The 110,851-nt window shown below is 33.1% G+C and overlaps 10 protein-coding genes and 3 non-coding genes across 20 annotated transcripts; 7 read left to right on the plus strand and 6 right to left on the minus strand.

Moving 5' to 3' along the window:
* Nucleotides 1–3,396: 3,396 nt before the first annotated feature.
* On the plus strand, nucleotides 3,397–6,235 carry LOC100251343 (GDSL esterase/lipase At1g29670). Its single transcript, XM_002267289.4, has 5 exons — nucleotides 3,397–3,733; nucleotides 4,058–4,185; nucleotides 4,448–4,696; nucleotides 4,793–5,045; nucleotides 5,896–6,235. Exons 1-5 carry the CDS (start codon nucleotides 3,469–3,471, stop codon nucleotides 6,126–6,128), a joined length of 1,128 nt encoding a protein of 375 aa, XP_002267325.1. The 5' UTR covers nucleotides 3,397–3,468; the 3' UTR covers nucleotides 6,129–6,235.
* Nucleotides 6,236–7,545: 1,310 nt separating this feature from the next.
* LOC132254385 (U6atac minor spliceosomal RNA) lies at nucleotides 7,546–7,672 on the plus strand. Its single transcript, XR_009466665.1, has one exon. It is a non-coding gene; the product is annotated as a U6atac minor spliceosomal RNA (small nuclear RNA).
* Nucleotides 7,673–15,145: 7,473 nt separating this feature from the next.
* On the plus strand, nucleotides 15,146–24,555 carry LOC100261512 (V-type proton ATPase catalytic subunit A). The gene is made up of 20 exons (XM_002267243.5): nucleotides 15,146–15,459; nucleotides 16,660–16,786; nucleotides 17,006–17,061; nucleotides 17,145–17,201; nucleotides 17,367–17,478; nucleotides 17,591–17,628; nucleotides 17,796–17,897; nucleotides 18,609–18,665; nucleotides 18,776–18,847; nucleotides 18,940–19,041; nucleotides 19,155–19,217; nucleotides 19,303–19,435; nucleotides 20,562–20,668; nucleotides 22,077–22,271; nucleotides 22,569–22,655; nucleotides 22,771–22,875; nucleotides 23,347–23,444; nucleotides 23,587–23,665; nucleotides 23,963–24,051; nucleotides 24,148–24,555. The coding sequence occupies exons 1-20, from the start codon at nucleotides 15,382–15,384 to the stop codon at nucleotides 24,260–24,262; spliced, it is 1,872 nt and encodes a 623-aa protein (XP_002267279.1). The 5' UTR covers nucleotides 15,146–15,381; the 3' UTR covers nucleotides 24,263–24,555.
* LOC100246206 (AAA-ATPase At3g50940) lies at nucleotides 24,148–26,716 on the minus strand. Its single transcript, XM_002267332.4, has 2 exons — nucleotides 25,406–26,716; nucleotides 24,148–25,243 (listed from the first exon to the last, which is right to left on the minus strand). The coding sequence occupies exons 1-2, from the start codon at nucleotides 26,498–26,500 to the stop codon at nucleotides 24,836–24,838; spliced, it is 1,503 nt and encodes a 500-aa protein (XP_002267368.1). The 5' UTR covers nucleotides 26,501–26,716; the 3' UTR covers nucleotides 24,148–24,835.
* An 827-nt stretch (nucleotides 26,717–27,543) lies between these two features.
* Nucleotides 27,544–29,542, minus strand: LOC100241090 (AAA-ATPase At3g50940). Its single transcript, XM_019222019.2, has 2 exons — nucleotides 28,440–29,542; nucleotides 27,544–28,030 (listed from the first exon to the last, which is right to left on the minus strand). Exons 1-2 carry the CDS (start codon nucleotides 29,373–29,375, stop codon nucleotides 27,653–27,655), a joined length of 1,314 nt encoding a protein of 437 aa, XP_019077564.1. The 5' UTR covers nucleotides 29,376–29,542; the 3' UTR covers nucleotides 27,544–27,652.
* Nucleotides 29,543–30,655: 1,113 nt separating this feature from the next.
* Nucleotides 30,656–50,201, minus strand: LOC100256426 (7-dehydrocholesterol reductase). 2 transcript variants are annotated; one of them, XM_002268419.5, is made up of 15 exons: nucleotides 50,055–50,201; nucleotides 48,262–48,484; nucleotides 47,983–48,038; nucleotides 47,130–47,232; nucleotides 46,961–47,026; nucleotides 46,055–46,168; nucleotides 44,132–44,258; nucleotides 41,029–41,129; nucleotides 40,810–40,935; nucleotides 40,594–40,658; nucleotides 40,149–40,230; nucleotides 39,978–40,060; nucleotides 39,122–39,155; nucleotides 34,771–34,921; nucleotides 33,902–34,493 (listed from the first exon to the last, which is right to left on the minus strand). In XM_002268419.5, exons 1-15 carry the CDS (start codon nucleotides 50,144–50,146, stop codon nucleotides 34,231–34,233), a joined length of 1,686 nt encoding a protein of 561 aa, XP_002268455.2. In that variant the 5' UTR covers nucleotides 50,147–50,201; the 3' UTR covers nucleotides 33,902–34,230. The 2 variants fall into 2 exon arrangements, with proteins under 2 accessions (XP_010655266.2, XP_002268455.2); XM_010656964.3 differs by lacking the exons at nucleotides 39,122–39,155; nucleotides 39,978–40,060; nucleotides 40,149–40,230; ... (8 more) ...; nucleotides 48,262–48,484; nucleotides 50,055–50,201 and adding exons at nucleotides 30,656–31,286; nucleotides 37,266–37,464 and having other exon boundaries at nucleotides 31,378–34,493; nucleotides 34,771–34,926.
* A 4,624-nt stretch (nucleotides 50,202–54,825) lies between these two features.
* Nucleotides 54,826–63,566, plus strand: LOC100258221 (putative pentatricopeptide repeat-containing protein At1g16830). Of its 2 annotated transcripts, XR_009466627.1 has the most exons (5): nucleotides 54,829–55,317; nucleotides 56,927–57,002; nucleotides 57,600–57,696; nucleotides 57,823–57,910; nucleotides 63,147–63,566. XR_009466627.1 is itself a non-coding variant. In XM_002267450.4 (4 exons), exon 1 carries the CDS (start codon nucleotides 54,952–54,954, stop codon nucleotides 56,929–56,931), a length of 1,980 nt encoding a protein of 659 aa, XP_002267486.1. In that variant the 5' UTR covers nucleotides 54,826–54,951; the 3' UTR covers nucleotides 56,932–57,002; nucleotides 57,600–57,696; nucleotides 57,823–57,910; nucleotides 58,130–58,944. The 2 variants fall into 2 exon arrangements, 1 of the variants encoding a protein (XP_002267486.1); XM_002267450.4 differs by lacking the exon at nucleotides 63,147–63,566 and adding an exon at nucleotides 58,130–58,944 and having other exon boundaries at nucleotides 54,826–57,002.
* A 2,407-nt stretch (nucleotides 63,567–65,973) lies between these two features.
* LOC100253089 (vegetative cell wall protein gp1) lies at nucleotides 65,974–69,711 on the plus strand. The gene is made up of 2 exons (XM_002268594.4): nucleotides 65,974–66,347; nucleotides 69,386–69,711. Exons 1-2 carry the CDS (start codon nucleotides 66,052–66,054, stop codon nucleotides 69,459–69,461), a joined length of 372 nt encoding a protein of 123 aa, XP_002268630.1. The 5' UTR covers nucleotides 65,974–66,051; the 3' UTR covers nucleotides 69,462–69,711.
* On the plus strand, nucleotides 68,282–68,495 carry MIR3639 (microRNA MIR3639). The gene has a single exon (NR_127892.1). It is a non-coding gene; the product is annotated as a microRNA MIR3639 (primary transcript).
* Nucleotides 69,712–70,147: 436 nt separating the features above from the next.
* LOC100247963 (mediator of RNA polymerase II transcription subunit 8) lies at nucleotides 70,148–85,813 on the minus strand. 3 transcript variants are annotated; one of them, XM_010656962.3, is made up of 12 exons: nucleotides 85,521–85,813; nucleotides 84,143–84,267; nucleotides 83,428–83,552; nucleotides 83,165–83,345; nucleotides 82,396–82,503; nucleotides 82,246–82,307; nucleotides 80,696–80,992; nucleotides 74,289–74,345; nucleotides 72,983–73,174; nucleotides 70,951–71,004; nucleotides 70,741–70,789; nucleotides 70,148–70,559 (listed from the first exon to the last, which is right to left on the minus strand). In XM_010656962.3, exons 1-12 carry the CDS (start codon nucleotides 85,733–85,735, stop codon nucleotides 70,366–70,368), a joined length of 1,659 nt encoding a protein of 552 aa, XP_010655264.1. In that variant the 5' UTR covers nucleotides 85,736–85,813; the 3' UTR covers nucleotides 70,148–70,365. The 3 variants fall into 3 exon arrangements, with proteins under 3 accessions (XP_010655264.1, XP_010655262.1, XP_010655263.1); XM_010656960.3 differs by having other exon boundaries at nucleotides 72,983–73,192; XM_010656961.3 differs by having other exon boundaries at nucleotides 72,983–73,177; nucleotides 85,521–85,812.
* A 5,906-nt stretch (nucleotides 85,814–91,719) lies between these two features.
* On the plus strand, nucleotides 91,720–101,465 carry LOC100251272 (uncharacterized). 2 transcript variants are annotated; one of them, XM_010656959.3, is made up of 8 exons: nucleotides 91,720–92,053; nucleotides 94,229–94,551; nucleotides 94,755–94,840; nucleotides 95,079–95,225; nucleotides 97,616–97,718; nucleotides 99,473–99,585; nucleotides 99,936–100,062; nucleotides 101,081–101,465. In XM_010656959.3, exons 2-7 carry the CDS (start codon nucleotides 94,317–94,319, stop codon nucleotides 100,026–100,028), a joined length of 777 nt encoding a protein of 258 aa, XP_010655261.1. In that variant the 5' UTR covers nucleotides 91,720–92,053; nucleotides 94,229–94,316; the 3' UTR covers nucleotides 100,029–100,062; nucleotides 101,081–101,465. The 2 variants fall into 2 exon arrangements, with proteins under 2 accessions (XP_010655261.1, XP_002268835.1); XM_002268799.5 differs by having other exon boundaries at nucleotides 91,766–92,053; nucleotides 101,068–101,465.
* Nucleotides 101,466–101,885: 420 nt separating this feature from the next.
* Nucleotides 101,886–105,934, minus strand: LOC100246130 (uncharacterized). Of its 3 annotated transcripts, XM_002269004.5 has the most exons (3): nucleotides 105,199–105,928; nucleotides 103,208–103,300; nucleotides 101,886–102,148 (listed from the first exon to the last, which is right to left on the minus strand). In XM_002269004.5, exons 1-2 carry the CDS (start codon nucleotides 105,611–105,613, stop codon nucleotides 103,230–103,232), a joined length of 486 nt encoding a protein of 161 aa, XP_002269040.1. In that variant the 5' UTR covers nucleotides 105,614–105,928; the 3' UTR covers nucleotides 101,886–102,148; nucleotides 103,208–103,229. The 3 variants fall into 3 exon arrangements, 2 of the variants coding, with proteins under 2 accessions (XP_002269040.1, XP_059595759.1); XM_059739776.1 differs by having other exon boundaries at nucleotides 102,104–103,300; nucleotides 105,199–105,831; XR_786674.3 differs by lacking the exon at nucleotides 101,886–102,148 and having other exon boundaries at nucleotides 103,202–103,300; nucleotides 105,120–105,934.
* LOC132254387 (small nucleolar RNA snoR83) lies at nucleotides 102,504–102,628 on the minus strand. Its single transcript, XR_009466667.1, has one exon. It is a non-coding gene; the product is annotated as a small nucleolar RNA snoR83 (small nucleolar RNA).
* Nucleotides 105,935–110,851: the final 4,917 nt, after the last annotated feature.

Here is a 110,851-nt window from a genome sequence, read left to right on the forward strand (position 1 = left end):
TCCAAGTCATTTTCAAATAATCAATAAAAAATCAATTTTTCAAATAAAAATCGAGCTCGCTATCGAGTGGGAAACGCATGAGCCGAAATGCGGGGTCCACAACTAGCAATTAAGTACCCATAAATAATGCCCATTTATTTAATTTAAATTTTTTTGGTAGGTATTACTTAGGTATCTAAAAATTGAAATCTGACATGTCAACAAACAATGTATGAAAGAAATTATATAATAAGTTATAATAAGCTTGTTTGGTGAGAAAATAAATGTTAGTGGTCAACACATTTTTTTTTTCAACAAATACAAGTAATTAAATAGTGATCTTTCAATATATCATGTTCATTTCAAATTTCTACTCAACCAAGCAATTCAAATCACTCACTTATATGATTTGACAATGTTAGTTTTTTCTTCTGCTACATTCATAAATTTCTTCTTTTTGACTAACAGTTTGAAAAATTATACTGATAAACATCCTCTCTTATCCTGATAGAGACAGATAAAATTTGGATTCATATTCAACAAATAAATAGGAGAAATACAAATTATAAAGAAGAGAGTCAAATCCGAGACCTTTCATCAAACCAAGTTCTAATATTATATTGAAATACTAATTTTCTTACAAATTTAAGCTTATGGGATTTGAACTCAATATGCATATATATATATATATATATATATATATATATATATATATATATATATGTTATACTCTTAATACAAATTATGAGTATGGTTGAATGGTTTATTATAAAAGTCCTTTTAGATGATAATTTGTTTTCCAATGAAAATCAAAGGTTGTTATTCGTTCGAAGGGAAGTTATAGGTACGTTTAAAAAGGTTTAACTTGTAGTAAATTAGGTTATTTTAGGAGGTATAAAAAGAATCGATTTTGTTTTTTTTAACTTAAAATGCTTTAAATTATTGCTTTGAAAAAGGATAGGACCACTCAAGTTGTTTGAAGTGCTCCAAGCATTGAAGATTGCTCAAGCGCTCAAACATTGAAGACCGCTCTAGCGATCAAGTTGATTCTCCTAAATTTTTTCATGCAAATTTAATTTAGAATTGTTCTAAAACCAAAACTCTTCGAGTTGTTTGCCTATAAATACTTTATCATAACCCTTTGAGGGTAAGAAATTGGAGAGATTTCAAAACTTTAGAAAGGATTTTTTCGAAAAGAAAGTCTAACAAGTCACATCATTTACAATCTCTCATTCAAGAATTTAATATTTGAATCATAGGTTGAAGACCTTCATCTCTTCAGCAAAGCTGAAATGTATTTATTGAAGCAATATGAGGTTGTTGACATGGATCAATATGTAGGTATTGAAAAATAAGTTTTTAGGGTAAATTGTTGTGTTATCAATGTAGATGTTGGAAAATGAGTTTTTAGGGTAAAGTGATAAGGTAATTCCACTAACTTTATCTTGTATAGTGGATTTAGATTAGTAGTTTTAGACTTCATGATTTTTTATCTCTATTTTCACATAAAGCTTATATTTTTTATTATATTGTTTGTATTTTCTATCTTTAATGGGATTATCGAATAGAGTTGGTAACACATATAAATCTTTATTTAAATTTTTTTAAGTACATCCATTCACCCACTTGTTATCCTATTGGATTTCGGGGCTTTTTCAATGATACTTATGCAAATAAATAAAATAAAAAATTAGAACAATAAAAGAATAAAGATACCAAATAATAAGATAATCATACCAGCATTTTAAGTACTACAATCAATCCTTGAATTTTCAACCATCGTCTAAAATATAAGTAAACAAAAGAAAAATAAAAAAATAATAAAAAAAGATGATATCATCTTTTAGATCTAGACACATTTTATTTGACTAGTATGCATGGGAAATTTCATACTTGGATTTAGTTTTATTTGAAGAGATTTGGTTGAAAATTCTTTATTAGGATAAAAGGAATTTTTAAAACTTTGAAAGTAAAATTTTTTAATAAGAGTTTTTTCATTTTATATAGAACAAATTGTAATTTTAATTTAGAAATTAAATACTAGCAATTAAGTACTATTTAATATAAAAAATTTGGTAGGTATTAATTAGGTTTCTAAAAATTGAAATCTGACATGTCTACAATCAATGTAAGAAAATAAGTTATAATAAGCTTGTTAGGTGAGAAAATAAATGTGATTGGTCAACATATATTTTTTTTTCAATAAATACAAGTAATTAAATAGTGATCTTTCAAAATATTATATTCATTTCAAAATTTCTATTCAACCAACCAATTCAAATCACCCACTTATATGATTTGATAATATTCTTTTTTTTTTTTTTCTTCAACTCCATCGATAAGATCTCACTACCTCTCAACCCAAATGGAAAATAATATGGCACTGTGAGGGTCCCAAAGTCTCACCATTCATACTGATTGTTTGACCAAAAAAAGATCTCTACACGTTGAAACTGAAAGTAACAATTCCCCTGATTGCTTGGAAATATTCTAACATTTCCTTGACTCATTAAAAGGAAGCATCCAATCAAGCTATCCCTCAACTTGTCTACGATATGTGAAATTAAAGGGATCCACTACTAGAACTATCTAGCTTTCCTTGAGTTGTATCTTAAAAATGACTATAGAGTCTATTGTCTAAAAAATCATATTATGAAATAAAGAAAAATATATTTAACCCTAAAATGTTAAGCAATCTCTCTTACGCTGATAGAGACAGATAGAATTTAAATTTATATCTAATAAATAAATAAGAAAAATGCAAATTATGAAGAGAGAGTCAAATTCGAGACCTCTCCCAAATCAAGTTTTAATATCATGTTGAATTACTAATTTTTTTATAAGTTTAAACTTGAATGATTTGAACTTAATATGCATATATATCATACTTTTAATACAAATTACAAGTCTATTTGGTAGTGTGGTTTAAAAATAGTTTTTTTTACTATTGTTATCAAGAAACAATTTTAAAAAACAAAATGAAATAGAGAACAAGTAGAAGTTGTCTGCATTGGTTTTAAAAATAAAAGGAAAAAATGGGTTTATTTGATTATATTTTTTAAAACTTGTTTTTAAAAACTATTTTAAAATTAAAAAATAAAAAACATTTTAAAAAAATGCAATTTTCTTATATTTTGTTATTGATGAATGTCAAGAAAATGATACATATCTTTACAGGTTGGCATTTCCAAGTTACCCACATAACTAGAAATCAAAATTCTTGTAACTCATTAAAAAATTGTCACATGCCCCATGATTTTCCAAAGTACATAACAATAATGCAAGTCCATCCACCAAAAGCTCACCCTTTAACCTCCAAAGATGTCCTTTTCATCCAAAACCCGCCTTCCAATATGTAGAGGAACGGTCAAAAGATATGAAATGGGACATCCCACATTAACTCTCATCTCTTTTCATTTTCCTCCTATATATCCATACACTTCTCCCCTCCTGCTTTCCTCTCCATTTCCTTGTTTCTCTTCCTCCACAATGAAGGAGTCCTACTACTGCAACCCTGCAATACGTTGCTTCTTGTTCATATTGTTTTCGGTATCGGGTTCGGTTCATGGAAGGCATGATCACGGGCAGCTCATGGTGCCATGTTTCTTCATCTTCGGAGCTTCCTCGTTTGACAATGGCAATAACAATGCCCTCCCAACTTTGGCTAAAGCCAATTACCCGCCGTATGGGATCGACTTCCCTGCAGGGCCAACGGGGAGGTTTAGCAACGGGCGAAGCATTGTCGATATCATCTGTACTATTCACCATTCTCCCTACACATGCCTAAACTGATCATACTCTTATCCATATATATATATATATATTACAATTATTACTAGTATTTCTTCCTTGTAATTAAAAGGGTATACATATGCTGGAATAATATTGTAGGTTTAGGGTTGATTTCTGAAACTAATGAACATGGTCTGATACCTTCTTCATACCTTCAATGTATACTCAATCTTGTTTTTCATTTTTTTTTCCTGCCTTTGGTGCTGAATTTTTCATGAGAACTCATCTTGTCACGAAGGCCTATATGTATGTGTATGCGTGGTAACTGGGATCTTTTTTCTTGCAGCTGAATTTCTTGGGTTCGACGATTACATTCCATCGTTTGCAAGCACGGTAGGAGGCGAAAACATACTCAAAGGCGTGAATTATGCATCTGGGGGATCGGGGATTCGAGCTGAAACTGGACAGCATGCGGTAATGCATATATATGCCACTGCCATTGCTGCTTACTCACATAGAATTGTGTCCAAAACATGATATATATATATATATATATATATATTGGATTTGATGGATATCAATGCGATAAATTGATTGATTGATCGATCGATCTATCTATCGATCCATCGTAATGAAACTATTTGACTCGTTCTTCCATGGCCAAAAGCTTAAAGGGAAAAATAATTTTTGTTAACTTGTTGATCCCTCATCCCTAATTCATCCTTGGTGCTCGTAGGGAGCGCGGATTAGCATGGATGGGCAATTACGAAATCATCAAATCACGGTATTAAGCCTCATCAACAGATTGGGGCAAAATGAGTCTGCTGCTAAAGAGTATCTAAACAAGTGCATATATGCTGCTGGATTGGGGACTAACGACTATGTCTCAAACTATTTTCTCCCTTCACTTTATCCAACTAGTCGCATTTATACTCCCGAGCAGTATGCTCTAGTCCTAGCTCAACAATATTCACGACAATTAAAGGTATGGGCTAGTGCCTAGTTTTCTGTCTCTTAGCACCCCTAACATGGAGATCATATGAAGAAGTCACTTGGGTTTTCTTTTCTTTCTTGATGCTAGACTCTGTACACAAACTATGGAGCAAGGAAGGTAGCCCTATTTGGATTGGCGCAGCTAGGTTGCGCTCCTAGCGTAGTAGCTTCCAAAGGTGCCACAAATGGCTCTGCATGTGTGGATTACATCAATGACGCTGTTCAAATTTTCAACAATCGACTCAAAGAGCTGGTGGATGAGCTCAACCGTAACCTAACCGATGCCAAATTTATCTATGTGAATGTTTATGAGATAGCATCAGAGGCAACTTCATATCCTAGTAAGTAACAATACTCTGTTTTTTTTTTCTTACTTTATACTTATTTTTTATATGTTTAAGGCTTAGTTTTTAATCTTAGAAAATTTATTAAAAGGATAATTATACGTCCTTGTTTGTTTGCTAATTGTTTTTAAAAATAGTTTTGAAAAATAATTTTTGAAAGTTGTCCTTTAATCTTTTGTAAAATAATGTTTGTTTTGGAACTTAAAATGTTTTTAATATATTTTTATATTTTTAAATGTGTTTTAAAACTAAATTTTATATGTAGTGTTTTATTTTTAATCATTCTTCATATTTTTATAATTTTTTTTAAATAGTCTTGAAAAACAAGTGAAAATAATTAAAAATAATAAAAGGATGTTAATTGAAACATCTTAGGATCTATTTGATAACTGTTTTCGAAAAAAAATATGAAAAACCCTAAAAAATGTTTTTAACCTATTTTTAATATTTTAAATATGTTTTAAACACATCTTTTAATTATTTTACATGTTTATATAATTATTTAAAAAAAACCCTAAAAAGATAAGTGAAAATAAAAGAAAATAACTAAAAAATATTTTCTGAACACACTACATTTTTTATTCTCAAGAAAAGAAAACAAAAAAATAATTTTTAATTATTAAATATGTTTTCTGTATTTTTTGTTTTAGAGAACAAAAAACTGTTTTGAAAAACAATTTCCAAACATACTGTTATTTTTTGTTTTTATTTTTTATTTCTAAATATGTTTTCTTTTCTTTTTTTCTTTTTTTCCTAAAAAAAAAATAAAACTATTTTCGAAAACAATTATCAATCCCTTTTATCTTTTTCTTGAACTTTATTGGGGTTTTTTGTTTGTACATTTTAGGCTTCAGGGTCATCGATGCACCATGTTGTCCGGTGGCAAGCAATAATACTCTCATACTTTGTACTATTAACCAAACTCCATGTCCTAATCGAGATGAGTACTTCTACTGGGATGCCCTTCATCTTTCGGAGGCCACCAATATGTTCATTGCAAATAGGTCATATAATGCTCAATCTCCCACCGACACTTGTCCGATTGACATATCTGACCTCGCCAGGCTTTTGTTGTACTGAAGTTCCATAGTTTGTGTTTTATTTTCAAGTAATAAGGCTATTTACTACTACCTTCATTTCTTCTAACTACAAGAAAGATTATATGAAAATATTTTTGGTTAGAATGATACGAGTGTGCTTGGAAGTGATTTAAAAAAGCATTTTTAGTATTTTTAACACTTAAATGATAAAAAATTTCAATTATTAGAAATATTAAAAACACTTTTTAAAATCACTATCAAACGGGTTCTAAGAGTCTCTTTGGTAGTGTTTTTAAAAAATACTTCTACCTTAAAAAGTGTTTTTGAAGAAAAATGAGATGTTTGACAAAATTTAACAAATACTTTTAAAAAGTTAAAAAACCATTTATAGAACTTTTTAGATACACTTGATAGATGGTTCTTTCAAAAATACTACAATACTTTCAATACGAACACTTCAATGAAAAACATTATTAAACTGACTTAAAATCTTAGTCAAGACCACTAAAATATCCTTTTTAAATCAACATAAAATGTAAGGGCCTTCTTTATAACGATTTTTAAAAACAATTTTGAAAAATAGTTTTTAAAAATTGTTTTCTAATTTTTGTAGAACAAAAGTTTATTTGGAAACCTAAAATATTTTTAACCTATTTTTAATATGTTTTAAATTTTTTTTTATACCTAGTGTTTTACTTTTAATCATTCTACATGTATGTATAATTATTTTTTAAAATAGTCTTAAAAAAAGTAAAAATAATAAAAAAATAATTAAAAAATGTTTCCTAAAAACACCTTATTTTTTGTTCTTAAGAATAAAAAACAAAAAACAATTTTTTATTACTAATGTTTTTTCTATATTTTTTATTCCGGAGAACAAAAAATTGTTCTAAAAAATAATTCACAAACCGATTCTAAATATCATTATTTACCAAAATATATAAATAAATAACACTTTTTATCCCTATCTTTCATAACAACAATAACGTTTAGGACACATTCAAGAATTTCAATTCAAAAAATCATATGAAAAATTTATAAATCAAAACAAATTCTATATGAAAGATTTGTGTTTGTGTGATGTATCTTAATTTGGTTGGATTATATATTTTGGCACATGAATGCAAAATACTTATACTATAATTTTGCCTTTTTTTTAATTTTTTTTTTTTGAGGGTTTGAAAACTCTTTCAAACTACTAAAAAATATTTTTCTTGGAGGAAAACTCCAAAAGTTGAGAAGTCAATAAATGCTTTATAAAGCTACAATCATAGAAAGAGGCCTTCCCCAATGAAACTCCTTTCATCTCACGCTTGTCTTTTTGTACACCTCGATGGCTTTTCCACTCTCAAAGGGACCTCAGAAGACTAATTTATCAACACTGAGTGCAATCCCACATCGAGAAGATAGAAAAATTTATCACCCTTTTTAACACTTTTGCTGGACCGTGTAAGCTTGTGTTCGTAGAAAGGAGAGACGGTTGGCATCTCCCCTGACAGGGACGGGAACAGCCTTCGGGCTTACCTGTTACCACACATCCGGTTAAGGCTTTCCACTTCGGTGGATCTCTAACCCAATTTTTTGCCTAATTATTATTATTATTTACGCTCGATATAGCAATTAAATTTTACTTATTTTATTATTTTTTAAAATTAAAAAAACATTAAACTTAAAAATATAAAAATAAAATATTAACTTTAGTTAATTAAAACACTTGGTAGAAAATATAAATATTGAGAAAGAGGTGTAAATATAATGGGAGTAAATATTTTATTTTTTAATTGTATTTAATTTTTATGTTTTTTTCGTTTTAATTGTATTTTTAATTTTTAAAATTTCTTATTTAATTATTGATGTCAATTAATAAAATTTTTATTCAATTTTATTAAATAAAATGATAAGATGAGGGGATCTACATAATACACAATATAAAATCATAATTAATTAGGAGATTAAAAATATTTTATTTATAATCTTGGAAAAAAATTTCATAATAATTTGTATCTCATATTATAAAATAAAAAATTTATAATATATTTATTTGTAAAACACTTTTATCAAATTAAAATAATAAATTAATTTTGAATAATTTTATTTAATATTATCAAGTAAAAGGTATTTCAGGAAATAATTATTTGAATTATGATAATATATATATATATATATATATATATATATATATATATATATATATATATATATATATATATATATATATATATATTTAAAATTATTTTTAAATGGATGAGATAAAACTAATTTACAAAAGTTATGATTCTTTTTTTATATATATATTTTTTTGAATTAACGAATCAAAACTCACTTTTCCCTTAAATCTATTTATCGTCATATGTTAAGAATATTTGTAAAATTAATTATTATTATTATAATAAAAAAATTATAATGATTAATTATGTAATTAATGTAAATTTGATCATTGGATAGTAATTAAAATTTATAATTATGATTTGATTGGTGGTTTTATTTTTTTATTTTTTATTGTCTCGAATATGAATTTACCTTAATTTACTTGAATTTAGGAGAAACAGAAACATTAACATCAAAATCCTCAAAATATTCAATTATCCACACCAATAGAAACAATGTTAAAAGAAATACAAATTAGATTGTACAAACTCGATATTAAGAATCAAATTCAAACTATGACACAAAAGTAAACTAGTGACTCAAATGTAACGTGATGAAAAAGAAAAGAAAGAAAGGAGACAAGAAGAATTTACCTTCTGCACAAACCTCATGCTTCATACACGTGGAAGAGGATTCAAAATTTTTCAAAACTGAAGACTCAAAAGTTCTCTTGAAGTCCGGAGCCTCGCCTATAAATAGAGCTTCAAATTTCTTCATCAGGTAGAGTTGGGAAGAGAGCTTCAAGAGTGGAAAAAAATTCAAAGAGTGCAAAAATTTGAGAGTTCAAAAATTTTCTCTTGTAATTTTCTTCTTTCAGTCTGTTGTATTCATAACCTGAGTCATCCTTCTGCTGTCAACCAGCCTGTAATCATCAACTTTCTGTAATCAAGGTATATTTTCAATAAACAAAATTTTCAGATTCAAATATTTGCGTTTTTATGTTTAAATTTCTACAATAAATTAGACAGAATTAGACAATTTGAATAGAAATTATCAAAGGCAGTATCTTTGACAAAAAAAAAAACAAAAAAAAGTGAATAAAATACTAATTATTTTAAAATAGTTGCTTAAAATTTATATTTTACAAAGTTGGGTTTTTGTGGACCCCGCACTTCAGCTCAATGCTTTTTCCACTCGATGACGAGCTCGATTTTTATTTTATTTAATGAAAATTTGATTTTTAGAAAAAAACTTGGAGTCGCCACTTATTTTAATTTTTTTAAAGGGAAAACAAAATAAGAAAGAAAAACCCTAAGTGTGACTCCTTATTTTGGAAAAGGCGGTCTGCGAAAAACCGGATCGGGTTCGGGGGTTAGGTTACTTATTGGGAAGGTACGGTAAGGACCGTAGCACCCTTCTAAGTCCCTAAAGTCGAGTCTCTACTAATAAAATGAAGCAATCATGACAATTGATGAGGGAATCAATGAATACTCAGAGTGATCATGCACATGTGAGAATCTAAACATGCATACAGAAAATGACCTGAGCGGATGTGGATGCATACCTGGGCAGTGATCCATAAAGCGCTATCAAGAAGTGAGGTTAGTGCATAATTAAGGAATAGTTTCGAGCATGTCATAGAGCAGAATAAAATCAATAATGGCAATTAAATCAAACAAACAATCAATTAATCATAAAGAAATCACATATGTTGGGCCCCCACCAAATCCCGATTTATATTGCATGAATTAATCCCATAAATTCCATTATTCGGAATTACGAAAAATTCATTCCTGCTTATTAAAGTCAAGAGGAATAGAAGATTGTTTGAAAGCCAGAGCGGAATTAAAACTATTCGGGAGAAAATTAGATTTTTGAAATTTAATTGAAAAATTAGAATCTTGAAGATCATTTGAAGGCGGACTTTTTAGAAATGAACAAATAAAATGGTAATAAAAATAATGATGATAACAAATGAGTAACTGGGTAAATACGGTAATCGGAATATTAGGAACTGAAAATTAAGTTCGAAGATAGGACACTTGGAATTTTAGATAGCTAAATTTAGAAATCGGAATTTTGAAGAATTAGACTTTAATGATTGAGATTTTAAAGAGAAATAAATAGGCAAATATGGAATAATGTTATTAATGAATCAAAATGATATTTGGACGGATGAATAGTGAGTAGTGGGGTTTGTAAGATTAAAAATTAAATTGGAAAATCGGATTTTGACGAAAGTGATATTTGAACGGATGAAAGTGAATAGTGGGATTTTGAAAATTAAGTTTGAAAGTCGGATCTTTGAATAATTGGATTCTAATTATTGGAATTTTTAGAAGAAAGAAATAAGTAAACGTGGAATTTATAACAATGATAACAAATATGATATTTGAATGAATAAAAGTGAATGGTGGAATTTTTGAGTCTCAAGGTTAAATTTGGAAATCCATTTTTAAAGAATTAAACTTTAATGATTGAAATAAATAAATAAATAAATATGGAATAATGATACTAATTAGCAAAAATAATTGTTTTAAGAAAAGTGATAAGTTAAACAATTCTAAGGTTATATTTAGTTTTCAAAATTTATTAAGGAAAAAAATACATAGGAAAATTATTATTTTTATATTTGGTTTCATTATAGAAAATATAAAAAAAAATAAAATATAATTAAAATTATATGTATTCTAAAATTATTTAATATTTAGATAAAAGAAAAAATAAATAAATAAATGAGTTTGAAGTAATAAAAAAAAAATTAATTGACATTTTTTCTTTTATTCTATTTTTCTTTTTTTTATACTCTTTCCCTTGTATTTTCCTTTAAATTTTTTAAGAATCAAACATAGCCTTAAATATGTCTTCTGTCCTAAGCAATTTATTTTTCTTATTTTTATGATTATAATAGGATGATAATAACAATCATCCTTCAAAATTTTCTTTTAAGAAAAACTAATCCTAGAACCTGTGTCCTTAACCCTAAATGTCATTTGAGTTAGCACTAATGGATTGAGTTATTTTAGCCCAAATCATATTGGTTTACGAGAAATCAAAAGTAAAACAAACTTTGTATTTGTTTTATTTTGTTAAATGAACTTATAACTTAAAAAACGACCTAATATGAAAATAAAAAAAACGGGACTTCTTCTAAATTAAAGTTTTATTTCAAAATATGTAAAAACTTATTTCATATTTAATGAAATTTTTATGATGCAAATAATATTTTTTTTAAATTATGAATTTACTTTAACTTCAGCTTCTAACTAATTTTTTTTTTTAAAAAAAATGAATACTAACAATCATGTGATATATCTGATAATAAAAAATTGAATACCAAGTTTTCTTCTCATAAAAGAAAAAAAGAGTCAAAAATTAAATAATAACCAAATCATAAACTCTCTAATCCTCCATCTTAAATTCTTCATGGACTTTGAACTATTTCTCTCTTTTGGACTTTGATCTATTTCTTCAAAGAGAGATAAAAAAAAAAAAAAAAAAAGGAAAAAAAAAACAAGAAAAAAAACAAAAGCAATTCAATTTTCTTATTTGAAATCCAAAGGCATATATGGATAAAAATGTTTAAATTAGTTTTTAGAATGAAAATATGAATAAAAAAAATTATTTTTATGGAAACCAAATCCCACTTTCATTAAGATTTTGATTCCTCTCTTTTGCATAAAATTATAATTTATTTTTATTCTTATTCTATTTTGATTCTTATTCTCACATACCAAACCCACCTTAAAGTTCTCTTGACATGATTCGATTTATGAATTAAATATTTCCTCAAAGAAATCAAGCACTAACAATTCGTTTTTATATTTTTAGATGACAAGATGATAATAATAATAAACACGTCTAAACTTTTCTTTTAACAATTCGTTGAAAAGCTTTTTTTTTTTTTTTTTTTTTAATATCATAAAATGACCTTTCCTTGAAGGGAAAAAAAAACCCCTAAATTCCCAAAACCCTAAACTTTAGAACCAACTAGGATTGGAGTCCATATGGGCCTCTTTTAAAAGACTTCACATGATTGGGCTTTTGGGTATGGTGCCTTTACCAAATGGTCCTCCCATGTGGGGACCCAAGCCTTTCCCTTTAGGGTTACAGTCTGCAACAATTGGGACCCTCTTCTCATCACTCCCTTTGTCCTTTTGTACACAATATCAAACCCCTAAAAGGACTTGACTTTGGCATTGGTCAGGACTCATGAAGAGAGAATAAAAAAGAAAATAATAATGAAGGTAAGGACAAATTGGATCACATGGGAAAGTCCCATGGAAATTGCCTTCATTGGCATTTAAGCATATGAGGTTGATAACCAACAAGATCACGTGATCCCACTCTTCATCCTTGTCAGTCATAATGGAACGAGTTTGATAGAAATATAAATGGATTTATAATAGATTTGAGAATTTTTTTTTTTAGTTTTTCTTTCTATTTTTAAATATATTTAAAATAAAAATATAAGTTTACTAGTTATAAAACTAAATATTGAATTTTTAAAAAATTAAGTAATATTTAAACTATCAATTATATATTTTAATATAATTAAATTTTAAAAAGTTAATAAATAAATATAAAAAAATTAAATGGAGTGGGCGACACGTGTGTATAAGAAATTCCTAATCGCAATCCGTCCCTTCTTAATATTAGCTTAAACTTGACATTTTCAAGCATCTTGAGCAAATGAATAAAAATAAAGTATGTGACCCACGAAACCATTTTGAATAATAATTTGAGAAAAGAGCCAAAACGTATCTTTTGAGGATTAATTTCATAAACATTTTCTAAGGTTTTTATTAAATATGTCTAACTTTCATTGGTTTGAAATTTTATTAAATACCTCAATTACCTTTCTCATTTATTATTTTCACCCTCCTCTCTTTTAGTTCAAAATAATGAATGTATTTAACGATATTTAATCAGACATATTTAATAAAAATCTTGAAATTAATGGTATTGTTGGTTTCTACCAAAAATTTGTGATAGATTACCTATGAGAAATTCAAAGTGGTCCTTCTTATCATTATGATATATAATGAAACACAATTGAAAATATTCTTACGTGATTAGGGATGAATTCAAGATGTGAGTCACTCGATTTAATGAATTCAACATTCAAATTTGAACATAAATTGCTCGTTAAATGAATTATACATGTTAGCATAATTACGACACAATTATGATTATAATCAATTCAAACTCCTTAATTCCATGTTTTTTTTAATTATGTGGGCAAATTTGGTTCATTTTGAATTTCTTATTGTAAATATTAGTTTTATAATCTTTATCATACAAATAATCCTAATTCTCTAAAAATTTTAATTCAATACATGATTCTAATTCCAAAAATAATTTTCTATTTAAAAATCTTATTTATTTTTTTCATGATTGGGAAAGTAATTTCCCACATGGGGCATGCTTCACAAAAAGCTAGTTTGAACCTTAGGATGCTCCTTTCCTCATATTCAATAAGACAAAACTACCCCTAATTATTAAAAAAAAATCAAAATGCCACAAATCCTAGTGATGTCTTTATATTTTTTTAATTATGATAATTTATGCGTTTCATAAATTTTCAAATAAAGTTTAACAATGAAGTTAATATAATGCAAAACAAATAACCTATTTTCAGAACAAATTTTGCAAAATTGTTTTATTATAAAAAAGTCTACTAAATGTGTTTTCATAGTCCGAAAAACAGTTTTCTATTTCTAAAAATGGAAAATAGGATTTGTTTGGGAATGTTTTAAAAAAGAATCATCAAAACATGGGTTTTAAAAACAATTTGTAATGTTTTCTATAATAAAAATCTATTTAAAAACTCAAAACATTGGTAGCCCATTTTCTATATTTTCAAATATTTCTTAAAAGTAATTTTGATTTATAATACATTATTTTTAATTATTCTTCAAAAAAGGGATTCTAAAAAAAATAGTTTTTAAAAATAATTTATAATATTTCTATAACAAAAATCTATTTAAAAACACGAAAAGTTGATAACCCATTTTTTATATTTTCAAATATTCTTAAAAAAACTTTGATCCATTATACAATATTTTTAATTATTTTTCATATTTAGATAATTATTTTTAAAACAACTCAAAATAAGTGAAAACATCCAAAATATGTTCTTTTGAAAATAATCAGTATTTTAGGAATAATTGATAACCAAATTTTTTTTTTCTTCATATTTTGTTGTTCTCAAAATATTTTGAAGATTTTTTTTTTCATACAAACCTTTAAATTATTATTTTTAATTTTTCTTAAAAATAAAAAATTAAATACAATAAAATTGTCTGAAAATATATACATTTTCCATAAAAAAAAAAACCTTTAAAAATATGTAAAATTTTATTAAATTTAAATATTTTTTAATTTTTTTAATTTTTTTCCTCATAAATTTAAATATTTTTTAATTTCTTTAATTTTTTTCCTCATACTTTCCAAAATTCAAACCTAAATATATAGAATTGTAATAATTATTTATTTAAAAATTTAATTCTCATTAATCCAATATTCTCATCAATTTAAATTTTATTTACTTATATTATTTTTTAAAAAAAATTATGAAATATTTGTGCCAAAAGGACAAAAAAATTCCGTATTTTAGAAAATGCCTCTATTTATTAAAAATTATAAATATAATCTCAATTTAATATTTTTTTTATCTCCATATATTTTTTTTTAATAAAAAAGTAATGGAACGTGAAGAATAAAATAAAACAATTATTAAAGGTCTCTTTGTCAAAAGAATTATATTTTATTTAATCCGATTAGAAATGATTTGGAACCAAAGAGACACGTTGCATAAATGGTATGATTTTAAAAATTATATCACCAAAATACTGGGCTCCACCTCAAAACTGAACAGCTCAGCATCGTCCAGCTCACCACACGCATCCTCCTGTAATCACACGGCTAGGAACTATCCAGATAATGTATACTACCATGAGGTGCGCCACGGTGTATTATTTCCACCTCAGTTCCACTACAAGATCCATGGACCCGCACCCATAATTCACGTTCCTCGACCCTCCTTCTTCATCGTCACAAAACACAGATACTCTTTCTCTCTCTAAACTTTCTCTCTCTACAACTCTGATTTCGAAACCCTAGGGTTTCATCGATCCCGATCGCTTGCCGCCGAGCTCTTCAACTATTCAAGACTTCAGATCTCTCTCCCTCCGCCAGAAAAAATGCCGTCGGTGTACGGAGCTCGAATGACCACGTTCGAGGACTCGGAGAAGGAAAGCGAGTACGGTTACGTTCGCAAGGTACTTTTCTCCGCATCCAATCTTCAATTCCGTCGGATTTTTGTAGGTTTTTCATTTGCTTACTCGCTGTAGTTCAGATTCGGATTGCTCCTATTTGTAACAGTGTGATCTGTTTCGTTCTCTGTTGATGTTGAATTGAGGCAATTGGATCGGTTTTTGTGTGTTTTCTGAGTGATTATATGCGTATTTTTGCTATAGTTGAGGTTGATGGATTGGTGTGGTGTTGTGAAATTCACACAGAAATGTCCTCAGAATTTGAATAACTAGAAAAATGTTCTCGCGATAAACTCGAAGTGCTGAAGAATTTAACAACTTGGTAAGGGAAGGGTGTCGCAACTGTATTTTGAACTGTCTTTTGTTGTTTGGCTAGTTGGAACAGAGGCTGCTGTTGCTTATAATGAATTTCGAGATCAAATTGATGTGGATTTTGGCTTTGATATCGATGTGTAGAAGTGATCAATCTGTGCCTTTTCATCATATTTCGATTATTTTATTAGATTTTCCTCTCCTTGTTATCTTTTCTGGTACTTATGCTGCAAAAAGGGGAAAAGAGGGAGAAAATTTCGGTTATGTTGATATTTTATACTTCATTTAGTCCAAATCATATATTCTCTTTCCCTTCTTTATAAATCATTGCATTTTAAACTTGTTAGCTTCTGGTTTTAGATTGAAAAACCTGTTAACTTTAAACAAATATTGGTTTGCTCAGTTCTACTAATGTTAGTATGATGCATCCATTTTCAATTACTTATGTGATTTTATATATTTTTTTATTTGATATCATTTGTTGGCTATTGGTAATCCCCACTCCCCTAAGCATAACTAGTTATAGTAAATTATCGACATGTTTTCAGAATATAACTATTTTCAGAGCTGTTTTAGTTACTTCCATAGCCATTTATTGTAGCTTATGAAAATTTTCACCTAGAGAACTGGCAGCAATGGAAGGGGTTTGCAAACATTTGCTTCTTATATTTTTGAGGAATACTGATGCAGATGGTCATTTGCTATTCTTATGCAGATCCAACCAATGAACTTGTTTGTCCCTTTATATTTTATTAATTATTTTTTCCACTTTTTACATCGGTGTGTGATGTAACGGTAATCCGACAATATATGGTTTCTTCTTTGATCTACCAACATGTTCAATTGCGATGAATGGGTTATTTTCTTGTGCACTTACCATATATCATTTGACAGGTGTCGGGACCAGTTGTCGTCGCAGATGGAATGGCAGGGGCTGCTATGTATGAACTGGTCCGTGTTGGACATGACAACCTTATTGGAGAAATTATTCGGTTAGAAGGAGATTCTGCCACAATCCAGGGTATTTGACTTTAAAACGTTTTCTTGTTACTGTTGTATTCTTCTTACTGTATTTACTTTAATTTTGGAAGGTCTTAATGTATGTCTTCTTGTTTTTTCTTTTATTGTATTCTCTCACAAAAGAACTTCTATACCAAGTTTCTACTAGTCATGATCTGGTTGATGGTGGTTCTGAAGGTTTTTTAAAATTGACAAGAACTCTTATCCATTTTTATCTCAGTTTATGAAGAAACAGCTGGGTTGACGGTGAATGACCCTGTTCTACGTACACACAAGGTAATTTTGTTATGCTGGTTTCAGTACTTTTATGGATTGAGCATTAAATATGGCATTTTATAACTTGCTTATTAAAATTACAGCCTCTATCGGTGGAGCTGGGTCCTGGAATTTTGGGAAATATATTTGATGGCATTCAGGTTCGTGTAAATTCTGATAGATAAAGGGTCTCTTAAGCTGTTTCATATTGTTCAACTTTGACTTTGTTTGAGCACTGATCAGCTGCTATTGAGTTTCTTTCATTTTCAACCGTTCTGCAGAGCACTAGTATATAACGATGTTCTTTTTGTTCTTATTTAATGCAGAGGCCTTTGAAGACCATTGCAAAAATATCTGGTGATGTCTACATTCCTCGTGGTGTATCTGTTCCTGCACTTGACAAAGATATACTCTGGGAATTCCAGCCTAAAAAATTAGGTAATCAAAGAAATGTATCATTATAGTCATTTGGAGGTGATTTGAAAAAACTATTATTTTGATTTGAGACTCTTCATACTCTGATTAAACCAGTTTCATCTCTTGGTGGTAGGTGAGGGTGATCTTCTAACAGGTGGAGACTTATATGCGGTAAGTTTGTTAGCATTGAACTTGGTTATTAAAAATTTGAAGGCCTGTCTATTCAAAAACAGAAAATTTAAAATAAATAAATCAAGAATATTGGTCTCAGTTGAATATGATGATTTTCTTGCATTTAGTTTCATCTAAGTCCTGATATGGAATTTTTTTCTATGCAGACTGTCTTTGAGAACAGTTTAATGCAGCACCATGTTGCCCTTCCTCCTGATGCTATGGGAAAGATCACGTATGTTGCACCAGCTGGTCAATACTCGTTGAAGGTTTGTTTGTCAAACTTTGTTGCCTTGCCTTTTTTTCTTAGGTTGGTTGGTGGGTTCAGTTTGGGAATTACCAGCCTTACCTATAGGTTACAGTTAACATATCTTGTTGCCGATGGACCCCCTCTCTATCTTATATCTTATAACATCAGTAGAAAAATTGGGTTAACTAAGTGATGGAATCTATTGCTATTCTTTTCAACACCTGAGATGGAATCCATTGTTGTTACGTGTCATTTAACTGTTGTTAGTCATTTCTTGTTTCACTTTTATAACAATATATTTTGGTAATACAATGAGTAGAGACGTTTGGTTGTTACTGTTGTAAAGGTTAGAAGTGCTTATATAGAATGAGACACACAAAGATTTTTACATTTCATTATTAAAGTTATTGTATTATTTTGTTATGCAATTTCCTCGTTCTCATTTAGAGTTGCAAATAATGATATTTACTTGCATATCAAGTCATTTTGTTGATGATTAGGTTCTCTTTCTTTTTTGTTTTTTCCCTTTTATGCTGTGAGTTATGGAAGGTTGCAGACAATTAACTCCTATTTTTCTGTCTTAGAAACAAGGGGCATTGGGGTAGGCTTTACCCTTTAATTTCTCATAAATTATGTAATATTTGTAAGATTAAGTTATGATATGATTAATTATAATTCCTGCATCAACCTTTATAAGAATTGTAGATTGACTTTTCTTATATACATGCAGGATACCGTCTTAGAGCTTGAGTTTCAAGGTGTGAAAAAGCAAATTACCATGCTTCAGGTTATTAGATTTTTTATTTCATGGATCTATTTTTGGAGCTTAACATTAACTAAATCCTTGTGTCCAAAAATGGCAATTCTTATTTTGGTTTGTGTTTCATCCATATATAGACTTGGCCTGTACGTACACCTAGGCCTGTTGCGTCAAAGCTGGCTGCTGATACCCCACTACTTACAGGACAGGTAATTAGCATACAAACTAAATGTATTATCAGTATTCTCATCTATGGCTGCTGTAAGCTTGAAGTGTGTTCCTGATTTTTGTTTCATCTCAGCGTGTTCTTGATGCCCTTTTCCCTTCTGTTCTCGGTGGAACTTGTGCCATACCTGGGGCATTTGGTTGTGGAAAAACAGTCATCAGTCAAGCTCTTTCTAAGGTGAGCTTGTCTTTTATTCACTTGGGACCAGACATCCTTTGACAATATTAGGTGCTACAAATTCTTTCCTTATTCATCTTGTACTTAAATGTTGTGTGTACATGTACATGCAGTACTCTAATTCAGACACTGTGGTTTATGTTGGTTGTGGAGAAAGAGGAAATGAAATGGCGGAGGTTTGTCCTTTTCTTCTCTTTTCAATGCTAATAACTAGGTTTTAACATCTTGGAGATTTTTAATCCAGGTTACTGAATTATTCAGGTTCTTATGGATTTTCCTCAATTGACGATGACACTGCCTGATGGCCGTGAAGAATCTGTCATGAAGCGAACTACACTTGTGGCCAACACTTCAAATATGCCTGTGGCTGCTCGTGAGGCTTCAATTTATACAGGTAAATATATTTACTTCTATTCATTACTAGCACATGAAATGGCTGGGTGAAAAAATTTTGAAGTCAATATTAGCTTCATCTTTTGCAATTCTTGTGTGTTGGTAATAATGATCATTTCCTGCCTGTAAAGACCATGCTAGTCATACTAGTATTGCAAAACATCCTAAATTATGTTTGCTTTAGCCCTTCGTTCTGACACTGAATGTGAGGGGTTATTTAGAGAAGGTTACGTTGGGATTTGTATGTTCCTAGTTTCAACACCCTATAGAGGGCAGTAATTTTACAGCAGAATTTAACTGAGAAAAATAATTTGAAAAGATTAAGCTTTTGAAGCTCTTGCAGGTGCTTGGTTCTAGGTGATTAAATCACTTCTCAAGAGTTAGCCAACCTTATACTGAGTCTCTCTTTTCCTCTCTTGCTTCTTTAGTTGGTTTATGATTTTGTTGTAGATCAAGGTTTTTGGATTGCAATAAAGATCACTCTCTCATTGTTGCTTGTTTTTTTTTTGCATTATTTGTGACCTAAAAACTCAAATGCAGAGCAGGCTGCTATGTCCCAGCTCATACTTTTAACTTTACCAAATAAAGGTCTTTCCACTATGCTACCCAATCCAGGGATTTTATGGTGTTTGGGTCCTGGAATCTTAAGACTACCCCTTGAAAACCTCTTGAAACTTCCTAGGTTGAAACTAGGACAGCTGTTAGAGAATATCTATTTAAGGAAGATTGCATAAACTATTTATTTTACTAGCACGTATGCATTTTACATATTCAATGAAGTGTCTCTGTCCTTTATATTTTGCAACTGGGTTTCTTATACTTGAGAGCCTAATTTATATCATTCTGGGTTTCTGTAAACATGATCCGGATCTCTCTGTCTTTACTGATCAAACTTCCTCAAGAATATGTTTTAATCCCCAGGGAAATGAAGGTGTTATTTCTGTGTCATACTTATGGTTGCATGAATGTGCTTGGATGCTGTTACTATTAATGGAAAATTGTTTGTATTAGTGATCATTTTCGTGTACCTGAAGCTTTTAGTGGTCTTGTCTATCACCTTTGTGTTACCTTGTTATGGAAGGTGCTGAGATGATGTTCTCCAACTAATATGATTGTGGGTTTTTCAGGTATCACTATAGCTGAATACTTCAGAGATATGGGCTACAATGTTAGTATGATGGCAGATTCAACATCTCGATGGGCAGAGGCATTGCGAGAAATATCAGGACGGCTGGTAAGTCCTTCTCAGTTTTAGCTTATGTGGAAGTTTCTGTTGATTTTAGAAATTACCTTTTAATGCTTCATATGTGATGGGGGAAAGCCTTTTAAAGTTTATTCAAGGAAGAAAGGGAAGACCTAAGTAAACTTTAAGTAGAATTAATATTAATTAGAAATTGAGTCATGATAAGTTAATAGAGTCCTAGTGGACTTTGGATATTATAATTAGAATTAGAATCATTATAGGTTATTAGAATCCTAGTAAACTTTGGATTTCTTAGAGAAGCTTATAAATAGGCTAATCAATGTAAATCAAATAGATGAATTGATATGAATAATATTATATTTTCTTTCATTGCAAGGTTGCAACCCTCAATGGTGAGACTCCATTGATTTTCTTCTAGGTGAGACTTCTAGAAGGCCTTAGTGAGACTCTAAGGTTTTCCATCTTTTCTTCATTGTTTCTTCTCTCTCTCTATTTCTTATATTATAATTTTCTCTACCATAAAATTTATTCCTTGTTCCTCTCCTTACACCCTAAAAATAAAACCCTAGTCCACTTACCCTTGAGTGTAGGCAACCATCCTAGGGTTGTCCTACATCAATATGTTAGGTCACTCATTCAGAATGCTAGTGCTTGTATTATCACTGCCAACTGCTGCTCCTTTGTCATGTAATGATAATTTCTTATATCAGTTTTCCTGACTCTCTGTGAGTTCTATTTAATTAGTTATGTTGTAATACTTTTGAGTGAAAATTTTGATGTTGCCGTAGTACTTGAATAGAAGTTATGATTGTTGGTAGGAGACTTTGTCATATAGCAAAGATGTCAGTTAGAAAAAAAGAGCTATACATTGCTGTACTTTTATTTTATTGGTAGCCTGCATTATAACATAATATTTATCAGAATAAAGTAAGTTGAGTGCATGGCTTTTAGATGCTGCTCATAGAGCTTTATATTGCATGGAAACACCAGCTGGTGATTTTGTTGTCTCTTTCTGCCTTTAACATCTTTTGCTTAATTATTTAGAAATGTGAGATTGAATGGGGAAAAAGGTTTTATTCAGTATCAATGGACTTATAGACAGTGGCTGAAAACACATTCAAATTGGGTAAACCTGTACTACATCAAATGCCTTCAGTTGGTGTATTTTTTTATACCTGTACTGCACTCATCCATACCTCTTGCCAAAAGAGTTGGAATTTCCAAAAATGATCATTTGTTTTATTTTTCTCTATTAAGAAAGAAGGGTACGAGTATTCTTTATTATGGCAAAAATTTAATTTGATATTTACTTGTCATATATTTACTGCATTAGAAGATTATTTATTTATTTATTTATTTGAATCATTATTATTTAGCAATTTAGGGTTATTATTCATCTCTGGCTTACTCCAATATTTTGTCTTAATTTCTCAAAAAGGCTGAGATGCCTGCGGATAGTGGCTATCCTGCTTATTTGGCAGCACGTTTAGCCTCTTTCTATGAGCGCGCTGGCAAAGTGAAATGTCTGGGTGGACCAGAACGTAACGGTAGTGTCACAATTGTTGGGGCTGTGTCTCCTCCTGGAGGAGATTTCTCTGATCCTGTGACATCTGCAACTCTCAGCATTGTCCAGGTAAAGATAAAATTCTGTATGCATCTTCTAATATTAAAATGTAGCTATTAATACGTATATTGGTGAAGGGTCAAATTTTTAATGTAGAAAATGATAGCATAATTTTTCCTTTTTCTTTGTTTTTTCCTCCTTATTTTTAAGGCTACCAATTTTGAGAGAGAATGTATGTGCATACCTGAGATGAGCAGCATTATTCCTCTTGTCTCACAAGGATGCATGAATGAATACACACGTTCTCATTTTGCAAACTATCTTTTTTGGCTTCACCTTATTCAATATTATGTATATTTTTTGCAGGTTTTCTGGGGTCTGGACAAGAAACTTGCTCAGAGGAAACATTTCCCATCTGTAAACTGGCTTATTTCATACTCAAAATATGCAACGGTGTGTTATTAAGATGTTATCCCTTCCATATATTAAAATTCCTGATTCTTTTTTCCCTCCATTTTGGCCTTTATTCAATACCACCGTATCATAAATTTTCTCTTGTGATTTCCAGGCATTGGAATCTTTTTATGAGCAATATGATCCAGATTTTATCAACATCAGGACAAAGGCTCGTGAGGTGCTGCAAAGAGAAGATGACCTAAATGAAATTGTGCAAGTATGTTTTCCTCCTTAGCTTTTATTTTTCTATTACACAGCTAGATGAGATAGAAATGAGCCATTTCCCATAGTGTTCCAAGACATGATACTTGGGAGGATTTTGTGATCCATAAGTTGATGGATGTGCAGTCCAAGAGAGTCCCTTAGATCTGAAACCCAAAATCATGAGACATACAGCTGGGCTCCTATCCTTATGTATCTCCTGTCTTGCTCATTTTGCTGGATTGGAAAATGGTTGTCTGCCATTAAATGGTTTGGTAGCGATGGTTGAAATTCATCTGGTCAAACTGATTTTTGCCTTTGGGGAATATCGTAAGTTTGGACTAATCTTTTCTAATGGACTGTTGCTCCTGTCTGAGTATTGTTTACTTCACTGGAAAACTATTAGGGAAAATTATTAGCTGCATGTCCATGATCCCTTTATTTTTCCTCTTTCACAAAAGGTCTATTTCTGATTTGATTACTGCAGCTTGTCGGAAAAGATGCTTTAGCTGAAACAGATAAAATTACTCTAGAGACTGCAAAGCTTTTGAGGGAAGACTATCTTGCACAAAATGCATTTACCCCGTAAGTCCCAGATTAAGTTTTTGATTCAAATTTTCGTCCTTTTTAATTTTTGTTTACTTACTATTTCCTTATGTTCCCCTTTTTATGCTGGTCTAGAAATTCTTTTTCCACTTAATATATGTATCTCATGTGGCTGTGACAGATATGATAAGTTCTGCCCCTTCTACAAGTCGGTTTGGATGATGCGCAATATTATCCATTTCTATAATTTGGCCAATCAGGTACGATGTTCCTCTCTCTCTCTTTCCACCCCCCCTCCCCCGTTTTCCTTTTTCTCTTTGACCTATTGTTGTCATGTTTGCCAAGATCATTGTGTCTGTAGATACTCACAATTCTGTAATTTTATCAAAATTAAGGAAAATATCAAGTCAATGTCTCAGATAAATTAAGTTTTGCAATGAAACTTAACTTACTGCAAAATTTGACCATAGGATCAAGTGCTGGATTTGGTATCTATAAAACTAATGAAAGAATGACATTGGATTTTCTTTTAACATGTGATGTGACTAAATATACAGGCAGTAGAGCGTGGAGCTGGTATGGATGGACAGAAGATAACTTACACCCTTATCAAGCATCGGTTGGGAGATCTGTTCTATCGTCTTGTGTAAGTGAAATTGCCATGTTAACAAAGACAAAAGATGAACTGCATGTGAGATTTTAAGGAAGCATGTCTTAATCAGCTCATATATCTACACTACAGGTCTCAGAAATTCGAGGACCCAGCAGAAGGAGAAGAAGTTCTTGTGGCTAAATTCAGCAAGCTACATGAGGATCTGACTGCTGGTTTCCGCAACCTTGACGATGAAACTCGATGATCGAATCACATGCTGGGTTTTCTTAGATCCTATTAGTGCAATTCTGATCCCTGGGGCTACATATCTCGGTTACGGTTGTTTCTCCGTGTGTGCAGAACCGAATGATACTTGGTTGATCCGTTTTATGCACTCTTTGCAGTGCCTTGTTCAAGCTTTGGTTTACTTGGTTTGTGTAGCTATAGTTTAATCTTGTATTCCTGTTCTTCCCTCAGGTTCAGAATCAGAGACTAGAAACAGGTTTTGATTCTTATTATATATATTTGCAATAAGATATGTATGCGTTCAGTCTCAAAGACTATCTGTTGTTCATTCAAAATGAGTTTCTGTCTGCTGTTTCAATTGCAGAACAACTTCAGGGAATGTATTGGATTTTATTTCATTTTATTTTATTTACATCGAAACACATTTCGATTCCAACCCATTTTATAAAATGATGGCTTTTGGTTCATACAAACATGTTTAAGATTCGGGCAATCTTAAAACTCCGAATCATGCTTTGAATTGAAAGCTGCTTTCAATTTCTTTGGAGGATAGTGCCTCCACATTGACCACTACTCACAATGGTATTAATGTTTATATATTTTCTAATCCTTTTGTGCTTCCATTATCTTTGGCTGCTTTTGCTTCATTTTGTTCAATCTTCTTGTGGAAGAACTCGATGACGCCTTGCAGGGAAACTCCAGCATCTTTGCTCTTCATCAACTCCCCTGCAACTTCTGCAGGTGTGACCTTCACCTCTCCCATTAGCCTTTCAATTTGTTCAAAGAGTGGATGATCATAAAGCCCTAGATAGTTCCAGGCGAGTTGCTTGAATGCAGACATGGTGCAGTATGACATGTGAATCTCCATATCTATGCACCCGGGCCTCAGCAAAGCAGGGTCAAGCTGTTCTCTGTGATTGGTAGTGAACACGAGGATTTGTTCTTCACTGCAGCATGACAGAAGGCCATTGATGAGGTTGAGAAAGCCGGAGAGTGTTACCTGTTAACATGGTAAGCTTGCATTTTAATATAGATCACATATAAATGCTTAGAGTTGTGCGTAGACTTGTATCATGTCGGCTAATCTAGGTACCGTATTTATCAATAGCTACCTTTCTGATCATTCCTAAAATGGAGTATATCATGACATGTTTTCACTGACCTGATTCTCGGCTTCAACTTCATCCTCTGTTACCCATCCATCTTCATCCCATGGGTTGTATGGTTCCCCTGTGGTTGCTTCCTCTCTATCTTCTCGGTCCTCTTCATTGTCTTCTTGGTTTTGTAGATTGACGACACAGTCAACATCCTCGATGACTAGAATTGCTTTACTGGGCATGGCTAGCAACAAAAGCCGGAGATCGTCGTTGGATCTTACACCAGTGAGATCCATGTCATAGATGTCGTAGTTCAGGTGATTAGCCATGGCTGCAATCAAGCTCGACTTTCCTGTCCCTGAAGGGCCATACAACAAGTACCCGCGTCTCCAAGTTTTCCCCATTCTTTTGTAGAATGCTTTCCCCTTCACAAAGTTGTCTAGGTCCTCCAGTAAAGCCATCTTAAGCTCAGAATCCATCGCAAGGGTCTGGAAAGTCATTGGGTGATCGAGAATGATCGCGTCTCGCCAACAACCATGGTGCGTATTCACAGCGTGGAGCTTCACCACCTTGCTTTCCTCTTTAATGGCCTTCGCTCGCTCTAAAATATACGGAAAGTATGAATTCAAGACCTTGTCTTTGTGCTTTTTGTTAAAACTTAGCTCATACGATCTCTCTTCGGACCATACAGTCTCGTCGGGGTCTTCTAACCAGAAAGTCCTACCTTCCCCTCCCATGTTCCCAAACCCTAACGACTCCACTTGTCTCGAAATCGACCTCCACGTCACTTTCACATCCTCAAAAACATCAACAATTTCTTCATCTCCATCAATGGTGACCGCCAATTTCTTCTCCTCCTCATCCTTTCCCACTCTCAGCTTTCGGACTGCTGGGCTCGTTTTGGTACCCAGGTACACTTCGGCAGCCTCAATCAGCTCATTCACGGTATGCCCTTGGTTACCTTTGAATTCTTCTATAATGATGGTGTGTTGGGAAGAGAGATAGCGGAAAATATTATGCAGGGTGGAGGAGAAGTAGCCGTAAACTTCACCAGGCACGAGATCACTGGCAATGGTTCGGAAAAGCATGGCCGAAGCTGCCAGGGAGGCAGCTGCTGACAAAACTGTCGCTGCTCTTTCCCCATTTGGGAGAGACGACATGTGTGGTAGGGTTCCGAAGGGAGGTAATGGTATGATTTGAGGAGAATGTGAGGTTTGTCCTAGCTTCGCCTATCAGCCTTTGTGTTTGATCTTATAGTAAGAAGTTTAGAAAATTTTCATGGACTATTCTAAAGAGCAGTGTTTTTTCATTGACCCCCGACCATTGTTTTAGAGCATTCGACGGCTCTTGGGTCTAGGAGAAACCGACACAATGACCAGTTCTTGTCAATAATATCGGTGTTCAAAATTAGTTTTCAATTACTTGAGGAGCAAGTTGCAAGGACCAATTTCTACCTTCGCGGAACGTTGTCCAGTCCAAGTGTAGAATCTTCCGTCACATTGTCTAGGGGTCTCACACGGATGCTTGAATCTTTCATATCTGCGACATTTGAAAATTGAGTTTGGTGGAAAAGTAAAAAATTCTTACTTCTAGGTTACTCCTTCAAATGTTTATCATTCTAATCATTCAATCACACTAAGGTGGTGTTTGTTTTTTTACTTAATTCTAAATAAAACATTAATACTTAATAGTGTTAAATATTATATTATTTGTTTTTGTAGTATTTTATTTCTATTAAGTATTAAAAAGTAAAAAAAAATCAATATGTTATATTTTTTATTTAAAAAAAATTACATATTTTGGTTTTTTCTATTTAGTAAAAAGTTTATGATAAATCATGAAAAAATAGAAAAACAAACCACCTAAATTCTGAAAACACATTACTTGCGGTAAAAAGTCAAAAAAACAACCAACACTTGACTTTCATTTTGTTATTTAAAAAAAAAAAGAAACAAACTATAGTTAATAACTATAAATGCTCAAATCCCTCTTATGTCTAGACTGAAACTATAAATGCTCTTACTGTCTTTCAAAATGATACACTTGGAACCTCGAAATGAAATTCAACACTGATTACCGAACGGAAGGAATATCGGCATAAAATCGACGAAATATCAACTAAAAACGGATCTTACCGGTGTTAACTACCCGCTAACTTTATAAGTTAATGAAAAGAAAAGAGCTACAAAGGAAACTATACATGGAATAAGGATGTAACACATATTTCTTCCATGAATTCTTGGTTCAATGAGATTGTATTTAGCATCTTCCTCTGTTGTCCTTAAATTCAATATTTTCAGCATTCTTTCCATTTACTCTGCAGCTTCTCCTCCATCTTCCTTGATTTTGTTGCAGAGGAAGTTGATCAGGCCTTGGAGGGAGGTACCGGGATCTTTGCTTTTCATCAGCTCGCCCGAGACTTCTGCCGGAGTCACCTCAACCTTACTGATCAGCCCTTCAATTTGTTGAAAGAGAGGATGGTGCCTAACCCCAAGGCAGTTGAAGGCAAGCTGCTTGAATGCGGAAACGGTGCAGTATGACATGTGGATATGCATATCCATACGGCCGGGCCTCAGCAGAGCCGGATCAAGCTTGTCTCTGTGATTCGTGGTGATGATGATGATCCGTCCCTGGTCGCCACAGAATGACCATACACCGTCTATGAAGTTCAGCAAACCCGAAAGCGTTACCTGCTTAATTAAATCGTATCAACATGTAAGTAAGCTATTGAATCATTCCTAACCAAAGAAAGAAAATTTTTTTTATGTATTTTGAAATTAATTAGAGCGTGTTTGATAATTGTTTTTAAAAATAATTTGTTCTTTAAACTATTTTTCAAATTTGAGAATATATTTTAATTGCTTTCAACCGTTTTTATTTTTTCTCTAAATATTATTTTAAAAATTAATTATGTTAATATAAAAAATGATTAAAAATAAAACATACCAAGAATAAGTGAAGTAAAATAAATTTTGAGTAACATAAAATACTAATCTATTAACATTAAATTAATTTTCAACTTTTCTATTTTCCTCGTATTTTCTTTCAAATTCCCGACAACCAAACATAGTCATAAAGTTGTTATTTTTCATCCCTAACCTGATTTTTCCGAGGCGCCCACGAGCAATCTTCTTCTTGGCTCTGCAGAATATTGAACATGCAGTCAACATGCTCCATGACAAGTATTGATCTACTGGACATGGCAAGCAGCAACAGCTTGAGATCTGAGTTGTTGTATATGGCTCTGAGGTCCAAGTCATAGATATCATACTTCAGGTGATTCGCCATGGCTGCAATCAAGCTTGATTTCCCCGTCCCTGGAGGCCCATACACCAGGTACCCTCTCTTCCAAGCTTTCCCAATTCTTCTGTAGTAGTCTTTCCCATTGATGAAGTTGTCCAGGTCATCCACCAGCGCCTTCTTCAGCTCTGAATCCATGGCCAGAGTCTGGAAGGTCATGGGGTGATCGATATTGATTGCATCCGCCTGCCAGCTTCTGCTCATCACTGTATGAAGCTTCAGTGCTTTGTTCCCTTCCTTGATAGCCTTTGATCTTTCTAGAATGTATGGCAGGTAGGAGTTCAGCACCAGGCCCTTGTGCTCCTTGCTGAAACTCAGCTCATATGATCTCTCTTCTGATTGTAAGTCAAGATTCCCATTAGGGTTTTTGGCCTCTTTACAGACCAATGTCCACTTCACTCGGATGTTCTCAAAAACATCAGTCATCTCCTCGTTCCTGTCCATGGTGACCTCCATCTTCTTCTCCTTCCTGTCCTTTAGTACCTTAACTTTTCGAACTGAACCAGCCATGTCTGCGCCCAAGTAGATATCAGCAGCTTCAAACAATTTATTTACAGCAACCCCAGCTTGGAATTCTTCTATGATGATGGTAAGTTGTGATGAGGAGAAGCATCCATGGACTTCACTGGGCATGAAGTTCTTGGTGATTTTTCGAATTAGAATAGCCACGGCAGCTAGAGAGGCAGCTGCAGATACAAGTTTTGCTGCTGTGTGCTTATTTTGGAGGGTTAACATCTTTGGTTATGGAGGTGTTTTGGGGTGATTGTGAGGTTTGTTCAAGTACTTTCCACCACCCTCTGCTTCTTCTTCTTCTGCATCATCTTGTCAATGGATACATTTTGATTTTAATGGTGGGAGTTTTTGAAGTTTTTCATGGACTATTCTAAAGGGGATTGTTCGTTTTCTTTGACTTCAAACCCTAAATTTCATTGAATTAATTAGGTTATGTTGGGCCCAAGAGAAACGTACTGGCAGACCAGTTTTGTCAACAATGGTGTGTTCCAAGGAAGTTCCTATTTTACCTAATGAGAAAGGCTTGGAGACAAGTCATCTCTCCTTTTCTAAAGGATATACACATTTCATAATCAAATCATATGGATGAATTAATTTAAGTTGAATGATCCCCTCATTCAATTCCATTACTGTCAACAATGACACTTTCAACAAGCATCGTCTTTATTAATGCTTTTAATGGTGCTTTCAAAACTGTCATCCTCAAATGATGTTAACAATGACACTTGTGGAAGCGTTATCTTCGAACAATTTTTACAAAATTAATAACAACGATATCATACTTTGAGCAATAAGTAGTGAATTTTACTTCAATTTAATATATTTTTGCTTTTAAATAATATATCACACTCAAAATAATGGAAAGAAAATAACTAAAAGATTATTAAAGAGGTCATGACTTTTTTATCTTCATTGTCAAATTGAAAACACGAACAAAACCTCCTAAAAGATTATAATACATTAATATCATATATACACCCCATCTTTTTCAAAATAAAGATGTCATTTTTATCTTATCATAAATCACGATTAGTTTCGATACGCTATATTTTTTTCAACCTTTAACATGTTTTACGCTTTGTCATTTTATATTCAAAATTTAATATTTTCTCTCAAATTTGTTAAAGAATAATATTTTGTTCATAATTACAAAACCTTCATAAAATTGTAAAAATGATTACTTTTTTTTCTACTCTGATTTAAACATTATTTCTAACTTAAGTAAAACCAACTTTAAATTGATAACTTTGAAGTGAAATTTCTCAAATATTTCCTAAATATGACAGACATCAATCTTGATTTTTATTTTAGAGAAACATCTTCATAATTCTTTGTGATTTTCGCATTCATCTACAAAGTGTGATAACTTTATATTTAGATTACAGGTGTGTTTTTTTACATTTTTGTTTTATTTTTTTTTATTTAATAAGCAATTCATTGATTCTTTTTTAGCAAATTTGGGATGAAGTATTGTCGACAAGTTTATAAATGAACAAGTTTATAAATGAAGTATTGAGTTTTGAAAAGGATAGAATGTAAAACACGATCAAAAGATGAAAGGGAATAAAGTATATTTAATCCTAGAAACAGCTCTTCTTTTGGGGCTAATGGAAGCATGAGTCTATGATTCAATCTTTTTGAATACTTTCTTCAATATTGCATTGTAGAATTTTCACCCACAAACCAATATCAAGTGATCATGCCTCTCTGTTCCTACAAACATATTTACATCAATCCTCAATCTGATCTGTCTTCTGCTTCCATTTCCTTCTGGGGTTTTGCTTCATTTTTGCTGTGAAGAAAGCCGAGGAGGCCCTGAAGGGAGACATCGGGATCTTTACTCTTTATCAGCTCACCGGCGACCTCTGCAGGAGTGACCTTCACCTCCCCCATCAGGCCCTCAACTTGGTCAAAGAGAGGATGCTGCCAGACCCCCAGGTAGTTCAAGGCAAGCTGCTTGAATGCAGAAATGGTGCAGTATGACATGTGAATATGCATGTCCATCCGGCCAGGCCTCAGCAGAGCTGGGTCAAGCTGGTCCCTGTGGTTCGTGCTGAAGACGATGATTCGTCCCTGATCGCCGCAGCATGACCAAATCCCATCGATGAAGTTGAGCAAACCCGAGAGGGTCACCTGTCAAAATACCAAGAAAGCATATAAGCCATAGAACTTCCTATAGTATCATACTATCAATCAATCATGTTATCATGAAATATGTTCTAACCTGATTTTTATGCGGCTGCCATCGTTCTTCAGAGTCTCGGTTTTGTAACTTGATCATACAGTCAATGTCCTCGATGACCAGTATCGATTTACTAGACATGGCAAGAAGGAGGGCCCTGAGATCGGAGTTGGAATTCACATTTGTGAGGTCCAAGTCGTAGATGTCGTAGTTGAGGTGATTCGCCATGGCTGCAATCAAGCTGGATTTTCCAGTCCCTGGAGGGCCATACAGCAAGTACCCTCGCTTCCAAGCTTTCCCAATTCTTCTGTAGTAGTCCTTTCCATTGACGAAGTTGTCCAGGTCCTCCACCAGTTCCTTCTTCAGCTCTGAATCCATGGCCAGAGTCTGGAAGGTCATGGGGTGATCCAGAAGAATCGAACCCAAATCCCAGTTGGAATAGTTCACTGTGTGGAGCTTCACCACCTTGTTTTCTTCTTTGATGGCCCTGGCTCTCTCCAAAATGTATGGCAGGTAAGAATCCAACACTATATCTCTATAGTTCTTGTTGAAACTCAGCTCATATGATCTAACCTCCAACCTCGGAGTCTCTCCCCTGTTTCGGCTGTTTCCACGGCCTAATGCCTGACCTTGTCTGCAAACCATCGTCCACTTCACTCTAACATTCTCAAAAACATCGACAATTTCTTCGTTCCTGTCCATGGTGACAGCCAGTTTCTTCTCCTCATCGCCCTTAACCACTCTAATTTTTCTGACTGAGGGGGTCATTCTGGTGCCAAGGTAGACATCAGCAGCCTCAAAGAGTTTATTCATAGAGAGGCCTTGGAATTCGTCGATGACGATGGTGAGTTGGGAGGAGAAGTAGCGGGAGAGGTTGTGGAGGGTGGAGGAGAAGTAGTCGTGGACTTCGTTGGGCAGGAGGTCGTTGGCGATGCTGCGAATGAGCATGGCTGAAGCAGCTAGAGAAGCAGCCGTAGACAGCACTGCTGCTGCGCTCTTCCGATTTTGGAATGCTAATGACAACATGTTGGGTATAGTTGTGATGTGGGAGATGGTGAATTATTGTTGAAGAGATTTTGAGGGTTGTCAGGACTCAGGAGTGAGTTGGTATGGAGGTGTTTTTGGGTGATGGTGAAGAAGAGAAGGAAGAGGATGTGAGGTTTGTTAAAGACTTCAACCTCTGTCCCTGTCCTGCTACATCCTCCCATGGTGGCTTGAGGTGGATTTGTAGTAAGTTTTGAGATTTTGGTGTGTTCCATTTCCAAAGTTTGAATATTCTTCGTATTCACCATTGACTCTGACGTTGAATTTTCAAAAAAGAAAAGAAAAGAAAACGAAGGAAGACACCAACACATTGACCAGTTCTTGTCATGAATGGTTGTGGTGGTGTTCAAGGAAGTTTCCATTTGTAACTTTCCTTGAAGAGCAAGGAGCTGAGCAGAGAGGGCTTAGTCTCAACCCTACCGACCTTTGAACATGCTTGGAGAGTTACCTACTATATGTATCGAATATTCTAGGAAATTCTTGAGAAAAATAAAAATAAAAATAAAAACTTATTTTTAAAACATGTTGATTTTTAGAACAAATTTGAGGTATTTCCAATTATTTTTTATAGGTGGTTCCAACAACTTCTTATAATATAAGGAATACTTTTATATTATAAATGAATATGGCAAGATGGGGAAGGCAACATCTAACATTTATTTTAAATGCGTTTTTAATAATGGGTTATTTGATTAAAAAGGTTAATGAAAATTAAAATTTTGAAATTTAACATTTTGTCCTTTTTTTATCTCATTTTGATAAAAATATTTTCATTATTTTCTTGTTAAACTTACATAAAAATACTTAAAATGGTAAAAAATATTTATATATATTAAAAAAAATGATTACTTTTCAAGTAAAAACTTGAAAATTGTTAAATTTACAATTTAAGGATTATTTTATCTCTTTTAACCAAATATTTCTTTAATAATTATGAAGTGCAAGACCTAGAATTATAATTGTACATCTCATAATTCACTTAATTGAAAAAATAGATAAGGTATTTTTCTTTTTTATTATTCCTTTAAAATTGTCTCTTTTGCTATTTACATTTTCAATATAAATGTATAACAATTAAAATTAAAACAATATTCCAAGCAAATTCCATCCAAACCCAATTTGAAGGTGACCATAAAAGAAGACCTCCTCTTCAGATTTAAGCCATATTTGATTCTTGAAAATTTTGAGGAAAATGGAAGAGATAGACAATAGAAAGAACTTATTTTAACTCTTTTGTCTAAAGATTGATTACCCATGAGTTTCTAACAAACTTTAATAATATTTAATTTTCTTGGAAAACCCAAATACAAGAAAATCATTTTTCTTATGAAGAATGAGGAAGGAAATAGAAGCCCTCTCAATTCCATTGGTTCTAATCCATCATTACCACAAACTAGCCATGCTCAGATTTTCTCTATACTAGATTGTTTTTTTCATCCACATCTATTTCTATAATATTATCCTCCTAAATCCTGAATAAAACACATCCCTCCATTCTATTTCCTCCAGTTCACATTCAATCTAAAGGCACAACAGCTGATTCACTTCAATTGATTGATCAATAAACAGAATCAGTACATCAAGATTAAAATGGTTAAAAGTTTTTGGCAGGAGGAAGTTATACTACAAGACAAATCCTCACAAAGATGCAGTAGTGTTAACTTAGTAGTTCCAAAGCAAAGCTATGATGGTGTTTTTGTTGATGAACAGAAAGAAGGCATAATTTGGAAAACAGCAAACACCAACCCTCCCAACAACAACATGGGCAATAACAGCACTAGGTACCTGCACCAAGGGAGAAAGCAGTCCTCCTCCTTTGGCCTTGGGACTCTGAAATTCTGTTTCAACTTGTTAGCCAGGTCCAACTTTAGGGATGTCGTAATGCTCGCTCATGTTTGCCAGGTACTGGTTAAAGTCCTGGATCCGATCCCTGTGTGATTTATTAGATATCCTGGCCAGCCTGTTCACATCCAGTTTCTCTCTCTGCTCTATGTATCGTCTCTCAGCTGGCGTGAGATGATCATCATATGGAGCAGCATTTTTTTCTCCACTCGATTTGTTGGCATCATTTGGATCTTCCTCGTTGGGATCAGTTGATAATCTTGTACTTCCATCTACACCAAATACAAAGTTTAGAGCTAAAGTTTGAAATAGTAATGTACTGAAACTATGATAGGATGAAGGAAAGCTTGATTGAACAGGATTTCCCAGGTTTAGGGGTGAACAGTTTTGAGAGAATTGCCTCACATAAGACCTCTTCCTTTTACTCTTACTATTTTCTATTACCCCTTTTTTTAGCTTGTATCAGAAAAAAATAGTAGGGATAAGTTTAATTAAGTTGAACAACTTAAGAAACCAATTCCATGCCTTGATTCAAGAAAACCAACAAACCTGCTGAAAGCTCATTTTCGGTGACTTCAGAATTTTGATCATACTGCTTCTTGTGTTTCTTCTTTTTCTTCACTCCACCAGCCTTCACATCCAGGGCTTTTCCCTTTAGCTTTAGCTTCCCTCCAATAACATTATCATATGAGGACATTTTCTTCCCTATTAAGGATTGAAAGAGAGAAAAGTTATATGGTACATGTGGAAATTCAAAAAGTACAGACTTGCATAAATATTGCCAAGCAACAAGAAAAGAAAGATAATAGCACCACCTATAAACTCTTTAGACAAGGAGAATCAATCACCATTAGCTAGACACTTCTCTATGGTCCAATACTCTATTTACAACAAAGGGTGAAGTACTAACTACTTACTAATATAAATATATGTTTACCAAATCACTTACAGCAAAAGCTAAGAATAAAATCATGATAAGATCCAACAAAATTCCAATAGAGAGGACCTTAGGGAATTTTGTTTTAATCAATTGACTGGCAACTGTACCCCTTCAAAAGTCCTCCTGTATTTTTCTTTCAGTAAGCATGAAACCAGGTAAGGAGGAACTATCCTCCAACTCTTCCTCCTGCTCCTTTCCACAAATTGACATGCCAACCCTTGAATAATTCTGCTACCCAAATTTTGAAGTACTCATGCAACACCAAAAATCACAAACATAAAAAAACACAAACACCGAGCCAGAGGAAGATTATGGCAAAGGTTTATTGGAAGCCCTTCTACCACAATTGAAGAATGGTGCTTAAAATAATTATCCACATGTTTATCTTGGCAATCATAATGACATGTGCATGACAATCCAACACCATAAGCATCAAAATATGGATGCTTGAGGTCAGAGACAGTATCATACAACTGTCAAAAACATGGGACAGAAACCAGCAATTTCTTCCATGGAGGACACCTATTAACTAGATTTTGTGCTCCATGACATTTTAGGGGGCAGAAAAGGTTTCTTGAAGCCCACCTGACTATTAATCAGGTCACCACCAATGATCCAAATGACTTACACCTGAGGCAAGGAGTTAAACAAATATTAATCAAAACTAAAACTTCTGTAGACTTGGAAGTTGGGGTAAATCAGTTTTCATGGGAAGATGAAACCAGTATATATGACTTCCTTGCTTGGGACCAACAAACCAAAGGAAAGCAAGGGCAGAGTACTGGACCCAAATTAAAAGGAACATCAACAGCTATGATGGTAAGAACTGAGGAAGAAAATAGACACAGTTAAAGTTACATGGGATAAGAAGAAGGAACCAACAGACTATCAGCAAAATAAAAAGCCTGTCAACGATAATGCCAAAAGGTTCTACAAAAAAATCCTTGAGAGCAGACAGATATAAGGCAGATAGTGCACTTTTCACAAAATAAAGAACCGGGTTACTGAAATCGATCCAAGACAACAAGGCAGGCTTCAAGCTGTGAACAATGGAGGAAGATGTGCCGTGGCATTACATGTCAAGCCTCAATTCACAATGCATAAACTGTACGGTAAACCTTCCAGTTTCACCACTAATCCAAATAAATACCTAAAGCCAACAAAATAATAACTAGTATTACAAACTACACAAACACTTTATCAGCAACTAAACAAACTTATTAATTTAAAACTAACCTCAATGCCTACAGCCTACATAATCCCAAGCAAATAAACTAACACAACTGCATTATGCCAATTACAATGACACAAATACTTTCTTAGAAACTTAACAATCATACCAATATTCACACTAACCTAATGTCTATCTATTTCCAAATAAATGATCACAAGTATACAGAACCTAAACCAATAGCATCCCACCAATTACATAAATGACTTTCTTGGAGACCAAACAGACCTACCAATTTTAACACTAATTCTAATACATACCTAAACCCATGAAATAATAACCAGTACATTGAAACTAAACAATTGCATAAGTAACTTTTTCAGGCTACCAGACCAAGTTTTAACACTATCACTAATACCTAGCTACATCCAACCAAACAACTAATATTATGAAAACTAACACATTACTGCATTATACTAACTACATAAATAACCTTCTCGGCCACCAAAGAAACCCTATTAATTTTAACGGAAACCCTAACGTCTACCTAATCCCAACCAAATAATGATTAGTATACAAAAACTAACACAATCGCAGTACACTAATCACATGAATAACTTTCTCAGCAACCAAACAGAACTATTTTTATCACTAACCCTAATAACAACCTAACCCAACCAAAAAATTGACTAACACAAGAATCTGCTTGACCCTAATTACAGAAATAACTTTCTTGGGGAGCAAACAGACCACAATTCAAAATACATTTAAAAAAAAAAAATGCATGACATCAAAATACAATCGAACGATTAAAAATAATTAAAAGGAAAAAAAAAAAAAAACACTTGAATGAAATTGAAATCAAGGGTTCTATACATAGAATCTAGGGCAAGTTATGGGTGGAATTCGAGAAGCTTCGAGAATCAAACGTACCTCTGAGCGAACCAAAGCCCTCTCTCCCTTTTTCTTTCGATCTCGGGAAGTCGAGAGTCCGGTATTTCCTAGAGGCTGAATGCAAAACGACGTCGTTGCACTAATCCCTTTTCATCAAAAGCTTGCGGCAATGAAAAGGATAAGGATAACGAGAAGTGGAAACAAATAAAAATTAGATTGAACTTTGGGGGAAAGTGGGATTTAATTCACTGATATGAAAATATATAAAGAAAAAAAAAGGTCAAATTTTTTAAATTAGTATTTTTTTTTATCCATTTAAAAGTAATTTGAAATACGTGCATTTTTAGTAAGTCATCCAATTATTTTCAAAAATACCTTTTTATTTTCATTCAAATTAATTAACAAGTAGATTTCTCCATATAGATGTTTCCTTCTTTTTAGATACTTCTAATTTTAGTTTCCTAAAATTTTAGAAAATATTATGTAAAAAAAATCATATTTAAATAGGATTAATATTTTTTTATTTCTTATAATTTTAAGAGAAAATATTTTCAAACAAATCCTATTTAATCATATTACAAATTCAAAAGTAATAAGATTGTTTTATTAAATAATAAATAATAAATTTAATAATATATAATTATTTTAATTATGATTAATTTATTTAATATAAAATAATTATTTATTTATTTATTTTTATACTATATATCATATAACAACCATATGTAAAACATTTTATATCTAAAAAACTCTTACAGTAAATTTTATTTTCTATTATATCAAACAATTATTAATATTATATAATAAATACAAATTTATTATCAAGAATATGAATTATTTTTAATATAAACTCTTTTTTTTTTATAATTTTTACTTATATTTTTGGAGGAAAAAAATTCTTAAATAATAAAATAATAAAATATCTAAAAGTAAGGGAAACGTCCACATAAGTAGTTTACTTGTCAATTGAATTGGATGACATGACAAGTAAACGAGCAATTTTGTGAATAATTGGATGACTCGTTAAAAAGTACTTGTAATTGAAATTATTTTTAAATAGATGAATTTTGAGATTCTTTTTTTATGTATATATTTCAATATTAATGAATCAAATACCACTTTTCCCTTGAACTTTGGTGATTTTTTTCTTTTTAATTATTTGGAGGTAGAATTTTTTTCTAAAATAAAAAAGAGTAAATATTTAAATATTTAATTATTATTATTATTATTATTACTTTATTAGTTTGATTTATATAGTATAAAAAAACCCACTGTGCTTTTTCACCATTAAAAAAGGTTTTTTTTTTTTTTTGTCAATTTTAATGTTTCGATTGAAACCAAGTTGAGTCAGTTTTAAGTGGTCACTTGTGCAATTTTTATGTGTTTGCAACAAAGACAAAATTACGTGGAACCAAGTTAAAATCATTGTTTGTATTCTCTTTCCATAACTCTTTATTATCTTCTTGCTATTGTTATTAATTATTACTTTATATTACTGCTTCAAAAAGGACCATCACCCCTCTTCTTTTTTATTTATTTACGAGTTCCTCACTTTTGCAGTCAGATTGCAGTATTGCAGGCTTGTTTCTCATCAAATAACAACAATGAAGCAACTCAGTTCATCTGAATTTGATTCCATTCACAGAAAAAGGCCACGTTCTGAAATAAATCCACCCCTCCCTGACTCCTGCAGAGGTGAAGACACAGATAATAATAAAACTAGAGAGAGTGGAGACATGAGCTTTAAACAACAAAATTCTCAAAGGACATAATACAACAAAGACAAGCTGCTACGACACTGGGAGGACCAAGGCAACCTGGGAAAACAGGATCCTATGTTGGGTCTCAATCCGTCATGGATCTCAGTAGATTCCAGGGATAATCCTGTATCGAACCTTTTCACAGTATTTTTTCCAGTATTTCCCGTACCTGCAAGCAGCTTCATGTCAAATTTTCATGCAGAGTTAAGAAATGAATTCGAAGATGAGTTCTCTTTTTTTTATAAGACAATCCAAGATTCTACATAAGCCATGTTTCTCATATGCGAAAACAATTAACTGCATTAAAGGTGGTGCATGCTTGTGTATTGCATACTAAGATTTTTACCCTATGCTCCATTTGTTCGAAAAATTGAGAAAATAAAAGGTGAAAAGAAAATAAAAATAGATTTAAAATAAATAATTATTTTTATATACATTAAGATTAAGGTTATGTTTGGTTCCGAAAAAATATTAAGGAAAGAAAAAAAAAATTATTGTTTATGTTAGCTTCATCATAGAAAATATGAAAGAATATCAAATATAATTAAAATTAGTTAAAAATTTATACATTTTAAAATTGTTTAATCCTTACATAAAAGAAGAAAAATAAGTTAAATGTGTTTGAAATAGCATATAAAAATAATTTATTGAATTTAAATCTATTTTTTATCTTCCTTCACTTTTTATTTTTTTTCCTTTTCATTTTCTTTCCCTTGCATTTTCCCCCAAATTTTCCAAGAACCAAACATAGCCTAAACTTATTTCACTTATTTCATATATTCTCTATAGAAATTAAATAATTTAAAAATATATAGGTTTCTAACTTATTTTAACTATATTTAAGTTTTCTTCTATACTTTTTACTTTTTATGGCAAACCAAAAATGAGAAAATAATTTCCTTTAATATTTTTTGGGAACCAAATATGGTGTGAATATAATGGTCGAAAGAAAAGACGGTTTAGGTAACTGATGGAGGCTGTGTTTGCTTACTTGGACCGACATCGATCATCATCCCTTTTGGCTCGGTCAAAAAGAAGGATAGTAAGGAACAGCACGTAGAAATAAGGCAGAAACTGTAGAAGAATAAACAAAAGAAAATATCATTCAACAATGGGTAGAAGTTCCAGATACCGCATGTATTTCAAAACTAGAAAGGCTTACATGGCCAAAAAGAGCAGGGACCGTCCAGAAAAATGCAGCCAAAATTTCAGGTACATAATGGAAGTGACGGGACAAACCCCACCTGCAACAAACAAGAAAAATGTCAGGCATAGCCAGACCTGGCATGCCTTTGGGGCAATCTAATGGTAGTTATCATGCACACACCAACATAATCTACATATGGAAGAAACAGTACAGACTTCCATCAAGTTTCTGAGAGGTGTCTCATGATTTTTAAGCTCATTGAACTGAATCAATTTCTAGTCTATGAGCACACCCAATGAGGATCCATGAAGGGTTGAACCGAACCCTTCTTGTGTGCAACACAAATTAAAGTGGTCCATAGGGAAGAAACGTATTGACGAAAGACAAGATCATACTTTGATACTATTAGTTCTAGTATTTTTTTATTTTTGTATTTCCAAGCTAAATACGGGGAGCTCACCAGCCCGAGGTCAAAAGAAGACTGGACTTTGTTTCTCCAGAAGTGGTGGTGTAGGAGGCCACAATCTGTACAACAATCGAAATTGAAATTAAGTAAATTCGAACACAGAGAATTGCAGAACAAGTACTTAACAATGTCAACCCCCCATGTAAGAAATGAGCTTCTAATAAATTTCAAAAGCTAAGTGTCACTGGAGTATGGAGTAAAATCAAAGACCTTTGATGGAGCTTTCCCCCAAACCAAGCACTTGCCATTTGTTCTACGGAATTCTTGCCTTTGCCTATCACAATCATAGTTTATATATATGCATGTGATTCCAGCTGCAAGAATATAAATCGCAAGCTGGAGCAATAGGAAGAGAATGTCAGAAACTGAATATAAATGATTCATAATTCATTAATTCCAAAATATCGACAAAGTATACAAAGACCATACCTGAGTTCCAAGGTTCACAGGATGGTTGACCAGGTACATTCCAGGAGAAGTGTAAATGGACGGAACCCATACCAAGCATCCCCAACAAATATAAAAGCCAGCTGCCAAAACCAAATGTAGAATGAGTCTTAATGAAATTATCAACAACACTAGATGCAAGGGAAAACAATAACAGAGAATGAGATATACACGTGAAAAAAGGCCACAACCAAAATACCGCAGCAAAAGATGCACTGAGCAATTGTTTGCACAGACATAAGAGAACATGTAACTCTACATTACAGTGTGACAAAAATATATCACGAACATGCAAGAAGCCAGCTTTCATGCAATCTAATATTTAGTTTATTTTAGTTTAAAGAAATAACGAAGTGTGAAGAACTAAAATTGAAGGAAAGTAATGAAAGTTTTAGGCTATGTCTGGTTCCCAAAAAATTTGATAGAAAATGTGTGAAAAAGAAAATAGAGAGGAAAAGTAAAAGAAAAGAAACAATAAAGGAAAATTAAAAATAGATTTATGATAGGTTTGGTTCTAAGAAAATACTAAGGAAAGGAAAAAAAGATGCTTTAAATCACACATTTCTCAAGGGTATCAAATTATAGGAAATATGTTTCTCTCAGGTTCCAAGACATTTCCCAAGAGTGTTTTAAATGTCTCCTATGAGTTCCCAAGAGTTCCTGGACATTTCCAATAATTTGACATATTAGACTAAAAAGGTTTCTGATCTAAAAACCATTTCTTGGAAACTATGATTGACAATATATAAATTCATAATCTATCTATATATAGAACAATGCAAAAATGTGTCATTCAATACAAAGAAGAAAAAGGATGTGATCCAAAATAATGAGGAAAAAGAATTAAGAACTTCTGTTCTTATTCCAAATTGTATTGCCATAGATCGGCAAACTACTTGGCATTAAAGGTGTGTAGATCATCATTTACCTGGAGTACCATTCTGGCAGTAAATAAAGAAATACGACACGAATTTTTTCAGTCTTGTGTCCGCGTTACAATTCAACCAAGCCATTTTCAACTTCAAGGAAATAGATCTTAATATTGCAGGTAGAACCTTTATATGTGTTCACAATTGTTAACACATCCCAAACCAGTCAGCCCAAACAGCAGAAAATACACACACAAATATGTCGTAGTGCCTGTGCCCATTGGTTACAAGGATACATCACACTGCAACCCATTTTTAATATCTCAGATGAATTACCCATATAGAGGGTGTGATTGAAGAAGTGTTTCATAAAATTAGCTAGGAGCTTGAAAACGACATTTTCTTTCCAGGATTTTATTAGGCAAGATCATTGCTTATAAGAAACAATGAATTATATTGTTAAAAAGAAAGTGTATATAGAAGGAAGAGGGGTCCTCCAAAGAAGATCCAATGTACATGAAGAACACTTGCATGATTCTGAAAAACATAAAACTGAAAACTAAATAGAAGCACAGGAGCCAAAATCAGAGATAATATATTCATTTCCTTCTCAGGTTTTATTTGCTATTCGTAAAAACATAAAGCCAAAATCAAGACAAGTGTGCTTCAACAAGTGGAGTATTCAGAAGCAAATCCAGCCTATCAAAGAAAAATATTTGGAAGTAAACCCAAATTTTCAACTGGGATCAGTTTTCTGAATGAATTTAGCCAGAAATGTGGAGGGACAAGCATTATAAAACCAAGTCTAGGTATGATTTCAAGACATTTGAGTGGAAAGACTAAGACTGATAAATTAGAAGCATTCAGCAAACTAAAAGTTGGCTCAATAAGTGGAAATCAATGTAGAACTAAATGGGGTAGTTAAATCATGTTCAAACAAAACACTGGCAGCTTCTATGAGGTTTTCCCTCTTTATTTCTGATTGCCACTTCGAAAGAGGCATGGGTGGATGAGGTTTGGTTTGCTTCTTCGGATGGGGATTGTTGGGCACCCCATTTTGCTAGCCGTCTCAATGATTGGGAAATGGATATAGCAGAGCGATTCCTCTTAAGGTTGCAACGGTGGAGGGTGAGTAGGGATGAGGAGGATAAGTTGGTGTGGTTAGGGGCGAAGAATGGAAAATTTTCTGTTAAAAGACTTGTAGAAAGAGTTGAGCTAGGAAGACAATTGGATTTCCCTTCAAACGTTATTTGGAACTCTTGGGTACCACCCAAGGTGGCTTCTTCGCTTGGGAGGCCACATGGAATAAAGTTTTAACTTTGGGCCACATCTAAAGCCAAGGGTGGGTTGTGGCAAATAGATGTTTCCTCTGTTGCAAAGAGGAGGAATCAGTTGATTACATTCTCCTCCATTGCGACAAGACAAGAGCTGTTTGGCACCTCTTTTTTCACTTTTTGACGTTTCTTGGGTCCTTCCCTCAGTGAGAGAGACACTTACAAGTTAGTATAGGTCTGTTGTGGATAAAAAAATAAAAATAAAAATAAAAAGGGGAAAAAGGTGTGGAGAGCTGCCCTCGTGTCTTTTTTGGACAACCTAAAAGGAAAGGAATAGTAGGGCATTTGAAAACATTGAGCATTCTGTTCATAGGATTAAATTGAATTTTTTGTGTAATCTTTGGGCATGGTCCAATTTGTTTATAGCTCTTGGCCCTTCTTCGATTGTAGATTTTGTGGATTGGATAGGGTCTTGTTGAGCCTTGAGGGGGTGCATTTTTTGGTGTTTTTCTTTGTTTTTTAGAGGTGCTTTTGGTGCCCATTGTATACTCCCTATATACATTGAAGTGCTTTTCTGGCGCTTTGATTTTTAATACACTTTATTTACTTATCAAAAAAAAAAAAAAAAGAGCGAGAAGAGTAACCAATGGCTTATATTAAGTAATAGTTTTCCAGCTTGTAGCAGGAAATCTTCTCCACAGTGGAGATTGGGAGTTCAACTCCCCAAGAAGGCACTAACCCGTTGATAGTTCAATGCATTAGCTAGGGTAAATTAAAACAAAATGGACATTCACAGAAAGCTCACAACAAGGAATGCACAGGATTATAATATTTCTAAATTTCACCTTCACCTACATGTATTTCTTTTCCTCTTATAAAAAAAATAGTAGTAGAAAAACCAAGCACATGAAATGAGAAAGAAAGGGAAGAAAATATATGAACCTCGATCATGTGCAATATCCATTGTGTTCCAGTATCCAGCTTCCCACCAAAAGAACTTTGTCACATATACCAGCATCAATATAGTATTTACAAGCATGGAATCTGCCACTTTCCCATTCTCTTCATACTGTCAAATGAAGTATATATGAAACACATCAAAATAACCCAAAAGAAATCACATTCTTAAACATTAAGTACAAGAATTACATGGTAACATATGATATCAATTGAGTGTACATGCATACACATATAGCAGCAATATATGTATCTACAAGCAAGGCATCATCAACTCACCCAAACTTCAAATACAAGAATCATATACCTAGTTTAATAAACATTGAGTTGGATGATAAAGAACTCAGCAAATAAAAGTGGGGTGATGGGTTGCTAGCATTCTGGTCTATCAAGAATAGCTAAAAAAATTAAAGCTGTATTGACCATGGAATTAAGTGTCATTTTAAGTAAAAATACCATTGTGTTTAAAATAGTAGAGTTTTCAAGTCTTGATATTATCATAAACTAATCCAAATAGGTGCTTTCATGACTATTTAAACAGTGTCAAATCTGACAGATATTTTTAAAATTTGTCAGGTCCATCTAACTGCATTGATTTTTCTCAATTTTCATCATTTTTATTTATTTTTATTTTTTAGCTTGTTAACTAGCATATCATATGCATCACATAATATTGATCCAAGATGTCAAGACAACCAATCCCCCCTAGGACCTCCAGAGTTAGCAATTAATACAACTTCAACCATGCAGATGACTGGGGACAATATTAATCGGGCAGGTAACATGCTTAATATGGTGAACCCATAGCTTTTCTTTACTAGATAGCATTTTTCTTTTTGGCCGTTACACAGAAATGAACCTTGAATCTTCCTCATCCCCACTTGAGCCAAATCACAAGAGCAATACTGTGGACCCACAGCTGCACTGAGCAAGAAATACTTGGCATGTGGCCATGTCATCGGGTTATGCTAGTTATATAACCTTAGTGGTACTTGGGAGGATATCGACAAAACTTGAACAGTAGCAACTAGGCCTCAGCTAGATGAAAATTGGGACATTGCACAGTGATTACTGCTACAGAAAAATGCCAGACTGAGAAGTTAGGCACTAAATTTAGAAGCAGGCCACCTAAGTTTAATGCAGGCACCAAGGCAATTAAGGACACCAAAAGATATCTCTTTCAAAAAAACCAGTGAATTCAATTTAATGCCTGCCTCAAAGTACTTAAATTCATGTATATCACAGGTACTAGTAGTTAATTATTTATTTTTAGCCTTTTAGCACCCTTGTATACACCATGTATGCTATTGTGCACCATAATTGATCTTTGCCTATTAGAAAAGAAAAAGGTTAACTATTTTTTTATTTCCTAATAGTTAAGATCTCTTTATTTCTATTGCTTAATCTGTGACTAACGGAAAGAAAAGGCCGAGCTATCATCAGATCAAGCATAAGTTTCAAGTGCAAAATTCTGATACATGCATCAATATACAAGTACACCTATACAAATTCAAAATTCAATTTCTGGAGGAACTATATGTACCAATAGATAGGTAGCTAGCAACTAGCTATTGGTTTGCTTGGTTTCCCACGCCAACCAGGAACACCCATGATCTTGGGTTTGCCAAGGCATCCTAATAACATGAGATTAGACCCATCAAATGATAGAGTTACACCAGGAAGTAAATCCCTGATTAGATTATATGACCCTAATAACATAATCTCACATTCCCAAATAATAAGAAATAGACAACTCAAAATAAAGAATGGTCAATATGATTTCTAGATGTGGAACCTACCACATGAGGGATCTTTACCCTTAAATTTGACATGCTTGAAAATTTTCTACATATCTTATGTGATAAGGAACTTTGAAATTCACATCCAGAAATCATCTAAAGCATTTACCTGCTTTATACAATAGGTCACAGCAAGAACTGCCCAAGACATCATCCCAAATCGGCAGTTTGTGAAAACCTTGATGTCAAAGTTCTTACCAATTCGGGGATACAGCTCCATACCCTGCAAGAATGAAAAACATGTGATAAGAAAGTAAGCCAAAAAAAGGCTCCCATAAGATAAAATAATTTTTTCACACTAGGAATTTTGTATATAAATAAATTTCATAATAACAATGAAATATGGGAAGGGTCTAAATTTGGAGATGAAAGGTATCCATGGCCCATCCCACAATCAACTAACACTTCAGTTCAATCCAATCAACTGGTCCAAAAATATACATGAATGAAATGAATCATGAGGAAATGCATATTCATTGGAAAAGTCTGATGTCATAAATCAGTGGCTTAGGCAAGAACTAGTCCCTATCTTCCCATAAATAGCAAATCTAGTTGTGGACCTTGAGTTATAAATCAGTGGCTCAGGCAAGAACTAGCCCTCATGTTCCCATATATTTATATTGCAGGACAGGGGAAAACCATGGATACACAATACTGCAACCGAAAAAAAAAAAAGAAAAAGGACATTAGAATCAAAGAACTATCTGTACGATCAAAGCCTACTAGATGCACTATATCTCCCAGCCTCAATAAGATGCTTGATAGTTCAAATTTATGGTAGATCTTAGCCAAAACTTATGCAGGACTTTCAATTTTGTATATATCAGTAATATGCTTGAAAACTTATGAGGTCCTCTTCCCAAATTTTCTTTCTATTTTCTTTTCATACCTCCACATATGTTGCAAACCATTGATGGAATTTTTATTTTTTTTTGATAGGCAAATTAGTCACAGTGGAAATTAAAAATACATAGATAAACAAAACATATGAAAATAGATGCTTGAAGACACTGACCCAATAGAAATCGATTATTATGTTGCCAGATGAACCAGAATCAGTCGAAGATGGTGCCACATGACCCTTTTAAAATTCAAGCATGACTGTCAGCAAAACAGGCAGGCATTGCATATATAGTAAAATGTTCTAATGTTCATAAATCACAAGTTCAACTGTAAGCCCTCACTTTTATGTATAAGAAAATACAAAAGATCAAACTTCCAAAAATAAGTGCTGAATATATTTCTCCCAGATGATCATAAACAATTGCAGGGTTGAATATGCCAAACCTGAAAAATAAACACAGCAAAATATGATTGCACTTGACAGTTGTGTGGTACTTCATCCATTAAAACCAGAATCCAAAGAAAATACATTGACTCTCAAAAAACTAGTAATAGTATTTTTAATAGCCTCACAGCCTAATGCAACCTCATATAAAATATTGGCTAAAGAGCAAGGCATATAAAATAGAATGAAGATAAACTGTTCCAAAATAACATTTATAACCACATTAGAGGTTTTAGATAAATATTCTAGACAGGATTAACAGTTAGAACATAAAGTTGACAATGAAGAAGCAAAGAGGTGAACGGAACTCATTGAGATATTGGGGCCTAATATGACATATTTCTCATATATCAACCAAGCAAAAACCATAGTGGAAGTATCAAGATCAACTTCATGAACTCCCAATGTTGAAACAACCATTCACCAGGTTTGCTTCTTTGAGACCAAGAGCCAATATCACCTCTTGTTCCAACTGGTATAATGAAGGATAAAACCTACGGTATTACTCCAAAAGGAAGTCTTCAAATCAAAGAAACATGGAAAGAAGGTTCTCAAAAAACTAAAGACAGAAAGTAACACAAGCCAAATTTAGTTGTGGTTCCCACATTGTCTCAAAAGAAGGTTACAAGCATGAAGCTTCTGAGAAATGTATTTCTTTCACAGCCATGGAAAATATTAATCAAAATTCATAAATATTCCATTTAAAGAAATAGCAGATCATGACAAAAGATATTTAAGGCAATACTTACCACCACAGACTCAGATAAGTAATCAATGTTACTGCATATGCTTGCATGCCATTTGCCTGCACAAGCATGAAAAGCAGCATAAATTTCTTTTCTTTCCTTTCCTTAGAATTAGAATACATCAAGGCTAATATGTACATATATGTACATACATAATCTATATATATATATATATATATATATATAAAGACATAAATGTGTGTGTGGACACAAACATTTACATACATGTATACAGTATCAGGAAGTGCTCTTTTACAGAAACAATAATGGAACATCCAATACCTTGTAAACAGGCCGATTCCCACAAGGAGATATCGGGCCCTCAACTGTTTTACCAGGTAGAAAAAGCTGAAGTGCAGCTTCAAATGCAGCATAACAAGCAATTAGTTTCCATGCAATCGCAGTTGGCCTTGGCCAGATGTCTATGAACCCTTGCACCCCATGCTGCTTTAGGTAGTCCCAAGTTTGCAATACAGACCCATCAGCATGAACCATTGTATACCATCTGTGTTGTGTATCAAATGGAAAATTTTAAAATGAAAAATTTTATTCTAATTTTCACTTAACAACAAACTGCAGTAAGTTTCACAGCTAAATAGTGTAGCTCAAAACAACAGGTGAATTTCCAATCCAAACTTTATCTTAGCACCCAACTAAAACATTAAGTTATAGGGTGTTTTGGCCGCATTTAACACAGCATTTTAAACAAGTTCATACTACTTCTGATACCCATATTAAAATAAAATCATATTTTAATTTCAGCAAGTGTCTTCTAGTTCATTTTGGTGAGCATAGTGATGCCTACATGTTAGACTATTAACTCTTATCGTGTCCACTGACATGTACAACACACAAGGATTCAAAATTTTCTTTTCAAAGGAAATGAATTATAAAGAGAAGAAGATAAACAATGAGAGATGCAATCATTGACGGATCAGATACAATTCTCCATCAAATTTCTAGTCTCAAATTTTCCACTCCAACTGCTCCAGTACCACTACATGACCCAGTCAATGAAAAAACTTAAAATAAAGGGATTCCAAAAAAATATAAAAAACAATGAAAAATGCAGTCAATAAAGGAAAAAAAAACTCTTCAGTCAAATCTCAAGTCTCTGAATTTCCATTCCAAGTGTTCCACTGCCACTACATGACTCAAAAAAAAACACAAAACACAAAGATTAAAAAATAAACGAGAAGTAAGGTAGTCATCAATGGATGCAAAAATTCTCCATCAAATGTCAAGTCTCAGATTTTTTAAAATCCAACTGATGTATCCTCTATCCAACACTCAATCAGGAACAAAGACATGAAACACAACGATTCAAAATTTCCGTTTCTCTGCAACCTAACAACAAAGGTAATCAAAGTTAGGACTTTGGGGAAACAAATCACTAATGGATCGAAAACAATTCTCCATCATCATATTATCCTCCACTCCAATTGTATCTAACACCACTACCTGATCCAAACAATCAAAAACCACAAAACATAGAGATTCGAACTTCAGCTTCCAGATACAATACAATGAAAAATGCAGTTATCAATGGATCGAAATCAATTCTCCGACAAATTTCGAGTCTCGGATTTTCCAGTTCAACGGCAACTAATACCAGCACTAGAAAAATCAGAAAATGCGGAGATTAAAAAATTTCTTTCTTTTTCTCGGGAACCAAACAGAGGAAGCAAGATCTGAGAAAGGAATGGGAGATTTGAGGACTAGGGGAAAACAAATCATTAAAGAATCCAAAAAAAAATTCTCCACTGCAACTGTATCTAACACCAATCATTGATCTAAACAATCAAAAAAACACAAAACATAGAGATTCAAACTTTTTTTTATCTTCTTCCAGATACAAAACAATGAGAAATGCAGTTTTCAGTGGATCGAAAACAAGCCTCCACCAAATTCCGAGGTTCGGATTTTCCACTTCAACAGTACTTAATACGACATCAACTGATCAACCAAAACAAACGTAAAACACGGAGATTCAAAATTTTCCTTCATTTTCTCGGGAACCAAACAGAGGAACCAAAATCTGAGAAAGAAAGAAGGAGAGAATATAGATGGCGTACAGTAGAATGACGAAGGGAGGGCAGAGAGTGAGAAGCGATATCATGGAAAAGTACGTCAACGCCGGTGAGTGCACCGTCTTCGCCTCCGCCATCTCTCCTCTCTCTGTAGTGCCTCTGTTACAGCTTGACTTGGAAGTGGAGACACAGAGCCACGACATACAGATATATATGGAAAGGTAATGGGTGATTTTAGGACCTTGACTTCAATTTAATTACGAAAATGCACCTCACTTGCCGTCCATGAGCCACGTGACATTACCATGGTAAAAAAAAAAATTATTTGATTAAAAGGCGTTAAAAACCTAATTTTGACAATCTTTAACCCTTTTATATTTTTTAAATCTTATTTTAATAAAAATATCCTCTTTTTTTTCTTGTAAAAATCACATTTGCTTTTAAAATATATATATATATATATATATAAATACTTAAAATAATTTAAAATATTTATGTAAAAAAAAATGAGTTACTTTTTAAAAAAAACATGAAAAGATTAATTTCATGAGAATTATTTCATTTCTTTTAACAAATTAGTTTTTAAAAAAAAATAAAAATACCTCAATGTGATCCGCTTTACTAGATAACAAAATGTTCTAAATTTTTTAAAAATATAAAAATATAATGAATTTTTTATTTGAAAATAAAAAATTAATTAATTAATTAATTAAAATTATCAATTTTGTGTTATTATAAATTTCCCACATAATCTATAGTAAAAATTATTTGATATAATATAATCTAACTCCAAAAAGGGTATTTGTTAGTATAATATATATTTTAGGTTTAAAACCGACCATATGTACCATATCATTTTTCGAAAGTTCTGATAAGCCAAAACCATTAATTCTTATACAAATTACTGAATTGAAATCTAGTTGATAAAAATAAACTAGACTTTTTATAGTATTTTTATATCACATTTCACAAATTTTAAATGCGTTTGGTACTGATTTTAGAAAGTATTGCTAACTTTTATAACACTTGAAAATTTTTATATTTCAAGTATTAGAAATACTAAAACACTTCCTAAAATTTTTGTGAAACGTATAGTTTTTCGAAAAGTCATTTGGTTTACTCATTCATGGGGTTTAAAAGTTGCATTATTTGTGAGAAATGAACTTTATTTAGGAGTACAATTTTTTTAAGTGAATTATTGTTGGAAAATACTAAAATATTGTTATTTTTGTTAAAAAATGTAAATTGTTTGACCATTAAGAAGATTGGAAAATTAAATATTTACCATTTTTATTTTTTTTAGAAAATAAAAACATTACTTGAAAATCATTTTCAATGTTAATTTTTGCACATTAAATGAAAAAAGGGAAATTAACCAAATTGGTAATTTATTCAAATTTTAATTTATTTGTTTAGTCACAATTTGGATTTTAAAAACTAATTAGGCAATGTAATTAATTTCATTTTCTGAAAATTTTTGTATTATTTTTATGATATATTTTATTTCTTATATGTGGATTTACCTTTTTGTAAAACTAATTTTTAATTATGATTGATTGATTAAAAGTGAAATTAAGGTAAAATATACAAATTAAATACATGGATTTTAAAATTAATTGAACATTTTATAACTTAAAATGAAAATAAAAAATTTGAAAGATGTCCTTATTTTCCAAAAGAAAGCATAAAATATGTAAATTACATCTCCTTTGGATTTTTTTTATTTATTTAATTGGAGGTAGAAGTTGAAGCCAACATATACAAATTTCAAAGGATAATATTTTTGTCTTTTTTTATAATTTATTATCAAAATGTTATTGAATGCCTTTGAGAAGTCTTATTAAGCAAACCTAAGTAATCCCTATGAAGGGGTGAATTAGATGATGGTTTTTTTTTTTCAAAACTTCTTATCAAATTTTAACACAATCAATATATGCATGCAAACACAAAAAAAAAAAAACAATGAAAATAAAGGAATAATAGAAAAGAGATTGAAAAAAAATGAAGCTGTTTTATCATGATTCGACAACCCATTTACGTCTGTCTTTTAGCTTCTCCACAAGTCTTATGGTATTCCATTATTCTACAAGACTCCACGAACACACTTCTTGTTCTTTTTTGCACTAGATTCCTTCGATTGTAATGGACATCAACAACTTTAAAGTGATATATACATACTTTCCTTATAACCTTATAATATCACGATTGAGATAATACAATGAACACGGTCACAAATTGTAGATGTGCAATTGTTATGCTCAAATATAAGTATTTTAAAAGAAGTTAGCAAATATAGATTGAAAGCACTCTTACAGATCTTGAGGATGACTCTTAATGAAATAGTAAAGTTCTACAATTGTTAGGTCTATGTTAATAGTGTCTTAAGGCATTATATTTATAATTTTTAGAATCAAATTTACCATTAGACATAAAGTCCTCCATAACTACACTTCCATGTGGTTATTTGCTTATGAGCATTAGGGCATTAAATGCATTGGATGGAATTGTTATAGGTTGAAAGACAATTATGGGACAACTACATAACCATTTGGACATTTGCTTGAGCATTTGCAAATGGACGTCCTCGTAGACAATTACGTGGGTTTGCTCTTGAAATTTAATGTCTCAATGACTTAATATAAGATCATAACCATCCTTCAATATCCTTTATGGATTTAGGCCCTTTTTCAAAGATTTTAACCGATGTTTAAAGTAATATTTCAAGTGTAAAAGTACATGAAGTCATTAAGATTTTTAACGAACTGTAAAGATTTTTGTGAAAACCTTATGGCTCAAGGTGGTCTCTTAAGTTATATAAAGTATTTTCATCATCATGTAGAGTTCAAGGTGGTCTCTTAAGTTATGTAAAGTATTTTTCATCATCATATAGAGTGCCCTCACTTAGCTTACATATAAAAAGGCTTACAAACACCCTAACTAAGATTTTCATCCCAATCTTCAAGTCTATTATCTATTTCTTGAATTGTACTTTGTTTTGCTTCTTGGACATGAACGAGGTAGTATAATTTTGTGACTTATATACTTAGACAATGAAATTATTAATGTCCTTAACCTTAGCTTTATTATTGTCAAAATCAGGATTATCCGATACCTTGGATTCATGATCTTTTTTTTTTTTATGATGACAAAGCTAAGGTTTCTAATTAATTCCCTCTTAATATATACTCCTTAGGTAGAGGGAAGTGGAAGTTGTGGGAAGTGTTGCCGAAGGTACTCCATCTCTCAATACTACCCAATCATGAAGGCACACATATCATCCATCTTGGAATTGATCTTTGCCTCCATAGCAGCTTGAGAATCTACTATCATGCCTAACATGGTCTCTTGACAATCAATAGACATACATGTTAGTTATCCATGGCGAAGGTGAGTGAGTCAATACTGTTGGAAAGTTAAAGGGAGAATATTACCTGCCAAGGATAAAAGATTCCTCTACAATAAAAACCAATACCTAACAATAATAACAACTGAACAAGAATGAACAATAATAATTTAAGAACATTCAACCAAAAAGGGACACCAAATATAACGTGGAAAAACCCTCTACATGAAGGTAAAAAGTCAGAGAAAATTTCTTTCACTTTAATAAAATGGGGATACAATAATTAAGTCTTCACAGTTTCTTCATCTTGAAAACTTATATAAATGTATATCAATACTTGAAGTGGGAATTCATCACTCCAAAAAACAATGAACAAATAAATAAATAAATAAATAAAGAAGAAATCATATCATAGAGACTTCTCCAAAAAGTTAATGAAAGAACCCATAACGAGCCCTAAAACAGTGCCCAAAAACCAACCCTAATTTCCTTTCCTTTTCTCAATCATCCCTTCTCCCATCATATCAAAGCCTTAATGCTATTTATATTTAGCCTCAGGGAATACCCAAATGTAAAATAGTATAATACATGCGCTCATGGGCTATACAAACTTAGCCCAACAAATACGAGTTAATATCTCTATCAACCACTCATCATAGTCCATCCATATGGCTTTGTCTATGGCTGAGAACCTACACCTCTTCATCCTTATCTTTTTCATCTTCTTATTCCCCTCCTTAAGTTTTTCCTTTTATTTTTATTGTTGGTTTTTTTTCCTTAGTAGGAAACCACTCTTTCTCATTATTTATAGAGTATTCCATTCTCTTGATGATAATAATGATATATAGATATCACCAATAAGAATTTTCTTGACTTCTTTTTGAATAATCATTGATCAAATTCAATATCTTCACCTTTCATATAATTGATAATATGAAATAAAATAGAGATTCTTAATTTATATCAACTTCCGGATCAAACTTCAAACCATCTTATTTGAAAATCAATCGGTATCTGATGAAAATAAACCAAATCTTTTATGACATTTGATATCATCCTCATTTTTAAATGACCTATCCTAAACTCGAGAGTGATTTTGTTGCACCCCCAACGACATTTCTTCTACATCTAAGCCCTAAGTACTTTAAAATAATTCAAATAAAAGTATTTTATAATATTGGATTATTTTAATCGGAATTATCCAAGAATGGAAAAATCGATAATATAATTTGAGGTTAGACTCATAATTTGAAAATTAAAATTTATTAAATAAAATTTTATGAAAATTCCAAACAGAAAATTATAGATATTGTATAAATGTGGTTTTAAAATAATAATAATAATAAAATATAAAATCAGGGTCATCAAACTTGCTTGGAAAAAAAAGGGAAAATTCTTTAAAAACCAGAATCATGATACACTATCCTTGTAGCCAAACAGCTCCTTAATTGCTTTACATCTCTCCGAGGAACGACGTCGTTTTAGAAAGCCTCTCTTCTTCTTCCCATTTGGAGCTCCTTCTTCCTTTTCCTAGGGTTTTTCATCTACATGTGCTGCTGTCATGTCTCAGACTGAAAAACGACGTCATTTTCTCACAACATGGTACGGAAATGGAGATTATTCCTCAAAACTCCGTTTCACTTCTTCAATCCAAAAACTCCCTCTTTAACTCCACTTTTCTCTCTATCCAATCACCCCCAGAACCCTAAATTTACTCGGGAAAATCATAATTTTCCGGAGAAAAAACCCGGACTGGTCCTGACAGACCAACTCCTGGAGTCCACACTCCTGAACTGCCCTTCTGATTTGATTGCTCTCAGCTTCTTCCTGTGGTGTGCCAAACAGCCCAATTTCTTCCACCATCGTCGAGCCTTTGATCATATGGTTGATGTAGTGGCTCGGCTCACTCAGAAGAGCGGAACTATAAGAGGGGTTATGGATGAATTGGGGAGTATTGGTTGTGTGGTAAAGGCTCAAACTTTTTTGCTTTTGTTGAGGATTTGTTGGCGTGGGAAATTGTATGGGTTGGTGTTTGATGTTTATGAGGAAATGATTGCATTTGGGTATGTTCCAAATGCGTTTGTTTGTAATGTGATCATTGATGTTTTGTTCAAGATTAAGCGAGGAGAAGTGGCCCTTAAGTTCTTGAAGGAGACCCGGGTTTCCAATTTTTTGACATTTAGTATTGCGTTGTGTAATTTATGCAGGTTGAATGATTTGGTTGGTGTCGGCGATGTTCTTAGAATGATGTTGAGGAAGGGGTATTGCCCCAGTGTTGAGATATTTTCAATGGTTTTGAATTGTTTTTGTAAAGTGGGTAGGTTTGCAGAGGCATTCCAAGTGTTGGGTTTGATGGCAACTTTGGGAATTCCGATTTCTGTGACTGTTTGGAGTATATTGATTGATGGGTATCGTAGAATTGGCAAGATTGGTAGGGCGGGTAATTTGTTGGAGAAGATGGTTGAGACTGGTTGTTCTCCTAATGTTGTAACTTATACAACTTTGATTAAGGGATTTATGGAATCAGGAATGGTTAGTCGCGCATTAGACGTGCTACGTATTATGGGAACTAAAGGGTGTGATTATGATTTGGTTCTTTATAATGTATTAATAGATTGTCTCTCCAAGGTTGGGAGATATGATGATGCACTTGGCATATTCTTCAGTTTGCCAAAACGAAAAATGGTGCCTGATTCTTATACTTTTAGTTCTATATTGTCTGCAATATGTTTATCCCAAAGGTTTTCACTTTTACCCAAGTTATTTAGCAGTGGACTAGAGGTACATACTGATCTAGTGGTATGTAACTCACTTCTAAGCTATTTTTGTAAGGCTGGGTTCCCATCCCTTGCTGTGGAGTTTTATAATGACATGTTAGATAGAGGTTTTATGATAGATCAGTATAGTTTCGTTGGATTATTGAGTGGGCTATGTGGCTCTGGAAGAGTAGATGAGGCTGTTAATGTGTACAGTGGGATTTTAGTAAACCATTCTGATCTTGATGCTCATATCCATACCGTAATTATAGGTGGTCTTATTAAAGCTGGCAAGTTTCATAGAGCTGTCAGATTGTTTAAGAAAGCCATGGTAGAGAGGTACACACTGGATGCTGTATCATACACAGTTGCCATTTACGGACTTCTCAAGGGTGGTAGAACTGGGGAAGCTTGTATCTTGTATAACCAAATGAAGGAGGCTGGTTTAGCTCCTAATGCACACACGTATAACATAATACTCTCATGTTTCTGTAAGGAAAGAGACATGAAAATGGTCAAACAGATGATACAAGAAATGATTGCTGCAGGTGTTGAACTTGAGTGTGATACGCTCATAAGGATAACCAATTTCTTGTTCAAATCGAAGTTTTCTCATTCAGTCTTTAACTTATTAATTGAGATGTGGGGTGCAGGATTGATGCCTAATAAGGCAATAGATGCACTATTGTTGAATGGACTTTCCTGTGGTGTAAAAATAAATGATATGAATCTCACACTGTTGAAAGCTAAGTTAGAGGATACTCTATTATTGGATACTTCTGGCTCAGATGACCTTTCTGATGCGGCTGCTTTAGCAGGTTGAGACATATTTTGTGGGGGAAATTGCTTGTTGGCTTATTTAAGATATTGACGCATCAAGCAGGCACACTGAAGGTACTAATGCTATCAGTAATATCTGCTTTACTTTTAAGAGTAAAAGAATTCGTATTTTGCTTGTCTTTTATTTTGTTGTTTATAAATCATGTACCAAATTCAACACCTGTTGTAGCTGCAAACAAATCCAATTCTGAATTTCACTGCTATTATCACAAACTGATCTACCTTTCGTAACATCTAAAGAAAATGCTCTACTAGCATATTGTGAAACTTAGAACTTAGGATCCTGACTTGGTCAAATATATTCTTTACTAGGTGTTTCATGCCAAGTACCTGTGATGAAATTGTAGTTATTGTTGTGTGCTATGCTTATGCTCTATACACGAATTTAATCATAATTTCAACATCAAAAGATGGAATCTCTACATCTTATACGTACTCTTTGAAAGGTCACTGGTTGTGCTTTTATGATACTAATCATGATAACTTAATATGCACATGGTTTTGTGCACGTATAAAATTTTAGTAATTAGAATGATACTCTCTACGGCATGTTGCTGAAGTTTATGTTGCAAGGCTGGCCATTAGACATATCACAGCCTGTTGATTATCATAGTTTCATTGACATACAAATTTTTGTGTTATTCTGTATAGATGCACACTGACAATTGTGGAACAAGCCAGCAAATATGGTTGAGTTGTTGTGTCATGTGTGAGGACATTTTCTCTTCACATTGGGTGAACTCATGTGGTAAGAAGTTTGGTAAAATTCCTGCAAATGCCTTTTTTAAGTAAAAACATAATAGTTATCTGAATTACTAAAATTTTGGGAACTGCATTTATGTATGATGCATTCATGCCTCTGATTGTGCATCAGGTGCTTCATTTGGGAGCTTTTGGCGATGATCCCTTTTGATGCTTTGGAGTCAGAGCCAGACTAAAGGTTGCTTCTTCTAATGAAGAAGGTGAGAATCTTTTATTCTTAATGGAATTCGTACGCTGCTTTTCCCCTTTCCTGATATGGGAGCTGAAGGTTGCATGCTTGTCATTCCGGCATTACTTGAATGCTTGAAGTGCTGATAGTTATTGTAGTCATCACTTGTTATTAACTTTATACTCCTGGCTCCTTTTCCTGTTATTTTTAATTGAGTGTTCATGAAGGGAAGCCTCTGTTTCATTCCTAGGCACCAGAGTCATGTTCAATAAAATGCAATACCAATATTCCATTACATCCATGGGACAAGACACATGAACTCAGGGATGACTGGAGTTTGACATCAAACCTAAACCAAACTAAGGGTCTACGGCATTGATTTCAGAAGCATTCCAACTTGAAAGACAATGCAATTCATTCAGCCTGGGGACCAAAACAGCTTGGGGCTCTGTAACTTCTGCTTGAGTTGGTTTTAGCTGGGTTGTGTTCAGAGTGTTGCAGTCTATCCCGGTTCTATTTAGGTGTATATTATCAACGGAGTTATTGATTCTAGAATTGGGTTAATTCACCTGACCTTAGGTTAATTCCCAATTTATCAGTCTGACAGAAGGTTGAGTTGGGTAGTGGTGTCTCATTCTTAATGTATTGAAGTTGCACCTGCAGGAGTAGCTACAAATGACAAGGTTGAAATTGGGCGACAGGAGATATTCCGGTTCATGATCAAACCTACACTTTCTTTTTAGAGTGCTGTCCTTCATCCTAGAGCTCAATTTTCTCATTCCTATAGTTTGGTTTGCTCACAAACTCATATCTGGAAGGTTATGAACAATATGATAGAGATGGGCAAACTCATGGTTTAATTTTGGGCAAAGGCGCAAGTGTGGTGGTGTAGAAAATATATTTATCATCAGTATATGCATGACAATGTTCATTAACAATGTGATTTTCTTTTTTCTTTTCTTTTTCTTTTATTTTTTCTTTTCTTTTTATTTTCATTTTTTCATCTTTTTATAGATTAAAGTTTATGGAAAAGTTGTAGTTATTGCTAAAGTTATCGGTGAGATATGGTATCTAGAGTAAACCTTTGCTCCTTGAGGAGAAATTCCTCTGAATCAAAGCCTAATTCAATAGTGCAAAGAAGACATGGGTCATTTGAAGTAGATTATGACAGGATTTTGGAGTCTAATAGGATTATGTTGAATTGGTTAAGATATGAAATTCAGAGTATTTGGAGCATTATATTGGTGATGGAGGAGCACGTTGTCACGACCCAAATTCCGGGCGACCCAAAATTTGGCCTGTGACCCCAAGTCAAAGGTTTGACTCTAAGGGTTCCTCCTATTCCATGCTGGCAGTCAACCAAAACACTCTAAATTTTTTTTTTTTTTTACACATACATCCCACTAGAATTCTCATAAACTACAATATCCCAAAACTACTCAAAACAACAAGGTTTAATAAATATTCATTATAGTCCAAAAATAAAAGTTCACAATTAAACAACTTAATCAAAATAAGACTTCATAACAAATCCATAAGTCATAATTACTAAAACAAATCCCAAAATCCAAAAACACAATAAAAGAAAATGCCACGCTCCACTAGGCCGCTCCAGGAGCATCCTGAAGTCCTCCCTGCCCCACCTGTGGATCCTCAAGAGTGATATCTGCATCTAAAAAGGTGTAAAAAGGAAGGGGTGAACATTTCCACATTGCTCAGTAGGATGCCTAACACCCAAGGGGTTAAGGGGATTACTAAGTTCCAAAGAATACGAAAAGAACACTTCAACACAACAGGAACAATTCAACAATATCAATCAAACCACATAGTTTAATATCTAATATTATACACAATTTCACAACATTCAACAATTAAATGAATGCACATGAACGTGTGACACACAGTCATACAATGCACTATTGTTCTCGGGCTTTCACCGAAGGATACGCGTCCGCACCCAAATACATTTCCCATTCGGAGTCTTCCCGGGGTAACTTTTGGGTCTTTCACCCTAGGAATCTCTCTCCTTTCTTAATTCGCCTCACACGGGCTTCACTTTTCATCACTATTTCATTTTTTTCCATTTCATACACTTTTCACAATTTTTTTCACATAACCAACCATGATGCAAATGAATGCCACAATTCCAAAGTTCCTCAATAATTTCAACAATCCCCAATAATCCAATAAAATAATTTTCCACATTAAAATTTCCAAAAATATCCCAAATAAATATTCAAAAATTTGCATATCAATAAACTTGAAATTATACCACACTTACATAAATTTTCAACCATTCTAATAATTTCTAATATTCGAAATTAACTAACTTTCCACCATAAAAATTCCGAAAATATTCTAACTAATGCCCAAAAATTCACAAATCACTATTTTTGAAATTAAACCCTAATTTCAGAATTTTTCAATCCTTCTAATAATTTTTAATATTCGAAATTAACTAACTTTCCACCATAAAAATTCCGAAAATATTCTAACCAATGCCCAAAAATTCACAAATCACTATATTTGAAATTAAACCCTAATTTCGGAATTTTTCAACCCTTCTAATAATTTTTAACAATTCAAAACAATTAATTATCAACTAAAAGCAATTTCCCGCAATTACAAAAATTCCAAATAATCCAGAAAAATTCATACAACACCCATATTTCCTACTTAACTCATAATGACAAGATTTACAATTTTTTTCAAAGGAAAAACACATTAAATTTAAGTTTTAGGGTTAGGTTCCCCTACCATAGATCTAAGAATTCAACCGTTAAAAACACAATTGGCCACCATAGGATTGTCCCTCTCGTCAAGTAGAGCACCCCTCAAAATTTGAGCCGAAATGGAGGTCGTTTGGCCACCCAAACGGCCGGTCAAAGTTCCGGCGAGATGAAATTTCCCACAGTGCCACCGCCTCCTTTTCTCACCCGTTCTGCTACTGTTTCCCTTTCTTTTTACAAAGCCCATTTCATTTCCTTGTTTTAATCTACTTACCACCAGTCCACTCAAGCCCAGCCCAAAGTTCAAAAACCCAATAACTAATTCCCATTTTTCTTTTAAAACCCCATTTCATCCAAGGAAATGAAATGGGCTTTGTAAAAAGAAAGGAAAACATGAGAATTAGTTATTGGGTTTTTGAACTTTGGGCTGGGCTTGAGTGGACTGGTGGTAAGTGGATTAAAACAAGGAAAAGAAATGGGTTTTGTAAAAAGAAAGGGAAACAGTAGCAGAACGGGTGAGAAAAGGAGGCGGCGGCACTGTGGGAAATTTCATCTCGTTGGAACTTTGACCGGCCGTTTGGGTGGCCAAACGACCTCCGTTTCGGCTCAGATTTTGAGGGGGTGCTCTACTCGACGAGAGGAACAATCCTACGGTGACCAATCGTGTTTTTAACGATTGAATTCTTAGATCTGTGGTAGGGGAACCTAACCCTAAAACTTAAATTTAATGTGTTTTTCCTTTGAAAAAAATTGTAAATCTTGTCATTATGAGTTAAGTAGGAAATATGGGTGTTGTATGAATTTTTCTGGATTATTTGGAATTTTTGTAATTGCGGGAAATTGTTTTTGGTTGATAATTAATTGTTTTGAATTGTTAAAAATTATTAGAAGGGTTGAAAAATTCCGAAATTAGGGTTTAATTTCAAATATAGTGATTTTTGGGCATTGGTTAGAATATTTTCGGAATTTTTATGGTGGAAAGTTAGTTAATTTCGAATATTAAAAATTATTAGAAGGGTTGAAAAATTCCGAAATTAGGGTTTAATTTCAAAAATAGTGATTTGTGAATTTTTGGGCATTAGTTAGAATATTTTCGGAATTTTTATGGTGGAAAGTTAGTTAATTTCGAATATTAGAAATTATTAGAATGGTTGAAAAATTCTGTAAGTGTGGTATAATTTCAAGTTTATTGATATGCAAATTTTTGAATATTTATTTGGGATATTTTTGGAAATTTTAATGTGGAAAATTATTTTATTGGATTATTGGGGATTGTTGAAATTATTGAGGAACTTTGGAATTGTGGCATTCATTTGCATCATGGTTGGTTATGTGAAAAGTGTATGAAATGGAAAAAAATGAAATAGTGATGAAAAGTGAAAGCCCGTGTGAGGCGAATTAAGAAGGGAGAGAGATCCCTAGGGTGAAAGACCCAAAAGTTACCCCGGGAAGACTCCGAATGGGAAGTGTATTTGGGTGCGGACGCGTATCCTTCGGTGAAAGCCCGAGAACAATAGTGCATTGTATGACTGTGTGTCACACGTTCATGTGCATTTATTTAATTGTTGAATGTTGTGAAATTGTGTATAATATTAGATATTAAACTATGTGGTTTGATTGATATTGTTGAATTGTTCCTGTTGTGTTGAAGTGTTCTTTTCGTATTCTTTGAAACTTAGTAATCCCCTTAACCCCTTGGGTGTTAGGCATCCTATTGAGCAATGTGGAAATGTTCACCCCTTCCTTTTTACACCTTTTTAGATGCAGATATCACTCTTGAGGATCCACAGGTGGGGCAGGGAGGACTTCAGGATGCTCCTGGAGCGGCCTAGTGGAGCGTGGCATTTTCTTTTATTGTGTTTTTGGATTTTGGGATTTGTTTTAGTAATTATGACTTATGGATTTGTTATGAAGCCTTATTTTGATTAAGTTGTTTAATTGTGAACTTTTATTTTTGGACTATAATGAATATTTATTAAACCTTGTTGTTTTGAGTAGTTTTGGGATATTGTAGTTTATGAGAATTCTAGTGGGATGTATGTGTAAAAAAAAATAAAAATTTAGAGTGTTTTGGTTGACTGCCAGCGTGGAATAGGAGGAACCCTTAGGGTCAAACCTTTGACCTTGGGTCAAAGTAAAATGAGCTTCACATTTAGTCGATCCACAAATAAGATTGGATCATCCTTTTGTAGTCCTATCATGACAACATTTTTGAATCATACTGTGTAGAAGAATGCTGATGGTTGATTACATTGCCCAAGGGAGTAGGCAGTTAACTGGAGTCCACCAATTAGAGCTAATTCTTGGAAAGATGAACATATAAATTAAACCAAAAACTAAAGTTGCCATTCTGAATTGCCCTCAGCTTTGTTTGGTGCCTTGTAAATATAGCTTTTTTTCACTATATATGTTGCTAGTTGTGGCTCCTATGTACTGTTTAAGTATTTGTTCTCTTTGTTTCCATCTTTCCCCTCTTGTCTTCTGAAGTAAAGCTGAGACTGGAGACATTTAATTAAGTACACCCTGGTTTTTGAACAGTTATACTGGTAATGACGGAATGTATGCTTCAGTAATACAATTCTGCTAAAGGCCTTGCATGGCAGAGGAAAGCTTCAAAAAGATGAAGATTATTATGAGTACTGTTATTGTTGTCAAAAGTGGAAATACATTGTACAAACAAGAATTTATGCTGGAACGATCGATGCATGATCAGGATGAAGAGTACCATGGTTTTTTATGGTGTCTATATGATAGAGGAGAAAGTTATTGTGTTTAACAGCTCGAGGCCTTGGAATATGCTAGGTACTCTCTCACACTCTTTAGATCTTGCTCCTGTATCAGGGATTTTATTTTATTTTATTTTTTAATTTATGGTTCTTTCCATGTGATTTTCCACCAAAAAAATTGACTACAACTAAATTTACATGGTTTTGAACTTTATTATATGATTCCATTGATTAAATAATTTCTAAATGCTTGTATGTTTGTTCAAGTTCGTCCTATGCTTTACTTGAGTTCCATCCTGTCATTATTTCTCATGAATCTTTGAAAAGACCCAAAAAAAAAAATGATCAATGGAGATAATAGTATATCAAACCTTTCAAACCGGACAAAAGTCCTAGAACAGGATCAAGCGAGAAAATTTCTGAGAAGGTAGTAACAAGGCTTTGGGTGTGGTTGATTGAAAACCCCTTCTTGTATATTATTTGGTGCATAACCCTTTATCCCTAAAAGGATACTAAACAAGGATGTGCATTCTTCCCTTGTGCTGTTGTACCGTCACCATCTTTAATTCATATAGTTAGTCACTCAAGGGATTCTTTTGGTAGATGAAGCCAAAACTCTTCATGTAGTCTGTGCTTCGATCTAGCCATATGCCCTTATGAGTTTTAGAGGGGGCATTGCTTGTTGTTGTTGTTATTATTTTTTCTGTGAAGTCTTAACAGACTAGGATGTTTTAGTACCAATATGTAATGAAAACCCCTTTTGTATATTACTTAGGGTACTAAGCCTTCATCCCTAAGGAGTAATAAGAAGACGATATGCATTATTCCCTTACCTTGTACCATCACATCTGTAATTCATATAGCCTCTGAAGTCGCACAAGGGATCTTGTGGTATGCCCATACTAATTTTATTGGTTTTTGAGAAACTGTCCAGGGCCCTTGTTTATTTCTTTGTGTGAAGTCTTAGTAGATTTTAGATGTTTTAGTACTAATATGTAATGAAAACCCCTTCTCTTATATTATTTAGGGTACAAGGCCTTTATTCCTTAGGGAGTACTAAGACGAGACGATCACCGTCTTTGGTTCATGTAGTCTCTCAAGTGACACAAGCAATTTGTATGGTAGATGAAACCAAAACTCTTCATCTACTCTGGCCTTTGGTTTGGCCATATTCCCCACCAGTTCCTTGCTTGCTGTAGCTAGATGGTTACGTCCATATCGGCTTTTTTCATTAGGGAATCTCGCTTTTTAGAATGTAGATTTGGATAAATCTCCCAGGCACAAAACCTACTCTTCCATTTTGGTCAGAGAGGCGATAAATAGTCGTTAGGGAGGCAAAATGGACCACCTTGCCCAGTCATTTCCTTTATCGGCTTTTAAGAAACTGTCTAGGGCACTATTTATTTGAAATTTGAAGTTTGAATTATACTCTCATATCGATTTCTATTCATGCTTTGAATAAATGTAAACCCATTCATACTTCAGATAAAAAAACAAATCTCACTTTGGTGTTGCATGGATTTTTTGTCTAAGCAAATACAGTCCTTTTAGACTATTACATTGATTGTTATTTTTTTCTCCAGGTTGGAGGAACCTGGAGGAGTGTGTCTTGGTGAAGGTCTTTGCAAGGTGTCGGTTTGGATTTGTATTATATAATTATTTATTAAATGAAATTCATTAAATGGTGAATTGTAAAATTAACGGCATTCTAGATATAGGAAATTATTTAATAATAGAAGTGAAGTGAGAATGTGTTTAAGATGTTTGAAGAATTGCATTTTTTATTTAATTAAATTTTGAAAAATGTTTATTTTTAAAAAAATTATAGAAGGTCAAAATTTTGTTATATTAATTTTTCTGAAGGTATGATTATTGTTTTGCTTTTTAATAAATGTATTTTAAAAAATGCAATTCCTATTTCAACAGACAGTCTCTCTGAGTCTCCTCTCTCACACTCTCTATTCCTACCAGTCCCATGGAAAGTCAATACTCAGCAGGGAAGTGAGAAACCTAATGTTTGGGTGGTTGGAAAGTGTGGCAAAAACTACCCACTTTCCATAGAAAACAATTTCTCAGGAAAAAAAAATACAAAAAAACAAAATGCCAGAAGGAAATTGACTTTTGTGAAGAAATCCAGATCTAATCTTCCACAAAATTTGAAAAAGATTATAAAATTAGAAGAAGAAAAAGGTAGAGTTATTCCCATTTCATTTATGGATTATTGATTCATGTAGAGCTTTTTTCTTAAATCCCAAAAAGTGGGGAAAAAAATTATTTAATATATAGTTAAAAATTTTAAATTCTTAAATAATTCTTGTTGTATGTGATTTTCCTTTGTTCTTTATAGAGTAAACCAAGTAAAAGAATTTTGATTTCCATCCAAACAGAACCTTAATATTTTATCAGTTTTATTTAAAATAATATTTGTTTAAACAAAAATTTGAACGTTACCTACAAAATTTTCATAAAAAAAAAAAAAAGTTGGGTTCGTGATAGTTAATAAGAAGACAGTGTTTGGTAGTCCCAATAAAAGCTTGAAAGATGGGCATGTGCACAACAGAGAACAGTTGAAGAGTTGGTTAGTGACCGTTAGGTGAAACCTAAAATTCAAAAAAAAAAAAACTCCTCCCGGGAAAGCACTTTTTCCCCAAAAGAGCTTTTCCAAAACAAAGGCAAGAGCTCAGAGAGAGAGAAAGAGAGATTTTGAGAGTAGAGAGATGACAATTTCATTAGAGGAGATGGTGAAAAATGGGTATGCTTCTCCTTCATCGTCTCCCCCCACACCTCCATCTCCTCTCCCCATTAGTGTAGGCCCTGGCCACCAAAAATACAGCTTCTCGGCATCACCGACACCATCGCCGCCCTTCTCACCACCGTCAAGCCACACATCAGCTGAGAACCTCCCCCTTATGCCGGTGAAGGCGTCGAGCCCACGTCCGGCACCATTGGCATTTTCATTGGACCGTCAAGACGCCGGCGATTCGGATTCTCCGAGCTCATGCCTAAAGGAATTGTAAGCTTTCTCTATCTTCTCCTCCTCTTATGGTTCATTGTCTATGGAGTTTTTCAATAGAAAATTGAATGATTTGATTGTGTATTGTCATCATGTTTGAAATGAGTCTATTGGCCTTTTTTTGTAAATGGGTCAATTTTTTTCATCTAGGATTTTACCATTCCAATCTTCCCTTTTTCTTAGGTTTTTAATTTTTATTTTCTCATTTGTTTTTTGGTGTTCAATTATGATATGATTCCATTTGATTTTCCATGAGATTTTATGTTATCCAAAATAGATCAATTTTCACTACTAGGATTTAATGATTCAATTCCTTTTGTCTTTTTGACTTTGAAAACAACAAGCCCTTTGCTCTCCCCCGGCCCATTTGACCGTTAGCTTTGTGGTCTTGACTGACGGTTAGAACTGTAGTTCCGACAGTTAGAAGTGTCAAAATATGACCATATATTGCAAAAATGATCTCAATGTTTTCAAAATAAGAAAAACAACCTCCTTTGAACAAAAGTACCATCCATCAAACCTTTTCATACGTACACGTGACGACGATGTCAAACTCATTTTTTGGCATCGGTAATTACTCTATAATGCAAATATTCAAACCTTGGTGTCGGGTTTTAGTACAAGACTTAGAGGGTGTTTGATAAAACTTAATATTTATTACTTTAAGTTGTCTTTAAATTAAATTATTTTTAAGTTATTAACTTAAAACTTATTACTTATTTTCTACTTTGAGTATTAAAATTGTGTCATAAATTTAACTTAAATTTGACTCTAAATCATTAAATTAACATATTTATCCTCGTTAATTTTAATCAATATTTATATTTATACTAGTCTTAAGTAATAAATTTATCTGTTAAACATTTATATTTGAAGTATTGTAGAAAAATCAGATAACTAATGTATAGTCATAATTGAAAAATATATTTTTATTGAACGTGGATAAATGAGATAAAAGAGTTTTGAAATTAAAAATAAGATAACTATTTAGACTTACTACTTTAAGTGATTTTTTACTTTTAAATTGTGATATTAAGTTATTTTATTAAGCATGTTTAATCTACTTAATGACTTAAATTAAATCATGTTACAATGCTATATTTGGCTTTATTTTTTAGCATTTGCATTAAAGTACAATTATCAATAAAAAAAAAAAAAGGAGTTTGAGAATTGCTTTTTGATGCAAATACTAAAATGATGACATTCGTACGTTAATATGAAACCCTAATTTTTTAAAGGGAAACTTATATAATCGAATTTATCATAATTCCAACATTACCCTCTAAGTTTAACTTTATTATTATTATTATTATGGTTGTTGTCATTAACCGATCTTATGAAATGATTTTTTTTTTTTTTAATTTTGATATGGCAAGTCAAGTATATTTGCATCAAATTTGTCATCATCATTTCATATCTAATGAGATTAAAATAAAAAGTTGACAAAGATGATGTGATTATACTTTACTTGTCATGTCAAAGTTAAAAAAATCATATCATATAAATTATAATTGATTGGTTGAGGCAACAATCATAAAAAAATATGGATTAAGACTTAAAAAAAGTAATGTTGAAATTACGATAAACTTACTTTTGAAGTGTTTTATTTTTTTTAACATTGCATAGTTTTCCCTTTTTTATGTCATTCAATAGACCGTCAAAATTATAATTTTTGAAAGATGGTATTAGTATTATAAAAAGTTTATTAAATATAAAATAATATTTTACATAAGTTAAAATATGGCTTCAAAGGTAAAGATGTATTCAAAATTATAATTTTTGAAAGGTAATATTATTGCTATAAAAATTTTATTTAACATAAAATAATTTTTTGCATAGGTCAAAATATATCTTCAATAGAAATAACATCTTTTTAATTTCCATATTAAGCTCTTTTAAAGCTACAAATTATTTTAACAAAATTAGCTAAAAAGGTTCAAAAGCTCTTGTTGAATAACAATGATACACGATGAAGCTTCGTTATAAAAAAACTTTTAAAACCTGTTTGGATTGACTTCTGAAAGGCTAAAAGCTCTTATTAAGCTTAAATAAGAGCTTTTGGCTTCTCAGAAGTCAATCCAAACAAGGTCTTAAAATTTTTTTATAATAAAGTTTGAAACGTTGTTATTATCATCAACGCTTTTGTACGAGGGCTTAAAAAGAAAACTATGTCATTCGACATTTGCCACATCATCACACCTTTCATTCATGGCAAAAATCCAAAGAAAAAAAAACCTATACCCATTAGTTATTTTTACTAGAAAAAGGAGAGCCATTTAAGGGCCTATTTGGAAACATTTTCAAAAACAACTCTTCAAAAACAAATTTAGAAAATAATTTTCAAAAAACAGTTTTCAAGAATTGTTCTTAAAAACAATTTCCATGCTTTCACGAACAAAAAATTCCATTTGCAAACTCCAATATAAAAAGAGGTTTTCTATACTCACATAGAATCAAGACACCATACATCAGTGTATGTAAAAATTTTCAAAAGTATTCTTCATATCTTCAATTATTAATCAAAACACTCAACACAAAACTAATGAAAACACCTAAAATTTGTTCTTTTTATTCTAAACAACGAACAATTTTTAAAAAAAAAATTGTTTTCTATTAAAATTATCAAACGGGTTTTTATTGAAAACTATTTTCAAAAACAGTTTCCAAACAAGGTAGTAATCCTCCTTTCCCTACATGTCTCCAACAAGGTAAATCAATCCAGACATATTTGGTTCAGTTAAAATTAGTTTATTGATATCATCTAACATAATTAAAGTGAACTTGTTATCAATAGGTTCAGTTCAGTTATGTTGGATGATGCCAACATGTTACTTTTAGCTAAATAGAAAAAGCCAAATATTTTGGTTTTTTCTATTCAGCCAAAAAACAAACACCACCAAAGTATTTTTATCCCATACTCTAATTCATGTACTTTACAGTTTTCAAACACTGAAACGGGTAAATGAAAAACCCATGAAATTTTCCTAGAAGGGGTGAGAAAAAAAAGTGACAACAATCTCCTCTTTTGTGAAATGCAGGTTAGAATGGTTGGTTCAGAGATGCTGCAGTTGCTGTTCTCAGCCTCTGTTTACCTCCTCCAAAGTTCATCCCTAAGATTTTTTTCCATACCGGTTTCTTCTAACAAGATTGCCCTGATGCTCTAACCCTAAGATTGCAGTAGTTTTTCAACACAGATTAATCCCTAAACTCATTCATGAAGCAAATGAAGCCAAAATTTTCAGTCTATAGTTCAGCACTTCCATGAATATTTCTCGGATTATCAGTAAAGCATTGTGATTATATTGTGTTTAACAGAATAATGATGTATTATTTTCCTAATATGCATGTTCTTTCTGCTCCTGAATTCATTATTCTAAATGTATAAGCATACAAGAATAAATTCACGAATCCTAACAACCTGGTTGAAAACTGTTTTTGAAACAGAAGACGGTTTTCTAACTTAAAAAACATGTTTACGAGTTTCAACAGGGAATAGGTTTTTGATGTTTTTGAGAAAAAACTTGAGGTGTTTACGTAGAGTGCTCTACGAAACAAGTGGGAATATGGAGAATGCTTCGAGAACTTTCACATTGTATACAAGCCTTTAGTACTTCATAAAGAATAGGCTGAGGAAACTGTTATTGATATTTGAATTCTCAAATAGGATTTTGTTCCGGAAATCAATTGAGAGATGTTTATAAGAACTGTTTTCAAAAACTTATGTTGCATTTGCTAAACATGCCCTAAATTGTTTGGATGCCAAGTGATTGACTGAGAAAAACATCAATGTAAACAATAGGTTTCATCCAAAAAAAACATGAAATAGAGCTCCATTTATCTACAGGTCCAAGCCAAAGTTTCAAGACAAAGATTTACAGCCCTATTTATCCAAGGATATACTGAAATCCAGAATTGGCAAACATTATTTACTTAAAAATGCAGACGACTAAAGCAAAATAACCGAGAAGTTATCGATCAACAACAGTAGTTTGAAATTAAAGTTCAGGGGTTTGTAGATTTACTGCTGATTTTGCTGTCTCTGTTGCTGGAAATTGGGATGATTCTGAGTCGCGTTCTGGAGGGCTACCATGCCAGGTTGTAGATTCTGAGCATTTGGTTGCATGTTACCGAATGCACCTTGTGAGCCATGCTGCTGCTGTTGCTGCTGCATGGGCATCATACCACCCGGATTTGCTGCCCCCATGTTGAACACTGCATGGGAAAGTAGTAGTTGCAGTTTAGCCTAAAGAGTGCACAGCTGTATATCTAGCTTTTGTTGGACAGATACAATGAGCACATTATGCATCAGATTGTGTCGTATATTATCCCTTTTCTCGAAAGTTTAGCACATCAAGTACCAAGAAAGAAAATGGCAAGTGAAGGGTGTTCATACTTTGATCACTCAGAAGATGACTGCGCTGGGGGTTGCCGGCTAATCCCAACTGATAAAAGTAAATTGAGCATGAGAGAATAAACAATGTAGTAATGACGGTACTATAATCCATGTCCTACTGCAACCTTATAAAGGAAAACACACACATACACACCCACACCCACATGCCGAAAGGGGAAGAAAAATGATAGGAAAGTATTGTAAGCTAACCTGCATCCTTGGCAGAAGCGATTGTGATGGCATTGTAGCTGACATGTTTGAAATCTGAAAATGGACAAAATATGTTTAAGTACCCAAAAACTGTTCCTTAATATGAAAAGAATACTGCCAGCAATAAAATCAACATAAAATTAGTTGCTACACCAACACAAAAAACAGGTAAAAATTTTCAACTGCGGTTGCTAAATTTGCTGATGATGAACTCGAGTAGTAACCTACTACACAGTGAAGTAAAGACAGATGCCCTCACAAACAAAAGAAACATAAGAAAATAGCAACCTATGTCGCATGGATTCAGGTGCCAGTGTCGGCTACAAGTATGTGTTTAGGTGTCTAATCCTTCACAGTACAAATTTTAGGATAAGAAGACTTGGCTACAAAGGATAAGAAGAAAAAAATACCAATTAGAAATTAATCAAAAGCAAAGATATCTTCAATAAGACTCCCCATCTTACTCTCTTTTTTCTAAGTAATTATCTGCTAAGGAAGATAAAAAAACAAAAACCAAAAAATCAATCAATGAAAATCAAATGGTCATATCTGAAGCAAAAAAATGAGTATCTGACAAGGACCCCACATCCACACCCATATCATATCATGTTGATATAAAGTACATTGGATGAAGTTGGAGAGTCCGGATAACCTAACTCATATTTTAAAGTTTTCAAACCGGCACAAAGTGGCAATGTAAAAATAAATGCAAATTATGAGAGGCCAGGGAGAAAAAATGCACATTGTCCATTGGACAGAATGGAGGACAAAATCATAAATACTCATTTAAACAGAGCAGAACATATTTGATAATCCATAGGCATGGCATGCTCCACCACCAAACTGAGAAAACTAGCTGCTCATGAATACAAAGAACAAGAGTTTTTTATGCAAGAACTCATCATAAATAACTAACCTTGAACAAAAGAATTGCAGGTCAAAATAACCTCACACAAAATAGTAAATACATGTTATGAACCAATGCAGGGAAAAACTAGGAGATTGTGGTATTCCAATTGTAAAGATAGAATACTGTGTTTCCAAGTCCTATTGTAGCTGTATGGAAACAATATATCAGCCCCAGTTTTTGTCATCTACAGGGCCATAAGTACCCTCTAAGACAACTATTTCTCGAGGAACAGCCTTTTCACAGAATAAGGCAAGGTGGAATGTAATGCTTCGGACAAAAACAACAGGTGGAGAAATGCTCAATCAAAATAAATTGGGAAAAACATGCCACAAGAGTACTTCACATTTCAAATATTTTGTGAGAACTAATAACCCTACAGATCTTAAATAGGCTTGAAATAGATTACAAGAGACCCTGCTTCAGCATGATAAAACAAGATATAGCCAAATCTACGTAAAATTCTGCTAATCCAACAAATGCATCTCCAGAAGTATCCTGCCAAGACCAAATAAGGAATGCTAACACAGTAATTCCAGAAAATGCCAAAAGGAAAAAAAATCTGATTAGCATGTAAAATTAAAAATTCTACACGGAGAATGAAGCCTCAAAAAGTTAAAAAATAAATAAATAAATCAACTAAAATGCCAACAAATCTTAAAAGGATAGGCAATCAAAATAAAATGATTATGCAATTCAAAGATGTGACTTAACTACAAAATTTGGATACGAAAATCAACTCAGAATTAACCAACTAAATAAAGCTTGAAATCTGCAAGACAAAGCTGAAGCAAAAATAACATATAGTTTGCAATAATGAGTAGACAGAGTCTTCCAGTTATGATGCAAGAAAAGTTTAGAGTAGTCTCTTCCCTAAAAAATATAAGGGCATGCACATGCATAGGCACACACATACACACATGAAAAACTATTTCCACCTCCATCATTTGCTCTTTACAGGTAGTAATAGTTATCCAACAACCCATCCTCTGATTTTATATGATAATATCTAACACTAAGATATTTGTTCATTGTAGAACTATAACTCACAAAAAGAATCACATTATAGAGAAAATAGATGAATACATGGAAAGGGAAACAAGAAAAGAAATATATATAACTGACCATCTGAGTACTTGGTGTACCCTGTGCTGCATTAAACAATGCATTATTTGCACCTCCAGAAAACTGGCTTAGATGACGATTCAACTGGTTTCCTTGGCTGAGTTGGCTTTGACCCATGCCATGCTGGACATGTCCAGAAGGCAGCTGCCGACTCTGAAATTGCTGGTGCCCCATTGTCTGAGAAAACTGCATCTGCTGTTGTCCAGGCAACTGATGAGATGGATAGTTTGAATTGTACAACCAATAGAGAAAAATTTAGATATAACAATAAGAGAACGGATGCTTCCATGTGTGCATAATAATTCAAGTGTGACTGTGTTCATGGATGGCATAAAATAGACGGAAGAGATTACAGAGATGGAACTATTGTGTACAGACTATATGGACATTAATGTCAACACTAACTGAACCCAACAGCATGTCCGCCTCCCTAAGATGATCTCTCTGGTTTAACTTAATCTAGCACAGGCCATCTTCAATGGATCAGCCCTTCCGATTATAACAAGAAGGCTTTTTTGGCAGCTCTGATTTCCCAACCAACTTTAAAACTTATCAATCATACATTCTTTGTGATTTTAAACAATTATAATGACTACAGTGTCTTAAATAGTGAAATCAGTGAAGATGACAAACATGTTTATAGTTATATTGATAGTTAAACTTTAAAAAAGTTAGAACATAATATAAGACATTTATTGAAAAATAATTATAACAAACAGGCTACCTATATTATTTAATGGGATATCATCCAAAAGTAATACATATGAAAGTACAAATTCCGCAACCTTTTCTGAACCATATTTGTTAATGGAAAAAAAATTAAATATCAACTTAATTCTTAAATGGCATTTAAAAAGCCTTGAATGTGCCCACAGCTATTCATTTTGCATACCAAACTTCTTTCATACTTTTCTTTATTTGTCAAAATGATTGACTGAAAAAAAAGTTCCCCCTTGCAAGCATGTCAATTCTAACATTTCTTGAAAAGAAATATTGAGTTCCTGCAATTGGACCTCTAAAACAAACTTTATTCAAAATGTGCCTTGAAAATACAAATTAGGACCTGGCTATGAAATGTAATTCTTGAATTCTATATGATATTACAAGGGTCAGATACAGCACCTTGACACCTTATAGAAAATAGTTACATGTGCATCTGTGACTCTATAGGTTTGTACAACGGAAAAATAGCTTCTTTTTTTTTTTTTAAACAGAAACAAAAGATGTATTAATTATGGATAAAAAGTACAAGGGAAAAATATCTTGACAGGATAATAAATGGGGGGAAAGGAGTTAAGGAAGTTACTGGCTGAAACTTCTGCTGTGCCTGGCCTTGCAAATCATGCAGCTGCGGCAGCTGGTTCTGCACAAAGAATACAACAGTTCATATCAACACAACCAAATTGCTAGAATGAAGAAATGAATCTAACAAAATTAAAATTAACTCCATCCACTGATCTAAAGAATTCAAGAAAGGGATACTTCAACAAACTCTTTGAAGTTTCAAAAATGAAACTGCAGGTTTATAGAAAGATAAGCAGGTGTGATGATACTGGTAAGTGGGAGAGCATGATACACATATATATATATATATATATATATATCATTTTTAACAGTCCCTTCGGTCAATTAGAGGATGCAATTACTTCAAAATTGCCTTTAATACATCATGCGTTGTCAACTTATAAATCTTATTGTGTATTAGTTCCCTATTTTTCTGTATCATCAAAGCACATATCATACCTTATTGTGTATTAAGAATTTCTTTACATGAAAAAAATGTATACATTCAGAAACACACATGCATTGCAAGAATGAATTATCAGGCAATCTATAACAACCCTCCCTTACGCGTTAACTTGTAAATCTTATTGTGTATTAGTTCCCTATTTTTCTGTGTCATCAAATCACATATCATACCTTATTGTGTATTATGGGTTTCTTTATAAAAAAAAATGTATATATTTAAAGACACGTGTGCATTGCAAGGATGAATTATAAGGCAATATATAACAACCCTCCTGCCATAAGCTTAACTGGCAGGCAAGACCTCTCATGAAAAGGATGTTCCAAGTTTTGAATCACATGACTTAACCAAATACTAGACCCTTGGTTGAAGGCTCTATTGAACTATCAATTTTCTTAAAAGCTTAAGCTTGCAGGATTTGGATTCAATATGCATATCATACTCCTTAACACCTCCCTCACATAAAGACAAACAAAATTTGGATTTACATCCAATGAAACAAATAGACAGATTCAAAATTTGAATCTCCCTTATGTGATGATACTGGATTCATAACAAATGGGGGAAATACAAATTACGGAGAGATGGCTTGAACATGAGACCTCCTGCCAACCAAGCTCTGATACCATGAAGCTGGGCAGGAAACAAAAAAGATGGAAAAAAACACTGCAGAAAAAATGTTAAATGGTGACTGCTTAAGTTAAGTTTTATTTCTTCAATACAAGCAAATTTTATAGGCTAGTCCTGTTCCCACAACCCTTTATTTTAGGAGATTCAAAACCAGCTGTAATGTTACAGCTAGCAATTAGAAATACAATCAGGTAACAAATTCTCCCATATTTAGAATTAAACCAAATTTTGGATCTTATCTTTATTCAGAGAATATATAGGATCAAGTATTTGTTCTCTTTCCTTAACAGGTTTCCACATCATATATACATATCACAGACACACCACTCAAGTGGTAACAGGTTGGGGTAAGGATATGGGAGGTTTTAAGCTCGTGTCCCAACAGGACAAAACACACACACACATTTGAGGCCTAGCTCAAATTGTAATGGGTTGGGGTAGAGATCTAAGAGGTTCTAGGTTCAAGTCCTAGTAGAGACCAAAACACATGCACACACACGTACACTTGAGGCCTAGCTCAAGCGGTAACAGGTTGGGGTAAAGATATGAGGGGGAGAGAGAGGTAACTTTAGACAGTCCTTAGTATCTTACAAATATAAACATTATCAAACTCTAGTGCTTAGCTTTATATTAGTATGATAATGAGGAATGCCTAAATTTACCTTTTTTAACACATGCATACACATGTATATATATGATTAACCAAGTGGTACATTTGTAGTCCACAATCTCAAACAAATATAAACACTAAGCACCAGAGTTTTGATGAAATCAACTTAACAAAATATGATACTTTAATTCATAGATTCATCATAAAATCCACAAGACAAACCTTTAGCCACGACTTTTAGTTCCAAACTCTGACTAGCCTATTAGCCTACTAAGTAGGTTGTCTTCCTTACCACATATATAAACCTATTAGATAGTGACCCAACGACATCTATCAAGCTTCTTTGGGCCTTAACCCTAGCAGCTCACCTTACAGGTAACCTTCTTTTTAAGCTTTGTGTGTAAACTCAATAAATTAGGGAAATAAAGATCTGTGAGTTTTGAATTCATGGCCTTCCTTAAAACTTGGCTCTAATACCATGTTAAACTACCAACTGACCTCAAAGTTAAGCTATTAGGTAATACAACAATGCATATCAAGCTTATTTGTGCTTTGGCCCTAACATAAACGTTGAACAAGTGAACAAGTGAGTTTTAATGAAACAAATTCAACAAAATATGAAATTTTCATACTAGATACATTATAAAATCCATGTAAATAGTCTTCCAACATCACTTTTTAGTTCCAAGTTTCAATTGGTCCATCAATAAATATTATTATGCCAAAGGTTCCAAATTTTACATCTCCAACCAATAGACCAAAATAGGCACTAATATGATATGGAATTGTGACTATATACTTTTATTGGCTATTAACAAGCATTTTTTGATAGTCAAGCAAGCAAATATAATAAAATGCCTACCAAAAAGGGCAGACCTTAGTACAAAAGGACAAATACAAGGGCACCAAAAGGCAAAGAACAAGAAGAAAGAAACAAAAACCTTACTTGTAGCCTAACCAATCAACAATGTCTACAATAGACGTAAACACCTTATCTAACCCACTCCAAAAAATTACACATAAATGAGGTTTAAAGCTTTTTGATTTGAGCATTCCACATAGTCAAACAAATTTCTTTCTTATAGGTGGTCAACTGACCTTTGATTTCTCTCTTTCCAAATAATCAAAAACAAACATAAAGAAGCAAGTTCCCATGTTTTCTTTTGCTTCTTCCCTATGAAGGAACTGTGCCAACTTAAAATGATTGTTCTTATTGAAGAATACAACACCCATACTACTCCAAACAAGGAGAAGACAAATAGGATTCTTGCTTTGGCACAATGAAAAAGAATAGACTTGACATAGTCCTCCTCACCAATACATATAAAACATTTATCAATCAATCCATTCTCTGCTTTTTAACTGATCTATATAGTGAAAATTCTTTTTCAACTTACTTTCTAGGCAAAAAAATTCCACTTCCATCAGAACCATGGATTCTAAATAACATCTATAGTTAAGGCATTGATCTCCCTTGCACCATCTAAGAGTAATAGGATTAAATTGAGAAGTTTCAAAACCATCCATACCACCCATCCTCTTCACCCTTGTTCACTAACTGATCTTGCAATCTCAATAGGCATGCTTTAACACCATCTAGCTCCCAGTCATGAGTTGTCCTGAGAAACATGGAGTCCAATGCCCCCCTTACTAGCATGCTCCCAACATCTACAACCCTAGCATACTTTGAAGTAGCTATAACATACAATGAAGGGAAAGAAACAGTCAAAGATGACCACCACACCATATATCCTTCCAAAATTTTACTCTCCTTTCATTACCCATACTAAATCACATTTTACTTCTGAAAACTCCTCACCATCTTATAATCGCCTTCCAACCCTACCCCAAACCCCTTCCTCACCTACAAAGAGCAACCCCCAACCCATCCCCCCTTTTTCTTCCCCAAGTTTCCTATTAATAACCTACTTCTATTAAAGCTCCTTTTTTGACACAAACATCAAATTCCACTGGCCAAGAAGAGCCTTATTGAGAACAGTTAGATCACAAATACCCTTCTCTTTTTTTCTAGACAAACGGTTAATCGTTTCACCATGTAAGGTTTTTTCTTAAGCACTCCATCTCCCCATCTAAAATCCCTTTAAATTTTTTTTCTAATTCTTGGGATAACAAATAAGAACAAGAAATGAATTAGGAGGTTAAATAGGGTACTTTTGATCGAAGTAAGTCTCCCCCCTTCCCAAAGGCATTACCGCTTCCACATTGCAAGCCTTCTTTGAAATGTTCAATCCACCACATCCCAAACCGACAATAATTTGTACGAAGCTCCCAAAAAGAGACCCAAATACATGGAAGGGAGCTCCCCCACTCTATTGACAAGTGTTCATGTGCCATCTTTAAGGTTTTAACTTCCTAGTTCATCATTATCTCCTAAAAGAGAAAAAAATCTCAAGAAAGAAACAACAAATATATTAAGAAAACGTATCTCTTCTTCATTTCTTACCATCAAGGCAGCTTTCAAATCATTTTGGACAAGTAATCACACTTGAGCTTCAATACTTCATGTATGCCTCTCACAATATGTACAAAATATTCCATGTAGAATAATCATTTTTTTTAAAAGATTCAAATTTATTTTGCTCTTAAAAACGAATAGAATTAATTAAATATGCTAATGTTATAGTAATGCATATCACATATATCATATCATGTATCATAGGATAAATAGAGACATATTAAATAGCTACTAAAAAAAGGGGCACCCTTTGTACGCTGGCAGTATAATCAAAACCACAATTAGAATGAAAATAGGAAACTATATAAAAAGTTAAAAACCATCTATCTTTTATAAGGGACCAATTTTAAAACATTAGATGACTTAAAGAAATCATCAATCCTAAGCATTGATTTCTCTTTTAAGCCATTGAGTTGGGGATAAATAAATCGATGTCAAGGGACGTATTGTTGATGCTATCAATGCACTCAAGCAAAGAGCAATTAACCATTCCCAATGAGACTTTAGACCACTCCTAAAGAGATTTGTTGAAAGTCTCTTTCAACCTTTAGTCACATGTCTCCATCTCGATGAAAATCCAACTATTGGCTCTTTCCAAATGCATCAAACAAGGCACAGAGGAGTCATTAACCACACACTCTTGGATCCTCGTTTTTTTTTTGTTTTTTTTTTATAGGTAAAAAAAAGGCTTGCATTAGAAACGCCTAAAAGTGGCGAAATCAATACACACAAAGTATACAAATAACGCCCCAAAAAGCAAAGAAGTAAGGAGACAACATCCCCTTTACAAGCAACCAATCTATAAAATCAATCATAGATGTAGTGTGATCCTCTATATACACCCTAACCCAATTCACAAAAGTATACATGAATAAAGATTTAATTAATTGGTCAGACCGCTCAACGTTGTTGAAAACTCTTTCATTTCTTTCCTTCCATAAAGTCCACATTAAACATAAGGGGGCTGCCCTCCACGCATTCTTCCTTTTTTTAGCGACAAAAGGACCATGCCAACCTAATAAATTCCTCCTAATCGAGGAATGCATAACCCACTGCACACGTTCCTCGACCTTTTATCATGTTGCAAACCTTTTAACTCAATAGGAGATCTTTGATTGATAAGAAAGAACCCATTGAATCCCAAAAATTAGATCAGAAACATGGCATTATATTAACCTTTTTAGTAGCCACTATGCATGTGAAGACCTTACTTTTAGGAAGAAGTTTAGACTTCCAAATAAATTGGGTTGGAAGAAAATAATGGAATTTGTTCTCACTTCCCAATGGAAATTTGTTCTCTAACTTTCTTTCTTAGATTTGTCTTTTTAACTATTTTTAATTGTAATGTAGAAATTTTAAAATTTAACTCGGTGACTCAATCCATCAAAAAATTTTGAAAAAAAAAAATAAGATTTCCTTTTTTTATTATTTTTATTATACAATTCTATATTTCTTTGGTAAATTTTACTTGGTGAAATAGAGCCAAAATAGCTAGGAGTTTTTTCCCCTTTTTTTTTTTTGATAGACAACATAGCTAGGAGTTTAAAATTGACATATTGAAGTTTCAAGGGTTAGAAACTTCACATTGATCAATTGAACTAGGAATCCTTCTTCATTCATTGATCGAGTGAGTAGTGTTTTCTTAGAAAATGCAAGTTGATCAATTGAACTCATAACACAATCAACCAAGCATGATATTTAAGCTAAAAACAAGAAAAGAAAAAGGTTCTTCCAACTGTGCATTCTGTCATTCCTTCTGGACTTTTGTTTTCTTTGGTCCTTTTTACATTCTGATAGCTTTGATTTGCTCCAATCTCATTTTTCATGCACATTTCCATTTTCGACCAACCTCTACAGGGCTAGAGAGAGTCAAACTACAGATCCTAGTAAGGAGGGAATCGCTGTACCAGAGACTCATTATTCCACAGGTCTAAATGAACCTGAACATTCAAAAGGAAAGAAGTTTGACCATAATAGGAGTTTGATCACAAACAGGGTTCTCATGAAAATAGATATTTCATCAAGTAAGAATTTCATGATAATAAAAATAAATCAAATAGGAATTCCATTAATGTTAGATTTTTATGGAAATAAGAATTCTTCATTAGAAAAACTGAAACATAGACTCAGGCTAGATCCACTCAACAATATAAAGCACCTCAAGAAGGTTAACAAGGGAAAAGGATTTGGACTTAAGACCCATAGGTTCTCTAAAAGCCTGGGTTATCAAACATTAGCATAAAACTCTACCTGTCCCAGGCCTGGCATTGAAGATTGCCTTATCTGTTGAGCAAGGAGTTGCTGTTGATGCGGAGACATATGTTGCATGAGTTTCTGCCTTTGCTGCTGCTGCTGCTGTTGCTGTTGCTGTTGCTGTTGCTGATGCTGAGTCTGTTGCTGAGGAGAAGGTGTGTTCATCATATTAGTGCCAGACCTTGGTGAGTTGGCATATGGCAGTGGAGATGTTGTTGTATTATCAAAGGAAGTAGCCCCAGTAGGACCAGATGGAGATGCAGCTGATCTTCCAATAAGTTGTGCTCCAGAAGCCTGATTAAAGATTATGGGTAAGGATACAAAAGCAATCATGCAGAAAGATTCACAAGAGAACAAAATAATTTGGAAATGACACAAAAGCAATTTCACCAACAAATGTAGTATATCAAGCCATAAGTAAGAGACATCCACCGAAAAATCACTTTGTATATGACCTTAACCCAAAACAACATCAATGTTTATGTCAGTCCATAGAATGTAGTACAACTTAATTGCAAATACTTCAGTCAACTGTCCACTGGTCAGGTTTGCCTTTGGTTGGGCTTGGTTAAACCCAACCAAGTATCAGCCTTAAACACTAAAACATGGAGCTGCAATTGGGGCATCGGAAAGCAGATGAATAGGATGATCACATTAGCAATTCTACTAATTTGATTAGCATCAGCGGTAAGATGACAAGGACATATATACCCAGTAGACTTGCAACTTCAAAAGGGAGAAGCCAGGCCAAAATACCAAGAGACAGACCAAGGTCCAACTAGGTAATCCTAGTGTAAGGTCATGCACCATGGATTCATGGTACAGGGTGGTTATAGAATGGCCCGAACTCAAATGCCAATCAAAATAGTAGAAACATTAAGAGAAATGCAGGACTATAATGTAAAACAAAATGAAATAAATAAAGTGAAACTTCAATATTTTGAAGCCGAGGATTCACCTCACACTCTCAGGAATATCTGTTGCGAGAAGAAGAGAAATTTGGGTAAAGGATGCACCAATGGCTGGGAGGAAGGCCATAATAATATTTAGAACATTGTGAAGCTTTACCCAAATGCACCAATGGTTGGGAGGAAGGTCATACCAATATTTAGGACATTGTGAAGCTTACAATTTTAGAATTCAGCTGTGATGCAACATGAAGTGCATCTAGTAGAGGAATGAAAGAAGAAAGATTTGGAAGAATGAGCAAAGAGATGGTGGAACAAAAAAGATGGCTGAGTACTAGAAGAACTTCCCCTTGTTCTACAACCTGTTAGGAAAAATAGAGAAATTTAACCAATACAAGATACTGTGCTTCTGCAAACAAAAATTGATTTTTCAAATAGCTGATGTGTTTCGGAAGCAGAAAAGTGATTCTTTGCAAAGAAGCCCCATGCACAACAAGAAATAGAACAAAAATAACCAGAATAAACCATGCACTCTATGATCTATAGCACAATCAGACCAGCCTCTTGACTTAACAGCTTCACAAAATAAGGGATAGGCATTTCATATAAAATTTCTATAAAAAATGTTAAAGGTCTAACCTGTAACAAACCCTGAGTAGCATTGATTGATGATTGGGGAGGAGTATTCTTCATGTACATGCCTGAATGAGTGTTTAATGCCTCTTAATAGCATTGAAAGACAATCTAAAACAGAAATTCAAGGAATAATCTTTAGTGATTAATAATCACCTGATGCATCAGAAAAAGTTTGCACCCCATCACCCACAGTGAGCACATCTACCAGATGCATTGGAAGGGTAGATGTAATCTTCCTCTGATCAAGGGGTATACGTAAGACTGCAAAAAATACCATTTCCATGTAATCATTATTTAAGAAGCATGCATGTATAAAGAAACCAACGTATAAAATAATGCCTTATGATGAACTATAAGGAAATGTGTTCCTTCAACTAGAATACACTTCCAACTTGAACTCCCAGCCAAATCTTAAGAATCCATATTACAGATTAAGGAAGTGACATATCGACATTGCAGAACCGTCCCTAAAGATTCAACAGAAATTTAACTTTACTGCTCAACGAAAAATTAATAACAGACCTACTAGGAACCAACCAACTAATTTGTGAAGGAATCAAGTGTGTTCCCAAAAGTTGTCATAAATGTTGTGTGTGTGTGTGTGTGTGTGTGTCAAGCCCATTTGAGTTTTAAAAAATTGCCATTCAGATATCATATCTGACCATTAATTACAAAAATTATCAAATATTAAAAGTTAGAAACTTAAGGGCTGGGAAGAAGCTATTAATGGTACTCATGAACAGAATATGTACCATTTGAAACAAAGAACTTTACTTACTACTAGCCTGCATGGCTCAAGACTTGGGAGCTTTCATTTCACAGGATAAAATGGAAGCTATGAAACAATATTGAGGCAAACTCAAAATAAAAGAGATTTTTTTTTTTCACAACAGTTATGTAAATTAGCAGTTAAGAATAACACCTTCACCAAAATTTACAGCAGCTCGGAGCAAATTCTCTTGTTCCTGAATTTTGGCAGCCTGCACCTTATCTATTGGAACCATTGTTGGACCTTGACGAGTACCAAAACAATAGGCTTTACGGGTCTCAGCCAGAACTTTTTCAGCACTCTCACAGGCTGCTCCAATCATATCGATTCTTGTCTATTAAAATCAAGAAGTGCTTGTTTGAAAGCAATCAATAGATTTCAAGATAAAATTCAATGCTCCAGTAACTTTATTTCACCTTCAGTTTTTCAATTTGTACGGATATTGGCAGGTTTTGCATCCCATGAAGCAATTGCTCTTTCTTGAAGTTGTCATCTGTTTCCATCTCAGGTAATAGTTTTGATGACAACATCACTGGAAGTACTGTATGCAAAAAAACTTATACTAATAAGAATCTAAACACAATGCCAAAATTAAAGATATGCACCATCAGGTTATGAGGTTTGCCCCAAATTAACACTATTGCTCAGCTTTTTGTCTGTGGGTATGTGTGCCTGTGTATAGGTAGGAAGGGAAGAGTTATTGTCTTGGAACAGGGAAGGAGTTGCCACAAAATATTAGCAAAATAACCATTAAGTGATGAGGTTGGCCTATATTGTATAGAGAAAACATGTCCTGCTCAGCAATTAACCTAAGACTAGAAATCACTGGTCCAAAAATAAGCCATCCTCTATCTCAATCTAAGATCCCGTGTCAAAATTTTCTAACAAAAAAGCAACTTCAAAAGGATTAAGTATAAGCTTATGTCATGAACAACTAACTGTTGATGCTGCACAAAACCTAAACACTGAATAAAGTTTTCAGGAGGGAAAAGAAAAAAAATCAGTGCATTTACCCTCATCAAAATGATTCAGGATGGATCCATCAATCAATTTATTTAGAAGCAAGATGTTCATATGTAAAATTTTCTTCCAAAGCAACTTAGTCCTTAAGTTCCATATAATAGCACGTACTTGTAGAATTCTCCACATTAACATTCTTTGGATGTACTACAAAAGCCTTGGAAACCTTCTTAATATCTTCCATAATGTTGAAAAGCTCAAGATTCACCATGGAAAATTGCCCCAATATATCTTGCCTGATGCAGAAGACAAATATGTTAAAGCAATAAACCAGCGATGAATCCCCAAAGTAACTCAAACAATGTAGTTTCCACAAGCATGTTTTGTTTTTCTTCACAGGTTCTACTGAAAAAACAAAAATACAAAGAAAAAAAAAAAAAAACAAAACCACTCCTTTTGCAGTTTTATATAATCCCATCTAGTTTTTGTCTTTTTTTTTCTTTTTTCTGCACATTGGGTATTACCCAATTTTCTTTTTCAACTCTTCAATTTCCCCAAATTAACTGAAACTGAAATTTGGTCTTAGCAGGCAGTTAGCAATATAATCATACAGCAAACACACAATAGTATGAGAAAAAAGGTAAATGTATAAATAATATAAATGTGCATCTGCACGAGTAGTCCCTTTGGCCCAATATTATGTCTCCTTCAGTATAAACATTTCTATTTCTATTCTTGAGATTACCGTTGCTGCCTCAGCAGGCAACAACTCTCAACCTTATATATATAAATTTTGCTTTCAAAAGGGAATAAATGTACTTCCAAAAAATATATAAATATATAAATCTAGCACTCTCTCGAGTTAGTCAGTTTCGCAGTGATTTTAGGAAGTTCTTTTATCTTAAAAAGTGTTTCTGAAAAAAATTAAGTATTTAATTGAAAAATCACTTGAAGTATTGAAAAATCACTTGAAGTATTGAAAAATCACTTGTGGTGTTTTATGGAGAAACACTTTTATAGGTCATTCTCTTAAAAACACTTTCAGAAAAACCACTTCCATTAAAAACACTTCAAGTAAAAACACTACCAAACACACTCTTAATGGCACTTGATTACCATTTCCAAATCCAAATCAAATTCTGCTTTCAAACTCCTTCCGATGAATACACAAATCTCAAGTTCCTTCTAGGTAGTGCTATATATATAATCAGTAGGCAGTTCGCAATTCAGCAAGCCTGTCAAGATCGAATAGCATTATTATAATAGGGCCTGTTTAATTTAGTAGTATTTGCTTGGCATTGCAGAAATCAAAACTAAATTTTAGTTTCAAAATTAATACAAAGCACTTCTAGAATTTGATCCAGAACTGTCAAACATCGGTCCAATCGAACCAAATTTTTCTTTCACAATCACTTCCAACCGGCACCACCAATCAGTCCAAACCTCCACCACATTCCTAAAACCCTAGCGAACTCCATCCCAAATTCAAAAAATAAAAAAAATCCAAATTCACATCCGAAACTGTAAATGAGGGAGGAGAAAATGAAACCATTTAGGGACGGCATTAGCGCGGGCGACTGCGTCAATGTCCTCGAGGATGCGCGAGATGGCCTTATAGAGGCTGATAGCACGGGTCTTGACGGACTCCAGGTTCAGCTGCTGCTGCACTGCCGGGTTCAGCCTCTCCACCGCCGGCTTCGGCGGTGCCGCCTGCTGCTGCTGCTGCTGCTGAGATTGATCTTGAATTCCCTCCATGGCCGCCATAGACGATTGAGAGAGAGAGAAATGAATTTGATTTAAATGAAAAAACAACGGCGATATGAAGTTGCCACCATCGCTTTATGAACTAAGCTATTATTTGATTAAAAGGTCTCTAAAAACGTAAATTTTGAAATTTAACCTCCCCCTAATTTTCTTCACTTTTTTTTTAAGGACAAAAATGTCCGCGTTATTTTCGATTAAGAATAACATTTTTTTAAATATGTAGGTAAATACTTAAAATAATAAAAGATATTTATATAAAAATTAGATTACTTTTCTTTACACATAATAAAAACGATTAAATTCACAATTTGCGAATCATTTCATCTCTTTAACCAAATATTTTTTATTTTTTATAAATAAAAAAAATCCAGATCTATTATTTTATGAGAATAACTTTTAATTTCTCATTTTATAGAAATAATTATTTAATTTTTTATAAAAATATAAATAAATTTTAATAATAAAAATGATCTACTTTATATCTAAATCTTATTTATTCATATCATATCTCAATTTTATTTTTCTACCATCGATGCTTTAAATTTAGAGTTAGGAATATTATAGTTTTAAAAAAAATTATAAGTCATCTCCGGAAACATTTAAATATAATTGTCACATTGTTTCTTAGTTCGATTATTTTTATAAATATATTATTTGAATAATTCTTATAAAAAATTACTTTAAAAAGTTGTCAAATTTTGTATTAATTCTCTATACCTCTAACTAGAATTTGGTGAATAAATTAAAACTTTTGATGACATTTTCTATGGGTTATCAATTGAATTAATACTCGAGATCACATATAAGTAAATGTTCTAAGAAAATTGTAATTTATAGTTTGACTATTTAGGAACATATAATTTATAACTTGGGTTCAATCGATCGAACCAAAATTATTTATGATTATTATTATTATTAATAGCATTGTCTTGTAATTATTATCAGTAGAACTATTTTGTGAAATTATATTAATTTTAGATGAAGGCTTGATAATTTCAACCTTGCCGCTAGAACTACGATTTTTCTTCTCTAATGTTGGTCGGAGAAAATTTGACAAAGTTTTCCTTGGATTTCTTTTCCAAAAGAGTCTTCCACAATTATCAAAAAGTCCTTGTTTCCCCTCAACCACTAAAAAGATCATTTTTTTCCCCTTGACTACTAGAAAACTCTTATTCTCTCTTCCCAATTGTTAGAAAATCCTTGTTCTTAAGGTTCTATTTAGGAAGTGTTTTAAATAATAATTCTAAAAAATGGTTTTTAATAATAATTATAAAAAACAACAATTTGATGTTTTATAAAATAAAAGTCTATTTGAGAATTTCAACGTTACCTCTAAAACTACGATCTTTCTTCTCTAATGTTGGTCGAAGAAAATTTGACAAAGTTTTCCCTCCATTTCTTTTCCAAAAGAACCTTTCTCTACTACTAGAAAATCTTCATGCTTCCCTTCGATTACTAAAAAGATCTTTTTTTTCCCCTTGACTACTAGAAAACTCTTATTCTCCCTTCCTAATTGCTAGCAAATTCTCATTCTTAAGGCTCTATTTGAGAATTGTTTTAAAAAACAATTCGAAAAAATAGTTTCTAAAAACAAATTTAAAAAACTATTATTTGATATTTTGTAAAATAAAAGTTTATTCAAGAATTTTAACATGTAAATCTAAGTGAAAAAACCTTTAAGCAAGGAGGAGGTGATATTTCATTATTTTCCCATCCTTAAGGTTGTTGAGAAAATAGGTATAGTCTTATATTTGCTTTAATGCAGTTGGGTATATTTGTCTTGGGCATGAATCACAAGAGATCCATTTTGGAATTTCTTTGTCAAAATTTATTAATTTTTAAAAATATTTTTAATAAAATATTATGTAATATTACTTTAATTTATGTCTTTTTCATTATTTTAATAGTTTATCAAAATGTAATTATTGCATATTACTAAAGAAAATAATTAAATCTATACTATTTCTTTATTTTTTTGGATTGCATTTGAGTTGACTTTTGAAAATTAAAAAATTTGAATTTAATAAGACTACGTTTGATTCCTAGAAAATTTGAAGAAAAATGTGAGAGAAATAAAATAGAGAGACAAAATTAAAGAAAAGAAAAAGTAAAGGGAAATAAAAAATAAATTTAAAGTTAATAAATTATTTTTATATGTTATTTTAAACTTATTTTAATTTTTTTATATAAAGATTAAATAATTTGAAAATGTATAAATTTATAATTAATCTTAATTATATTTCATTTACTTTCGTATTTTTTATAGTATGGGGTTCTCGCATCCATCTATTATGATATCTTTCCCATGTGGTGTGGATGCTTTCCCGTTTAGGCACTTGGATGGATAAATGTTATCCAAGCACCATTTATTGTTATGTGGCAAGCGTTAAGTACTAAAATGTTGAATGTTGTAACCATTATATTCAGACTATTCATGAACATAAATGTCTAAAACCCAAAAGTCGTTATTCGACAAGCCAATTATTGGCATTGAAAGCTATTAAGGCATGAGGGAAGCATTACATCTTGGCTATGATAAATAACCATCAACTATCAAAATCCAGGTATGACACAAGTTTCCAAAATGATTCTTGTCCGTCTCTTTTCTCAACTAACTTAAGCATTGGCGGGACATGCTTGAAAAAACTCATTCAAACACTCCTTGTTGTAGGGATTCTTGTCATTTCCTCGAAGGAAGCTATCTAGAAAAGACATTGTTGGTCGAGCACCAACATATAGAACAATCAAATATGAGAAAATCATTTTCATTAACATTTTCTTTTATTTCTAAACCAAGCACAACCTAAATGTTTATGGATAATTTTATCAAAAAAAAAAAAAAAGGGGAGGGGGGAAAAAGCTTCTACTCTCCAAGAAAAAAAAAAAAAAAAACTTAATATAAAGTCCAAGTGTGGCTTAAAGTAGAAGCTATAATTTAGCCCATGCAAGAAGCCTTTTTCTATGTAAGTAAACTTTCATTGAACCAAAATTATTTTGATTTCAAATTATAGTATTTGCTTCAACTTCAAGCTAACAATCTTTTTGAGAAGTCTTTTATTTTATTTTATTTTTCTTTCCTACTAGGGGAAACCAAATTGGCTACCTTTCTAACAACAATTATCCTTAGGTTTTTATCTCGATTAGTTGTGTGGAATAGTGGGATGTTGAAAGTTTGAGTAGAGAGAAACAATTAGAGGAGAAAGGCGGTTAAAGAGAGTGTCAAAAGAACAATTAGAGAATCTAGAAGAATAAAAAAAATCCTTCATATTTTAGTGAAAAATTGAGTCCTTTTTATAGTGCTCCAAAATGATAGTTGGAAAACCAATTTTCTGATAGGGTAACACCCAAAGGTGGGTAAATAAGTAATTTTCAAAGATTTTGATATAAGAGTTGGAACTTTTAATCTAATTAATCATTTGAGAATGAATTAATCTTTTTTAATTCAATTAACCCCCATAAGAAATTAGGAATGACTAATAGCAATCCAACACAAATGAGATAAGAGGGTTTTTTTTATTTTTTATTTTGCATGGAACACTTTCACACCAATTGTGGAAATAAAAAACTATAGGGTCTAAGACCCCATATCAAAACTCCATTGTACAAGATCATGATACACAATTTTACCTAACAAATACTACCTAAGATTTACTCTCAAACACCTCTATCGCAATCCACATCATGACACAACACCTCAAGTGCTGTAGTGGATTTATCTTAGCTTTTGAGGGGATGCAAGTTCTTCTAGCACACCCAAAATTCGATTAAATAAATTGACAAAAGCTTTTAGGAATAATAGGGTAGTTAGAGTTTTTTTTTTTTCAATGGGAGCATCCACCCCTTCAAACACATTTAAGAAGAGTATATATAAGCCCAAGGACTTAAAGGTCTAAAACGGAATTTTCCATAAAAAGAAAAAAAAATCTCAATTTTCCAAAATGATGAACTGTTAGAATCTAGATTTAGCGCTTGAGCAGACTCAACCATTGCTTAAGCGTTTTGGTTGGCACTTGAGTGTCCATGCTTTCTTAAAAATAAAATTAAAACTTTTTAGTTCAATTTTTAATTTTAAGAATTTAATCAAATTCATACCTTTTCAAATACTAACTTACCTTTATACAAACCTTTTCAAACTTACTTGTAATACACAGGTTGATTGAATGTCATAATGAAAGGGAATAAAATTGCTAACAAACAATACGAAAACATAATATCTTAATAGTAGCTTCTACAATAATCAATTAATCATTACATTGAAGCCCTTGGAGATGACATAAATTACAAAGATATAGAAACCCTTTCTCTCACTCATTACGATTGAGATGGGTTTGATACGTGTCAATCCCACCTCTACAAATCTCCAATTCTAACCATCACAATAAGACCCTTAAACTAATCATAAGATATGTGAGAGGCAACTCCACCATCAAGAAACATGTTAGGCCTATCTTGAATTCTAAGGCTCAAACACATGTATTAGCATTCATACACTATGTTAAGGGTGACACTTTCGATAGAGGTATAAGAGATCAATCATTTAGTCATAAGCATTCTAAAGGAAATATCATTTCTATAACTATAAACTATTTGAGATGCTATAGTGTTATGTTAACCAAGAGGTAGAGTAGGAGAGACCTTCTTGACATCCACATTCTACGGGCATTTGGTAATTCGAGTATGTATTTGGAGATCAACATCGTGCCTAAATCATGTAGAACTATTACATAAATGCCATATAAGAAGAACATGAACTTGTCCATGCATCAAAGGTTAAGGGGGAAAGGTGCGTCAAGTGTCATATGAATAGAGAATGCTCTCAAATATATATTACTAAGTTTTAAGACTTGTGATATTCTATAATTGGTTGTGCTATGATAAAGCTTACATGTCACATATTAGACACGTGGTATACCAAGATTAGTCAACATGAACCTTGCAAAACAAGATATCAACAATAATCTCTAATTAAAATCATATTAAATTTTATTAATTATAATAAATGACATCTTGAAGCTATGTTATTGGAGGTATAGAATAATAATACATGCTTTATTATATTTATAGCCTTGGAATAAAAATGTTTTGTTTTAGATTTCTTCTAGAACATTACTATTCCAATGTATCGATATCAATTCATGATTAAAGAAACATGCATTAATAATTTATGATACATATTAAATTAATGATCTATTTTATTAATTTTGGGATATTAATTCCACACGACAAAAATTGATAAATTCTTCCATTATTATTTACAATAATTTTGTTGTAGCCTCCAATAAATTGGAAAATTTAACTTTTATCACGAGAAACACGAAAGCATATATTTTGTTTAATGAAAATTATTGTTTTTTTCTAATAATAAATAATGATAACAAGAAATCTTTCTGTATTACATGCATTAATTAGTCAACGATATATCATAATATGATAATTATGTCTAGGCTAGCTTACTAATATGATATGTTTAACACGTTATAAAATCTCGAGTTATTCTGTGTTGTAATCATTCGTTATCATTGATAATACGAAAAATTGTATTTATTAGTTGTTTCAAGTAATGTCCTTGGTCGATGTAAATTTTAAAAGTTCATTACATATTATAAGATAATTATAATACTTGTATGTCTTTTGCATGAATACAAACCAAACCCAAATGATTTTACAGGTAATTGCCATATAATTAATTTTAGGTGGCCCCCGCCCTAATCATATATTAAATTGTCTTTTAGAGGTGGATTTGGGACAGATAATAACTAGTTGAGTTTGACTCCTACAGGCCAAGGGAACAAATCCATCCAAAACGACGTCGTATCATTATTCAAATCCTATCGTCTTCTGTGATAATAATATATAGAAAGCTATGTTAAAAAGGAGAAGGTTTTCAAGTGACAGCCATTTTACGAGGAAATCCAATTGTATTAAGACACGTGGAACTCTAGTGTTCTTTACAAGGCATTTCTGCTTACCTGGGTTCATACGGTTGGGCTTTCTCTAATTTGTATAACCAGCATGTTAGCTTGTCGGCCGTAGAGCTATTGCCAGACCCGATTCTGTTGCTTCCGCGGGAGTTGGTCCGGGACTGTTCAGTCACACGCCTTGGAAGCTCCTGGAAGTAGTAAAAATGTCCTGGCAATAACACTTTCTTCGACATTAACACCAGATTTTCTTCAATTTTCATTTTTCCAAAATTTTTCTCTGCCATTTTCTCTCTCCAGACTCCAATTTTCTCATCGAGTTTTGCTAACCCTAGAACTCTTTTGCAATGTCCGTGGAATTCAAATCCAATGAAGATCTTCACCGGCTGTTGAGATTCAGGTCAGTTGTTGATTCGGTTGGTTCTCTTTCTGGTTTTGGAATCTTCAATTTTGTTGGCAATTCTCAGGAGATTGGACCTTTTTCTTGATTATCGATTCTTTATGTTTCTCGTGAAAAATTCGTGACGATTTGTATGAGGAGTTGTTTGTGTATGATGAATTTGTAAGTTTGATATTGTAATGTGGACGTTGAATTAATTTCTTATTGTTTAAGTGATTTATTGGGTGGTTTTGGATTTGGGTAACTATCAAAATATGTATATTTTGATGAATAAATTGAAAACACTGTCTGTGATTGGGTTTAATTTGAGTGATATAAAATTCACTGTTTTGGGATGAATTGGAAGTAGATGAAAAGAAGTGGGTTTTAGTGTGTTTGATAGTATTGAGTTGCAGGAGGTGAGAGGGGTTTAATGATGATGGCCTCTTCATTGTAGTGCATGAGAATATAATATGCATGTATCTGTGTGTATGCATAACCACATTTACACACACACACAACAGTGCTTCCTTGGAGCTGTACAGCTTCTTCATTCTGTTTCTCTTCTCAATTTGTTTTGGCTACTAGACTGCAACTGGTGTTTATTCTGAACAAATGATTCTTTCAGTTTCTTATTCATAAATGTTGAGATCACATGGTTTTATGCAAATAGTAATGGAGGTTGGACATTTTTTTTTTTAATTGGATCTTTTCCTCTGGGGTTGGTTTTGGTGAGGGCTAGTGGAAGTGGGTTTACACTTTGCTGGGGTTGTTGATGGAATGTGATAGTCTGTCTAATAATCTCAAAATTGTAATTGGCATGGGAGTGTCCTATGCATAGTTCAGAGCCTAGGGGAAAAGAGGCTATCTGGGAGTGTCCCAGGCTTCAAGGAAGAGCAGAACCAAGTCTTGAGGTATTTTTGGGGTAAAAATGATACGAATCTGGCCAGAACACTATGCAAAAGTCTCACATCTTTTCTTGCTTCCTTCAATTCCATGGATGAGTTTACAATACTTCTATGAGTGTTATAGGTTGTGAGATACTTTTTGGTTAACTAAGGTCTTCTAATAGCAATTATTATGGTCTTGAATGTGTGAGTTAGATGCTTTGGGAACCTAGGCTTGGGGGGTTGTTCCAAATCTTGCTTTTGATCCGTTGGTGTGGAAGGGTGGGACTCTGGTGAATTGGTGTCATTTATGTTGGAAGCTCAAGAGGTTTGTGTACCATATTCTTCTCCATTTTGAGGTGGCTAGACTTTTTGGCACTTTTTTTTTCCCTCTGTTTTTGGAATATCATGGGTGATGCCTTTTCACATGAGGGGTTTGTTGGTGTGACAATTTTGTTGGGAAGGGGCAGTGGAAAGTTTGGAAATTAGTGCGACTGAGACTTGTTTGATGTTTTTAGAAAAACCCAAAATAGAAGGGCCTTTGAAGGGGATGGAGTTTTCAGTTGTTACTTGTTAGACTAAAGGTGTGCATTAAGTTTTTGTTTTTGCACTCTTGGTGGGAGCTAGTGCTTTACTCATTTCATTGAGAGTTGCCTAGCAAAAGAAAAAGGAAAAAGATTTCATTGAGAATTTAATGCTACCCTAGGCTTTTGTTTAACTTTTTATGACTTCCACTTTGTCTATAAAAATGATAATTCTATATTATCTCATGTTTCTTTTGGTTTAATGCTATTACTTTTGTACTTCTGTGTGGTTATTATGAAATTAATTTGTTATTTATTTGTTGACTAGAGATTTGATGATTTAGAAGTGGACGTGGGCCATATGGCCTTATATAGACTGGATTGGCAAAACAATATTCTTTTAATCAAATCCTAGTTGGTATCTAATGTGTTGGTTGGAGATCTAGTGGACCATACAGATACAGTTTTTTCTAGTTCAGTATCTCATATAGTTATATATACTTTCTGTGTTTTAGGATACTCAAGTGAATGAGTTACGCATTTGAGTGTTGAACTCCCTCAGGGTTAGAGCTATTATTGGATATAGATCATAGTTTTAAGTGCAGAAATAGAAAATTTTATCACTTGATATTTTAGTATCGTTTGATCAAAGTATTTATATGTTCGTATACGGTTTGGTAACCTAGGTAGTTGACAATTTGCCTATGAGTTCTTATGAGTGAGGACTACTGATATTCATTGTGGGTCCTGTTTCCTGATTGGTCCACATTTCCCTTGCTTTGCAGGATTCTCACTTTATGTTGAAATGGTAGGGAAGAGTAATAGCTCTGTTGTTGATTTTTGTGGTTTCATGTTGATTCGGCATTCTTCGCGATGCAATTAGTATCAAATGATCGTCAGACAGAAGATGGTTCTGAAACAGAACCTATCTTATGTCAATCCAACATTGAGCAAAGATTAGAGGAATCTTCAACTTCATGTGAAATTAGAACTGTGGAAGTTGATTGTTCCATAGTTGATGGGGACTTGGAAAATCTTGACACAGATGAAAATTGTGCTTTGGTGAATGCAGACCAACCACAATGCCGCATATGTCTTGATATTGGAGGTCTTACTACCCATCATGCTCGGTATCTTTTTATTTCTTGAGTTTCCATATCACAAGTTGAGGTGGTGCATCTTGTTTCTTTGAGAAGAAAGCATGATGGTCTTCATTAATATGAATCAAGCAACTTGTGGCTGATATACTTAACCATGAATCAGTATTTCTTCAATCTATTTTTGTTGATGCATTTGTTTATTTATTTTCAGGAGAAGACTTGATTGCGCCATGCCATTGCAGAGGGACCCAAAAGTATGTCCACAGGTCATGTCTCGACAATTGGAGGTCAACTAAGGTGAATGCTTGTTTCTTTTCTGCTCTCACTGGTGCTTGACTTACAGCTTAATTTTTTTTAATGCTATTTTTTGGAATCATAAGATTGCAAAAATGAGGTCGATCTTTCCATCAGTTTTAACCTAATTTTGTGTTCAAACTGTAGTAACATTACCCTATAATTATACTCATTTGAAAACAAGAATCTCATTTTTTTGGTTGGGAGGATTCTTACACATTTATGTATTTCCTCATTGCAGGAGGGCTTTGCTTTTGCTCACTGTACAGAGTGCCGTGCAGTGTTTATATTACGTGCAAATGTCCCACCTGATCGCTGGTGGTTGAGATTGAAATTTCAGTTACTTGTTGCCAGAGACCATGCATTCATTTTTGTCATTGTTCAGCTGGTATGTTAATATTTCACGCTATTTGTTATCTTTGATACTATTTAGAAGTTGACCAGATGGATTCTATCTGGGTTATCGGTAATGTTAGCCTCAAGAACTGAATAAAGACTTAATCCTAACTCCTTGGATCAGCTTTTCATCTCATTAGCCTGACTAATAAAAAATTACCATTCATGGCATCCAGTTTTTGCACATCTAATATGGTAATGTTATGTTGTGAAATTCTTAGATGTGTTTACTAATGTGTGATATGTTTTTGTTATTTCTTCTATTGGTATTGTTGGATGGTTATGTGGGCATCTCAGCCAATTCTTCTATTTATTGGAGTTTGTTGTAGGCAGTCTGTCCTGTTGTCAAGCTTCTTTACTTGTTCTTTGAAAAAAATTATATAAGTTGACTGGTGTTTTAATACATTATGAACCATATTTAAACTATAGAAGTGTTGATCCTATCTGAAATGACAAGCCTGTTGTTCACCCTTTCTTTCTTTCATTGTAATAAAATCCCAATATCCTCACCAGTTTTCTTTGAAGCATTTTGGCTTTGCAAAAGAGTCATTGTAGACAGGTGACAGCTATTCTTCTCTTTACACATTGCAAGCAAATATAATCATCAAGCAAATCCAATTACTTTTTGGCTTTCAAATTCTTAGAGCAATCACTCAACCAGAGGCACTGGCATAAAATGGATGAGTCTTATCTATATTAAAAAAGTCATTAGGTTTAAATATTTCCTAAAGTTTGGGGACCGCCATGTCAATTGCTATGGGTCAGCAGAGCCACTCTCTTTGTCAGATCAAAAGTGTCTAAGATTATGCTGCATCTAAAACATTTTAAGCTATCCTTATGTGGAAGCTGGGGAGATACCCATTGTGATGTTAAGCATGTGAGCCATTGATTGTCCCCTTTTCTTGTATGATCTGGCCTAAAATAGCAATGTGGTTTTCTTGACAGTGGTAATACACATTTTAATCAGGTTTTGTATAGTGGAGGAGTCTACTCTTACTTTGATCAGGTTTTGTATTCTATGAGAAGGATCTCTCATCCTTCTCTCTTTCTTTTATCAATAAAAATTCATCTTTGTTCTGATAAAAAAATACACATTTTCTAAGTGCCTTTTCTGAGATCCATGCATCAGCATTTCAATCATGAATTTAAAGAGTTAATCTTGAAGACTTTCTGTTAGGGCCTTATAGCACTCTTTTCCCCAAAGATCCTACCCCATCAGCTTGGTTGCCCTCTTCACAATCAACTGTTGTAATGCACTACTAGTAGCAGTCATAATCCCATTTATGATTGAAAGATGATGGATCCTTGCATTTTATAAAGCCTAACCATTTAAATAAAAATTTAGCCATAATGTTCTGTGATAATCAAATAATTTATTTCTTATCTTCTTATAAAATCCGTAAAAATAGAAAAATGTTTAACCATTGATCTAATATCTTCTGCTAAGTTCTCATTAAAGATTGACATTTATTCTCAATTTATTTAGAGATGAATTTGCTATGAAAATGCTTCTTATTCAACTACTTAAGCCTCTTTTCAGATTTCTTTCAACTTACCATTACACTGGTTTTGTGAGAACATTTTGAATCATGTTTATCATTACTTCAGAATTCTGTTGATGTATCAAATGCTCAAAAACCCTTCTATCTCATTTAAAGTTCATTAGAGTCTTCCTTCATTTGCCAGGTTCTTACTTGGGGCCCTTGACTTTGGCCATGCCTTGCTTCCACTGTGATTTCTTAAACCTGCTTTGGTTACCTGGACCTCTTGACTATGACCATACCTTGCTGCCACTGTTATTTCATAAACCTGTTTTGATACAAATTTATGCTTGCGGAAGTTTCAATGGATGTGATACTTCTGCTTCTCCTTCTGTTTTTCCTTCTTCTTCTTCATCTAACACCTTGCTGCCACTGTGATTTCATAAACCTGCTTTGATACAAATTGATGCTTGCATAAGTTTCCATGTATGTGATAAGGTTCTTACTTGGGCTTTTCTTGTTGTTGTTGTTGTTCTTCTTCTTCTTAATAAAGATATGCAATTACAGCAACTGCTTCTCACCAAATCAAATATATTTACTTGACAACTATGTTTACAAGACAACTTCAGCCCATTAATTTTCCCCTTGTACCTTTACTTCTTCCTCTTTCTTAAATATCTCCGAAATTTCTCATTAATAAAGATTGGCAGTTACAGTGCAGAGTCCAAAGGGCTCGACAGTTACAGAAACTGCTTTTCTCTGAGCCAAATACATTTACTAGACAACCATGTTTACAAGAAAACTTCAGCCCTTTAAATTTTCCCTTGTACCTTTACTTGTAGTAATATTTCCCTGTTACAATCGATCTTTGATGAATATTTTTGAATGTATACTTTGACAGATTGTGGCATTCTTGGGTGTGCTGGTGTACAAATTTTATGGAGAGGAACTAAGAGAAATGTTTGGTTATGATGAACACCCATATGGCTTTTATACGATGGCTGGTAAGCTTTACCTGGCTGACAACTAAACCATCTTGTATGTCCATGAGTGTGTGCGAAACCATTGCATGATTGTGAACACCTGATTTATATTTGTTAAAAATTCAATTGCATTGTTTGTCAAATATGTCTATTAGGGTTTATGAAGTCTTAATTTTTCTTTTTCACTTTTGTTTATTTATTTAGTTTTGTGTTTCTGGGTTGCAGATAAACAATTAAAGCTGAAGAAAGAATTAGTTTGTTTTGATGAAAATGTGCTTTAAGAAACATGGATCGATCTGTTGCTCACCAGAACTTTATCCCTGCATCAATCATCTAGAATGTTGCCAAATGGGTGATTTTACAATCATGATTCAGAGCAAGAGTTCGAGTATCCCTCTTCACCAACCCCTTAGCCTCCTGACTAGCCAACATTGGCACCAATTAGTGGAGGCATTTATTCCCTAGAGGGAACTAAGATCTTCCTTGTCCAATGTTCATGATGCCTAGGACCAGTGTTCCCATGTTGACACAATGGAGAACACCTGAATAGTGCCCTTCAATGAGGATGTTACTAAACTCATAAGGCAGCTGCTCCTACCATTTCCTCTAATAATGCTCAAATCCCCATTCTATCCTTGCCAGCCTATAGAATATGGAAAAAAAAAATCTCCTGACTCAATAGTTCCCTTAATATCCATCTGGCCCAGGTTTCCTGAGGATGCCTAATTGGGTAGAGTCATAGAGGTCCAGCAGCCCATGGCAATCTCTTTCCTGTGATTCCAGGATAAGCTCCCCAGTATTACATATCCTCCAAGGAATTCTAGCAAAAGGGTTGCCACAGGATATTCAAGAAAAGCCTAATCCAACTATTTGGGTTGGCTAAAACTAAGTATTTTCTTTTTCATTGCTCTATTTAGGTCCATATTATCATGCCATTTTGCACAACCCTATCCTCTTCTTTAACGTTTTCTTTGGCTTTGTGATGATGATGCCTCCAACTTGAGTCATGGTGCTCCATATCTGCAGTCACATGCTTAATGGCTTCCACTAAATGATCGAACCATCTAATCCGCTTTCTTCCGATTGTTTACTTAAGATCCACACACAAACGCACACAGGCACATATATATGATGCACTCATTTCTTCTAGAGTGACTGGTATAAAGGCCAAGCTTCTTGTCCTATTTTAGAAGTTTTGTTTTGCCAATTACCTGTCCGACTAAACTTACACCTTGTTTCAAGCTGAGAATCATCTTGAAATTGTGATTTCTGTATCCCTCAAAGAATACCATTCAAAACCCTTTTCTTTGGAGTATAAAATCTTATTGTTGTTGGATGTAAATGCTTAAGTGTATGCTTGTTTTTCCACTAAGGTATCATCTGTTACTTGAAAAACCTGCCTTAGATATTTTATTCATTTGTGTAGCAGCATAATTCTGATTTGACTTCGTTAATACTGAAACTAGCCATATTTCTTGGTGTTGGCTGATATCTTAAACCACAAGTGCTATAACCATGCAATAGCACTTCTCGTTTTATTTGATAGTTACATAACATATGCCATCATATAATACTTCATCTCTACTTTATCGATTCCATCCCAATTCCAGTGCAATGTTCTTGCTGATCTTAATGTCATTTCCACTCGGACTATCTCATGCCTAAGTATGAATAACTATTTTCTTTATTGTCTGCTCATTAGTTTAATGCCTTCATTTTATAAAATTGTCACAACCTCATTTATTTATTTATTTATTTTGTTTAATTGTGTGCAGTTTTAGCTATTGTCTTGGTGGGTTTGCTCTATGGTTTCTTCATAGCCATTATTTGTGGACAGAGAATCAATGAGCGCCATTACCATGTTCTAGCCAAACAAGAACTAACAAAGGTTCTGCATCTTATCCTTAAAGGATATAAAAATCTATAAAAGCATCCCTAGTAAAACTGGCTCAAATTCAAATTAACTGAAAGTTGCATTGAAGGAATGTTGTTCTTCTGATTGATTTTTGTTTTAAATTTTTAGATTTCAAGTGTTCTTTCATGAAGGTGGGAAATTAGTTGAGTGAACATGGGGTACTGATTTTTCACACATATATAAGTTATAACCGTTAAGAGATAAAATTTATGGAAGGGTTCTTAATGCTTAGACCAGTATTCTAAATGTTTAATTCATTAAATTTGGAGCATTGACCCTTTAAAGTCTCATATTTGATGGATTTGATGATTTTGTAATGTCAGGAGTATGTGGTTGAGGACCGAGAAGTTAATAAGGATGTCCCTGAACTCGACCCTAGCCATGTGACAGAGCTGAGAATGTTGGGACTTTATTAAAGCTGAAATTATGTGCATCCCATTGGGTTTTCAGGTAGGCTGATTCATCTACTAACTTTCCTTTCCCCTTTCTTTCCATTGCTTTACTCTTTTTCATTTTCCTTTTAAGATTATTTTTCACTCTATCTTCTATTATAACCGTCGAGATTTTCAATTGGGCTTCCAAGCTATTTGTGCATACTACTTTTGTACCTTCTCATAGTTCGCCTCATTTTCTCCTTTTGTTGTGGGAAGGAAATGGGGAGAGGGCCTTGTTCTATAGAATAGAAAAATGTTTTAAAAAACAGGGCCTTAATTTTAGGTGGCTGACTTGCCTCCCATGAAACCTGTTTTTGAAGCTCCTCCACAGTATTTGGAAAATTAAAAACATTTTGAAAAGAACCCGAAGAAAATTTAAAACTATCTTGCTTCAAAAACTCTTCATACCTTTCCCTTCTAACAGTTGGAGGACTAACAAGAAGAAACATGCATCTCGTAGATCTCTCTCTTAAAGAGATACCGGTGTTGTAATGTTCATTATTCTCTCCCCCTCTATGTCCAGAACTCATTATTCTCTTCCCTTCTCTCTGTGTCCAGAACTCCATATACCTTTTTCACTAACACCTAGAGAACCAAAGTGAAACATGTTTCTCATAAGTCTCTCTTCTCTCTGGTTCTTCCTCTGTCTCAAAAACACTCCAACAGATACTAGCTTTGTAATGTACCATTACTCTCTCCATCTCTGTCTTTTCAAACGGCTATTCTCTCCATGTCCTTTAAAAACGCTATCAAGACACCTTTGTAATGGACCATTATTCTCTCCATATCTGTATTTTAAAAATGCTATTCTCTCCATGTCTTTCAGAGATGCTGTCAAGATACCTGACCTAGTTATTATTGGTTCAAAAACACCCCAATATTGTTGGAGTTTAACTTTATTTGTGAGCCTCACAACCAAAAACTTATTCTTCACCACGAAGAAAGGAAAGAACCCGACACATCATCTGGATTGATTCCTTGCATGTACGCTCTCTGTAACTCCCACTCATATTTCCTCCAGATTCCTCTTTCAGGTGGGTTGGTGATGGTCAAGAATGTGGCATCTAAAAAACGGAGCAACTCGGCACGGAAGCTGGATGAGTCATTTTTCTTCCTCTGTATAGCATTTGAGATACCGGCATGATCTTTTGGCTCCAACCACACAGCCAGGAATGTGAGGTTTGGAAAATTCCTATACCTGTATTCCATTCTTAAATGTTTTTAGTCATGGAAATGACTGTTCTCCCTATACACGTTTTCGTTTTCAGCTGATAATCAATCATTCGCTTGTACTGTAAACTGTTGGGAATTCATTGATTCTACGATGTTTTTAACACTATAAGTTGTAAGTCTGAGCATGAATTAAACTCTTGTTCTTCTGGGAACATGTATTGAAAAATCAATACGCATTCACATTCACCCCCTCTTGCAAACATTACGAATCTTTATCAGTCTACATATTCTGTCTTCATCAGGCCAATGAGTCAGGCTGCTTTAAAATGCATCTACATATATATAATAAATAGTAAATAACCCAATGAGCCCTAATCGTGCTAGTCTTTATTAGGGTCCTCTCATAAAAACCGAGACTAATAAATTATTTTTATATATTATTTTAAATTCATTTTAACTTATTTTAATATTTTTATATAAAAAATCAAATAATTTAAATATATAATTATTATATTAAATTTTAATTATATTTCACCTTTTTTTTCCTTTTATTTTCCATACTAAAAAACATGCTTGATAAAATCATTTTTCGTAACAATTTTTTTTTTCTTTTCTTGATTTTCATCGATTGAATATTTGTACCCTAAATTACCAAAGAAGAGGAAATTCAGAAACCCTGTTGTTGCCTTTTCTTTTTTCTTTTTTTAACATGAAAAAGAAAGTGGATAATAGATCAGGTTTTCTGGCAGTGGAATTTACAAAGAAATTATTTCTGCCTTGCCAACCAGCTTGCATATATGTACACCTCCTCTCTTGATCCATCCACCCGTTCTTTCTGCTTATAGATTTTCTTCTTCTTCTTCTTCTTCTTCTTCTTCTTCTTCTTTTTAAATCATTCTTCTACATAGAATTTACAAGCTTTGGTGAGCCTGCAAAATCCCATGAGTCAAACCTTTAGGCAAGAATGATTAAATTGTTGATTATAAGATTTCAACTATTTATGCTACGAGATTAAGAGCCTCTTTGGCAATGGTTTCAAAAACAGTTCTCAATTGTTTTCAATAGCAAAATTATGTTCAGCTCATCATGAAGGTATTGTGCACCGATGTATAATGCAACGACTTTTTAAAGTACTCTTTAAAACTTTCAATAATTACTCGGAACATTCTAAAAAAAACAATTGAAAACATCTCAAAGTTGTTCTAAAAAACATCTAGTTTGCCAGAATGTGTTTTCTGAGTTAGAAAAATATTTTCTAATTGGAAGGATAGAAAACTGTTTCCAAACTGATTGCAGTAGCTTCGGTGGAATGGCAAAGAAGGAATAACAAAAGGTGCCATCAGGAAACTCCCATCATTGATGTATGCCTCCCATGAATCAAATAAACACATAAATCATGCATCTGAGATTACAAAGGCAAAAAGTTATACTATATAGGTATGCTGTACTTTAAGCTTCACCACTATGGATATGTCAACCCCTAGCAAGTAGAGATTCCAGGAAACTAACAGGGATTGAGTAGTGTATTAACTATTAAGTGAATATCAGCTACCCCACCATCTATGATTAACTAGACACGAGGGATTGAGGGCTGCCCCAAGCACTAGGTGAGCACCAAATAGGGGATTGTTTGTGCTAACAAAAATCACCATATAATGGAATTTTGGTTTTGGATCTTCGTCATTTTCTTGCTTTCCTAAAATGTTTGTTAGGAAGGAAACATGGTCAAATTAGATTGTTGGGAAAGATCTCATAAACCTAATTTCTTAGATGTAGGTGTGTTAACTTGGGAACCACTAGTTGCAAGTTTTTTACTTGGGAGGCACATCAGCACATGCACACAGAACAAAGAAACCTCGATTTTTTTTTTTTTTTAATAAGTTTTATCTAATGTATCTTATTTCTTATCACTTCACTGATTCCACCACCAGTTAAAGGAAACAAATATGCAATTAGCAAAGTTAATATTAAGACCGAACCTCACTCACCCTGCTAGTTTCATGACGTGGCTCAGCCTTCCTCGTCTTCAGACTGGGATGCATTATTGGAGGTTGTCTCCACCTCTGAATGTGGAGATGCACCTGCAATTAAAATGGAAAAGAAAATGTAAGTGATTTCGAATATGCTTCTTCCCACATATTGAGATTAGGGAAACATTATTCCTCCCATTTTCTAACAGAGATGACTAGATCTTAAATTTTTGGGACATAAGGATAAGCCAGAGAGATCTACCCAAAGCACCAACTAGCTACCAAGCAAAATATTAAACAATCACTACAAACTGGGCCAGACCAATTGCCGAATTACCAATAGAGAATGAATGGTTAGGGGTAAAACAATATAAGGTAGCTTTCTTATAACAAAGATGAAAATCAATTAGGCAAGATATAGGGTAGCATGTAAATGTATTATATTCATAAAAGAGAAATAACTTTTCCAAATCTAATTAATCGAGTAACCCAACACATTCAAACACACAATATCAGAGATTGAATTTGATTGCTAAGTCTTGTTCAAAATGAAAATCATTTACTTCTCAGCCAACAGCATAACAATGTGAACAAATAGGCCCCATGACAAATGTACTTTGGAACATATTCCTCTCAAATTCAAAGAGATTTGTAAATGCTGACACAGATGAGTGATAACCACCCATGAACATCCTAAAAAAAAATCGAACTTCTAATCCAAATACACCATCAAAACAGTTTACAGCAAAATGAACCAAAGCCCAGACAGTCCATTTTGGTTGCTGGGAGAATGAAGAAGGAAATGGTGATTGAACACCACACTTAATATTTTGATATATTTTCTTTTCCACAATCAAATGAGGAAGAAAAACCACCTAAAAGTCTAAAACAGAACAATCTCAAACAAAAATGCTCCATTTGATGGCCAAGAAAATTGAGGGAAAAGAAAAGAAAACAAATTTCTTAATGCTAGAGTTTTCATAATTGGGAAACCAAGAAAACCAAGGTCACATGAAAAAATAAGACTCATTGATCAGTAATGAAGATAACAATGATCAGGCCCCCAACAATGAAAACCATCTGAAATTGAATATCTCAATTTTTCTTTCTTCGTTATTTTCCATGGTGCATTGAGGAAAATACAAGAAACAAAGAGCATGTTCAGCAACATTTTCAAACACAGTTCTTTTGAAAACACTTTTAAATACAATTCTTAGTTATTATTAGGGACAATTTTGTTTAGAAACTCAAATCAGAAAAATAGTTTTCTCAGCCTTCTACATGCCAAGACACTGTATGTGAATGATGATATTTTAATTTCCAAATTATTGTTCCAAAATTTGCCAAATGTGTTTTTAGTTTTCCGTTATTAAAAACAGGTTCGAAGCAGGCCCTAGATTTTGTGAATGAAGATATTTTGATTTCCAAATTATTAAAAAACAAAAAGAAAAGAAAAAAACAACAACAATTGGTTCATTCAACTGGAAATTTTCGTTTTTGAGACTCATACGTTCAATTCCCTCTCCTCTCTCTAGATCATTATGATTAAAATAGGAAATTTCCAACCTCTCACCTAAATTCCATAGCCCAGCAAACCCAACATAAAAAAAGGTCCAAAATCTTTCCCAATCTAGTTCACTAACCTAAAGAAAAAAAAAATTAAAACTTCTCATTATTTCCTCTACTTTCTGAGCAATCAAATAAAACATAGCAACCATCATAAATTTTCATTTTTTTTATATAATTATATTTTAATAGGGGTCATTTGATTTCAAAATTAAGAAACCTAACAAGTTACCAACCATTTCCTCCACTTTCTCAGCAACCAAACAAGACATAACAACTATCATACCTCAATTCCCCACCTGTCTTCCATTTCAGCAACCAAAAGAAAATTGTCATGTAGGAAAAAAAAATTTCTAAAATTTACCCGTGTAATTTAGCTTCAATTTCCTGCCCTTTATCTCCCTTTCTCATCAGCCAAACACATCACACCAATCATCACTCACCGTTAACGAAGTACGACGACGACGGCCACCCCCTGACGGTGGTGAGCGACATGGCCTCGTCCTCCGACAAGACATACGCCAGCTTCCCCACTAGATCAGCCAGACCGGAAAACCGCCCCCGAGGCGGCACCCAAAACGACGACCCGGGAACGAACGGCAGCCAATCCGGCGTCGCCTTCTTCACATGAATCTGATCGATGGCGTCATCGAGCTTGAGGATGCGCAGAATCTCGAGATCGGGATCGGAGGCTTCGAGATCGAGCTCGGTAAGAAATCCGTTCTCGGTGAGAAATCTGTTCTCGGGACTGTTGGAGCGGCAGCGGAAGGCGAGGAGCTGCGACGAAGAGCGGTGGAGAGAAGGATGGCTGAGACGCGTTAGGGTTAGGGCTAGGGTTTGGGAGAGGGATCGAGCCATTGTTGCAGGAGAATCTAGAATCACCGCTACAGGTTGTAGACGACAAGGGGTGTGGATGAAGATGATGAGGTCGACTCTTTTATACCTTTTAGTTTGCAGTGAAAACGACACCGTTTTGAAAATGCTCGTGTTGTTTTAGACCTGTATCCTCCCCATTTCCACAACCTTCCACTTCCAGCCTGTCTCCTGGTTGAATTGTGCCTCTGTTCGGACGAAGCGACATCGCCTTTAAAAGCTGGAATCAGTCCTATAGAGTCTACCATAAAACGACGTCGTTTTGACCTAGCGAGATCGTTTTAGGGAAAAACGACGCCGTTTCGGATCGGGATTTTGCATGCGATATCACCTTATTATATTAGTAGCTTATGAAATAGTTTACAAATTTATAAAACAAATTCCAAAATATAAATTATTATTTTTGGAAATGTAAATTATATTAAATAAAATATAAAAATAATATATTATAAAAAAACTTTTATATAAAAGTAGCACATTTGATATAAAATATATAAATTTACTTTTTATTATTAAAAATTATTTTTAAAATTAAAACTATTATTTATTCAACATAAATTTGTAAAAATTCGTATATCTTATATAAAAATTATTACTATTTTCTAATTAAAAAATAATTTTTTTTCCAAATAAACATAAACCAAATCGAATTAATGTATATATATAATTTAAGATTTTTTATTTTTATGATTAATCTACTTAGGATGTTTGGTAAAATTTAATAACTTAAATTGATTTTAAATTAAATTATATTTAAGTTATGGACTTAAAATTCATTATTTATTTCTTATTTTAAGTATTAATTTATTTAATAAAATTAACTTAAAATTTATTCTAAATTTTTAAATTGATATATTTATCCTCATAAATTATAACTAAGATAAAAGAGGTCGAATAATAATATAAGTGTTGTGAAGTAGCAAAAAAGACCCTAAAGGTAATTAGGATAAATAAAGGTAAAAAAGTAAAATAAAAATATTGACGTAATTATTTTTATTTACTACTTAAAATTGTTTTTTACTTTAAATCATATTATTAAATTATTTTATCGAATATACTTAATAACTTAAATTAAGTTATTAAATCATTTAAAGTAATTAAGTTGGTTTATCAAACACATAAGGAGTGTTAGATAAAACTTAATACTTATTACTTAATGACTTAAATTAATTTTAAGTTAAATTATACTTATGTTGTTAATTTGAAACTTATCATTTTAAGTATTAAGGTTATTTGATAAAATTAATTTAGAATTTATTCTAAAAATCATCAAATTGATATATTTATCTTCATAAATTATAACTAGAACAAATGAAATCTGAGTAACAATGAAAGTTATAGAATAGTAAAAGAGATCATGGAGATAATTAGAACAAATAAAAATTAAAAAATAAAATAAAAATATGAACTTAAGAATAAGTTTATTTTTACTTATTACTTAAAATTGTTTTCCACTTTAAGTCATACTATTAAGTTATTTTATCAAATATATTTAATAACTTAAATTAAGTTATTAAGTTGATTTATCAAACCCCTAATCTAAATAATTAATAAAATTAGTCATTAAGTCAGTATGACTAGAATAATAGTCATTAAGTCTAGTAATGATATAATCCAAAATGAATTAATTGTAATTATGTAATTTAATTGCAATATATTATAATAACATTATTTGAACTTTTTGGTCCACAATGTCTGTCATTTGGGTTTGACCTAAATTAATAAATAAATAAATAAAAACCAAAGGCTTAAATCAATTATTATTATTAAACCAATTAACTCGATTATTCATATATAAAACTAATTACATGACATGCATACTCCTACTTGAAACTTGATGACTTTCAAGAATCAAAATTCTCATATTAAGTTAAATTATCAACTAATTATTTATAACTTTTAATATTGGGTCATAATCAAAAAGTATATACTAAGTTGACTACCAATCTTCAAACTACTAAATATTCTTGCCTTGGATTATTAATCTATTTTCCACTTGATCTTCAATCCTATTTGCATTTTAATAATATTTTTTTTAGGAGGATTAGTTTTGTTTCATAATATAGTTTAGGCTAAAAATGTTAAAACTCATCTCCTAAAACATGGAAAGAAGAACAAATTTGCATCAATATTATAATTTGTAACTTAATGAAGAAACAATAAGACTCTGTTTGGTAACTATTTTTTAAAATAATTCTCATATATTTTATAAAATAAAAGTATGTTTTGGATTTTGAAATATTTTTAAACTATTTTTAATATTTTAAAATATATTTTAAGAATAATTTTTATGTTTAAAGTTTTATTTTTAATCATTAGTATAATTATTTTTAAAAAATAACTCTAAAAAACAAGTGAATATTTTTTTGTTGTATTTCTACACTTAGTCTAATGTATTTTATTTGCAAGAGTTTTATTGGTATTGTTTAAATTTATCCTTGTAGGGTCTTTCAATATAAAATTTAAGAGTATGTTTGATAGTGATTTTAAAAACTTAACACTTGAAATATAAACATTTTTAAATGCTAAAAAAATTAAAAACATTTTTCTGGAAACGTATTCTAAGACACATTTAATTGTTATCTTTCCCAAATTAATTATTGTTTTTTTTTCTTCATTTTTATATAAGGTGACATTTGTATATTTGGCTTTTTACTGAAAATAATTTGCTTTTACAATTTAGGTTGTTTGTTTTTTTAATTTTTGATGACTTATTACTGAATTTTTAAAAAATTTGGCTAAATAGAAAAAGCCAGTTTTTTAAACATCCCCAAATACGATTGCAAGCCGACGCCCAACCCTAGCCCACACATCCCTTATAGCTCTCTGCAACTAGCGATCCTTTGTCATCGATCTCTTTATCAAGAATCGGGATCACCTCAAGAAACCTAGAAAAAGGCATTCTTGTGTCTCTGTGATGCGAACAGTTGGTAAACGACACCGTGAGGAGAACCATGTTAGTGATGCGGTGCGTTTGATGAGAAGCGGCTTAGCGATATTCTCGGGAGTTTGTTAGAGAAGTTGTTGCAATTTGTTATAGAGATAGTATATGAGTGTGAGAGAGATGAAGGGTCAGGGGTGTTGTGGAAATTGTGTGAATTGCTCATCTCCTCTCTGCTCTGCTCTCTTTCATATTGTCATCAATAAGATTGCCTATTCTCTCTCCATCCGCCTCTCTTCTTCTTCTTATGTCGCATTTCATTTAAGTTTGCACCAGTTGGTATCAGAGCCGACGTTTCTTCGCCTGTGGAAGGAACGATGGCAGAAGCAACTCGTTCATAGGAAGTCAGACGCGAAATGCTTGAGATGATGAAAGAGTTCGAAAGGAAACAGGAGTTGTGGCGTCGCGAATCAGAAGAAAAAGCTGTCAAATCTTTTGCTGATCTCAAAAGTTTGATCGGAGGCTTGAGCCTTCAGAACCAGGAGGTGATGACCAATAGGGGAGAAGAACGTAGGTGGGAGAATCAACTCGGTCAGTCGACCAAGGTGGACTTTCCAAAGTTTAATGGAGGTGGATTAGATGGTTGGTTACTTCGGGTGGAGTATTTCTTCGAAGTCGATCGGACTCCTCCGGAAGCTAGAGTGCGCCTGGCAGCTCTTCACTTAGAGGGAAAAGCGATCCAGTGGCATCAGGGTTATATTAAGACTAGAGGTAATGAAGCCTACCTTGATTGGTCTGAATATGTCATTGCTTTGAATGCTAGATTTGGGCAACATGTTTTTGATGATCCGATTGCGGATCTGCGCAATTTAAGGCAAACAGGTTCACTGCAGAGCTATATGGATGAATTTGATGAATTGTATCCTAGAGCTGATATCAAAGAATCCCATGCCTTAAGTTTTTTCTTGTCTGGTTTAATTGATGAACTCCAGATGCCCGTTCGAATGTTCAAACCACAAACACTTGCTGATGCTTACTCTCTGGCCAGATTACAAGAAATAACAGTAGCCGCTTTGCAGAACAAACCAAAACCAGTCTCCAAAGGACCTAACCTATACTCACCCACCACTAACCATTACCACAAAGCCACGCCAATCACCTCTATTTCCCAAAATGCCACCAATCTCAGTAACACCACTTTCCCGAAAACTACAAATGTCGGACTGCTACCCTTACCACCATCAACCAATATACCTAAAACCAATCCTGGAATCACCACTAGAAACCATCGAAATTTCTCTAACAGAGACCTAGACGAGCGTCGGGCTAAGGGTTTATGTTTCTGGTGTGATGAGAAATTTACTCCTGGCCATAAATGCAAAAGGAAACAACTGTATGTTATGCAGATTCAGGTGGAGACAGATGGTGAGGGGCCTGAAGGGAATTTACAAATGGAAGGCTTGGGTGAGGAGGATGAACAGATTCAACTGTCTCTTAATGCTCTTATGAGCAATGAAGACTCACAAACTATGACCTTGAATGGAAATTACAAGGGGCGCTCCTTATTTGTGCTAATAGACTCAGGAAGCTCTCATAATTTCCTGAGTTCTAAGGTGGCAAAAAGGGTTGACTGTTGTTGGCAGAAGGCTAGAGGGATAAGGGTGACCGTAGCAAATGGGCAAGAACTTCACTGTACAGCTCTATGTTCAGACTTCAGGTGGAGAATGCAATGGCAAGAATTTATTGCGGAGGTTTATGTTCTGCCTATGGAGACTTATGATCTTATCTTGGGAACTCAATGGCTTGCCACTCTGGGAGATATCTCGTGGAACTTTAATACATTGCAGATGGGTTTTGAATTAAATGGCAAACCATATCTCTTACAGGGCAAAAATAAGCTTCAGGAGAGGATGTCACCTTGGGCAGATAAGCTAAAAGGCTTGGTAGAACAGCCTGGCTTGTTTGCAATACAGGACCTTTCAGATGCCACTCTCTGGGCTATTCAGGTGGCTGAAAACACTCATTTAGAGGAAACTCTCACCCCGCAGCAGCAGGAGGAGTTGCAAAAAATGTTGCAGGCTTTTGCGGACGTCTTTGAAGAGCCCACAGGATTACCCCCGGTCCGGGATTATGATCACCAGATTGATTTAAAGGATGAAGCAAGACCAATTAATTGCAGACCTTACAGGTATGCTGCAGTGCAGAAAGATGCTATTGAGAAACTGATTGGTGAAATGTTACATGCAGGAGTAATTAGACAAAGCAGGAGCCCTTACGCAAGTCCGGTGGTTCTAGTAAAAAAGAAGGATGGATCGTGGAGATTATGTGTTGACTACAGAGCT

Source organism: Vitis vinifera, chromosome 9 (assembly GCF_030704535.1).
Source record: "Vitis vinifera cultivar Pinot Noir 40024 chromosome 9, ASM3070453v1".
In the NCBI taxonomy this organism is placed as follows: Eukaryota; Viridiplantae; Streptophyta; class Magnoliopsida; order Vitales; family Vitaceae; genus Vitis; species Vitis vinifera.

Bases quoted from the DNA above. Each gene is read 5' to 3' on its own strand.
- LOC100261512 (XM_002267243.5), top strand. From the start codon at position 15,382: ATGCCGTCGGTGTACGGAGCTCGAATGACCACGTTCGAGGACTCGGAG. The intron at 17,062-17,144 runs GTAATTTTGTTA...TTAAAATTACAG, and splicing joins CTGTTCTACGTACACACAAG to CCTCTATCGGTGGAGCTGGG. The intron at 17,479-17,590 runs GTAATCAAAGAA...TCTTGGTGGTAG, and splicing joins ATTCCAGCCTAAAAAATTAG to GTGAGGGTGATCTTCTAACA.
- LOC100251343 (XM_002267289.4), top strand. From the start codon at position 3,469: ATGAAGGAGTCCTACTACTGCAACCCTGCAATACGTTGCTTCTTGTTC. The intron at 3,734-4,057 runs GTACTATTCACC...TTTTTCTTGCAG, and splicing joins AAGCATTGTCGATATCATCT to CTGAATTTCTTGGGTTCGAC. The intron at 4,186-4,447 runs GTAATGCATATA...TGGTGCTCGTAG, and splicing joins CTGAAACTGGACAGCATGCG to GGAGCGCGGATTAGCATGGA.
- LOC100253089 (XM_002268594.4), top strand. From the start codon at position 66,052: ATGACAATTTCATTAGAGGAGATGGTGAAAAATGGGTATGCTTCTCCT. The intron at 66,348-69,385 runs GTAAGCTTTCTC...TGTGAAATGCAG, and splicing joins AGCTCATGCCTAAAGGAATT to GTTAGAATGGTTGGTTCAGA.
- LOC100241090 (XM_019222019.2), bottom strand. From the start codon at position 29,375: ATGTTAACCCTCCAAAATAAGCACACAGCAGCAAAACTTGTATCTGCA. The intron at 28,031-28,439 runs GTTAGGGATGAA...TTAATTAAGCAG, and splicing joins GGGCGCCTCGGAAAAATCAG to GTAACGCTTTCGGGTTTGCT.
- LOC100246206 (XM_002267332.4), bottom strand. From the start codon at position 26,500: ATGTCGTCTCTCCCAAATGGGGAAAGAGCAGCGACAGTTTTGTCAGCA. The intron at 25,244-25,405 runs GTCAGTGAAAAC...CCATGTTAACAG, and splicing joins AAGTTGAAGCCGAGAATCAG to GTAACACTCTCCGGCTTTCT.
- LOC100256426 (XM_002268419.5), bottom strand. From the start codon at position 50,146: ATGGCGGAGGCGAAGACGGTGCACTCACCGGCGTTGACGTACTTTTCC. The intron at 40,231-40,593 runs GTGAGCTCCCCG...TGTTTGTTGCAG, and splicing joins CTTCTTTTGACCTCGGGCTG to GTGGGGTTTGTCCCGTCACT. The intron at 34,494-34,770 runs GTTTGTTGGTTT...TATTTGGTGTAG, and splicing joins CGAAAATGAGCTTTCAGCAG to ATGGAAGTACAAGATTATCA.
- LOC100258221 (XM_002267450.4), top strand. From the start codon at position 54,952: ATGGTACGGAAATGGAGATTATTCCTCAAAACTCCGTTTCACTTCTTC.
- LOC100246130 (XM_002269004.5), bottom strand. From the start codon at position 105,613: ATGGCTCGATCCCTCTCCCAAACCCTAGCCCTAACCCTAACGCGTCTC. The intron at 103,301-105,198 runs GTGAGTGATGAT...TTTTAATTGCAG, and splicing joins GTCGTCGTACTTCGTTAACG to GTGCATCTCCACATTCAGAG.
- LOC100247963 (XM_010656960.3), bottom strand. From the start codon at position 85,735: ATGGCGGCCATGGAGGGAATTCAAGATCAATCTCAGCAGCAGCAGCAG. The intron at 82,504-83,164 runs GTGTTATTCTTA...TATTTTTTGCAG, and splicing joins TGCTGTAAATTTTGGTGAAG to TCTTACGTATACCCCTTGAT. The intron at 73,193-74,288 runs GTAACTTCCTTA...CCATCTCATCAG, and splicing joins CACAGCAGAAGTTTCAGCCA to TTGCCTGGACAACAGCAGAT.
- LOC100251272 (XM_010656959.3), top strand. From the start codon at position 94,317: ATGCAATTAGTATCAAATGATCGTCAGACAGAAGATGGTTCTGAAACA. The intron at 94,552-94,754 runs GTCTTACTACCC...ATTTATTTTCAG, and splicing joins CATATGTCTTGATATTGGAG to GAGAAGACTTGATTGCGCCA. The intron at 99,586-99,935 runs GTTCTGCATCTT...TTGTAATGTCAG, and splicing joins CCAAACAAGAACTAACAAAG to GAGTATGTGGTTGAGGACCG.